The sequence below is a fragment of the Erythrolamprus reginae genome, chromosome 2 (genome assembly GCF_031021105.1).
Source record: "Erythrolamprus reginae isolate rEryReg1 chromosome 2, rEryReg1.hap1, whole genome shotgun sequence".
Classification (NCBI taxonomy): Eukaryota; Metazoa; Chordata; class Lepidosauria; order Squamata; family Dipsadidae; genus Erythrolamprus; species Erythrolamprus reginae.
In genome coordinates, this window is record NC_091951.1 from 241,121,346 (window position 1) to 241,265,524 (window position 144,179).

At 41.6% G+C, this 144,179-nt stretch overlaps 3 protein-coding genes and 1 long non-coding RNA gene across 10 annotated transcripts; 1 reads left to right on the forward strand and 3 right to left on the reverse strand.

The window, feature by feature from the left end:
- Positions 1-912: 912 nt before the first annotated feature.
- Positions 913-59,476, reverse strand: KCMF1 (potassium channel modulatory factor 1). 5 transcript variants are annotated; one of them, XM_070742329.1, is made up of 7 exons: positions 58,972-59,476; positions 36,159-36,326; positions 24,402-24,541; positions 12,583-12,684; positions 8,644-8,818; positions 5,617-5,899; positions 913-1,544 (listed from the first exon to the last, which is right to left on the reverse strand). In XM_070742329.1, exons 1-7 carry the CDS (start codon positions 58,985-58,987, stop codon positions 1,283-1,285), a joined length of 1,146 nt encoding a protein of 381 aa, XP_070598430.1. In that variant the 5' UTR covers positions 58,988-59,476; the 3' UTR covers positions 913-1,282. The 5 variants fall into 5 exon arrangements, with proteins under 5 accessions (XP_070598430.1, XP_070598432.1, XP_070598431.1 ...); XM_070742331.1 differs by lacking the exon at positions 58,972-59,476 and adding an exon at positions 58,661-58,908; XM_070742330.1 differs by lacking the exon at positions 58,972-59,476 and adding an exon at positions 58,421-58,529.
- On the reverse strand, positions 27,815-33,263 carry LOC139162217 (uncharacterized). Its single transcript, XR_011558278.1, has 3 exons — positions 33,178-33,263; positions 28,353-28,477; positions 27,815-27,865 (listed from the first exon to the last, which is right to left on the reverse strand). It is a non-coding gene; the product is annotated as an uncharacterized lncRNA (long non-coding RNA).
- Positions 59,477-68,331: 8,855 nt separating the features above from the next.
- On the reverse strand, positions 68,332-89,896 carry FNTA (farnesyltransferase, CAAX box, subunit alpha). The gene is made up of 9 exons (XM_070742332.1): positions 89,723-89,896; positions 87,431-87,516; positions 84,321-84,435; positions 83,162-83,266; positions 78,118-78,244; positions 77,434-77,582; positions 76,317-76,379; positions 73,805-73,976; positions 68,332-69,682 (listed from the first exon to the last, which is right to left on the reverse strand). The coding sequence occupies exons 1-9, from the start codon at positions 89,857-89,859 to the stop codon at positions 69,551-69,553; spliced, it is 1,086 nt and encodes a 361-aa protein (XP_070598433.1). The 5' UTR covers positions 89,860-89,896; the 3' UTR covers positions 68,332-69,550.
- Positions 89,897-96,163: 6,267 nt separating this feature from the next.
- Positions 96,164-114,547, forward strand: FUT10 (fucosyltransferase 10). 3 transcript variants are annotated; one of them, XM_070742336.1, is made up of 5 exons: positions 96,164-96,712; positions 99,499-99,794; positions 103,423-103,717; positions 105,059-105,894; positions 113,437-114,547. In XM_070742336.1, the coding sequence occupies exons 2-5, from the start codon at positions 99,714-99,716 to the stop codon at positions 113,659-113,661; spliced, it is 1,437 nt and encodes a 478-aa protein (XP_070598437.1). In that variant the 5' UTR covers positions 96,164-96,712; positions 99,499-99,713; the 3' UTR covers positions 113,662-114,547. The 3 variants fall into 3 exon arrangements, with proteins under 3 accessions (XP_070598437.1, XP_070598434.1, XP_070598436.1); XM_070742333.1 differs by having other exon boundaries at positions 96,240-96,712; positions 99,502-99,794; XM_070742335.1 differs by having other exon boundaries at positions 96,701-96,716; positions 99,502-99,794.
- Positions 114,548-144,179: the final 29,632 nt, after the last annotated feature.

The window sequence follows — 144,179 nt, forward strand, 5'->3', positions numbered from 1 at the left end:
ATGCACAAAACACTGTACATTTTATACATACAGGATTAATAGTATAGGCATGTAGGTGGCATGATTCCATTAAAAGGCTTTTTTTTTTTAAAAAAAATGTTTTATGCCAGGAAAAAAAATATGAAGAAATAATAAATTAAAAGGTGCTGGAATTAGCATTAAGAATGCAATTGCAATATACTGACAAAAGTCTGGGAATCATCTTAAGCTCTCCTGATACTGACAAGTGTCTCCAACTAGGAAGCAAATACATAAATAACTAGGCATATGACCAAGACGGTGAGCGTTTTTTAAAAGAAGACAATTAGGATCCAGGTTAACTTTTACTTTAAGACAGCAAATAAATGAACCATCTACACCTGAATAAAAACATGTGTCAACAGTCTGAATTTTTTTTTTTAAAAAAAACAACCATTAAAAAGAAGTGGGGGGAAAACCCTTTTAAACAAAGCTGAACAAGTATGCCGATTCCAAGGCAACACGAAGGTTCCTGTTGCCAAGCTTGGCAGTGGCCTTACTTTTGTGTTTCCCGGTGATGCATTAAAAACACCAGGCTGATTTATTCCATACATAAGTATGATGGTTAAAGAGGGCAACATTAAAAGACACACTGAGCAAAATGCCACACCCTGAAAAACAACAAGCGGTCCACTGCAGAGCTTTGCATGATGTGCCAAAAGCACGCAGAAAAAAAGGTGGTTCCCGATACACATTATTCAAAAGCTACTTGATGGTCACACGTCACTAAATGAGCACTAACGTCCTCGTCTTGTAACCTTTGAATAATAGGAAAAGCTTTGGGGAGGGAGGGAGTTGTTTGTAGTTTTACTCCTTGTATTTAAAAGTGCTTTTTTAAATGACAAGGTCACTAAAACTCATGCACGCTGCAAAAAACCTCATGCAGTAAAGGTAAACCATCCAAGCAGTTTTTATTCATTAATATTCATAAATACACACAGCAGCTTCATTAGAGATTTCTTTTTTTTTCCTCTTCAGTTTGAATGTGGAGTATTAGGAGAGCCTTTTGCATGTCAAAAGTACAGAGCACAGAGGATTTCCCCTCTGCACTGAAACCTACATTTACCTGCTAGAAGTAAAAATTATTTTAAGTGGAAATGATTATCATATATATCTTTTTTTTTCTCTCTTCCTTTGAATGTACACAATGTAACAAGAGTGACAGACCTGAAATTACAATCACCAAAACAAACCCAAGATAGTTGTTGTCCACTTTCATTGGCAAATACAGCACAGAGGACATTGTCTGCGAAGTGGGATGTCATCAAAGAGGAGGTGGAGGAGGCTCATTTCCTTTATTACTCTCTTTTAAATTTAGATTTTCTAAAGCAACATCTAAAGGCATAATATCTACACAGCCCATAGCACCAAAATCGGCAACTTCCCCACGTTCATCCTCATCAGAGGATGAGCTTTCTTCCCGCATCAAAGTGGACAATAGAAGCTCTTGAACAAACAGGCTGCGGTCAGCCCGCTCACTCTCCATTGACTGACGCTCTACTTCAGACATCTTGGGATCATTCAACCTGCATAAGAGATGGAACAGGATACAGCTGAAAAGGATCGTGTGTGTTTCGCTGCAGGACCGATAATTCTCAAGAGCCGCGCAAGGCTCTGGGGACGTTAGAATTGTAATAGTTTTGCATTTATGTCAGTCATAAGCTACCTGGAATTGCTCTTTCCAATATGGGCAGCCCTACAGGTCTTTTAAATAAACTATAGGGGACGGGAATTAGAAACAAAATCCAAAGTTTATCTCCAGGCCTCACTTGCATATTATTTCCATAAAGGAAAGGGAAAGGAAGCAATAGTTACCATATTTTTTGGAACTACAGTGATACCTCGTCTTACAAACGCCTCATCATACAAACTTTTCAAGATACAAACCCGGGGTTTAAGATTTTTTTGCCTCTTCTTACAAACTATTTTCACCTTACAAACCCCCCACCGCCACTGGGATGCCCCGCTTCCTGACTTCCGTTACCAGTGAAGCACCCATTTTTGCACTGCTGGGATTTCCCTGAGGCTCCCCTCCATGGGAAACCCCATCTCCGGACTTCCGTGTTTTTGTGATGCTGCAGGGGAATCCCAGCAGTGTAAAAACGGGCACTTCGCTGGCAACGGAAGTCTGGAGATGGGGTTTCAAGGACTTCGGTTATTTTGGCGATGCTGTGATTTCACTGATGCTCCCTTCGCTGGGAAACCCCACCTCCGGACTTCCGTTGCCAGCGAAGTGCTCATTTTTGCAATGCTGGGATTCCCCTGCAGCATCGCAAAAACACAGAAGTCCAGAGGTGGGGTTTCCCATGGAGGGGAGCCTTAGGGGAATCCCAGCAGTGCAAAAACGGGCACTTCGGCTGGCAAAAGGGGTGAGTTTTGGGCTTGCACGCATTAATCGCTTTTCCATTGATTCCTATGGGAAACATTGTTTCGTCTTACAAACTTTTCACCTTAAGAACCTCATCCTGGAACCCATTAAGTTTGTAAGACAAGGTATCACTGTATAAGACACACCGGTGTATTAGATGCACCAAGATTTCAAAGAAAGAAAAAAAGAGTTTTTATCTTCCCTGGCCCCAAGGAACACTCTGCAAACCTCCCATGCCCTCTCTGCGCCCCGTTTGTTGCAAAAACGGGGGCGTTTTTGCCTTCCCCTAGCCCCCAGGAGCACTCTGCAGGCCTCCCAAACTTCTGTGCACCAAGTTTTTGCAACAATGGGATGCTTGGGTGAGGCTTTGGGAGGGCAAAAATGGCTATATTTGATGTATAAGACATGCTGGGGGGTGAAAGGTACATCTTATAACTCTGAAAAATACAATATTTGTTGCTTATTACTAATAACTGGAGGTTCTACATCCTGTAAACTCACTACTGCTCAACAAATGTGTCAAGAGTTGAGGAAGATTTGGAGATGTGTTTGGGGGTTTTGTTTGTTTTTTTAAGCAAAGAGAAAGAGGGCAGCCTCTTTGCCCATTAAACTTTAGTACTCTGCTTACATTTCCTTGGTTTTCTTTTTCTTTCAATGGTCAGTTTTAAGATATTTGTTTTGGTTTTCTTCTATTTGAAGGTTATCTTTCTATGATCTGAGATGATTTAACCTAGAGGTTTTCAAACCTGGCACCTTATTTGCTCCATCAGCTGTTCGTGGTCACTTCACCAGAGCCACAGCAACCTCTGACTGCATTTGCTGTGGAGTTGCTGGGTTGTGCACACCTTCCATCTTTGTGAAACATTATCAGCTAGGTATCCAAGTCAGAGCAGATGCTTAGAGTTTTGCTGTTATTTTAACATAATGCAATCTCCCCTCCTTCTAAATCTATACAAAGCTACTGTAAGTTTCATAACAGATAACAACAAACTGTGTTGCTTTCACTGTGGCTCTTCCACTGATCATCTCCATATTCCTAGAATCCATCAGCCTATACCACTAGAGATACTTCTAATATCACTGAATGTAGCAGCAGTGGGAACCTAGGAACTGAAGGAATTTAGCAAAGACAAGGACTGTAAATATACATGGGGTGGGCAAGTGTCCTGCCAAGAAGCTCTGCATAAATGGTTTTCCAAAATTCTTTGTATGGAGCAAAGCCATTTGTGTGGAAGCACAGATGACCACTAAACAGAACAAGAGTCTTGTTGTTTCTTATTAAGTAACGGATCTGACTTCATCATTATTGTGATCATCCTGGGATTGTTTTACATGGGCCCAACAAGAATTACAGATCACATCTCAAGTTGGTTTGAAAATCAGAACAGATTGGGAGCGAGATGCTGGTAATAGGCGGAAGGTAATGTGACATTCTCCATTGTCACTGACAGATCACTCCGTAGTGAAGTGTGAATTGATTCAGCCTAAATCCTGTATAAGCAGTGGATCCATTTGGATGATCTGAGCCCGGATAGTCATGAAATCCTGAAGGCTCTGAGGATTTTCCAGATGACATGACCAGTGATTCTGTTGAGACCCAAGAAAATGAAGAGGAACAACTAACACAATTGTTTCTGAGCACCTACTGCTGTTATATTAGACAGAATCCCTTTGGCTTTGGGGGGAATTTGGGGCAATATTTCCTAATAATATAAGCATTATTAAGTAATAAGATTGGGCAAAGATAGTCTCTTTAAAGCTAGAGGTCCCAATAGTTCTATTTGCAAGTTTGAGATGGTAGGTTTGTGCTGTAATTCTACATATTACATTTGCATCTACAGTTGATATTCTTTCATTGAAAAATACTTTTAGATTAATTGTAGTAATGTTTAAAGAGGAAATATTTTTCCTACTTGCTTTTTTATGATGTCATTTGTGAGATTAATTCATTCTACATATTTTTTTTTTTACTGTTTGCCTACAAAAAAATCCAGGTATTGCCGGCTGGCGGTAGTATTTGGGCCCCTGATGCTCTTAAATCATGTAAATTGCTTTGCAAATGTAATGGACAGTTTCACATACAGATTTGCTGAAGAATATTATGCATTCTATTCAGATCACGACTGTTATCATTGGGATTGTATACAAAACTTTATGGTACCTATTTGCATCTAAGCCGTTTGTTTCCACAGACTTTTTTTAAACGGGCAGTTCTCACTTAACAACTGCAACTGAGCCCAGAAGTGACATGTCATTAAGTGAGAACTATCTCTATTATTTGACTCAACTATTTAAAATAATTCTCGACACACATATACATGCACGTATTAAAATTTACTCTAATCCATGGAGTTCAAAGTTGTTTTAAAATTTAGTTTAAAATGTGCATTTATAAATACACACACACACACACACACACATACACACACACACTGTTCTCCTTTTACAGATTTTACAGATTGTTTAAAAAATAAGCCATGATATTACTTCAATATTTATTATACGTTGACCCTAATAAGGATCAAAGAATGTAACAATTCTTTAAAAACATGCTACAGAAAACAAAATTATTCACATTTATCCATGAAATTAATCATTCCTGCATTTGTGTGCGGGCTTATTTGATAAATTTTGATCAATAAAAATTACACAACCACAAAATCAAATTGAACAAAATGTAAAGTTCAGCTTTTTACAACTGCCAAACCTTTCATATTCATATACACTGCTCAAAAAAAATAAAGGGAACACTCAAATAACACATCCTAGATCTGAATGAATGAAATATTCTCATTGAATACTTTGTTCTGTTCAAAGTTGAATGTGCACAACAGCATGGGAAATTGATTGTCAATCAGTGTTGCTTCCTAAATGGACAGTTTGATTTCACATAAGTCTGATTTACCTGGAGTTATATTGTGTTGTTTTGTTTAAGTGTTCCCTTTATTTTTTTTTGAGCAGTGTATATAAACAGTCTTCAGACTCTTGAGTACTTTTCAAGGCATAGGTTGTTCCATTTTAGTTTAAGCCACTTGCAGCTCTCTGGAATGTAAGTATGCAGTATCTCCCTAATACACTCAATTGGTCATGGGAAAAGCACCCTCTCAACCTTATTCTACTGTGAATGAAAACCAAGCTTAGAGGGGTGGAGGATAGCATCACAATATACAATGACATGCCTGGAGGGAAAAAAAAAACCCAGAACAGTCATCTTATTTGGAATGCATTACCTGGTAAGGAGAAATTGAGAGTTCTGGATAGCCTGCTGATTATTTTCTGCACTAGACGTATTGGTTGTTGCTGTAGATTGTGTAACAGTGGTGGTGACACCGCTGGTATTCGTACGCCTCGTTGCATTGCGTGCAGTCTCCAGTTGTTGCCTTGCTGCCTGTGCATGTTGTCTTTCTAACTGCAGCTGCATCTGCAGCTGCTGTAACTGAGACGCCGAAGGACCAGAGGAATTGAGCTGCCCCCCTGCAGAACGCCTTACACCAGATAGCTGAGATAAAAGCTCTGCCAACAAGAAGAGAGAGAGAGAGAGAGAGAGAGACTAAAATCTATTCTAAAAAAACAGAGCCATGGCCAGTAACCAGAAAACTCCTTTCCATTCATTTTGGATTTTTTTACTGCCAGTGTGAGATAATCCTAACTACTGATTCTAAGGCACAAGCACTCTTGGTAAATGGTAATTTCAACTAACAATATTGAGCAGGACTGTCAGTGAGAGCTGTTAGTACTATGTACAAAATAGTTGGGTTTGCAATATATAAATACAAGCCAACAATGAATGTCTGTTTGCATTGAAGTATTATAGCTTTAAGAGGGAGTGTTGAAAATTGCCACAAGAGGGAGCCAGAAGCATGATTCTCTTTCTGCTCTCTCTGTTCTTTCTGCTGATACACTGAGACTGATGTAGTAGGCTCTGTGATAGTTTGATGTACCGCATTTTTCGGTGTATAAGACACACCGGTGTATAAGACGCAACTTGATTTTAGAGAAGGAAAACAAGGAAAAAAGTATTGTGAACCAAATGGTGTAGTATTATATTGTTTAATAAAATACCAGTGTAGCAGAATACATTTTACAACAATGTATACTTTTTAAAAGCATGTACACTTTTACAAACCATGTACAGTACACTTTTTACAAACTTCAAACTTGACAGCTTCAAGACTTGTGGACTCCAACTCCCAGAATTCCTCTACCAGTCATGCTAGCTCAGAAATGGGAGTTGAAGTCCACAAGCCTTAAACCTGCCAGGTTTGAAGATCCTTGCACTCCTAACCCCTAGTCTTCAAACTTGACAGCTTTAAGACTTCAACTCCCAGAATTCCTACGCTGCCGAGAGTGACTCGCTGCATTGCCAGATCAAAGGCCTGGCTCCGCATCTCCAAAGGGCCAAGGCAGCTCCTCCTCATCTCCTTCTCCCACCTCCAGTCAAAAAACCTCACTGGGGCGCTTCTCTGTCACCTGCCACTCTGTGCAACTTTCCTCCCTAAATGAGCCTCAATTCCCTCCCCGCCCCCATCCCTGTTGCCCTTTCTTCTTCCAGACCGGCCTTTGTCCCTACAATGATAACCACCTGGTTCAATTGTAAGCCCCCAGCCTTGCCTGCCCCAGGTACCCTGTTCTCCTCTCTCCCTTTGTAGATTAGTCTTGCGCAGAGACTGAGAGCGCCCACCTTTCTTCCCCCTCCCCGCCACCAAAGAGAGCAGCATGGCGCTTACAACACTTTTCCCTGGCCTTGAGGCAACAGCGGCTGTAGCTGCTGCTGCCACTTCCTCCTCGACCTTGACGTTGTTTCCTTCCAACATAGCAAGAATGGAGGTTGCTGTTTTTGCTCCTGCTGCTGCTTCTAATAAAGTCTGAGGCAAACGGGCAGCGCTGCGTTCTTGTGTGGACCTGCTTCGTTCTTCCTCCACAGCGACAAGCAGGGGCTGTCATAAGCCACCCGGGTTTCAGTTCTGGGTGGGGATGGCAGTGAAGGAAAGTGTGTGTGCGGTGGCTTATGGCAGCCCTTGCTCGTCGCTCTGCCCCCCCTCCGCCCCCCTCCCCTCTTTCCCCTTGGAGCTTCATCACGTGTGGCAGCAGCTTCGGAGAAGCGGCGGGCGGACCGTCCCCTCAACACATTCAGCCGGTGGAGGAGCCTGCGGGGCAGCTTCGATCATCTGGCGGGACGGGGTTCGGCTCCATCAGCCCCTACCCCAATCTCCTGCTTTTGGGGGCGCCTTTGGGAGGGCACAGCGGTCGGTGAAGATGCTGCGGGCAAAGTTGCCTCAGCTCGGGAATTCTGCAACTGGCACCCTCTGCTTGGGCTTGGAGTGCCTTCGCCAACTGCTGCACCCCTCCCAAAGGCGCCCCCAAAGGTAGAAGATTGGGGGTGGGGGCTGATGGAGCCGAGCCCCGTCCCGCCAGATGATCGAAGCCGCCCCGTGGGCTTCTCCACAGGCCGGATGTGTTGAGTGGACGCCCGCCCACTTCTCCGAAGCTGCTGCCACACGCCCACTCATCCCAGTAGCCAAGCTGCCAGCCTCCAACCACCCGGCGCTCGGGGACAGCCACCGCCGCTGCTCCGAAGCTGCTGCCATATGCCCCGTTCGTCCCTGGGTCCGAGCCGCCTGCTCCAGCCACTGGACTGCCGGGCAGCCTCGGGGACAGCCGCCGCCTCTGCTGATCCCGCCCAACATTCGATGTATAAGACACATCCGTTTTTTGACACACCTTTTTGAGGTAAAAAGGTGCATCTTATACACTGAAAAATACAGTATTTGTAAGCTGTAATGTATGTCTGATATGTAAGACAAAGACAGGCTTGTAATATTATTATTGTGTTGATTGTGCTAAGTAAACACTATTTTATATACTGTTATGTATCTGTCTTGTATGACTGAATATAATTACACATATCTTCTGGATATCTGCTGGAATCCCACATTTTCCTCTGTGCATGTCCTTGATAACTCAAGGATTCTGCAAGTTCCTCAACAAGAGCGATCAACCAATGGAGCAGCTTGCCTTCGGAAGTTCTAGGAGCTTCCTTATTGGAAGCTTTCAAGAAGAGACTGGATTGACATCTGTCAAAAATGGTGTAGGGTCTGCTGGGGGTGGGGTTTGCACTAGATGACCTACAAGGTCCCTTCCAACTATGTTAATCTGTATCTACAGTCATGAATATCCTTCGTTTTTAGAAATGGGTTTTGCTTCATTCAAAACATGGCAATGTGCAAGGAAAAGATGCAAATAACCGTGACCCTTACCAGCTATAGGATCCATGGCTTCTCTATTGCTTGGAGAATACGAACTCTGTGATGATGAAAATCCACCAGTGGAACTGCTAGTAAAGTGCATGTTTGATCTGCGTGCGCGGGGGCCACCCAATCCTCGACCTGGGTGAAACATTCTACGTACATGCCGAACACCGCTGGATTCATCGTCACCAACACGTTAACGAAAAAGCTTCAGCAGAGAGTTGCAAAAAAAGAAAACCTTAGTCCTCCCTCTGCCCCACCAAAGAATCCCAAAGATGCTTTTTCAAGAGGCAACTACTTTCTGGTCCAACACAACGAAGAGCAAGAAATGACAAAAAGATAAATTTTATACCCTACAGCTAAGACAGGGGAGGGGGGGGGGGGAAATCACACAAAAGAGAAAAACCAACCAAGATGGAGAGCGACAAGTCTCAGAAAACTGACCGACGGGTGAGAAATCTGTTTGACAGAGCGCTTTATCCAAACAAAAAATAATGTTTGGGCCAAAGGACTGAATTTTGCAGTAATACCAGAACAGCTATCAATTGTAGATTCTCCTCCAATCCACAGAGTCAGCCATCAAGAACAATAAACTGGCAGAACCAGAAGCAGAATTAGGATTAAGGCAGAGGTCCCCAACCTTTTTTGCACCAGGGACCGGCTTTCAGCTAGACCAGTTTTCCATGGCCCGGTGGGGGGGGGGGAGCTAGCTGTCAGCGGCGCCGTAAAAGGGGCGATCAGAGAGGAATGGGTGAATGAATGGACGGAGGGTGGGAAGGAAGGAAGGAAAGAGGGAAGGGACAGGAACAGAAGAAGGGTGCAAAGAAGCAAAGAAAGGTGTGAAAGGGGAGAGTAAGAGAGGAAGGAGTGAAAGAAGGGAATGAGGGAGGAAAGAAGGGAGGAAGGAAAAGGAAAGCAAGAAATGGAGGGAGGAAAGGAAGGGAGGAAAGGAAGGAAGGAAGGAAGAAAGAAGGAAAGAGGGAAGGGACAGGAACAGAGGAAGGAAGCAAGGAAACTTATGAAAGGGGAGAGTAAGAGGAGAAGGACTGGAGGGAGGGAGGGAAGAAGGTAGGAAGGAGAAAGAAAAGAAATAGAGGAAGGAAAGGTAAAAGAGAGAAAGAAAAAGAGCAAGAAAGAAAGAAAGAGAAAGAAAGAAAGAAAGAAAGAAAGGCAACTTCAAAGAAAGGCTCACTGAGCATCTCTCACTCTCTCTCTCTTTCTATCCCTCTTTCTTTCTTTCTCTTCCTTTCTCTCTCTCCTCTTCCTTTATCTCCTCTTTCTCTCCCCCCCTCTCCCCCTTTCCCTCGCTCTTTCTCTCTCCCTCTCTTGCTATCTCTCCCCCCTTTCCCTCTCTTTCTCCCCTCTCTTTCTCTCTCTCCCCCCTCTCTCTTTCTCTCTCTCTCCCCCTCTTTCTCTCTCTCTTCTCACTTTCTCTCTCTTGTTTTCTTTCTGTCTCTTTTGCTTTCTCTCTCTCTCACTCTTTCTCTCTTGTTTTGTTTCTCACGCTCTTTCTCTCTCTTGTTCTCTCTCTCTTGCTATCTCTTTCTCTCCCCCCCTTTCTCTCACTCTCTCTTTCTCACTTTCTCTCTATCTTGCTGTCTGTTGCTTTCACTCACTCTCGTTCTCTCTCCGTTCTTCTCAGCGGTGACGTGCGCACCGCCCTGCCCGCCTCACATTTGCCGAGAGGGGGACTTTCGCCCCGGGCTCTCAGCAAGGGGGTTTGCATGAGAGGCGGGGCCGGCGGAAGGTGATATTCAATGTCGGGGGCGCACGGGCGGGTTTGCGCGCGCTCCCTATCTCCCTGCTAGCCCACTCGGAATACGTATTCAAAATAAGAAAAGCCTTTGCCGGCGAAGTGAGAAAGAGAGAGTGAGAGAAAGGGGGGGAGAGAAAGAGATAGCAAGAGAGAGAGAACAAGAGAGAGAAAGAGCGTGAGAAACAAAACAAGAGAGAAAGAGTGAGAGAGAGAGAAAGCAAAAGAGACAGAAAGAAAACAAGAGAGAGAAAGTGAGAAGAAGAGAGAGAAAGAGGGGGAGAGAGAGAGAAAGAGAGAGGGGGGAGAGAGAGAAAGAGAGGGAGAAAGAGAGGGAAAGGGGGGAGAGATAGCAAGAGAGGGAGAGAGAAAGAGAGAGGGAAAGGGGGAGAGAGGGGGGAGAGAAAGAGGAGATAAAGGAAGAGCGGGCAGGGCGTGCGTTCCGGGTGCGGGAGGAGCTGCGGTGAAAGGCAGGAGGTGGCAGAGGAGCAGAGGGGGCAAATCGGGCGGGCGGTGGGCAGCGCGGAAAGGCCGAGGGGGCCCTGGCGCCGCGGACCGGCTGAAAACCCCCAACGGCCCGGTCCCGGTCCGCGGACCGGCGGTTGGAGACCCCTGGATTAAGGTACCTGCAGCCCTCGCCAGTACTAAAACTCCTCCTTCCAATCTCACAATTCAATTCAATTATATCTATTTGATTTTTTCCATTCCTTTTTGTTTTGTAGTTCTCTCCATAATTCTAATTCCAGGCTTTTGTGTTCTTCTTCTAATGTTAACTTATTTTGTTTCTTCCTCTTACTTTTCTTTCTCATATATGTTATTGCGAATCCCTGCGTATATGCTTTAACAATGTCTCATGCAGTTGGTAGAGAGGTCTTTTCCTTCTTATTCTCCTGTGCGTGGCTAAGGAATGTCCAAGCATGGGAACAAACTCTAGTTGGTTGTTAGGGACTGAGTCTAATTTTAGCTTGAAGTATACCTTCTATCTGCTTTTCCAATCAGTTTTCAAAACTCAGTCAAGTAGAAGGGACAGTTGTACTTTCTCTCCAGGTTTCCTGTTTGACCTTTTACTAGTTTGGATTTTCCTTCAACTTGTATTTCTCCTCCACATTATTGAGGACATTTTCAAGGTTGCCTCATTGGCCTGGAGCCGCTATTGCTACCAGGGGTGCACAGGTTAGCTAGTACGATGGCAAGAACTGCTTCCACCCAGCTTCAAAGGCGGTCAGAGTCCTTGCCCCACGTGGGTTAAACTCCTGGGTCATGGAGTTGAGTGTTTACAGCAGCAAGGGTTCATCTCTCTTCTGCAGCCTGTTGCTGGTAGTGACCGTCCTGGTAGTTTCCCACATTCCCGGCAAGTCCCATTATCAGCATCTGCCTTTGCTGCCATTAATTGAGGCCGTGAGGCTAGTTTCGCCTTGGTTTCTGACAGTGGCCATTTTGTTGCCTGTTGCCAGGCAGATTTCACAGCGGCCATAATTGCCAGCTAATTGCAAGCAGCCAGTCGCCTGTTGCCGGACAGAGTTGCAGTGGCCATTTTGAGCAGCAGTTTCTGGGTGTGCTAGCAGCCATTTTAAAAGCTGTTATTGACAGCAAGGCATCAATCGCCATTTTGCGAGTGTTCTTTCACATGAAGGTCATGTTCTTTCCCTCGTCTGCAATTCAAACCTTCACTGGCTGCTCTGCATATTGAGAAGAGGGGGTGAGTGCTGCCCTCGCAGATCCATGGGCCTCCCACCTCCCAGCCCAACCTAACTAACACCGGAGTCACTGCCCTAGGGCTACACTCCTTACTGGACCCTTGGGGGCTTCCCCTCATCGGGCCAGTTCCGTCATCAGAGTTGGGGTTCTAATCATTTGCCTACTTCACCATCTAATATGGCTGGCAAATCTGATAAATCCATAGGGGAGGAGCCATACCTCCTCTAAGGAGAAGAGCAAGGCTTCTGGTTGTCATAATCTACAGTGGCCCTTAAAGACACTGAGAGGAAGCCTTGGAAAAACAATTTGTGAAGGCCCCAAAGCAGGCCGCACAAAGTGATCAACCCCAGCTTCTTGGACATAGCTAGCAACTCAAATCACGTTCATTTGGACAATGCTTGTCCTATCTGTTAATAGAATAACAGTTCAAAATTAACTTCTGTAATGCATTCAACAATAATTATCATGTTGTCTTTTCTTAATTTAGGAAAGGATATTAAATCTCTAGGAGCTCTGTGTTCCAGTGTAAGATGAGCTGCAAAGTCATCCGTTACGTGATTGGGATCTCCTCCAGGTAATGCTGCACATATTGGACAAATCTGAAAATGATAAAAAAGTTTAGGAAGTCTATCTACAATATGGTCTTCAACAACAAGAAATCTGTAGGAGGAGTGGCCATATTCAAAAGCACAGAGCACTTAAGTAAATTGCAATGCTAACTTAAAGAACACTAGATAAGTGGGTACGAGGGCAAGAAAGATTAAACATGTATGCATACAAGACTAAATATTTCATCTATCTTACAGTGCTGTCAATCTGTACATCAAATCTAATACATAACTGTAATAAACTGTTATCCAATTCTGGCTTTTAAAGCAAGAATCTAACAACTTTGTCACTCCTGATTTTTTGAGGTGATTTGGCCAAAGCATCATGGAACTAAAGTTTAGAACAAGTCGGGAACCCTCAGTAATCATTTATAAACAGATAGTCGGTTTTGCAGAAACAAAGAGGATTCTAGATGGCTGTAGAAAAATGTGGCATCTGCCTCTGATAGCTTGTGGAATAAGCCCATTTCCAATGGAGCTCCATTATGATCTATTAATGTAGGGGTATGTGCCTTTTTACTTTAAAAGGAGGATCGACAACTTGGATTAGATGTTTCATTATGATTATGGTTTGACATAATCATGTAGATTTTTATAACATTCAATTGCTATGAAACATTACTGCCACTGAGTGGGGTCAACCAAAACTCTTGAAAATTGCAACTGCATAAACTGATAGATTAGGGGTTCTGGGTTTGTTTGGGGTTTTTTGGTAATTGTGTATCAGGGTTCTATATATTCATTCACTATGAAGCCAAACAAAGCATTTCTATACGCCTTGGAGATATTCTAGAAAACGGGTGGCCCTTCCAATGTACCCACCCTTCTAATTTAAAATAAATAGATAAAAAATAAAATTGAAAGAAAGGATTTTGTGCCTGCCAAAAGGAGCATCTGCAGAAATCACCATGCGTGCAAATTTTGCATTGGAGAGGTACAGCATAAAAATTTCCCCTTATAATCATTATGTATGATGGTATCAGCTCTTAAAACACTGCTTCTCAAATAGTGTTTGTGTGGGGGGGGGGGAGTGATGGCAGCAGGGGCATATGTGACCCCAGCGTGGTCCCACTCAATTGATGCAAAAACAGCTCTGAGTTCTGTGGGACTTACTCCCTTGTAAGTGGGTAGTGCAGCCTTTCCCAGACAATAGTTTGCTTGCAGCTTATAATAAGTAAAATAATAAACATTAACACTAAAATTTCATTGGGATCCAGATCGGAGAGTTGGGGGAGGTGGGTTTCAAGAAATGTTTACTTCTTACGAGGAGGGGGGCATGACAGAAAATAATTGAGAAGCACTACCTTAAAGCAACAAGTCTATGCCATCACCTTTTTATTAAAATGCTCTTACAATAAAGAATAAATCAGGAAAATATTCAAAGGTAACAACGTTACACAAATGGAAAGCTCAACATTTGTAATGTTTGTACCAAAAAAGTTTTTTAAAAAACATTCAACTATCTGTTCTGCCGGGCTCTATGGTATGAGTCTCCCGAAAATTCAAAGATACAATTTCAGACACACACACACTTGAAAGTTCAAAAACAATGTTCTTTATCACAAAAATTCAAAAGAAACAAAGTACTCTTTTTGTATTGCAAAGAGCACTCGTCCCAAAACAACCTGGTAGTCTGTACAATCCCCTTAATCAGTACTTAAGTACTTAGCTAGCAGCTGTGAAGAAACGTCACAGCCCTCCTTCTTCCACAAAGTGAAACACACAACTTTGCTCTGCTTTGGTTTCAAAGCCGTGAAAAATCAACAAACAGCAAGGCACAGTCCTGAAGAACAACAATCAGATAATCTTCCACAACGGCCCAAGCCAGCATGCTGCTATTTATATCAGCAGCTCTAATTGCTGGAGCCCCACCCAAACACAGTTGGCCTCTCTTATCTCCTGTAATATTTCCTCAATTGGTCTCTTCTATGCATAAGTCTGCGCCTGCGTGGGTCTAACACTTCCTCATCCGAATCAACCGAAGATAATGGAGATTGGCTTCCTGGGCTGTGTGCCAAGCCCCCCTCACCTTCTTCTTCATCCGAGGAAACTGCACTACCTAACTCTGTCGGCAATAAAACAGGCCTATGACATGTTGATGTTTCCCCTGCATCCACCTTCACATTCCTTGGAGCAGGAGCTGGGCCAGAGCCAACCACAACACTATCAAAATAAAATTGCAATGTGGAAAAATGTGAAAACAAAAATTAAAACCAATGTTACTTAAACAGGAAAACAATAAGGCTTGAGCTGGAAAGTGCATCCCTCTTGAGAGAGTTCCATGACTGGTCTGCTGCTATTGAGAAGGCTCTATTCCTGGCCACCATATCTTGAGCTAAAACTATTGTTCAAACTGATCTTACTGCATAAGGGTATGCCAATGGAGGCAGGCTTTAAACTGCCAGACTCTGAAGCTGTTTAGAGCCAGAAAGTATTACCATATATCCTTAAACAGGGCCATGTAGTACTAACATAGTATTCCTGGTGCTGATACCCTATAAGCCAGTGATAGAAAACCTTTTTTCCCTTGGGTGCCGAAAGCATGTGTGTGCATGCTATTGCACACTTACAAGTGCCCACACCCATTATTCAATGCCCCCGTCCCCTGCATTTGCATGACCCCCGCAGTCCCGTGCCCCTGCATGAGGGCAAAAATGGCCTCTCCCGTTTCCTGACTTCCAGTGGGCCCGGTAAGCCCATTTTTCACTCTCCGCAGGCTCCAGAACCTAGAGCCTGGGGAGAGTGAAAACAGCCTCCTCCACTCCCCCAGAGGACAAAAATGCCCTCCCAGAACCTCTGCATGAGCCAAAACTCAGCTGACCAGTGCACACTGGCACTGAGCTAGGGCAACGTGCAATTGATTCACCATCACTGCTATAAGCCATTTTAGCATCCAATTTAATAACTGAGTAGCTATTAAAAAGCACTTTGGGGTATTTTAATAATCCAAGAAATGGTAAATATTAGGTGTCTCTGAAACTAAGCTATTCTGATATAGAAAAGGTGGGAAATGGCATTTCGCTCTAAGTTTAGGACAGGCCTTCCCTGCCATTCTGGCCATTTCTGCCTCTAATGATCAGGGAGAGATCCCAAGTTATATATCTGTTATTCCAGAAGAAGCACAATCTTGTTAACAGGGCAATTTCCAAATTTCCTGCTCTAAGATTCCTATCCACGTTATTTCCATCTTATTTAAGTTCAGGGTTTTTTCCATTATCTGATCCACCACTGGCTCCAGAAAACTTTCAAGCCTCTGTATAATCTTTTTCTGGTTCAGATGGAAAGGAGAAATAGAGCTCAGTGCCATCAGTATTCTGGTTAAGACAGTACAGTACTCCAAATCGCTGGATAATTGTTCCCAATGTCTTTATGTATCAACATCAGGGGAAAACCATTAGAATCAAGTACTTTGGGCCAAAATATATGTCTCATTGCCATTTTTCTAATGGCAGCTCTGCAGGTAGAAATAATGCCACCTTAACATATTCCTGTAATTGTGTAAGCTGGACCACATTTTAAGTATTCTAAGATTCCATGCAGATGCATTCAATGCAAATTTTGGTTACTACAAGAACATAACCGCCCTGAGTCCTTTGGGATTGGGCGGCATAGAAGTCAAATAAATAGATAGATAGATGGATGGATGGATGGATGGATGGATGGATGGATGGATGGATGGATGGACGGACGGACAGACTTTATAAATACACCTAACGACTGTGACACAGGATAACTGGTCATGGAAATGATCAGATAATAACCAATCCTAAACTTAATTTATCCATCAGCTTGGATGACTTTCAAGAAGGATTAAATCAAAATCACAGACAATAAAAGTTATAAACAGGTATGTCAAAACAGCTTTCAAAATTTCATCGCAGAATCCAATTTCGAAAAAGAACCTATGTGAAAGAATGCTACTGGTCTCATGTCCTGCTGGTGGGCTTTAATAAAGCAGGCAAGTTGGCATACTATGTACAGATTTTAGACTAGGTGGCCTTGCAAAGGTGGGATGCTAGTCGGAACACTAAATTGAGCTCACCGCCGCGGCTCCTGAGTGCAGCGCGATTTGGCTTCTGCACCTGTGTAGGTAGCAAAATCATGCACAGAGCCGCAGGTGCACCTGTGTTTCGGCATATGCGGAAGCAAAAAAACCTTGATGAAACACAGGCGCACCTGCAGCTCTGTACGTTATTTTGCTACCTACACAGGTGCAGAAGCAAAATTGTGCTGGCCCCGCTAGCACTCACTAGCTGCGGCGGCGAGCTCAATTTAGTGCTCCAGCTATCAGCCTACCCCGCCTTTGAGCTACCATATTTTTCAGAGTATAAGGTGCATCTCCCCCACCCCCAAAAAGAGGCTGAAAATTTGTGTGTGTCTATACTCCGAATGTAGCTTTTTTGAAGGTTTTTTTTCAACCCTAATGAGATGATAACGATCTTCCCAGCAGACTTTTTCAATTGTTACTCCTGAAGGTTTCTTCCTGCCCTACATTTTTGCAGACTTTTTTCATTGCTACTCCACTCCAAAGGTTTTTTTAAAGTCCTAACCAGGGGATAAAATAATGTGCTAAAGCTGACCAAACTAAGGATGCTAGCCAGATGAATACCTGGTAGGCAGATCCCCCCCCCCCCTATTTCCCCCCAAAAAACTAAGGTGCATCTTACACTCTGAAAATTTGGCAATTCAGCTTTTTTATTCCCAATACAGTATATGTTCTTTTCAGAAGAAACACAATTATATTATATATAACTGAAGGGAAAGGGGTCATACAAGGAAGTTTCTTAAATTGACTGTCACCCAAATTTAACACCAAATATGTTTATTTGAAATGTAAATTTCAACACTTGTGTATAAAGGCATTCTTCTCTTATTACGAAGCTGTTTATATGTTAATAGATTCTATTATGTGCAACATAAATACCTGCTATTATTTTATCAGCTTTAACAGAGTAAAAGTAAGCAGCATTTTTACATTCTTTCTTATAATAGAAAGAAGAAATTATATGAATGTTAATGTAAACTAATTTTTTTCTGGATGTCCCAGTCAAAAAAATCCAATTATTAAGATGTGCACTATATGGTAAAGCACACATTGAAACATGTGAGTCTAAATGCAACTATAGGTTTTATAGGATAATAGGAATTTGTGTGATAAAGTAAGTGAAATAATTGACTGATGACTGTTGACTCTAAAGTGACCATTTCTAGGATGATCCCTCCCCAAAATGTGCATTCACTGCTGGCTATCTCTTTCCTTCTGCTTTTCCCAATATTAAAGATTTCTCAAGGGATTTGGATCTTCACATAATGTATCCAAATATAATGATTTGAGACTAGTCATTTGTGCCTCAAATGAGAACTCTGAACTGAGATGTTTTGTGAGCCAGTTATCTGCTTTCTTTGCTACTCATAGTATTCAAGAATCTTCCCCTCCAATATGGAAATTCAAAAGCAAAATAGGCGTTGATTGCTTACCTGAACGCCTCTTCTCGTACGGTGAGCGGGTACAGCAGTCACATGGGTTGCTCATGTCCAATCCGGTGGAACTGAGCCTAGTATTAAAAAAGCTTGCCGGATCCGCCCCTTCCCCAGAATTCGCGAATCCATAGACTAGGCTCAGCTGTGAAGCTCTGTAGTGTTCAACTCTTATTGTTAGAGGAAAAAAAGATTATAGAAAGGTAAAGAAGACACATACAAGGGCGGGAAGTGACTGCTGTACCCGCTCACCGTACGAGAAGAGGCGTTCAGGTAAGCAATCAACGCCTATTCTCCGTACTGAAGGAGCGGGTCCAGCAGTCACATGGGACATACCCAATAGATGGTCCCTAGGGTGGGATTAGATTGCTATCGTGTGAGATAACGGATTGGAGTACCCTTCTGCCGAAGGCAGCGTCCGCTGAAGCGTAAGCATCAATCTTGTAGTGCCTGATGAAGGAATTTGGCGAGGCCCAAGTGGCTGCTTTGCAGACCTCCTCCAACGGGGCTTGAGTCGCCCAAGCGGCCGAGGTGGCTGCGCTCCTGGTGGAATGCGCTGTGATGTTGCTTGGGACTGAGAGGGAAGCCGATTCATAGGCCTTAGATATAGTCCCTCTGATCCAACGGCCTATTACTGTTGAAGACACTTTGGCACCCATCACTCTGGGGTGATAGGCTATAAACAGTGCTTCTGACCTCCGAAAGGGTCCAGTGCGTTGGATATAGATTCTCAGCGCTCTAATAAGATCCAGGGTGTGCCATCTAATTGCCAAGGGATGGTCTCGTTGGAGGCAGAAGGATGGTAGGACAATATCCTGAGTCCTGTGGAACATGGAACTGACCTTGGGTAAGAAGGTGGGGTCCAGTCGCAAGACTACCTTGTCCTGATGAAATTGACAAAGGTCCTGTCTGATTGAGAGGGCAGCCAACTCCGAAATGCGTCGTGCAGAGGTAATAGCCACCAGGAATGCTACCTTAAAGGATAGGTACCTGAGGGACGCCGATTTTAGGGGTTCGTATGGTGCCTGCGTGAGGGAATGGAGAACCCGTGGCAAATCCCAGGATGGATACCTGTGGACCTTGGAAGGTCTGAGGTTGGCTATGCCCTTGAGGAATTCCTGAACTTCAGGGAAGGATCGGAGAGGCTGTCTGCGGGGACCCCCTAGGACAGATGAAATGGCTGCCAGATGACGCCGGAGGGTGCTGGTGGAAAGTCCTTTATGGAAGCCTTGCATAAGGAAGGAAATGATTCTGTGTATGGGAATGCACAGAGGAGAGAGGCCTTCCTGTAGACACCACTGGTGAAACTTGGACCACGTGTGGTCATAGATTCGATTGGTCGAACCCCTTCTGGCCCTTAAAATGACCTCCACTGACTCGGGGTCATGACCACGCAGTTCTAAGTCTCTCCTGATAACAGCCAGGCGGTGAGGTGGAACCACTCCGGGTCTGGATGGAATGAGGCCCCCTGCCGCAGCATATCCCCCGAAACGGGGAGTCGCCAAGGGTCCTGGACGGACAACTGTTGGAGATCCGCGAACCAGGACCGGCGGGGCCAATGAGGGGCGATTAAGATTACTCGGGCCCTCTCGGTGAGAACCTTGTGAATCACGTCCAGGAGAATTGGAATTGGAGGAAATGCGTAGAGTAGGCCTGGAGGCCATGGACTCCGGAGGGCATTGATTGCTTCCGCTCCCGGGGATGGAAATCTGGAAAAGAAGCGAGGGAGTTGGGCGTTCGCATTGGTCGCGAAGAGATCCAGAATTGGTAGGCCGAATCTGAGGCTGATTTGATGGAACAGGTCTTGATGGAGGTTCCACTCCCCTGGGTCTATCGTTGCTCGAGATAGCCAATCCGCCTGGACGTTGAGGCTCCCCGAGATGTGGTCGGCTAGGAGCGACCGAAGATGTTTCTCCGCCCAAAGGCCTAACTTGAGGGCCTCCCTCATGAGGGCCCTGGATCTCGTGCCCCCCTGTCTGCAGATATGGCTTTTTGTGGCAATGTTGTCGGTGAGAATGAGAACGTGCCGGTTGGGAATGCGAGGAGAAAAATGCTTCAGAGCCAGGGAAACGGCTCTTAACTCTAGCCAATTGATTGGCCTGGAAGCCTCCTCCGGGGACCAAGTGCCCTGGGCTATCATCCCCTGGGCGTGGGCGCCCCATCCCGATAGACTGGCATCTGTGGTGATGACAAATTGATCCGGGCACCTGAACGGGGATCCTTTGTCCATGGCCGGAGACTTCCACCACTTGAAGGATCTGCGAACACTTGGTGGGATGACAATGCGACGATTTGAGTTGCTGTGCCCCGATCTCTGAAAGGGTAATAGGAGCCACTGAAGTTCCCTAGCATGAAGGCGAGCCCAGGGAATGATGCCTATGCATGACACCATCTTCCCCAAAAGGGATGACAGAGTTACTATGGATACTGAAGATTTAGATAAAATGTTAGAAATTAACTCCCCTATACTGAGTTTTCTCTCGGGAGAGAGAAAAACCTGGGAGGATTCTGAATTAATAATGGATCCCAGGTGTAAGATGGATGTGGAAGGTTGGAGATGACTTTTATCAAAGTTGATGGAAAATCCATGGTCCTGAAGGACTGACATGGTGACAGAAAGGTCTGTTTTCACTTTCTCTAGGGAGTTCCCATGAATCAAAATATCATCAAGATAACATAAAATGTGGATGGGAGACGCCCGGATATAGGACGCCAGGGACCCCAAGAGCTTTGTAAAGACCCGAGGGGCCGAGGAAAGGCCAAATGGCATCGCCCTATACTGGAAATGCCTGCCTTGAAAGGAAAAACGTAAAAATTTTCTGTGACATTTGGCTATAGGAATGTGGAGGTAGGCCTCAGTGAGGTCTAAGGAGACCATAAAATCTCCCGTGTGGATGGCGGCCAAAATAGAGGATAAGGATTGCATCTTAAACTTCCTATATTTGATGAATAGGTTCAGCTTCTTTAAATCCAAAATAGCTCTCCAACCTCCGGAAGACTTTGGAACCATAAATAGGATGGAGTAAAAACCTAGGCCCCTCTGACCGGAAGGAACCGGTTGAATGGCTCTGATGGACAATAAATGAGAAATGGCCTCCTCCATACGGTTACAATCTGAGGGGGACCTGGGAGAAGGGCAGGAAATAAAACGTTTCGGGGGAGGAGAAATAAATTCTAAAAGAAGGCCTGTTTGAACAGTGTCAATGACCCAGGGGTCCTTGGAGGTGAGACGCCAATTAGAGGCGAAATGGGCTAGGCGACCCCCTATGGGAATTGAGGCAGGATTACCATCTAGGTTTTTTTGAAGCCCTGTTAGAGGACGCTCCCCTTTGGAAGCGAAAACCTCTGCCCCTGGAGTTCCTACCTTGGGAACGAAAGCGGGGGGAATACTGACCTGGAGATCTCTGATAGGAAGCCGCTTGATCTTGTTGGCGCCCTGGGCGACGAAAGGACTGCGTTTTGGTAGCCTTTTTGGTGGTTGGACCCAAAACTTTCTTCTTGTCCGTGGTTTCCGTGAGGAGTGGATCCAGAAGATCACCGAAAAGAAGGTCGCGCTTTAAGGGTCCCTGGGATAGCTGCCACTTCTGGCGTACTCCCGCTTGCCAAGGGCGAATCCATAGGAGTCTTCTTGCCGTTGTAGAAGCTGCAATAGACTTAGCAGAAAATCTAGTAGATTGCAAGGTGGCATCAGCCACGTACTGGGCAGCTGCAAAGACCTTGTTGAAGTCTTGTTGACCTCTCAAGTCATCGGGAGGAATATGCTGTTGAAGTTGGCGAAGCCACAGAAGCATGGCTCTGGAGAAAAATGAAGCTGCTGCAGAACTTTTAATGGCCCAGGAATCTGCGGTGAATCCTCTTTTGAGCATTTGTTCAATCCGCTTGTCCTCTGGGCGGAGGACTTCCTCCGCTTCGCCTGGCACAGCCGCTGCCGAGTGAAGGATCTTGACAGGTTCATCCGGTTTAGGAAAGGATAGAAGCTCTTCATAGGAAGAGGAAAGTTTGTACAACTTTCTGTCCTTGGTGGAGGGATTAAGCCCAGAGGCTGGGAAATCCCACTGTTTAAGTAAAGCATCTTTAAACAATTTAGGCATAGGAATTACCTCGTTATCCTCCTGTTCCTCTGTGAAGTAAGGTAAATTCTCCTCCGGGGGATCAGTGGAAGTGGAGGCTTGTTTCTCCTGGGCCGCTAATCCCGTAGAAATTCTAGCTTTGAGGAGGAGAGATTTGAACAATTGAGAAGGAAAAATAGTAATTGGAGAAGGAACCTTTATTTGGGATTCCTCATCATCTGAGAGGCCTTGAAAGGGATCCTCATCATCCTCCATATCCTCATATTCGTCCTGAGAGGAGTCTGAATCATCCTGAATAGGAGCTCTAACCGCTGGGGAAGAACCCAAAGGGCGGGAGGGACGAGGAGGAGGAGGAGGTAAGGGAAGCTCATTGATCGTAGAGAGTTTGGCATCAATGGCCTTGGACAACACAGAAAAAATAGATTGGAACTCAGGAGGTAAACTAGAAATATCAGCAGGAATGGCAGAAGAATCCCTAAAGGCCTGGGAAGATCCTGGCTGGGGGGAATCTTCAATAATATCTGGTTCCTCTGGACCTATGCCCCATAGGTTAGGTTGGGGTCTGTCTAGGTTAGGCTCATCCAGAGATAACACAGAGACCCCAGAAGGAGGTAGACTAGAAGCCTCTGGGGGGTCTTGACTACTGAGTACTTGGGCCTGTACTTTCAAACGTTTTGCTGATTTGTCATGGATTCTTTGTAGGGCTAGGTCCCTTCTCTTCTCGGCTCTGGTGACCTTGGTCGAGGGGCGGGCCCCTGGAGAAGAGGAGGAAGAGGCCTGGGGGATACTAGTAATCTCATCGCCTGTAGGCCTGGCCTCTCTGGGACCTTTAGTTGTGCCTCTCTTGGGAAAAGTAGCCATAGTCTGACAATTAACAGAAGACAAGGCTGAGCCAATAACTGAATAAATAAGGAGAAGAATTTCAAGGACTTCCCAAGAGGAATGGATCCAGCTCCGAGGCCTCGAAGCTGCTGAGACTTGAGGGCAATCTGGGCAAACCCAGAGTTCGTGTCCCCAAATCCAGCGGGGCCAGCCTCCCTAAACTTTTAATTAAGTAAACCAAGGCACTCTGGTTGGAGGCTTAGCCGGTGGAGAATTAAGCCTGGGCGTCCCAAGGCCCGCTCCGGGATCCACGCGGTGGACTGAGGCCTACGCGGCTGGCAGGAGGCCAACACGAGAGGCCTAAATTTAAAAAGGGCGCGAAGGCCTTCGCGCCGAAAAATCGCTCCGTAATAGGATTCTTAAAGGGGAAGCGATCGACTAAGTCCAGGAGACTAGCAAGGCGTCTCACTCCGCAGGAGGTATATTTTAAGCCCTTTAATAATATACAATAATGAATCAATAAATCAATAATTCAATACTTGCACCAAGACCTCCAGGCCAAAGGATTAAAGGAATCCACAAGCGGCAGCGGGAATCGTACACGGCAAAACCGCCGGGGGAAAACGAAACCGCAACTTCTCCAAAGGAAAAAAGCCGAGCCACAAACGGCTGGCGCTATTAGTGCAAGTAAATAATAATGGTAAAACAATTCTTACTACTTTTGAAGGAAAAGATCGAAGGGAAGGTGTTAGAATGTTGAACGAGCTATCACAATACAACCGCAGGATATGCGAACTGAGCGAATTCTGGGGAAGGGGCGGATCCGGCAAGCTTTTTTAATACTAGGCTCAGTTCCACCGGATTGGACATGAGCAACCCATGTGACTGCTGGACCCGCTCCTTCAGTACGGAGAATTGTATCCCTGCTTTTCCAAAATTCTATTCCAACTTTTGTTTCCATAGAGGGCCAACAAAAAAAATTGCTGCCTGCACAATTCTAACATTTGTACATAAAAACATGTCATGGAAACCAAGAATCTTTTCCAAGGCTTTCACTACTGCCTTACAAAGTGTGTGTCTGCATTTTTCACTGACTCTGCTTTACTCTAATGATAAACCTATTTCTCATCATCATACATTGCTTACAGAATAGCAAGCCTTTATCAGCATCGAGTTCATTTATATTTTCCCATGTAAAAGCAATAGATTGCACCAGATACAGTTGGACATAAACCAGTCAATTTTAAATGTAACAATTATGTTACTATTGTTTTCCTCTTAACAGGACAACGTGAAAAATTTCTATTATTAATTTGAGAGTGTAACTATTTTAATTACCACTTCTGTTGATGTTTCTGCATGTTCTGAAGTAACATGTTCTTGAAGAGATGTTTCCGTATAACCCATTTTTCCACAATATGGACAAGTAAAAGACTGTGGCTGCTCTACAGAGAAAGCTTCTCCACCATAGTACAAATCTGAAAGAATAAAGATTATGACAACTGAAGTCAAAACAAATTATCATGTTGGGAATATAGAAAATGTTCTTTTTCAAAAACGTTTTTAGGAACTGTTTAGCTCAACTGTATACAATTTACTGGACTGAACTTTCTGAATATAAAATTACTAATATCTACCATTCAAAAGCAAAATAAACCGCACAGAATCTCAGCTAGTCAATATTTATATTATCCCAGTTTTCCCCATCATGGTTACATGTTATAATCACACTATTTTAAATAACAAGAATCAAGGCTATTGATCAAACTATAACCTGAATTTTTATACTAAATCCAACCCTACTGAATACTTCCTGTAATTCATATGCTTCCTGAGCATATGAATGCCATGTGTCAGCAACTATTAAGACATTTTGAAGTAACAATATATGTCATTATTTCCTCCAAATCTTACAGCATTTAGACAGTCTGACTCCTAGGAAAGGTTCATAACTAAACAAATAAGAGAAAATTTCAAGCTGAAATATAAATAGCCGTTATTCGCCTTTGATCAAACTGAAATACCCACAGTCCACAGGTTATATAACCACTTCTTCAATATGACCTGTTCTCGAAGTTCACACAGTTGCAGTTCCCAACGGTCAAAATCCAGGTACTTGGTGCCAGGCTTACAATTATGATGTTGTAGCATTCTGCAGTTACATGATTGCAATTTCCAAAGTGATTGTGAATTCTTGCTGGCTTCCCTCAGCAAAGTCAATGGGGAAGTTGGCAGAAAATTGGAAGCTACCTCAGCCACATTTTCACCTATCTGCGCTCTGTAGCACATGCCTGCATCACCCCGCTCTCCTCCCATCCTCTGGAGAACCTGCCCCTCCCACTCTATTGCCTGGAATTCCAGTCTCTTCCAGTTTAATGTCTGCTATGGTGCTGGTGTTACGACCAGGACGGCCTTCATTAAGTGATGCAATTACATGACATTCCACTGTGTGACAGCATCACTTTGTGATGGAAATTCTGGCCCCCGTTGCGAAACTCTTCTTTAAGGCATATATAAAAACTTCTCAATCCAAATCCAAGTGGAATTCTCACACTGAAAATAACACATGACACCAGTGGGCATTCTGTGCCTTACAAACCTTCTGCAATACTAAACTATATTTTTACGGACCACAAAAAGGCTTCAAATCTCCAAATAACCTTTTTTTCATTATCCAAGCTGGATCTTCAACATGATTACAGTGATCCCTCGAGTTTCGCGATCTCGATCTTCGCGAAACGCTATATCGCTATTTTTCCACCCGATGATGTCACTCTCTTCCTTCCTTTCTCATCTTTCTTTCTCTCTTTCTCTATCTTGCTTCTTCCTCTCTCACACTCTCTTCCTCCCTCTCTCATCTCTTTCTTTCCTTCTCTCTCTTTCTCTATCTCTCCCCCTCTTGCTGGCGGGCGGCAGGCGGGCGGGGGCATCAGCGAGGAGCCGGGGTTTCCCCTTTGCGTGGGTGGCGGGGAAACCCCGATCTTCGTCTGCTCGCTGCTGCCGCGGCCGCCCAGCAGCTGATCTGCTCAGCGGCAGCAACGAGGAGCCGAATCGGGCTTTCCCCTTTGCGCGGGCGGCGGGGAAACCCGGATCTTCGTCTGCTCGCTGAGCAGCGAGCAGACGAAGATCCGGGTTTCCCCACCGCCCACGCAAACTCCACCATCTGCGCATGCGCGGCCATGGAAAAAAGGGCGCGCATGCGCAGATGGTGTTTTTACTTCCGCAACCCTACATCGCGAAAAATCGATTATCGCAAGGGGTCTTGGAACAGAACCCTCGCGATAATCGAGGGATCACTGTATTCTCTATAAGAGAATCAATGGATGTGAGCTCTTACTAGCTATGTGGCCAAAATACTTCCTACCCACGATGGCTTTCATGTTATTGGCTATATATCTGATGGCCTGATCTTAATAAATATGGTAATAAATGTGGTAATAAATACCACAATTGAAATAACTATATGAACCCACATGGATATTTCCCATTATTTAATTGTACTAAAACAGCCTCTTGGCAAAATATTAAATCACAGTTAAGGAACAACAACAATTCCGATCAACTAAAATTTTAAACCAGAAATATAGATAGTTCTTTAATTATAACTACAATTGGGATGAGAATTTCCATTGCTAAGCAAGGCATTTGTTAAGTGAGTTACACCCAATTTTATAACCTTTTTTTTTGGCCATAGTTGTTAAGTAAATCACGTGACCATTAAAGAAGCTCAGATTTGCCTTTGCTTGTTGGAAGCTGGTTGAGAAGGTCATCAATTGCAATCACATGATCCTAGGATGCTGCAACCATCCAAAATACATGCTTTTGCCAAGCACCGGAATTTTGATCAAGTGACCATGGAAGTAACTTTTTCCAGTGCTGTTGTAATTTTAAACAGTTGCTAAACCAATGGTTGTAAGTTGAGAGCTACCTGTATTATTTGCTATTATCAAGTTACACTTAAAGAGATATCACCACTTTTAGCAGGGGAAATGCATTGACTGCCTTTCCACAAAACAGGGATTATTCCAATAACACTTTATTGAAAATCATTCTTGCATGTAGACATATTAATTATGGCTTGCCACCAGACTTTCATTTGTTTTACCTGTATCTGAATAATAAGTTAACATTCATACAGCACATACGTGACACATTGTATCTTACCAGATTTACATTAAGTAGGTCATCTAACCCTCCTTCAACCAAATCCTGTAGTTATAGATTCCTTGGAATCATGGCTTACAAAATCATTGTTCTGTCTGCTCTCCAAGTTATGAAAATTTTAAAAATAATGAAGTCTCACTTCGTACTGCTGGGCATTAGGGTTAGTATTAGGAACAGATCCAAAATAAAATCAATCTTTGCCCATTCCAATGCTCCCAGTTCTGATCAGCCATCTCCCTTGCACTCACCCATGTACAATGGCTCTAATCTCAATCAGGCCATCTGCCTATTTTTATTTATGTTAGTCAACCATGTTTGTGGGCTATCACAGGTGGCGGGAGACAAAATAGACGGAAATCATTATCAACAGCAGTCTCTCTGATTCATTGCCTGGATGTCTCATGATTAGCCAAAGCCAAGGAGTATTGTACGCTAATATCTAATGGCAGGCTAATGTTAAAACACCATCCTAAAAAAAAAGTAAATTGTGGTTTCAAACTACATTATTTTGCCAAATAATACATTAAGATTTGATTTTGCTATGGCTTCACAGATGCTAAGTCAAAAATAGCCAATTATATTTCTACCTGCCCACAGTTGAAATCTTTTCACCATGTTGAAAAGTGTTCACAAAGAGCCTATAAGAAAGATTGGAGTTAGAAAAAGACAGGCATTTTAAAAAATTTACAATCAGCCTTCCTTCCAGACTTAATTCAACAATTTGCCAATTTAACAGAAGTGCATTATTTTGGCCTCTCTAACATTTACTGAATGTGCTGAACAAACAACCATAGTGTCATTTGTTTACAACAAACACCTTAGGTAAGCATATTAATAGAAGTAAACTATGATACCTATATAATAGTAAGATGATAGCTCTCTTTACATACAGCATAAGAAAGAGATGCTGGTGACTGCAGCAATGAATGGAAGACTAGGGGATAGAAGGCATGTCCTCTATTCGCATTTTTAAAAATTCAGCAAAGGTATTATCCTTCTTTAAAAAGTCCTTTAAAATATAAAGAAGCTGGACAGAACTAAAACTTCGCTGTATAGCATGCCTAATGACTTTTAAAGTTTGCCTTTGGCTCATACAGGGCCAGTAGTATCCAAACTGTTACAAACCTCCTTTCCCATATAGCGCAGAGAAAGTGGCTGACAGCACTGAGAAACACCCAAGCTAGGCAGACACAGCTCCTGTATTGTGATAGGAGCATTGTACATGGACTGTACAGTGACACGGTTATGAGCTGCATGGAAAGAACAACAAAACAAAACAAATTCTTCGGGAGTTGAGGAAGCGTGCTGGACAAATGCAGGTTTCAATATAAAGTTGAAAAACTAAATGGTGTAAAACAATTGACACAACAGCATGAATTGCTCTACCAAAGCCACGTCAATCAACTTTGACGAGATGCCAAAAAGATTACCCATCATCAGTGACAGCCTCTTCCTTGATATGTTGGATGATGGCATAATACCAGCCCTTAGGAAAATGCAGCCAACTCCTGGCAGGCTGCCCAGGGCTCAGCAGGTAAGTTCAACTATTCCTTCATTGATTCGGGCAGATAATATGCTGTGACTGGCTAAATGTCATCCTGGCAGATGGTCTGGTTGGGGTTTTTTTTCTTTAACTGTGCCTGAGTTCTGCTCCACGTTGCCTTCTGAAGGAAATCTAAATCGAGATTAGAATTGCCCCCACCCTCCTTGCCTTTGGTAAGCTCCTTAAAACCCACCTCTGCCGTCAGGCATGGGGGAACTGAGATATTCTCCCCCCTAGGCCTTTACAATGTATGCATGCTATGTTTATTTGTAGGGATGTTTGGTTTTACAATAAGGGTTTTTTAGTTGTTTTAGTATTGGATTTATATGATGTTTTTTATTACTGTTGTTAGCCGCCCCGAGTCTACAGAGAGGGGCGGCATACAAATCCAATAGATTAGATAGATAGATAGATAGATAGATAGATAGATAGATAGATAGATAGATAGATAGATAGATAGATAGATAGATAGATAGATCTGGGTTGCTGCTAGAAAGGCCTTTCTGCCTCCTCCCTTCTAGACCTTTGTTTTCTTCATTTGTCCTTTATTTGCTTTACAAAGCTGGTTTTTATCAGATGTTTTTGGACTCTCTGCTCTACAGTAATATGAAATCTAGAAGGGTTTTCTTTTACGGGAACAGTGGGTACGTGATTAAAAATTGTTTTGGACAAATTCTATACAATAGTTGGATGAGATGCTACTACAAAGGACTTGAAATAATTTTAAATATATAATTACAAATCTAGTTATGCAAAATTAAGGTGGAATTAAAAACACAGTAAAAGTAATTAATAGTTAAATCACTGGACTAGAAGTTGAGCCACACAAGTAGTAGTCCTATCTTAAGCACGAACCAAATGGGCAACTTTAAGCCCATCACTCTGTCTCAGGCCTAGAAAAGAGGCAGTAGAAAAACACTTCCAAAAATGCAGTTTTCAGGAGTGGAAACTGACAAAAAAAACCCTCAAGTCCTACCATTATTAAAGAAAAAAGCAATAATCAAAAGGATCACTCTTTCATTTTTTTTCTAACACTCCCACACTCCCAATATCAGCGCTCAATACAAAATTTAGTCATTAACTAAAAAAAAGTAATATTATACTAAGAGAAGTAATCCAATAGGAATGAATATTGCATTGTGTATTTTTGATATACAGTGGTCCCCCGATTATTGCGAGGGTTCCGTTCCAGGACCCCTCACAATGATCGGTTTTTCGCGAAGTAGCGGTGCGGAAGTAAAAACACCATCTGCGCATGCGCAGATGGTGTTTTTACTTCCGCCGCAGCAGCGAGGAGCCGAAGATTGGGGTTTCCCCGCCGCCCACGCAAACTCCTCGCTGCTGCCGCGCTCGCCGCTTCTCTTGTCCGCCCGCCGCTTGTCCGCCGCCGCCTGCCTGCCCACGCGCCCGCCGCTCGCCCGCCCTTCGCCCACCCACGCCGTTCGCTCGCGCCGCTTCCCAGCTGAGTCCTGAAGCCAGAAGGCAAAGGCGAACTTCCGCGTTTGGCTTCGGGACTCAGCTGGGAAGCGGCGCTGGGGTCTCCCCACCGCCCACGCAAACTCCTCGCTGCCGCTCGCCCGCCCTTCGCCCGCCCATGCCGTTCGCTCGCGCCGCTTCCCAGCTGAGTCCTGAAGCCAAACGCGGTTACAGTTTCAGAGGCTCGGGTTTGTAAGTGGAAAATGGTTCTTGATAAGAGGCCAGTTCTTATCTAGAAAGGTTCGTAAGTAGAAGCGTTCTTAGGTAGAGGTACCACTGTATGTTAGCTGTCTTGAGATGACAATACACACACACACAGCAGGTGAGATAAAAATATAATAACGTAATAATGCTCAAAATCTATTTTGGAAAGAATATAATAAAGCTGCAAATTGCTAATACAGTGGTACCTCTTCTTAAAAACTTAATTCGTTCCGTGACCAGGTTCTTAAGTAGAAAAGTTCTTAAGTAGAAGCATTTTTTCCCATAGGAATCAATGTAAAAGTAAATAATATGGAAGACTGGAAACGAGCTGATGTAGTCCCCATCCACAAAAAAGGTAAAAAGACTGACCCGGGTAACTACAGACCAATCTGTCTGACTTCTATACCTGGAAAAATACTGGAGAAAATAATCAAAAAACAACTTTGCCACTACCTAGAAACAAACAAGAGTATATCCAATAGCCAACATGGGTTTGTCAGAAACAAATCATGCCAAACCAATCTCATATCATTTTTCAACACCATAATCAAATCAGTAGACCAACGCAACATAGTTGACCTCATATACTTGGACTTCAGCAAAGCTTTTGATAAAATAGATCTCAATCTCCTAATCCACAAATTAGAAAAAAATGGGGTAGACTACAAAACATGCAGTTGGCTGACCAACCGCACCCAACAAGTTGTCCTCAATGGCTCCAAATCCACATGGAAGAAGGTAGGCAGTGGGGTACTACATGGTTCTGTCCTGGGCCCTGTGCTCTTCAACATTTTCATCAATGACCTAGATGAGGGAATAGAGGGGGAACTGATCAGATTTGCAGACGACACCAAGCTAGCGGGGATAGCCAACAACCTAGAGGATAGGCTCAAAATACAGAAAGACCTAGATAGATTAACGCTGTGGGTCCAAACTAACAAAATGATGTTCAACATCGAGAAGAGTAAAGTCCTCCACCTAGGTAAAAAACAACAACCTAGAAACGCATCCAGTCTGGGAAGAACCCTACTTAGCAGTAGTGACTGTGAAAAGGATCTCGGAGTCTTTTTGGATAATCAACTAAGTCAACTGTTTTTATCATTGTTGTTAGCCGCCCCGAGTCTACAGAGAGGGGCGACATACAAATCCAATAAATAATAATAATAATAATAATAATAATAATAATAATAATAATAATAATAAATAATATGAGCCAGCAATGTGCAGCAGCGGCTAAAAAGGCCAACACAATCCTAAGCTGTATCAACAGGGGGATACACTCCAAGACCAGAGAAGTATTAATACCACACTATAACACCCTGGTCAGACCACATCCGGAGTACTGCATTCAGTTCTGGTCACCACACTTCAAAAGAGACATAGAAACTCTGGAGAAGGTGCAGAAAAGAGCAATCAAAAAGATTAGGGGACTAGAAACCAAGACTTATGAAGAGAGATTGCTGGAACTGGGCATGGATAGCCTAGAGAAAAGAAGGGCCAGGAGGCACATGATAGTAGTCTACAGGTACTTGAGAGGTTGTCACAGAGAGGAGGGGGGGTCACACTATTTTCCAGGGCACCAGAGAGCCAGACGAGGAACAATGGCTGGAAGCTGACAAAGGAGAGATTCAATCTAGAAATAAGGAAGAATTTCCTGACGGTCAGAGCGATCAACTAGTGGAACAGCCTGCCAGCGGAGGTTGTGTACTCCCCAACTTTGGAAATTTTCAAGAGGAGATTGAACTGTCATTTGGCTGGGGTGCTATAGGATTTCCTGCTTAAGCAGGGGGTTGGAGTTGATGACCTGTAAGGTCCCTTTCAACACAAACAAACAAACAAGCAAACAAACGAGATGTGGAGGGGGGGGAGAATATCTATGTGCTAAGCTAAGCTACTGTATCAGCAAGCTGCTGGATTTTTTGTATAGTCAAAATGTTCTCGCCTGCCCCTTCCAATGTCAGAGCCAGAGTTTCAGTCATTGTTTCTAAATCTTCTAGCCAAAAAAAGGTCATTTGCAGGGAAAAGGTCTGTTACCCATCTGTTCAAAGCTGCTGTGAACTTGTCATTTCTTTTCCTGTTTGTAAACAGTAACAGTTGAAGCTCTCATCAAAATGCTCAGAGCAAATTTAGTAAGAGACGTATCACAGGGAATATATACTGAGACAATAGGTCATACATAATGACAATGACATAATACTGGTGCACGCCCACACGCACGCACAAACAAACATATATGCATATGAATATAACTTAGGGTACAATTTGATGCAAGATCAAAAAAACCCATTGAAAAGAGAAACTTGGTAAGAAAGGAAAAGTAGGAGGGGGGGAAAAAAGGAAAGATAAGAAAAGTAAGGAGATAAACAAGTCACAAAATCCTCTCACTAATTCTAAAATGCTTGACTGTATACTTTATTGTTCAGAGGAGATAAATGGGAAAAAGCATGTATAAGCAAAGTATTATGTAAACATATTTTTTCCCAGAGCACTCTGATACAATAGTCTCAATTAATTTTTGGCCGGCAACTAGAAATTGGATTTTTCAATCGCTCAAATCTTTTCTGTACAGTACATACGTGATTTCTATTATAGTTCAAAACCTGTATAAAGTTAACATTCTGAATTAAACATCCATCTGTGTTAAGAAAAATCCAGACAGTCATTCCTAACCTAGTTTTTAAACAAAATATTATAGCCTGAAGACAATCATAGAATTAAGCATCTCACTAATCTACTAGTTGCCACGCTCTGCGTATGCCTCAAAGGCTTTCAGGCTGGGCAAATTTAAAATGATAGGTATTCATTTTGTTGTGCTTTGTATCAAGACCTTCCAGTGTCTCATTGCCATTTCCCACTGTGTTCTTGACCTGGAAAATAAAAAGAAAAGCTAAATTTATGTGGAGTGACTTGGAACAAGTCACATTCTCTTACCCCAACTACCCCATAAGGTTTTTGATTCAGGGGAAAATAGGAAAGAGCAGACAGTCTTCCCCATATCTAGCACTGGCCCATAAGTCCATACTTCTCACTGACTTAATCAGTTTCAGTTATTTTTATTTGTACAGTGATACCTCGTCTTACAAACGCCTCGTCATAAAACTTTTCAAGATACAAACCCGGGGTTTAAGACTTTTTTGCCTCTTCTTACAAACTATTTTCACCTTACAAACCCACCGCCACCGCTGGGATGCCCCGCCTCCGGACTTCCGTTGCCAGCGAAGTGCCCGTTTTTGCGCTGCTGGGATTCCCCTGAGGCTCCCCTCCATGGGAAACCCCACCTCCGGACTTCCATGTTTTTGTGATGTTGCAGGGGAATCCCAGCAGCGCAAAAATGTGCGCTTCGCTGGCAATGGAAGTCCGGAGGTGGGGTTTCCCAGCGAGGGGAGCCTCAGTGAAATTGCAGCATTGCAAAAGCACAGAGGTCCAGAGGTAGGGTTTTGAGGACTTCGGCATTTTTGCAATGCTGCAATTTCACTGAGGCTCCCTTCGCTGGGAAACCCCACCTCCGGACTTCCATTGCCAGCGAAGCGCTCGTTTTTGCAATGCTATGATTCTCCTGCTGGGATTCCCCTGCAGCATCGCAAAAACACAGAAGTCCAGAGGTGGGGTTTGCCATGGAGGGGAGCCTCATGGGAATCCCAGCAGTGCAAAATCGGGCGCTTCAGCTGGCAAAAGGGGTGAATTTTGGCCTTGCACACATTAATCGCTTTTCCATTGATTCTTATGGGAAACATTGTTTCATCTTATAAACTTTTCACCTTAAGAACCTCATCCCGGAACCAATTAAGTTTGTAAGACAAGGTATCACTGTACTTTTAATTTGTTTCGGGTTTGAATTCACCGGAGAAAGCAATTATACTAGGAAGATTTGGCAGATGGCTGGACGCCATCCACAGCATTGAAAACCTCAAAGAAGCAGTGCAAGATCGGAAGATGTGGAGAGACTTGCCCAAAGAATCCCCAAGAGTGAGACACGACTGAATGGATAACATCATCATATATGTGAGAGCCACTTAGTGTAATGGTTAAAACACCAGGTTAGAAACTGTGAGTTCCAATCCCACCTTAGGCTCAAGTGGACAAACCACTTCAGAAAATATCGTCATGAAAACTGCAAAGACTTTAAAGACTGACTTAAAGGTACCCTTGCACACAGGTGCATAAACACACAAATGGAGGGTGGGGTGCGCGCACGCAAAGAGATTTCCAGAACTGTTTTTCTTTTCATTCCCTCTGTGTGGGAGGTAGGGGGAAAAAACAATTTTTGGAAAGCCCTCTTTAAAAAGGAGCCCACATTTTCTTATTAAAACAAGTTCTTAGTGTCAAAACCCCCTATTTTTTCACAGGAAGCACATTTTCATAGATAGCCATATTCAAATTAGATTTTATGACATAACATTTTTTCCCTTTTGATGCAGAAGAAAAATCAATGTGACTATATTACTATTATAGATCACTGAACAGTGTAATCTATTTGAACATCAACATTCTATTTTAAAATCTATAGAAAACACACATTAAAAAAGTGAAACTGAATAGATATTTTTACACAAGTTTTCTCCAAAAAGAAAAAGAAAAGAAAAGCAACATATGAAAAAGAAATACTTGCAGTGAATAAGTAAATTCCATTTGTCAAGGAGAAATTGTCTCTGGCTGATTTAAACATAGTCCTGGACTTACAACAGATTCAAACAGATTAACAGAGTTGGAAGGCACCTTGTAAATCATCTAGTCCAACCCTCTACCCAAGCAGGAGGCCCTAACTAAACCATTTCTGGCAACTGTTAGGAACTGACAACTGTTAGCAACCGTTCAAGTTATAACAGCACTGAAAACACCATAAAAACTTGATCTATGTCAATTTTTGTTTCATTTTAATATGAAGTGGAAAACTAACAAGCAGAATGTGAGCACTTTTACAGCAGTTACAATCCCTCTATTATCTATAATTCTAAAAAATATTTGAAACATGAAAAAAACCCAGTGTAAAAGCTATAGAAACATCAAAGCCAATAATGAAATCTTTCCCACAACAATCTCTGTTGAATGTTCATTCTAATATATTTTCTTATCTGTTTCTCCCATCATACTAGTTCTAAGCCCTCTCTTGTTTTTTTCTTCTTCTACATTTTTAAACCACAAAAACCATAAGCGAATTTACAATTCAAACAGTAGAAAAAAAAATACCCTTAACTCATACAGGTTGATTCTGAATTAAAATGACCTGGCAATTTTAAATCATAAGTTGACTAGAAGCATCTTAGTTTTAGTTATTTTTAGAAGATCTGTAAAACCATTCCCCCCACCAGGTACAAATCATCATGCAAATGCTGGTATTATAGACTTGCCTCCTGATATCTGACACAAGAACACAAGCTACCACATTTTTTAATGGCATGCATACTCTCATCTGCCTCACTTCCAATCCTTTCCTTGAGAATGTCAAAGAAAAACAGCAAAAATCTGTGGTGGAGCATATATCAGTCTACCAAGAACTCAAGTTAGTTTAATAGAGCTTAACGTTACAATCTGCAAAACTGCAATACATGCGTGATATTGGATTTTTGTGTTTTTACCATTTTTTAATGTTTATTCTGTTTTTCTGTTGTTCTGTGACAAAATTCCAGAAGTATTTTTGTTTACCTCAAAATACCAGACATTAAGTAGTCAGTCAGTCAGTAAATAAATAAAAGGCAAGAATCATTTACCAAAATCTACCCTTGTTAGTATGCACTGCATTGGATGGTCAGTTGTATGCCTTGTCGTCGTTGCACCACTTTCATAACAAGATGCACACAGATCGTAATCGTAGCAAATTAAACACTTGTATCTGCGACCTCGGAAATTGCCTTTTAAACATGCATCGCAGCTGACACCTGCAAAAAAAAATAGACAGAAAATCATTAGCCATTTGCATAAACAATCGACATCTATGCACTTTCATTGCAATGCCACTGTTCTGAATTACTATCAATGCTATCAGTTACCTTATAGTTAAAAAATAATGTTGACGATTTCATAATTATCTTGAACATGTTTCTCACATTACAACAATCAACTAAAATGCTGACTATTCATATTTCCAGATAGGAATCTCCAACATGAGGACTTCCAGGTCAATTTTGAGAGCCGCAATAATGCTTACAAAGAGTAAGACCGCTAAAGCATGCTTTACAAGTTTATTACAAAAGAAGATGGCATTTGTTTACAGACCATTTAAATGAGGGTAACATGTGAGACAACAGTAAGATAGAGAGGTGGACTGACAGACAAGAAGGGAAAGAATAGAAAGCACCTCCTTCATGGACTGCAGCAAAACAGGAATACAGTAGTCAAATCTGTAATTTTAATCCTATTCTCACCATCTCCATCTCCTCCCTCCCACAAAGACTAGGAGACTGATGGAGATATGCAAGGCTATGGAATTCAGCAGGCTTTTTCAGAGAAACGGAGACCAACAGGTGTGCACCAGAACGAAAGCATTGTTCCATGTCCAGAGAGGATAGGCAGGATGGCTGCGTGCTTTGCCTCCTATAAGAAGTGCTATCAGAGCCATGCTCAGGACTGAAACCTCCGCTCTCCACTTGCCTGTTCCCCACATCACTGGTGCAGCTCTTGTTACCAGCAGCTGCTGTCCAGAAACTCTGGTAGTGACTTGTTTATGTCAATGTATAAAACTTTTGAAGTTGCAAACCCAAAACTAATAAACTAGGCTTTTTGAAAGGCTTGTAATGATCTGAGATCCTTCCCTATATCCATTATTTTGGTAGTTCCCAACCACCAGTTAAAAGCATTTTTATACAAACCAAACAGCTATCATTCTTGTAATACATTTCATTCTTACCGGGGCCTACTGACATAATACTGTTGTTTAATAAATGTATTTTAACTATATATCTACTGTAAGTTAAAACAAAAAAGAGACTAAGATTACTGCTAACCCTTTGGTATGAAAGGAATCTGTACTAGTTGATTCTGGTTACATACAGATTAAAATTATCACTGGTTTGTCCATTAAAAGCTTATTGTTTAAAGTTGTCTATAAAATCATTGATAAAATATCTGAAGCACAAATTAAGAGCATAATTTATCCAAAGAAGATAATGTATCACATTAAAGTCATACCATGTACAAAAATATTCATATTAGCTTTGTAAATATGTCAAATAAAAAAACACAACCAAAATGTTACTGTATTTCAAAATCTTCCAAATCCTATTTTCTACTAAAAAAAGAATCTGAAAACCTTTTCATTGTCCATAAACAGATGAATTAAATTATGTGGGTTTGCAATTTAATATATGTATGCTTATACACTTCCTCAAATGTTAGTTTATTTGGGTTCAACAATACTCATTCTAAAGTATTAATTGCTCCATTTAGTATTGCTATCTTAGTAAGCTTCAAAGAGAATCATGGACGTCTAAGAACTGGAAGGGTTCATTTAGAAACATCAAGACTACCCACCCCCACTCCCCACTAAATGTAAAAAATACAAATCCTTAGTGTGTCCAGCCTCTTCCCACTACCTCTCTGAATTAAAAAAAAAAACCTAATAAAGGCAACAATCACTTGATCAAACCCTATTTTTATGTAACTTAAATTCCATTACGGTATTTCATGTTGTGAGAACACTAGAGAATTATCTTGATCTTCTACGTGACATCCTTGCAGATGTAATAAGTACATAAGGTGTTCATTTAACCTTTTTAGGTCCAGAATCACTCTCCCACCCCCCACGACTATGGGAGTACGAATAGGATAGAGTAGAATCCCTACCGGCTGAAATGTCAATTAGGTATTGGATAGCGGCCTCCATAAGACCCTTTTTGTATTGTTTCTTGATATGGGGCAACGCATGAAGAATCATGGGGATGTGGAGAGAAATTTGAGCATAAATCCTGTTTTTAGGATCCAGGCGTCTGTCGTGGTTGCTTCCTATTGATTTGCAAATAGCCCTAGGTGACCACCAATGAGGGCTGGATCTGGGGTCACTTCTAGTGACCGAAGGATCATCTTTCCTGAGCCACAAAATGGTTTCTTGTTTTGGAATTGATGTCTGTTTCTATCTGTAAATCCAGTGTGGGTACGTCCTCCGGGAGTAGACCGCTCCTGTGTGTGCTGGTCAAAAGAAAGGCCTGAGAAAATAAGGTGAGGGGGGTCGTTCCACTCACCTGTGTAAGGAAGGCAGGCTCTTTCTCCTGTCTTTGGTTTCCATCAAGATAGGCTTCATGGCCACTCCAAACATCTTGCCACCCTTGAAGGGTGCAGAGGCTAGCCTCCATTTGTACTTAGTGTCTGCCTGCCAGTGGTGGAGCACCAGCAGATTATGGACAGTTACTGATGAGGCAATCACCCTAGAAGCGAATTTTGATGCATTTAAGGTGGCATGAGCCAAAAATTCCATTGACACTATTAACTTGTTGATGTCCTGTTGGGGGCATTGGTCATTAGGTGAAGCTCTCGTTTGCATCTGGCAAAGCCGGAGTAAGGAGACCCTATTGAAAATGGAAGCGGTAGTTGTTGCCTTTACTGCCCAGGCTGTCGCCTGATGAGGAAAGGGGGGGGGGGGAGTGACCTTGTACTAATGAACATCCACCATTTGCTGTAGAACTCCCCTGCTGAAGGCAGCATCAACTGATGCATAATTGTCTAGTAGTGTCAAATGAACTGAGACGGTTGTGTCCACGTTGCCGCTCGACAAACCACTTCTTCTGTTTCAGGCCGTAGGTGTGGCTACATTCCTGGTGGAGTGAGCTATGATGCCTGTGGGGGCTGAAAGATTTGCTAGTTCATAAGTTCTGCTTATAGCGCTCCTGATCCAGCGCCCTATAGTGGCTGATGAAGCTCGTGTTCCTAGGAACCAAGGGTGGAAGCCTATGAAGATTGCTCCCGTCTTTCTGAGGTCCTTGGTGCGATCTAGGTATATCTTGAGAGTTCTGCGCACATCCAGGGTGTGTCATCGCCGTTCAGAGGGATGTACCATCCAAACACAAAAGGACGGTAACACCAGTGCCTATGATCTGTGAAAGACTGAATTTACTTTAGGGATGAAGGAAGAGTTGAATAGCAGAATTACCTTGTCTGGTTGGAAAATACACAGGTTCCCTCTGATGGAAAGAGCTGCCAGTTCAGAGATATGACAGGCTGACATGATGGCCACCAAGAAGGCTACCTTAGCTGGGCCTCTTGGAGGGCTTCGTATGGAATGCCATGAGAGACTTCAGCACGTGGGAGACTCCAGGTTTGGTATTGGTATTACTGGAAGTGGGGGAAACACATATAGGAGGCCCTGGGGCCACAGACTCCAAAGGGCATTCACCTTTTCTGCTACTGGAGAGAGAAAGTGGGAGAAGTACCTTGGTAGATGAGTGTTCTTGTGGGTTGCAAAGAGGTCGATGAGGGGCCCCCGAATCACTGGGAGATCTGGATGAATAGGTATGGATAGAACCACCACTTCTCCTGATCCACTAGAACACGCCTGAGCCAGCTGCCTGCGAATTTTGAATGCCCGAGATGTGGTCCAAGGTTAGGGAGAGATGTTTCTTTGCCCACAGCCCCACCTTCCTGGCTTGACTGAAGGGATCTGGAACGGATCCCCCCTCCCCCACCGGTTGATGTGTGCTTTGGTGGAGATGTTGTCTGTCAGCACTATGACATTGGATCCCGCAATGAGACATCAAAAATGCTTGCGGGCGAGGTAGGCAGCTCTCAGCTCTAACCAGTTGATTGCGTCTGAAGCTTCTCAAGGTGACCACTGACCCTGGGTTATGTATCCCTGACAGTGACCTCCCAGCCCATTAAACTGTTGTCACTACCTGGTAGGGATTCGAAAGGAGATTCCCAAGGAAATAGCTGAGGAAATCCACCAGGAGAGTGAGCTGCGTACCTGCGGGGAGAGGCAAACTTTGATGTGAGCTGTACCCTGTCCCGCTTTCTGGAAGGGCAGCAGGAACCATTGGATTTCCCTGGCCTGAAGCTGAGCCCAAGAGATGTTGTTTATACATGAGATCATTTTCCCCAAAAGAGAAGAAAGAGTGTCTCTTTCCCCAAAAGAGAGAAAGAACTTCCGTTCCGCCAATACCTGATTGACCATCTGTCTGATGCTATTCTGCCTGTCGGAGGAAATATAAACCTTGCCCTCTATTGAATCAATAACTGCTCCTAGATGCTAAAAAGTATTGGGGGATAGATGGCTCTTTTCCAAGTTAACGGAGAAACAGAGTCTCTGGAGGCAAGCAATACAAATGCCTAGGTGCTATTGGGCTAGTTCCCTGGAGGGTGTGTGCACTACGATTTCGTCCAGATAACTGAATGTGCACTGGCATGGTGCATAGGTGGGCCATTAACACTGACATGATTTTAGTGAATACCCTGGGGGCCGAGAAAAGACCAAAGGTGAGGGCTCTGTATTGAAAATGGTCCTGACCATAACAAAAATGGAGAAATCTCCTGTTGGGCTTGAAGATCTAGACATGAAGGTATGCCTCCATGAGACCTAATAAAGCCATGAAGGCATCCTGATGGATTGGGGCGAGAATGGAGGCGAGAGAATGCATTTTGAATCTCTTATAAACTAAGTAATGATTTAGCCTTTTGAGGTCTAAAATCGCTCTTCAGCTTCTCGATGTTTTAGGGTCCACAAAGAGTATAGAAAACCTTCCCCCTCTGGTTCTTGGGGACCGGCTGCATTCTCTTCTTTTTCATCCTAGGTCTGCAAAAGTGAAGTGATATTCCATACTTAGTGCTATCCATCATCCAAACTTCAGAGAGTTTATCCAAGGGCATCACTGTTTACATTAGCATGACACATTATAAATCCCACCTCCCAACACAAAGAATAAAGTGATTTTTTTTAAATTATTTTTTTAACCTCTCTGGGTGGCTTAGCTACCACATAATAGTACAAAAGAGAACAATTTAACATTCTTTTTAATTGGCAGATCAGCCCTATGAGTTTTTCTTTCTTTCTCAATTTCTTTGCCTAAGCTGTCAAATATGTGATGCCTGTTTGCCAGATGCAAAAGAACTATGTTATTCTTCCCCAGTGCTGCTACTTGTGCAAAAGAGTGGGTCAAAGAAAGAAAAAGAAGACTGCTAGAGCTTCTTAACAGCATGAGTAACATAAACATTACAAAACAGAAGAGAACACATAGACAGCATATAAACATTCATTCCCAGTCAGTATCTGTCTGTAAAACTCATACAACCCACCTATACATTTGCATGGATTCTGTTTCTTGAAACAAAATACATTTTTATTCCATCCTTGGCATAAAAAGGCATATTTTGGTTTATGCCCAACATACTAAAAAGGGCACAATTCTTTGCAGTTAAAATGCTCTACATTTCTCAAGGGATGGCCAAAATATCCAAAGTGGAGATACTGTTTTGTGCACTTTTTAAAACAAAATACCCATGCAAAACAAAAATACTTTTTTATTCCAAATAATTCTGTAATTGACTTTTTAAAAAATCCAACATTGCAAATAAAATGGCAATGGCAAGTTGAATCCTGCTACTACCGGTCAAAACTAAGCAAGGAGAAAAGCAAATAAAAATAGGGATGGGGTGGGGGGTGGGGAGAATACAACAGGCAGAAGCAGAGGTTAATAAGTCAGGTATAAAAAGCTACACATTGTACATTCAGATAAGAGCAAAGATATTCCAGAAGACTCAACTAAAAAATCATACTATTTATTGCAGAATCGAATTTAGAAACTCCAGATGAAATACATCCCAAATACTGAAACAAATGGACAATTGGATGGATTGAACATACTACATCCGAAATCCTGAGTACTTGTGAAGTATCCGATATACAACTGGAATACAAAAAATGTAATTCTTCAGAAAGAGAGAAAAGGGAAATTCTGCAAACTACTGAATGATCGGTTTGACAAAGAATTCAACAAACCAACAATCCAGAAAACTGGTAGATTCCCCTTCATCGCAGGAGGGGAAAGCCCTTTTTTAAACAGTTCCTTAGCTTGCCGGTAAACCTCCTGGCCGATTAGATTTTGTTAAAAAATACAATCCGGCAGCAGCGTGAGCAGGGCGCTTTAGAAAAAGCAGCAATATATATATTATTTAATAGTTCATATATTAGTAGCAGCTAGGTTAGTTTTTGCACAAAAATGGAAAGATAGTGAGATTCCAAAAGAAACAGAAGATTTTAGACTGTGCCGAATTAGATATGATGACGAAACGGTTAAATAATCAAGAAGAATCAGAATTTTATGATATCTGGCAGAAAGTATATATTTGGTGGGAAACAAGGAATAAGAGATAAGTGTGTTGATATATTATTTTGCATATTTGAATTTAGTATTAGAATTGTATAAGATGGTAATTATTAGTATAAATATAAATTTCTTTCATCTCTTTTTTTTCTTCCCTTTTTTCTTTGTTTTTTCATAAAACCTTTTTCTCTTTCACATATATTTTTATAAATTTTGATACAGATTTAGATTTATATTAAGATTGAAATTTTTACTCTATATAACAATATGTATTTTACAGATAAACTTTTTACTTTTATATGAAGACTTCTACTTTGAGTGGAGCGACTGTAGCTCCATTAAGTGTTATATGTTTTGTTTGTTGTGTTTGTTACTTTGAAAAAACCAATAAAAATATTTTGAAAAAAAAAAGAAAGAAAAAGCAGCAATAGCCACGCCGCAGCTTCTCCCTTGGCGCCAAGCCCAGTAAGGCTGGCGCAAAAACAAGGTAAGCTTGAAGTAAAAAGGAAATTGGAAATTTTACTTATCTGATTGAAGAAGGAACAAAGGGAAGGTGTTTTAGAGAGGAGTGAGCCACCACATGTCCTGCTGGATCGCAGGACCGAGCGAATTCTGGGGAAGGGGCGGATCCAGCAGGCTTTTTAAAGACTAGGCTTGGTCCTCTGAGGATTGGACAGCAAGCAACCAACGTGACTGCTGTACGGAGAATGGAATGTTTCCAGGACAAAAAAAAATCAAGCTCATATACCATATACATTATTTTTAAATTTTTTGGTTATTAAATCCAATTGTTATATTTTATATAGCTCCCTTTGATATATAGCATATATCAGGAGTTAGAAAAGCCCTGATATAATTTAATCAGAATTTAATCTTCCACAAAGTACTTATTGTAATGCTAGCAAGAGTTTCATAGTTCCATAGATAAGATCAAATATCAAGGAGAAAGCACAGCCAGAGAGTTGACCACACGTCTTGTCCTGCTGAGGACTGAGGAAAAAAGCGGATTGATTGACAGAACTTGAGCTTTTATAGTATGGGCTCAGTCCTGATTGGTTAACGGACGGAGGTCAACCCACCGACTGTGGACTCTCCTATGGGCTGGAGAATAGCATTTGCCTCCTTTCCTCAGGCTATAATATCTCTGTATCCACACTATGTCACAGAAGTGAGTACACTTCCTCACATTTTGTAAATATTTAAGTAATTTTGTAAATATGTAAAGTAGTCAGTATACGGCTTGTATAACAGTGTAAATGTGCTGTCCCCTCAAACTAATGCAACATACAGCTATTAATGTCTAAACTGCTGAAAGCTGTATACTCACTACTTTAGATTGTAGCCAAGTGTCATTTCTTCAGTGAAAAGATATAAACATTTAGAAAATGTGTGTGTGGGGGGGGGGGTACTCACTTCTGTGACATACTGTATATGAGACATTGAACAAGATGCCAAAGTATCCACTTGTTCCGTTCAAATCTTCTGTCTCAACCAATGGGAAGAATGCATGCTTGAATCTAAAAGCTCAGCAATAGGCAAAGACAACACTGCTGAGTTGCTCAGTAACTCTAACATTCAATGCAGTTTCTAAACTACAACAGAAACAGAACATAGCTGACAAAATCAATAAGCAAAAAAATATGCTTATTCATTTCAAGACATTGTAAGGAAGAATATTGTGAGATCATTGACTCTACATTAACTTGAGTTTATTCAACTACACTGTTGAACAAACAGGATACTGTCCAACTGATGCCAACATTATCTAGCTATCAATATTTGATGATAATTTATTAATTTGAAAACTGTTTATATTATGCATATAATGTAATATTTTGGGTTTATTATGCTTTCAATCTATCTACATGCAGAATATTATTAATCCACAAAAGTCAGGCAAATACATGATTACATTAAGGAGGTGTTGAAGAGATAATGATAACATGCATCTGCCTTAACTTGAATACATATTTTCTGACCCTTTCCAGCAATGTTACAAACCCAGAAAAAGACAAAGCCACTTTGAAGAACAGTCTACAGATATCCTATTTCAAATCATTAAGATCAGATGCTTTGCATAAATACAGAGAAGCTATGTGCCATCATCTCAAGCTTCCCAAAGGCAACTTGTCACTCCTCGCATGGATTTTAGTACAGTCCAACCAATATTCAAAGATTGCATTAGCTATCATAGTCACATAAGAATCTAATCATGGCCAAGTAAGTAATGGTGATTATTTCAGCAAGTATTAAATATATAATGAGCCTACCCATTTCTTTCCATTCACATATTTGGAAAACAATCTATCATTTTAGAAGTCGGTAGGAAAAATTGATCAAGGAAAAGATCAAAATTCATTTCAACAGAAAAAGATTTACTATCAAGTACATGCTGCAGTTCATAAAGTACTGGAGTTATTAATGAATATTTTACATGGAAATTATTTCCACCTGTTCTAATTGTTTTCAATAGTTTCTTGAAATAATAAAATGATTTTTTAAAAATAAATTATAAAATCTAGTAGTTTTTTTAAAGAACGTAATTTGTGTTAAAGAAGCTGTCTTTAAAATAGTAAAGTAAAATCAGCAAGTATATTTGATACTTTTAATTAAAGCAAATGTTTAGTCAGTATTTAATATTTTTATTAGTTTATCAAAATATAAAATATAGAAGTACAAAGGAAAAAATGAAAATAATGGGAAAATAGGAGATGAAAAGGGTAGGAGAGAAAAGTATATGGGAAAGGGGAAAAGAAAAAGAAAAGGATTGATTTCTGATTCCTTTTGCTGTCTTCGGAGAGGGGCGGCATACAAATCCAAATAATAAATAATAAATAAAATAAATAAATAAATAAATAAAATAAGGTAGTAATATAAAAGCACAAGTTTTTACTTTTATATAATTATATACTAGCCATTTCTATAACAACAAACCTATCTAATCAACAAAACCCAAATCAAAATTTCTTTTTCTACCTCAAACACATAGTTCAAAAGCAGTTTCCAAGAAAAAGCAAAATTGTATTCTCTTCTTTAATCAAAGCAATCAATTTAGCCATCTGTTAGCTCCATCAACTTTTGCAGCTATTCATCCATTGTGGGAATCAAAGTATCCTTTCATTTTTTGTGCATAAAGTATTCTTGCTGCCATAAACATATATAAAATAAAAGTTCCCATTTTTTCCCCAAGTTCTTGTTCCATTAAACCTAAAAGAGTCGCTGGTTTTATCTTTATATTCACTTTAAGAATATTCTGTATTAAGAAATGAACCCTACTCCAATATTTCTTTGCTTTGCCACATGTCCACCATAAAGGATAAAAGTTCCTTGTTTATGTGTGCATTTCCAACATTCATTTGAGATGCCTTTATACATTCTTTGCAATTTGTCCAGTGTTAGATAACCAGAGGTACATCATCTTATAAAGTTTTTTAAAATTATAATTTAATGTGAATTTCAGAAGTTTCGCCCATATATTCTCTCACTGTTCAAGCATTATACTATACCCAAGTTATTTGCCCATTGAATCATGCAATGCTTTACACATTCATTCTCCAAGTTCAATTTCAATAGCAATTTATAAACCTTAGCAATATGTTCATCATTACTACACAATAGGATCTCCAATTCATTTTTCAAAAAAATCAAATCCATAGTTCTTTTTGTAGTTTAAATCTTTCTTGCAATTGTAAATATGTAAACCAACAGCAAACATGTTCTTCTAATTCCAGCTCTGTTTTAGATTTGAAGATAGGGTCACCATACTTGAAAAGTATTATTTGACCATAAGTCCACCAGCCTGGCTTTGCCACCATTTCTTTTCTGAAGCTTCCTGGGGAGACACCCCAAAGGTTGTCTTTATATTTATGCCAAATTCTTAGGATGGCACATCTAACAAAGTTATTATTAAAACCAGTATTTCTTTAATCTCATTTTACCATAAATAACCTTGCCATCGAAAGCTTAATTCATTACCTTCTAGCTCAAGTAACCTCTTATTTTGGACTGTCACCCATTCTTTTAGTCAGATCAAATAACAGGCATCAAAATATAATTTCAAATCTGGTAAACTTCAAACCTCTTCTTTCCTTAGCATCTTAAATTTAATTCTTGGATTTTTCCCTTGCTATATAAACTTAGAGATGTCCATCTGCTATTGTTTAAATGGAATATCATTAGAAGTATTGGTAAAGTCTGAAACAAAAAAAAAGCATCTTTGGTAAAACATTCATCTTAATCACAGAGTTTCTACTCAATAATGACAGTTGTGGTTAGTCCCATAATATTCAAAGCAAACATTTACTTTGAAAGGAGAAAATAATTTAACTGATCATGCTAACCAAAATATAGTAAATTTAGTTTTAGCATGTTTCGTGAATTCAATGACTCTTTATAATCCATGGTTTATGAATAATTTTGGCTGATTCAGTAAATTACTATTAAGCATGTGCGAACTCTCACCTTGGCCACTGCAGATTCATTCAACCAATTCAGTTTATCAGTGCAATTCTTATGAAATGTAATCCTAACTGAAATGCAAACCTTAGTGGCAGATGTTTTATCTGTGTCTTTTAAAACAATAAATCATATCTCTAAACCCAGAAAAGGGTGCTAAAATTGATTAAAACATAAATATCATAATTTTTATTAATAGCACTGACTTATAGACTTATATACCGCTTCGTAATGCTTTTACAGCATTCTCTAAGCGGTTTACAGAATCAGAACCAACAATCTGGGTCCTCATTTTATCCACCTCAGAAGGATGGAAGGCTGAGTCCACCTTGAGCCAGTGCTGAGATTTGAATTGCTGAACTATAGCTAGCAGTTAACTGAAGTAGCCTGCAGTGATGGATGTCAATTCCAAATAATCTATCAACTGGAAACATTTCTGAGTGTCTATCTTTAACTCAAATTTGTATGTAAGTTGAAAAGGGTTACTGTCAAATGTTTGTCTTAGTATATAGTATTCACATTTCTATACATATAAAAATAGATACAGTACTTCGAACTACACATTTTAAACATAACCATACACTCATGAAAATACCATGCAGATTCAGGGATTCATAAAAACATTGTGCAACTTCAGTTGTTCATCGGCTTTAAGACGGAGAATGCCCTCCACCATTTTTAGTAACAGCCAGTCCATACATTGTCTATAAGTCAAATAAAACATTAAAAAATGTAAGGGGAAACATAATTGTTGCTGGATGCTAGAAATGAGAGCAAGCAAGCAAGCTGTTCAAAGGCCGATCACTAACAAGATTCTCTTGTTATATTTTTCAGCAAACACAAACAGGGACTGGAAAATCCATTGCCAAGCAGAAAATCACATGATCATGACAGAGTTACACTGTCACTTCCACTTCAGTCATTAAGTGAGTCTCTGACTTCATTAATCACATGGTCATGTCTTGTGATTTTAATTCTACACTCTCGTTCAATGGCTGAAATGATCATAGCCACCTTACCTATTATATCAAAGCAACTCATATAACAGCTTTTAATTTTAGCTTAGATATAAAATCTTTAGAAGCTGAGAAAAAAATCAACAAAATCTTAAGTATACCATCTTAAGTATAACAAACTGTTCTGCAGAGATCATTACACTGTCCACCATGCTACTTCCTATTTCACAAGGTGTTCATTATGCTACTGAGCAGTGTTCCCTCTAATTTTTTGGGGGGGTGGGCAGAAAAGTATAGTGTCTGAGCGGCAGTCCCTTCGGGACTGGGCGGCACAGAAATAATAAATAAATAAATAAACAAATAAACAAACAAACAAAAAACCCACCCTGTTTTGCCTCAGAGAATTTCAAAATAAAATACTGTACTCTGTGTCTATAACAGTGAGCTCATAATAGGGCAACTCTATCAATATCAAAATGCCACTTAAATAGTTGAGCTACTTTCAAACTAGATTTTGATTTTCTTTCTCTCTTTCTTACTCCCATTCTTTTTCTTTCTCTTTTCCTTCCTCTCTTTTTTCTATCTGTTTCTCTCTCTTCCTCTCTTCCTCTCTCTCTCCTTCCCTCTCACTCTTTCCCTCTCGGCTTCTGGGCAGGTTTGGAAAACTCTGAGTTGATGATGATTTTTAAGTGAGCGATTGCTCACTGCTCAGCTTAGAGGGAACTATGCTACTGAGAAATAAAAAATCATTAGTACTCGATTGCTAATCAAAATTCCTTCAGTGAGGTAATGTCAACATACAAATTATTGGCATTAATGTTTACTAGATACTAGAAAACTTTCAAATCAGTTTATAGAATTACAGTGATCCCCCGCTCGTTGCGAGGGTTCCGTTCCAGGACCCCCCGCAACGAGCGGGTTTTCGCGAAGTAGCGCTGCGGAAGTAAAAACACCATCTGCGCATGTGCAGATGGTGTTTTTACTCCCACAGCGCTAGCGAGGAGCCGAAGATTGGGGGCGGCGCGGCTGTTTGCCGCCGGCATGGAGGGCTTCCTAGCAGCCCCCCAAACCCGGGTTGGGGGTCCGGGGGGCGCTGGCTCTCGGCGCTTTCGAGCTGAGTCCGGGAGCGAATTCGCTCCCGGACTCAGCTCAAAAGCGCCGATAGCAAGCGGCAAGGAACGGCTTGTCTCGGCGCTTTCGAGCTGAGTCCAGGAGCGAATTCGCTCCCGGACTCAGCTCAAAAGCGCCGATAGCAAGCGGCAAGGAACGGCTTGTCTCGGCGCTTTCGAGCTGAGTCCGGGAGCGAATTCGCTCCCGGACTCAGCTCAAAAGCGCCGATAGCAAGCGGCAAGGAACGGCTTGTCTCGGCGCTTTCGAGCTGAGTCCGGGAGCGAATTCGCTTCCGGACTCAGCTCAAAAGCGGCGAGAATGAACGGCGTGGGCGGGCGAAGGGCGGGCGGCAGCGAGGAGTTTGCGTGGGCGGTGGGGAAACTCCTCGCTGACGCCAGCAAGAGGGGGAAGACTCAGGGAAGCCGCCCAGCAGCTGATCTCCCGGTTGCCATCTACGCATGCGTGCCCCGGGCACGCATGCGTAGATGGTATTTTGACTTCCGGGTTGAAAAATAGCGAAGTACCCTGTTCGCAATGGTTGGGGACGCAATAAACGGGGGATCACTGTACGTCAAAAATGTAGTCAAATATGACATTTCAGAAATAACCATTTAAAATTCTACAAACTAGTTTTAATCTAATTCAGAAGCTCTTTAGTAACTAAAATATGAAATGGTTCTTAATGTTAAAGACTTTATCAAAAGATCTGAGAATATCTAATGGAACGTGCATTTTAAAAAATATTTGTGAGGCAAATTTAACATGTATCAGTTAAATTAATGTTGAGTAAAACAGAGATCATAAATTTTAATCTTGCTGAACAAATCAAAGAAATGCCTACAAAAGATAAATCTTTCTTCCTACTTCATTTAAAAAAGGAACTTAAAGCTTGCTTTCAAAAAGACTGACAAAATTCCTATTAAAAAAATTCTGAAGAAACCAAGCCATTAGCCAATAAAAGAAGAGATCATCTTAAGAATCATGTGTGCTTATAAATAATTAGGCCTATAAAGAAAAACTAAATGTATACTTTTTAAAATAATATATGTGCCCCCCATCTATACTTCAGTGGTAGTTATTTATAATATTCTTAAACCAAAACAAAAAGGTCAAACTTTAAATGTATACAGAAATTACGATTTTAGAAACACTACATAAGAAGAAATTATTTTAAAACTATGTACAAAGTACAATGAAAAATATCTCAGTATTTTACCCTAATGAAAAAAAATTAGTTCATTATTAGATGCTGAAAATGAAAATAAGTACAGGTAGTCCTCAACTTACAACAGTTCATTAAGTAACCTTTCCAAGTTACAACAGCACTGAAAAATGTGGCTTACAATCATTTTTCAGAGTTGCGGTATCCCCATGATCATGGGATAAAAATTGAGACGATTGGCAACTAATTCATATTTATGACAATTGTACTCTCCGGGGGTTACTACATCTTTCATGATCTTCCGATAAGCAAAGTCCATGGGGAAGCCAGATTCACTTAACAGCCAAGTTATTAACTTATCAACTGCAAGGATTCATTTAACGACTGTGGCAAGAAAGTGGGGCAAAACTTACTTACAGAAATGTTGGGCTCATTTGTGGTTGTAAGTCGAGTACTTGTATACCATGATTTAATTGCCTACCCTGTCAACGTGAAGAAATTACACTGGGTTGGAAGTACAGTAATCCTTTGCTACTTCACGGTTCATCTTTCACGGATTTGCTATTTCATGGGTTTTCAAAGGGGACTTAAATCCATTAAAACTTTTAAATCCATTAAAAATTCATAAAATTCTTCTACAGTACTACTGTACTCTATTAAAGAAACTGGTAGGATATCACATGTAGTTCCAGCTGAGAAACATTATAGAATGACTGTTTAATGCAAAGGGTGGGTTTTAAAAGTCCAAATACTCGTTAAGTACATTAAAAAATATATTTCCTCTACTTCACGGAAATTCATTTTTCACGGGTGGACTTGGAACATACCCTAAGCGAAAAATGAGGGATCACTGTAATCTAATGCAGATGTGTTCTCCAAATGGATAGAAAGATCCCTACTGAAATCACTGGACATATAACTCAAATCTTTGTTTACCCGAATGCTAACATTCAGGCACAGGCGCACTACTGAGATAAGAGGCCTCCCATCAAATCTGCCCTCTTCCCAAATCTCTCTTGGAATTTTCAACTACGGTATCCTTCCAGGACATGATGGGAATTAAATATATGTCAGACTATAATGGAGTAACTGTGCTAATTTCTGCAGGAGAATGCTGGGAAAATCCAGATAAAACAGAGAGATTACTGCTGATCAGAGATTTCAGGCTTGTTACTTTCTTTGGGGAAAAAAGATTTGTCAATTAGCGTATCTTTTACCAACTTTAGCTGATTCACTGATAGAACTTTTGAAAGAAAATGGTGTTGATTATTCATGTGCTAGTTACTTCTACGTTGGAACAATGTCTTGTATCTGGGTCATTTTTTAGCTACAGATTTAATTATTAGAAAATACTAGTGCCAGATTGCTGACTTGGTATATCTTGGTATATATACAGTACCTTGGTATATATACAGTACCTCACATGCACTGTTTTCCTATTTGTTCCCTGAGTCAAACTAATATGCCAATAAAAGTCTCCTGAACATGAGCTCAACTCTGAGTTAACTACATAGACCCATACTTTCTAGGTTTGGCATTTTAAGAAATAAACAATTTATTCTCTGGTATATTTCCTTTCTTCACTGAGATATAATCCTCAACCAAGTAAAAGAAAAGAATTGCAAAATGGAAGCATTTGGGAACACAAGTGTCCTTTAAATCTAGGTGCTTTTTTCACAATGGAATTAATATAAATATATCTTCAAAGTTATCTATAAATTTGTCTATGTAGCTGTTCTTAAATATTAACACAAGGATATAAAACTCTTATATACTTATTTATTTCTGTCCCTTATGTTTTTCAAGTACAGTACTACCCCAGCACAACCCAACTATTTTTCCTAAATTGATTTCTGCTACTACTTATAGTTTCCCCAACACTGTTTAAATTTTCTCCTTTCAAATTCTTCCTCTGTAAAACCAATCTTCTATGAAAACTTTGGTATAATATTTACTCCCTATATTTCACTTTGTCTCTGGAAAAAAATCATAAATCATGTAAATTCTTCACTTTCTCTCCATTCTGTGATGCATTGCAAGCTCTTGATTTAATACACTATGAGACAACAATAGTTTAAATTGATTCTAAGGATAGAATCAAGATCATGTGAAGTGTTAATACCACTTTATAATGTCTTGGTAATGCCACACTTAGAATACTGCATTCAGTTTTGGTCACCATGATGTAAAAAGGATGCTGAGACTCTAGAAAGAGTACAGAGAAGAGCAACAAAGATGATTAGGGAACTGGAGGCTAAAACATATGAAGAACGGTTGCAGGATATGGGCAAGTCTAGTTTAATGAAAAGAAGGACTAGGGGAAATATGAGAGCATATTCCATGGGTTGCCACATGGGTTGCCACAATGTCTCATGGGTTGCCACAAAGAAGAGGGAGTTAAACCTTTCTCCAAAGCACCTGAGGGTAAAACAAGAAGCAATGGGTGAAAACTAAACAAGGAGAGAAGAAACTTAAAACTAAGGAGAAATTTCCTGACAGATAGAACAATTAATATGTGGAACAGCTTGCCTCCAGAAGTTGTGAATACAGTACTACAATACTGGAAGTTGGATAACCATTTGTCTGAAGTGGTGTAGGGTTTCCTGCCTAAGCAGTGGATTGGACTAGAAGACCTCCAAGGTCCCTTCCAACTCTGTTATAACATATGTAACATATACAATAAGTATATTAGTAAAATACATTTCCCAATATTTGAAATGGCATTGCTATATTCACAAAAACAAGCCACTTTTTCAATTGTTTATTATAAGTTCCCCCATGTTTCTCCAGCACTTCGCAGACTGCATTGGTTGCCGATTGGTTTCCGGATGCAATTCAAAGTGTTGGTAATCACCACATGGCATTGGGCCAGATTACTTACGGGACTGCCTGCTGCCGCATGAGTCCCAGAGCCCCCACAGAGAAAGCTCTTCCCTGAGGCTCCGCTAAGCGACATTGTCTAGTTGACAGGACATGGAGAAGGCCGAGTCTGTGGGATCTAACTGGTTGGTTAGGTCCCACAGAGTCGGCTTTCTCTAGCTCCTGTCAACTAGACCAGTGTTTCCCAACCTTTTTTGAGCCACGGCACATTATTCACACTTACAAAATCCTGGGGAACACTGAAGGGGGGGGCGAGCGGGGGGAGGGGCTAAAAATGTTTGGACAAAAACCCCCTCTCTTCCTCCCTTTCGCCCTATTTCTCCCCTATCTCTTTCTTTCCCTCTCTCTCCATCCCTCTTTCTTCCTTCCTCTCTTTTTTGCTTTCTCTCGCCCTCCTTCCCTCCTTCTTTCTCGCTTTCTCTCTCTTGCATTCTTTCTCTCTCTCTCTCTCTTTCTGTCTCTCTTGCTATCTCTTTTATTCTTTCTTTCTCTCTCCCTTGCTTTTTCACTCTCTTTCTCTCTCGCTTTCCTTCTCTCTTCCTCTTTCTCTCTTGCTTTCTCTCTAACCCTCCTTTTTCTCTCTCTCTCTCTTTCTCTCTCGTGCACCATGCCGGCAACATAGAGAGAAAGAGAAAGCGGAGAGAGAGTGGAGGGCGGCTTGCCGGTCCGCAGCCCCCTGGATCAGCGGCCCCACATGGCCCCAGCGCAAACTCCGCCGTTGCCTTCGCCTCCGCCTAAGAGGCAGCAGCCACATCCAACCCTTTGCCCTCCCAGGTGTCTATGGCGCTCAGCGCCCGGCCACGCACCGCCTCTGCCTCCCGGTACCCCGCCCGACTTCTACCTGCAGGAACGGGTGGTGGGGCGCCACGAAGGGCGGCACTTGGAGGCCACCACGGCACCGTTGTCATCATGGTGCAAAGCCATGCAGTCCCGGATCGCTCACTTCTCCGGCCAGCAAGCCGGCTGCTTGGGAAAATGGCGCGCTTTTTAAATGCACGCTTTCCCAGGCAGCCGACTTTGCTGGCCGGAGAAGGGAGCGATTCAGGACTGCTTGGCTTTGCGCCACTTCAAAAATTTCTGCGGGGGGGGGGGGGTTCCTAATGACTGTGCGGGCGCACGCCCACACAGCTTAGAAACAACAGTGGCCGGCGCCCTCCCACCAAGCCCTAAAAGTTCACTTCCCGTCACCACCAGGGAAGCTCCAGCCAGGCCGGGCTCGCGGCACACCTGACCATGTCCCGCGGCACACTAGTGTGCCGCGGCACACTGGTTGGGAAACACTGAACTAGACAATGTCGCTTGGCAGAGCCTTGGGGAAGAGCCTTCTCTGTGAGGGCTCTGGCCCTCTGGAAGCAACTCCCTCCAGAGATCTGTACAGTCTCCATCCTTCTCGCCTTTCGAAAGCATCTGAAAATTCTTCTATGCCGGCAGGGTTGGGGCTATTAGACTCTAGCCCCCTTGCTGACGAATGCTATGTGTGTTTGCTGTCTAAGTGGGAATGCTTGGTTTTTTAATGTACGTAATTGGGGATTTTAGATTTTTAAAAATTAGATTAGTTAATTAAAATTAACAGGATTTAGGACATTGTACTATAGTTTTTTCTTTTATATGCTGTAAGCCACCCCAAGTTCTCGGAGAGGGGCAGCATATAAATACAATAAATAAATTCAATAAATAAGTAAGTAAGTAAGTAAGTAAGTAAGTAAATCAATCAATCAATCAATCAATCAATCAGTCAGTCACAAGTGCCTGGGTTCAGAAAATATACTAAAGCATGGTTTAACAAATCACAATACTAGGTACAAACTTCTAAACCAAATCACATTATGGTTTACTATATTCTGCACAATAGTCACAGTACTTATTAGGACCAGATCATAACAGAAGTATGCCCTGTTATGCACAATTCCTAATGGGCTTAAGCTGTATTCTTTTAATGTAGAATAATTTAAAGTTAGCCAAGCAGAATAGATTTATTGCTTCAAGACATTGTACTTAAAAGGTTAATGACATTAAAAGCTTGCTTACTAGAAGGAACAAGGAACAAGTGTCTTTCAATGATTATTAAATCAGAGAATTAAAAATGGAATTTAGTAACTCAAGATAATAAGCCTTTGAGTACTGTAAAAAGACACATGTCCACCATGCTGTTTATGAATTCCCCAAGGTCAAAACAAATTGCTGAATTAGACAGACATTGACAGGTCATATAAGGATGAATTCAGGATGTATAACAAATACTGAAGCAGGATATAATGCAAACAATAACTGGAACAATATACCAAAAAAAGGTATCACGCTTCAGCTTTATTTACATACCAGTATCTCTCCACCCCACAGTAATCTCTGTAAGTACTGTTATTTTTAATTTGCTTATCTCGGGAGTCTGTATTGTACAGTAATGTTTTGAAAACTTTGAGCTAAACACCAGAGATAAAATGTAGAATTCAGATAGGCAAATGCTATTCCTAGCTCTAACTTCTATCACTAAAGATTCAAATGTTTAGGGAGATACAAAATTGTTCACAGTGAAAACAACTGTCAACACAGAACATAGTAAAACCTAAACAAGGAGTTCATCAGATCTTAGCTCAGTAATAGAACTATTAACAAAATGGGGTTGTCAATAAAGGTGAGACATATTTATCAGTTTTCCTGAGAAAAAAATAAAGCTAGTTGCAGCATAATGGCTGCATCTCCATAAACTTCAGCAAGGATCCCAGCAGCCAGTATATAAAACATGTTATACTAGCCAGTGCAATACTATTTACTGTTTCAGCAATACACTGTCTCCATAAAAAAAATATCAAGGCCTACTCTAATATACAATTCAAATGTCTCGCTGCTTATAAATAATGAACAATGTGGCCCTGACAGCCTGTAGCCTCCAAGATCATCAACTGTTGGTTCTCTGGCTCCAATTCTCCATGTTAAATGTCAAACAACAAGACAATCAACTTTTAAAGAGATATTATTACTTGCTTGCTAATGACACCTGTCCAACACATAAGGACCAGACATCTGTACTGATTCTCTACTATTGTTAAATATAGTCAAAGTGGCAGCAAAGCTATATTGGCATCATACATTCAATATTGTTTCTCTTATGAATTCAAACTAATTTATATAGAACATCTAACAAAATAACAATACTTTGTAAAATTGTTCAGAATAACATTTTCTTAATCACGAAAATCTATTGAAGAATACACCAACTTTCAGACTGCAGTTTCTTGAACACTGACTTGGCACCGCTCAGTTAATAAGCTATAAAACTAAAGCCATTTACAAATTACAAAAATAATTTCAAATAGTTTTTCCATTTTACTGTATGCCTACAATCTCTCAGAGAACTATCAAGCTTTTTAAAAGAAGAAAAATCACTATTACTGCTATTTATAAGGAAAGCACTCAGAATTGGTATCAACAGGATATATACAAACCTCACAAGTACTTGGCATCCCTCCTTTATAATTTTAACCAGCATAGCTATAATAGTGTATTCTGCCAGTATGCATAAATATCCATACAACTTGATTGCAGCTCTTAAAAACAATTTAAAAACCATTCATTCCTTTAAAAGACAACAGTAGTCTTCAGCTTTACTGAAACAAACAGAGAATTTAACCAATCCAGCATAACTTTCAGCAATAACTAGCCAAAAGGTTCCATGAAAATTAAGAGGAGAGCTCCTCTGTTATCATTTGGCTCAAATCTTATTCAATGGCATTCTGACTACAAACTTGAAAGATCCATTAACCTATAATGGCTAATAATTATGAGAGCATTTTCTTTCATGAATTCCCTTATTAAGCTATTTAAATTTTAAAGGATAACTATATTCTGATAGTTATCAAATGATGGAATTCCAATTATAAAAGTTAATACATAGTTAATAGATAGTTAATTTCTTCAATTACCTTTAAACATAAAAGTGTTGATTGTCATAGTTCTTCATTAAAGAGTAGTCCAAATACTTGTCATGTATTTCCATAACAATATTTCAGACCCACTGATAATGAAAGCTGTAGTTTGCTTTCCCTTTAACTAAACTTGCACAAATCTGGACAAAAGCTGTTTAAACAAGTAACTTCTGATTATTGACATCTTCAAAATATGAGAAGAAAGAATGATCCCTTAGTCCTGCATGTCATTTTTTTCCTTCTTCTTAAGGATATTCTTTTCCAAATTCTCCTTATTCCACGAATAAAAAGGTGAAGAAAGCTGAATTATCACTTTTGTAAGCAAAGCAAGAGATCCTACTACATTCTGTCAAGAAAAAGATTTTCTCAAGGAACCATTCTTTGTATTATACCAGCAAATACCAGAAGAAAAGTACCACACAATATAAGGATGGGCTGATGAAAGAAGTACCTAAACAGTGATAATTTTACACATTATTGGACAAAAGACTATCTATAAAATTTTAAGTTTGCAGGAAATTATTTTAAAACTCAGCCAATAGCACATACCCCACACATCCATCCATCCATAGCTAAACATGCTATTTGATCTGTCTCTTGTGTATTTTTTCTCCATTTGAAATGATCTTTCACTTTTCTCTGGTGCCATTACTATACTCTTCTGGAATTCAAGAAAGGGTGCATTCTTTGAAATATGTGAACTTTATCCAAGTTCAATATCAACTTCCTCTTCCAATCTCACATTTTCCTGTGCAGGCACCTAAACCTCAGTCCCAACTATCTACAAATACACTTTTAAGTACACAAAGTACATTCAACCACTTTTCGGGCCTGCGATCTCCAACCGTTAAACCTCCTTCTTTCCTTCCCCGAGATGCATTTTACAGCGGCCTTGCCGCAAGTCGTTCTTTAGGCTCTCCTCCTTCGCCCGATCGCGGCTTTTAAACCGGCTACTGTGGATTCCCGGCGACCCATTCCTCTCCGGCAACTGCAACGTCAGCCCTCACCGGCACCTTTCTGTCCTTCACACAGACCCCCTTCGTTTGCCCAGGGAAACTTTTTTTTTCGCCCTCTCCGTGCGCCCTTACACCCAAAGCGGATCATCGATCCATCCCTTCCGATTTCAATTCCGCAACTCTTTTTTTTTTTTTTGGACGCCCGTTAAACCCTCCAAGTGGAGGCACGTCATGCCCATGTGCCGCAGAACAAACCCTGAACTCCGTCCCGAAAGTCCATCCTTACTCATTCCTACGACCTCGCCTCCCCTCCACCCGCCGCTCCTCCGGCTCTCGATCCGATTCCCGAGCCTCTTCCCTCTTCTTTCAAGGACGCCCCCCCTCCCTCAACGCCCGGGTGATCGTCCCGGAAACCGGGGAAACTTTCGCCCAATAACTATCCCCCCCCCCAGGGTGGGGCCGGGGCCAGGCCCGGCCCCGAGGCTCCTAGAACCGCCTTGGCTCGGTTTTTTTTTTTAGGCCGCACCTCAGGCCACCCGCGGATCGGGTCGAAAGCGGGAGCCGTAACGGCCGTAGGCCCCATGACAATGCAAAGCGGGGCCGGCCCGCCCTTCTTTGCCGCCCCGGCTCGGCTCCTCGGACGGGCACGATCGCCGGCTTCTTCCCAGCCCGACTTCACTACTCCCATCACCACTCCTAGTGCAGCGTCGGCGGCGCCATGATGAGCCACCTCTGCCGCCTCGCTTCTCTTTTCCTTCCCTCCCTCCCTCCCCCCAACCCCGCTTCCCGGCTCGTATTGCCAGCCAGGGCCGGCCTGGTTCCCGGCTTCGCACTCACCTTCATGTCGGGACATCCTAGTTCAGAGGAGAAGACGGCGGCAGCGGCCTGTCCCGGCCCAGCCCAGGCCCGTCCCGGGCTCCAGTTCCCCCCTCCCACCCACCCCCCCGGCTCTCGGCTGCTCGGCTGCCCGCTCTGCAGCTTCGTCCCGGCCCGTCTTGGCCTAGCCTGGGCTTCCCTCCCGCCCCCCCCGTTCCCTAAGTGGCCCCCTCTCGGGTGGTGTGCACGGCTCGGGAGGGCTCGCCGGGGCTGGGGGAACGAGCGAGGGAGCGAGCGCGCGCGCCTGTGTGTGTGTGTGTGTGTGTGTCTGTGTGTGTGGAGGGAGGGAGGGAGGAGACTCGGTTCCGGTGGCGGAGGAGGAGGAGACGAAGGTTGGCGATGGTGGCTGTAGCAGAGCAGAAAAAAAAGGCCTTTCCGGGTAAAGAGAAGCGGCGGCGGCAGTTTCCCTCCCTCCCCCTCCCTTCCCCTAGCAGCAGCAATGAGGCGCGCGCGGGCGAGTGACTCGGTGACTTCGTAAGCTCGCTCAGCCCCCAGGCCAGCTTGTAGCGCCGCCTCCCCCCGCCCCGCCCTCCCCCGCTCCCCCAACACCCGCGCGACCACGACGGCGGGCGGCTCTCGACGGCCTATTTCGGCCTAGTCCCCTCCCCGCGCCATCCGCGCGCGCGCGCGCACCCGCTCGCTCTCTCTCGTTCTCTCTCAGACATATACACATACACATAGAGACAGGGCGGGCGGGCGGAAAGAGAGAGAGAAGGACTGAGAGAGTCTTTGGACGGTAACAGCGCCGCCGCGACCTTCTCCTCCAGCCTCCACTGCTTTCTCTTCCCGCAGGAGAGGAAGTGGAAATCACCCCGCAGAAGCCAGGGAGCGGTGAAGGAAGAGGCGGCGGCGGCTGAGCAGCCCAAGGGACAGCAATAGAATTTATATACCGTTTCGTAGTGTTTTTACAGCCTTCTCGAAGCGGTTTACAGCGTCAGCCTATTGCCCCCACCAATCTGGGTCCTCGTTTTACCCACCTCGGAAGGATGGAGGGCTTGAGTCAACCGTGAGCCGGCGGAGAGAGTTGAACTGCTGAAACTACAGCTGGCGGTTAACTGAGGTAGCCTGCGGCGCTGCCTGGTCTTAAGACGGAGCTCTTCCCGCTCGTCCCGAAGCCGAGCTAGGATCGTGGGGACGCGTTCGCCATTGGTGACAAATCGCCATCAGATTTGTCCCTTTTTTTTTTCCTTTCAGGAGGCAACTGGACTTTCTTGTTGACTGGGATGGTGAGGGAATGGAAGGATTTAATATTCCTTGCCAGACGCGGCTGGTCGCTTGCATCCTTTTTAGAGAGCCGTTGAGGAACTTGGAGGTTTTCTCTTGTGTCCTCCGGGTTACTGAGTGATGCAAATGGTTCCTGCAGTCTGCAATTTTATTTATTTTCTTTCATTTGTTTATTTATTTATTATTTTATTTGACTTCTATGCCGCCTAATCCCGAAGGACTAAGGGTGGCTTTTCTCAACATCACTTCATACTCCCACACATTAGAAGGGTGTTCATCCCAAAGTGAAAGATATAAATTTTTGCTATCCAGGTTGATGCTATACAGCAGTGTTTCCCAACCTTGGCAACTTGAAGGTATCTGGACTTCAACTCCCACAGTTCCCCAGCCAGCGAATGCTGGCTGGGGGATTCTGGGAGTTGAAGTCCAGATATCTTCAAGTTGTCACGGTTGGGAAACATTGCTATACAGTAAAAGAGGATAGGTGCCTCTGTAGGATTAAGGGATGGTCTGAACTCTGAGAAAGCACTCACTCTATTTTTTTCTTTTTCTCTCTCTCCTCCTCCCGCTTTCCCTTTGAAACACTTAAAAAACTTTAAAGAGGTTGAAGTTAAATTGGGCATACAGGACTACAAGTGGTGGAGCTTCACTTCCCAAAGAAGAATCATCCTCAGTCCGGTTTCAGTATTTCCTATTGTACAAACATTGCAGGTGGTTTACCTGCATCTTTAATTTCCTGGCTTTCTTGGGTCTAAGGTATGCTGAAAATAGTATCCTCCCCCCATTACATACCCAATTCTCCCAATAATCCTAAAATCAACTTTTCTTAACTGATTAATTAACTGTACACTGAACTTCCACATGGGATTATCTGTCTATAAAGATGCCTTCCCACTTTCAACAGTCAGACATTCACAATAAGATTTCTAAACTACATTCTGAAGAGTCCATACAGTGTATATGGAGGGGAATTCAGAATCTAAATCTGCACCTTCAAGATCTATTAAGTCTATGAACGTGAACATTTTAGTGAAGGAACACAGGAAAGCTGATAATAGAACTTTTTGAGAAGTACCTCTTGTTTTTCAAAAGTTCATCCATAAAAACTAACTAAAGACAAAGGTCACAATGATTTTTTTTATACTTGTCCCATTTATGACTGTATGACTGTAACTTGTTGCTTGCATCCTTATGATTAATATTGTTTCCTGATTGCTTATTTGTACCCTATGACAATCATTCAATGTTGTACCTCATGATTCTTGACAAATGTATATTTTCTTTTATGTACACTTAAATCATATGCACCAAAGACATATTCCTTGTGTGTCCAGTCACACTTGGCCAATAAATAATTCTATTCTTAATTAATGGCTACTGCCTGATTTCTCCTACTATAAAGTAAAAACAAAATTGGAAATCACTAAATCAGTAATTGCTGTTTTTTTCTACACTACTATTCCTTTTATTTAATGTACAATAGAATTTCACTCCTTTCCTTGGATAGCTATGGCACAAAATGGTCTTCTTTCCTTCCTAAGACTATTTTTTTTAAATTGGGTGAGAGAATGATGGAGCTTTAAATGTAGAAGATGACCAGGCTAACCCTGAGAGAAGGGTGAAGTACATCATCAGTTTAGAATCTAAATCAATCCCTTCTTGAATTCTGTTGAAGTGTTTCATTTGAACTCCTGATTTCAATTAAGACAGCTACAATTGTTTTTTGTTAGAGGGCGTATTGGGAATTTTGAAAAGGTTATTGTGAGTGCTGTTACAAAATGACTGGACTGTGGGAGAGCCGATACATGGTTATCATAACAATTTTTTAAAATCCCCCCCCCCCCCCAGCAAAATAACATGCATAAAAGATAAGTAAGTCTTCAAATCCCAAATAAAATATCCATAATATGTCAGAGGTTTATAAGGCAAATCCTGAATTCGCAATTTTTAAGTGCAATAAAATTCCAATCTATTTCATCTAGTTATGTGACCTTGAATTATGAAAAACTAAGTGGGGAGAGACTTCTTTAGTTATCGGACAGGAGACTACCCAAACCCTCTCTAGATTTTTTTTTTTACCCCAACATACATCACTGTTTCATTAATATAGTTTATGCTATTCCTTAAGAAATACTCTTCCCATGTTGTCATGCATATTCAAAGTAGACATTCCTTACAAATACCAGTACTTTTTGTTTCGTTTTTACTTTCCTCCTATTTCCCTTTGACCGCTATCCCTAAATTGTCTTTCTATGGCTGAGCCACCTACAGCTTGCATCCTCTACCTTTTTTTAACGCCTTCCAAATCTCCTCTCCATGATTGCCAAAACTTAGCAGTATGATTTCTCACAATTTTGGTTAAGAACAAATAAAAATTATAGTGTGCATCCTAAAACAGGCTTACTTTACAATAAAAGTATTTTGAAATCTGGAAAATCCCAGTTCCACCTATGTGTGGCTTCCCCTATGTTTCATCATCTTTATTTATTGAGTTTGTATCTTGCCTTTATTATTTTTACGAACAGGTCAAGGTGGCAAACATACCCATATATCTTCTTTCTCCTATTTCCCCAGAACAACCCTGTGAAGTGGGTTTCATCCAATGTGTTTCATAGCCCAGCCAAAAATGTTACTCACCCACAATGTGAATGAAGATTAAGGATACTAACGAGATGGCAATTTGAAATTTTTCTCAACTAATTGCTTAGATAAGGTAACTTGTCAAAATAAAATTATGGAGGCAGGTTCATTTCTATTGGTCACTGCCTCTTACCTCCATTACTGATATCCTCTACTGGATTTTTTTTTTAAATTACCCAGGAGAATGAAGAATGGAACCCTACTTTTTTGTATTCAATTATACACATTTGTGGAATAATCTGTAAATTAGGTAATTGTTACTTATTTTTACTTGAAGTTGTAAATTTCTCCTAATCTTGGTAATACCGTATTTCCCCCAAAATAAGACCCTGTCTTATAGGTTTTTTTAACCCTGAAATAAGTGCTTGGTTTTATTTTGGGGGAGGTCTTATTTTGGGGTGCGTGGACCAGGATCAGGCTCCTCTTATTGTCTTACCTGATCTCCAGCTATTTCCGTAACCCTAACCAGAATAAATGGCGGGGACTGGCTATGAGTGCCGGTAAATATTTTCAGGGAGGGCTTATTTTGGGGGGAGGGTTTAATTTTCAGAAGAGAGCTTATTTTCAGGGGATATCTTATTTGGGAGGAATCACAGTGTATAATTTCTTTTTTAAGTTGAATATCAAATAAGAGGAAACACATTTCCCTTAATATTAAAATCACTCAAATGGGGAAAAATAAGTCTCCTTTTATAGTGATCTGCCTTTTCCAACATCCTTGCAGGGAAGAAGAAATAGAAGAGTGCCAAAAATTAGGAAAAAAAATTAAAAAGGAAGAGAGAAAATCTCTAGCCGTATCCTATAAAGACGCTGGGTTTATCTGGCCTTTCAAGGACCAATATATTATATTTTACAAGTAATTCAACTTCTACATTTGTTTATTCTTTAAGTACATTTACTGAGGATAAACCCCACTGATTTTTATTGTATTTAAAGGCACATGTTTTGGATTGCAACTTTAATAAAGTTTTATGTAGTTGCTGTGAAATTCTTTAGACCTAAATGACACAATTAAGTTTGTTAACATAATAAGTGTTCTATGTGTACACTATCATAATGTTCTTCTTGTTATCACCATCTGTACTATGCATTTCATACACCTATTATATTTTAAATCAATTGTGTACATTTCTTTAGTCAGTTTTCCTTTTTTCTTCCTCTTCTATGCTGAATTTTCCAAACTACTCCTTTTCCCCCAATCTTTTCTGACGGCAGTTTTGGTTCAGTCTCAAATTCTAACAGTGATGGCACTCCTTATTACTAGTAATCATGTTTTGTACAAAGATTAAATACATTGTCACAATTTTTATTCAGTGGACATTTGTAGCTGAGAATTATTTGAAGGATTTTTATTTTGAAAGAATTTTTGAATAAAACAGAAAATATTATTAAAAATATGTTTAAAGTATATTAAGAATAACCTTCCATATTTTTCGGAGTATAAGATGCATCTTTTTCCTCTCTAAAAGAAAATTTGGGTGCGTCTTATACTTTGGAGCTTTTTTGGAGCTTTTTCCCAGCCTTAGCTAGGTGCTAATGATTTTCCCGGCTTCCTACTCCTCCCGAAGAACTTTTTCTACAGCCCCAAGTCTTTACAGGCTTCTTTTCATTCCTACTCTCTCTGAAAAAGGCTTTTTCAAACCTAACAAGGGAATAAAATAATGTGCTGAAGCTGGAAAGACTAAGGACGCTACCCAAATGAATACCTAGTAGGTAGATTTTTCCCCCTATTGTCCTTCCCCAATACTAAGATGTGTCTTATACTCCAAAAAATACAATAATATCCCAAATATTAAAAACATATATTTTCCTAAGTCTCAATTAATTACAATAAAGAACTAGCCGATGAAGTAAGCTGGTTTGCTCAAATGTAAACATGTTTTGGGGGAATATTAAATTTGTTAATTCAGTACTGTCCAGTTTTTAAAAGAAAAATGTACTATAATGGGGATATATCTTACTAGATTGGAAAGTAGGGAGATTTATGAAATGGTAATTGTAGATTTTTATCTTCAAAGTGTTGTGGGATTAAAATGGTATACAGTATAGGAAAAAACATGCTCATTTGGGTTTCATGACATCAAAACACAGTTTTTGCCCCAAATAATTGTCCTGTATACAGTTTGGAGGGCTAATGATCAATTGTTGGCTTAACTTCTTATCTGGTGCACATCCAAATTGATGTTTGTCCATCGTGTTTGAAGAGGACCTTGTCATCAGGATGTCAAGAATTGTGTGTGAATTGGAAAAGGTGTGTATAGTCAGCCTCACTCGTTCTTCCCAGATTCCGTCTTGTTCTAATAGCAGGACAAGAGTTGAGACAGGTGGAGGTGTACTGGGCTCAGTGGTTGACCAGGGTGTCTTTCGTGCTGTGCTCTTAGTATACCACATTACTTGCAAAGACCACCTTTATGACTGTTGTCCAATTCTAGTAGATTTCATCCACTCAGTCCACTGGAATCTGTCATCGCATGCTCTGGATACACAAGTCCCTATCTCACCAAAGCTTGATGACCCAACAGCTACTCTCAATCTGGTTTGGCCAGCCTGTTGAGGCTGTTGCCCGGAATGTGGCCGCTGCGCATGCTACAGATACTAGGAGCCACAGGTGAGAGCTGAGTGATAAGTGGGGACCAAAGATGAACAAGCTGCCCTAAAATAAGCTGCTGTAAAAGGACACGACATGCCCCTACTCCTCCCTGAACACCCCATACATCCAAATTACAAAAGAGACAGTAATATGCCTTTTTTGATTTATAACACTTAAGTGAAGGCTCAACTTTGTAATACTTTCAGTAACCTCATGCACTGTTTCACTAATCCCATATTGCTTTTGGGGAACAACCTGAAAAATACTCCTTTGCCTACAGTTTTGCCTTCAATTCCCAAAAACCAAACTTCCAGATGTGTATTGAACAATATACAGACTAAATGTGCTACAGGACTACAGGGTGACAATTGTAGGCATTTCTCACATCTTTAGAAATGGCAAAAATGTAAGTTTCCCCAATAGAATTCACCATCCTCTTTATCCCACCATTCTCAAGTGGATGGACTGTTTGAGAAATGATTTTTTTTTGCCAGTCCTGAAGATCTGACAAATGGCTGAACCTGTTACATTCTAGCTTGAGACAAATCCAATAAATAATAATAATAATAATAATAATAATAACAACAACAACAATAATAACAACAATAATAATGATAATAACTCATTTGTATTGTGCATTTCCTCTACAAAATCTGGGAAGAAAATCATGTAGGTCCCAAGTGTCAGATTCACCATCACTTGATGCTGTTTTTTTTGTTCTTGTGTTCATTTTCCTATTAAAAACACTTCCTTCCTGGACCTTATTTAACCCTTTGACATATTTAAATGTTTCGATCATGTCCCCCCTTTTCCTTCTGTCCTCCAGACTATACAGATTGAGTTCATTAAGTCTTTCCTGATACGTTTTATGCTTAAGACCTTCCACCATTCTTGTAGCCCGTCTTTGGACCCGTTCAGTTTAGCTAGTCACACTGGTGTGCGCACAAGAGGCAGTGAGTGTACAGGGGCCGACAATGCCTAGCAGTACCTGCAGCCCACCAGTTCCTTGGTTGGAGCACTGTGGAGCTGCATAGCGCAGGTTAGTTGCTTACTTGTCCAAGCAGTAGGCAGAGGTGGCGGAGGGGCAGGCTGGCCGTGGAAAAGCCAAGTAGATGGGCTGAAGTGGGCAGGTGGCTGTGTGAGGCTTGTCTTTACGTGGCAGCAGCAGAGGGGGGGGGGAATGAAGGCAGGCAATCCTGCCACACTGCATGGACCACAAGCAAGCTGAGAGAGCAGTATGGAGAGGGCAGGTAGCTGCAGGGGGCTCTTTACATTTCTCGGCTTGCCTGCAGTCCACACAGTGCGGTGGGATTGCCTGCCTTCCCACACTGTCCACCCAGGGTCCGACGGGATTGCCTGCCCTCCTACACTTCTGCCTCTGTCTGCTGCCAGCGAAGGCGACCCTTATTTATTTATTTATTTATTGGATTTGTATGCCGCCCCTCTCCGAAGACTCGGGGCGGCTAACAGCAATCATAAAACAGCGTACAATAGCAATCCAATACTAAAAACAATTAAAAACCCACTAATATAAAAAACAAACATACATACAGGCATGCCATGCATAAAATTGTAAAGGCCTAGGGGGAAAGAGAATCTCAATTCCCCCATGCCTGGTGGCAGAGGTGGGTTTTAAGCAGCTTACAAAAGGCAAGGAGGGTGGGGGCAATTCTAATCTCTGGGGGGAGTTGGTTCCAGAGGGCCAGGGCCGCCACAGAGAAGGCTCTTCCCCTGGGTCCCGCCAAGTGGCATTTAATTGATGGGATCCGGAGAAGACCCACTCTGTGGGACCTAACCGGTCGCTGGGATTCGTGCAGCAGAAGGCGGTCCCTGAGATGATCTGGTCCTGAGATGACATGGCCACCTGCCCGCTCTGGGCAGATTCTTCTCTTTCGAATGGTCAGTATGGTATGACAGAATCACCTGCCTTCCTGCCATGTCTCTGCTGCACAAAGATGACCCTCCCATGGCCTCACCTACAGTTGGCTTTCCCGTGGCCTGTACAGAGTATCCAGATTGCCTGTCTCCCCCACCCCTCCCATGCCTCTGCCTCCACCTGCTCTCAGTGCCACCGTGTGGAGGTGAGCTGCCCACTTGCTCCAGTCCACCTACTCTAGGCTTTCCCATGACCTATGTAGCATGTCTGGATTGCCTGCCTTCCCCCCATGCCTCTGCCTCTATCTGTTGCTTGGATAGGTAACTCACCTGCGCTGCAGACTGCATGTTCACTGTCTCCATTGACCTTAACTAGAGCTTATTTTGGTGTAGGGCTTATATTAGGAGCAGGCTAAAAATAGGCTAGGGCTTATTTTCTGGTTGTCTTACTGTATTTTCGGAGAAACACGGTAGGTCTCAATTTACAACAATCTATTTAGTGACTGTTCAAAATTACAATAGCACTGAAAAAAGTGACTTATTTTTCATTTATGATGTTGCATAATGTTGTATTATCCCCGAGTCATGGATCAAAATTCAGACACTTGGTAATTGACTTATATTTATCATGGGTATAGTGTCCTGGAGTCATGTGATCACCTTTTGAAACTCTCTGACAAGTCAAGTCAATGGAGAAGCCAGATTCACTTAACAACATGTTAATAACTTAACAACTGCAATGACTCACTTACTAACTGTAATAAGAAGGGTCGTAAAACTCAGTTACCAAATGTTACACTTAGCAACAAATTTTTTTGGATCAATTAGGGCTATAAGTCAAGGACAACTTATGTTTACTGCTTCAAAATAAAAGCATACGAGGCTTCCCAAGTAAAGTAGATCAATTTCTCCATAAGAAATTGATCCAAGTAACATTCTCATTTATTTTTATTAAATTATCTATTTACGGGTAGCTATAAATTGAAGAAAGGTTTAATATTTGTTCAGTTTATTTCACAAAAAAAGTTTTTACAATTCTTCATAAACAGGAAGAAAAGTGCTCAAGATTTAAGAACATGAATGAAAAAAAAAGCAAAACTGACAAGTTCAGTGACAAAAAGTACTTTGGTTACTTAGCTTGTAGAAGATTATGTTGAATCCCTATTGAATTCATGTAGTAAAAATAGATGGAGTTTTGTGTGTTTTTAATTTGTTTCAGTTTTAATCTTCTAAATTTGCAGTGGTTTTCAAAATAATTAAATTATTTTTAAAAATAAATCTGAATGCAGGACCAACCTAATCTAGCCATCCTAGATTCAGAGACAACTGAAAAAAAAACTTGAAACAATTATTATGGTATTGGTCAATTGGTTTTAAATATTAAAATAATGAATTCTACGTGTGTATGTGCAGATATAGATATCTCTGTCTTAAATACATTCCAAGGTGCAAATATTCTCCACTTGCAAGAAACCAGCCATGAAAACAGCGATAAAGACTTTTAACTAGATCAACTATTGTCAAAAACTATTTCCACTGTAGATATACAGGTTAATCTATACAGAGCCATGGCCACACTGAAAACACTCACTATGGCCCCATTCCGACATCCTTGCTCTAGAAAATAGAACAAAGCCATTAAATTCTTATACAAGTACAGCATTTATATCTTTATGACAAATTATTGATGGCACTAGTTGGATACAATGAAAACATAGTGTTGCATAGCTGCTCCAATATACAACTGCATATTCTTCGTACTCTAACTTAAATTAGCCTGTACGTTCACAGTAGATCTCTGCAGTCCAATCCAAATACATTCAGAGACTCACATGCACTTACTTTATGAGAAGAAGGGTTGCTTTAAAATTTAGGATAGCAGAATTGCTTGTACAGTGTTATTCATGTACCAAATAGAACAACAAATTTAGTTTTTTCTGATACAAATCAGGTAATTACAAATTGGTTTTTTCAATGCAGTGCTTTATAATTACCCCATAGCTCATGTGTTTAGCAGCAATAACCATGGGTCAGTTTGTTATGCAGAATGCTTTGCACTCTCAATGTGGTTAGAAGCAATACCTCCGTAATTAATGTATAGTTACAACATATTTTGGAAAGAAGGGGAACACTATTAATTGCCAGCCTAGTTTAGAGATTTTGTAAAATGCACAGAAGCTGAATGTTGTATCTTTTCTCCTTTGCATGAAATTAATGCTGATCATTTTCTGTTGGCACAGTCTGTTCCTCATTTGGGCTGTATTTATTCTTAAGGGATCTTCCAATATATCCCCAGTATTCTTTCCGTATAATGTCTTTTTCCTTAGCGAGGATTTCACACAACTAAAAAAAGGAAAATTACAGTTTTACTTATACAGTATTTAGTTCCCTTCAGTATGCACAGTATTTTACAGAATAATGGAGGGAGGGAGAAGAGGGAGGGTGTATTGAGACCTTATAGTAAAGCAGGAGACACTACTAAACATTATACAGTAATTAAAATTTATATACAGTACTGTGTCTTATACAGTAAATTAAATCTGAAGGAGTAAACAATAAAGCCAGTGAACTGGGTAACAGTATTCACTCTGAATTCTTCATTATTAAATATTTAACTGTCTTATTCCAGTCTCCTTTCAGTTCAGTCCCTAAAACTTCTTATAATGCTTATAATAATAAATTAAACCAGCTTAATTGATTTGGGTTAGGGTGAACAAAATAAAGTATCTACAATGAAAAGGGTGGCACAAAGTTGTTTGAAATACACTGCTCAAAAAAATAAAGGGAACACTTAAACAACACAACATAACTCCAAATAAACCAAACTTCTGTGAAATCAAACTGTCCACTTGGGAAGCAACACAGATTGACCATCAATTTCACATACTGTTGTACAAATGGAATAGCTGTGCAAATAAAATATTCAATGATAATATTTCATTCATTCAGATCTAGGATGTGTTATTTGAGTGTTCCCTTTATTTTTTTGAGCAGTATATAATTGGATCACTTGGGTACCAATATTACGCTAGAAGATTGCAATTTTTAACTACCTAGCTAAAGTGAGAAGAATTATCATACTCATCATCTTATTTAGTACTGCCAGTATAAAATATCTGCATACATTATTTAATAATAGCATATCAAAATCAGCTTCAGTTGCAATGAATATTCTATCTTTTTATCTATGTTAATTTCACTTCCATTTTCTTGTTCTCCACATATTTAGCTTGTAAATACTAAGAATATGTCAGGAATATGTTTTCTAAGAATGTTGATAGCACTGTTCAAATAAGTTTTCAGATTGAAAATCTTAAATTATGTTTAAATTCAGTTACTGTGGATTTACCAACCATGTCTGCTGGAATTTTGTTCCAAGGATCTACTACTTTCAGTAAAATAATATTTTTTCATGTTGCTTTTGATCTTTCCCCCAATTAACTTCACATTGTGTCCCCTTGTTCTTGTGTTCACTTTCCTATTAAAAACACTTCCCTCCTGGACCTTATTTAACCCGTTAACATATTTAAATGTTTCGATCATGTCCCCCCTTTCCCTTCTGTCCTCCAGACTACACAGATTGAGTTCATTAAGTCTTTCCTGATAAGTTTTATGCTTAAGACCTTCCACCATTCTTGTAGCCCGTCTTTGGACCCGTTCAATTTTGTCAATATCTTTTTGTATGTGAGATCTCCAAAACTGAACACAGTTTTCCAAATGTGGTCTCACCACCGCTCTATATAGAGGGATCACAATCTCCCTCTTCCTGCTTGTTATACCTCTAGCTATGCAGCCAAGCATCCTACTTGCTTTTCCTACCGCCTGACCACACTGTTCACCCATTTTGAGACTGTCAGAAATCACTACCCCTAAATCCTTCTCTTCTGAAGTTTTTGCTAACACAGAACTGCCAATACAATACTCAGATTGAGGATTCCTTTTCCCCAAGTGCATTATTTTACATTTGGAAACGTTAAACTGTGGTTTCCATTGCTTTGACCATTTATCTAGTAAAGCTAAATCATTTACCATATTACAGACACCTCCAGGAATATCAACCCTATTGCGCACTTTAAAGTCATTGGCAAATAGGCAAACCTTCCCTACCAAACCTTCCCCTATGTCGCTCACAAACATATTAAAAACAATAGGACCCAGAACAGATACTTGTGGCACACCGCTTGTAACCAGTCTCTGCTCAGAATACTCGCCATTAACAACAACTCTCTGATGTCTATGCTTCAGCCAGCTGCAAATCCACTTAGCTATCCAGGGATTAAGTCCAATCTTCACTAACTTATCTATCAGCTCTTTATGTGGAACCGTATCAAAGGCTTTGCTGAAGTCCAGATAGGCAATATCCACGGCACCACCTTCATGCAACACCTTTGTGACATAGTCAAAGAAATAAATGAGATTAGTCTGACATGATCTGCCTTGCTGGTTTGGGTCCAATAAGGTATTGGTTTTTAGATTAGATTAGATTAGATTTATTGGATTTATATGCCGCCCCTCTCCGCAAACTGGGGGCGGCTCACAACAACAATAAAACAGTACATAATAACAAATAACAAATCCAATGCCCACCAATCTAATTACAGTTTAAAATTAATAAATTTATAACAATCCCAATGTATATAAAAACAGACACACAGTCAATCAATCAATGGCAAAACAACATGGGCAAGGGGGAGATGTTTAGTTCCCCCATGCCTGACGGCAGAGGTGGGTCTTAAGGAGTTTACGAAAGGCAGGGAGGGTGGGGGCAATCCTAATCTCAGGGGGGAGCTGGTTCCAGAGGGTCGGGGCCCCCACAGAGAAGGCTCTTCCCCTGGGTCCCGCCAGACGGCATTGTTTGGTCGACGGGACCCGGAGAAGGCCGACTCTGTGGGACCTAACCGGTCGCTGGGATTCGTGCGGCAGGAGGCGGTCCCGAAGATATTCTGGTCCGGTGCCATGAAGGGCTTTATAGGTCATAACCAACACTTTGAATTGTGACCGGAAACTGATCGGCAACCAATGCAGACTGCGGAGTGTTGGAGTGATATGGGCATACTTAGAGACGCCCATAATTGCTCTCGCAGCTGCATTCTGCACGATCTGAAGTTTCCGAACACTTTTCAAAGGTAGCCCCATGTAGAGAGCGTTACAGTAGTCGAGCCTCGAGGTGATGAGGGCATGAGTGACCGTGAGCAGTGACTCCCGGTCCAAATAGGGCCGCAACTGTCGCACCAGGCGAACCTGGGCAAACGCCCCCCTCGCCACAGCTGAAAGATGTTTCTCTAATGAGAGCTGTGGATCAAGGAGGACGCCCAAGTTGCGGACCCTCTCTGAGGGGGTCAATAATTCCCCCCCCAGGGTAATGGACGGACAGATAGAATTGTCCTTGGGAGGCAAAACCCACAGCCACTCCGTCTTGTCTGGGTTGAGTTTGAGTTTGTTGACACCCATCCAGGCCCCAACAGCCTCCAGGCACCGGCACATCACTTCCACTGCTTCGTTGACTGGACATGGGGTGGAGATGTACAACTGGGTATCATCAGCGTATTGATGATACCTCACCCCATGCCCTTGGATGATCTCACCCAGCGGTTTCATGTAGATATTAAATAGCAGGGGGGATAGGATCGACCCCTGAGGCACCCCACAAGGGAGAAACCTAGAGGTCGACCTCTGACCCCCCACTAACACCGACTGCGACCGACCAGAGAGGTAGGAGGAGAACCACTGAAGGACAGTGCCTCCCACTCCCAACCCCTCCAGCCGGCGCAGAAGGATACCATGGTCGATGGTATCGAAAGCCGCTGAGAGGTCAAGGAGCACCAGGACAGAGGACAAGCCCCTGTCCCGGGCCCGCCAGAGATCATCCATCAACACGACCAAAGCAGTTTCCGTGCTGTAGCCGGGCCTGAATCCAGACTGCTGGGGACCTAGATAATCGGCTTCTTCCAAGGACCGCTGGAGTTGGAGTGCCACCACCTTCTCAACAACCTTCCCCATGAAGGGAAGGTTGGAGACTGGACGGTAGTTATTAAGCACGGCTGGGTCCAGGGAGGGCTTCTTGAGGAGGGGGCGCACAAGCGCTTCTTTATAGAGTGATGGAAAAACTCCCCTCCCCAAGGAAGCGTTGGTAATCTCCTGGGCCTTAGGTGCTGATTTATCCTCTTTTTGAAGAGTCTCCATCATTTTAACTACAACTGTAGCCATCCCTATAACAACAAACTTTACTATATAAAGTAACCTATATACAGCAAAAAATTGAGATTTGGTGCTATTCGACTGCACCAAAAAAGAGCTGGAAGACAATACTTTTTCTTTCATTTTTTTCCTTTGCTCTACACTTTTCCCATTATTTTCTATTATATTTTATATTTTGATAAACTAATACAATTTGCTATAACTTCTGTTAAGGACTCCAGGTGGGGGATGGTTACTATAAAGAACCTTAAGCTTTAAAGAACTAACCTCTAATGCTTTGCTGAGAGTGTCTTCCTTGTTTTCACACTGGTTTTCTAACATGTCTTCATATATATCCACCAAAAAGGCAATTAGATAAGGGAAATTATGACTTGGCTGCAATTCCAGTAGCTGTTCCAGCAGATCTGGATATTTTGAAAGGCCACGATCTTGCAAAATCCTGAAACAAAAAAAGGTTAATGAACATCGTATTAAATTTTAATCATCTTGCCTTTTAAAAAAAAAATGTAAACGTTCTAGAAACATGGAGATCCTAGCTCCGGTCTCATGCTCTGCTTGCTCATTTTAATAGCGGCAGTCGGAAGAACACAAAGGATGTAATGAAATCAAGCAGAGTGTTATTTGGTGTTTTAATTAAAATGAAGCAGCTGTGCTTTTCCCTCATCCTTCATTCAACTCTCAAAGCAAACCTTATCTTTCCTCATGGACAGAACTTCTTCTGCCCACTTGCTGCAATTTCTGAGGGATGCATTAGGGGACGAAATGCGATCTTTTAATGGAAGGACCATTAAATCCAGGGCCTAAAATTAGCCAGCTACATTACTGCAGTATTTTAAGCATTAAAAGTACTTATACTATGGTTTGGCTATGGAAAGGCTACCACCTACCCAATATTAAAAAAAGCAATGCATTTTTAACTGTGAAAAAGCAAAAAGCTGAGGTTTGATGTTAATGCTTTATTTTATTGCAACAGAAGGTGTTGAAAGTCAACACTTTTTTTTCCTTCTCCCCCAGCCCTTCCTCACTTCTCTTCTCCCCTTTTCTCCCCACTGCCCTATTTATTTTTGTATTTTATATCATCTTATAACCTAATAAAAGACCCACCTCTGCCATCAGGCATGGGGGGAATTGAGACATCTTCCCCAGGCCTATATAGTTTATGTATGGTATGTTGTGTGTATGTTTTTTAAATTATGGGTTTTTAGATTTTTAAATATTAGATTTGTATTTTACATTGTTCTCTGCCATTGCTGTGAGCCGCCCCGAGTCTACGGAGAGGGGTGGGTTACAAATTTAATAAACAAACAAACAAACAATAAAATGTATTTTTTTTAAAGCAACGCATTTTTAAAAAATCATGTTCTGATCTGTTAGCTAGTTACACATTTATTTTTATTTGTTGTGCAATTTACATCTCATCTTTATTTTATACTGAAGGTGATAATGCTCTCGCCTCCTATTTTTCCCATAACGACTTCCCTATGACTTGGGTTAACCCAGAAGTCTTCAAACTTGGCAACTTTAAGACTTGTGGACTTCAGCTCCCAGAATTCTCCAGCCAGCATAGCTGGGAGTTGAAGTTCGCAAATCTTAAAGTTGCCAAGTTTGAAGACCTCTGGGTTAAGCTGAGAGAGAATGACTGGCTGAAAGTCACTCAACAGACTTCCCTAAAGCAGGACTTGACCTCATGGTCACTTTCTAGATCAGCACCTTAACCAGTATAATAATCTGGTACTACTTGCTTTGTAAGTTCCTTTTATTGGAACTGTTAGCAAGCTTTCCCAAATGTGCCCATGTTACACCAACACTCCGCAGTCTGCATTGGTTGCCGATCAGTTTCCGGTCACAATTCAAAGTGTTGGTTATGACCTATAAAGCCCTTCATGGCACCGGACCAGATTATCTCAGGGACCGCCTTCTGCTGCACGAATCCCAGCGACCAGTTAGGTCCCACAGAGTGGGTCTTCTCCGGGTCCCGTCAACTAAACAATGTCGCTTGGTGGGACCCAGGGGAAGAGCCTTCTCTGTGGTGGCCCCGGCCCTCTGGAACCAACTCCCCCCAGATATTAGAATTGCCCCCACCCTCCTTGCCTTTCATAAGCTGCTTCAAACCCACCTCTGCCACCAGGGATGGGGGAACTAAGATACTCTTTCCCCCTAGGCCTTTACAATTTTATGCATGGTATGTCTGTATGTAGGTTTGGTTTTTATAATAATGGATTTTTAACTGTTTTTAGTATTGGATTATTATTATATGCTGTTTTATTATTGCTGTTAGCCGCCCCGAGTCTCCGGAGAGGGGCGGCATACAAATCCAATAAATAATAATAAAATAATAATAATAATTCTATGAATAAGTGTATTTATAATTTCTTCTATGGAAAAACCCTTTTCATACAGAACAAAATCCTGTGTATGGTTCCAGAAAAATCCCAGGGAAGGAAACTCTATAAAAACATAAAATACTAAAATGACATTTTTGAAGAGTTTCTTTCTCGATTTGCCAGTCTTCAGAGAGGGCAAGAAATTTGCATCTCCTCTTACCATCAGAAAACATTTTGTTTAGTGAAGCAAAAATAGTGGTTTTATGGCTTCTGCTTGGTTACATATTTTCAAGCTTTTCTTTTTAACAATCAAAAAGATTTTTAAAAACTTAACAACAATAATAAAGCAGTAATATTCCTGTCTGAATCCTGGGTACCAAACTCTACCTTTCTTTATCTGCATTAAATTTGCAACGTACTGTTGCAAATTAAACATGTAAGTAAAACAATCTCACCCTCTCAGGTAGTTCCAGGCACTTTCATTATGAGGTACCATCTTGATCATTTCTAGGGTGTACCTGAAAATAAAAAACAAACTGGATATGGAAACTATGGAACAACCATATATATGTCAAGGAAGCATAAATCCTGAATGGCATATCAAGCTATTATTGAGTAAAACACTGATTTTGTTTATGGATATTAGACATAAAATATTCTAAGTTTAGAACAGAAATCCAGATAATTTTGCACATGCTTTAGGGAATCTGTCACCTTGTGGTTTCCTTAAAAACATCCTCCAATTTATGGAGATTTGAAGGCTGCTTTAGCCAATAGTAGGCACAATTCCATCCTTACTGTCTTTGGTTGGCCATAGTTTAATATTTTTTAAACAATATCTGGATAATTTTAACCCAGATAGTACTCAGCAGGGATTATTACTGTATTATTAAAACACAAAAGAAAAAAGGACTTGTTTTAAATTCACCTAGTTCCTTATCATGGAAATGTTTTAAGGTTTATTCCACTAATGCAATAATCCATAGAGCTGTTCTGTTCCATACTTTGGACAATTTTTGTTTAGAGTTATTCCTAATGATACTTTTTCAACTCAAAGCACTTCATATATAGATACAGGAGAGAGAAACCATACATCAAGTAGATTTATATCACAAGGTACATAATGCCCATTAAGTATTTCAATTTTTTTAAACAAAAAGAAGTTAAGAAAGTCATTGTTACCATATGACGTTTATGTTGAAAATGCCAGATACCACACTATCTTCCCAAGTTTGGTCCCCCCGCCCATTTCTTTCCAATTCCATGAGTTTAATTGGCCGCTCTTAAGAGTACTTTCCAGAATGCTAGGGATTTTCTTACAATATATTTTGTAGTTCTACAGTTTTGGACTACCTCTCTTTTGGGATGTGGCTATATGAAGTTGTAATTGGAAAACTGAAGTGGCCATAACCCCAAACTACAGTTACACAATGCTTACGTTAGCAAAAGAATTCTAAAGTTCTCTGGGGACATGTCTACAAAATTATCCATAAAATACACTGCATGTATACTTGTATAATACCCTTGTATTCATTCACGGCAGAGAATCAAACCAACTAAAACATTACATACTGAATTTCTCTCTCTAGAACAGCAGGATCATTGTAACCAGATGTGTTTGAAATCACAAAGTATCTTTGGTTCCAGGCGGAATTATTTCTGACATCTTCTTTCAAAAGTTGCTCAACATATTCCAATTCATCATCCCACAGTTTAAATTCCTAAACATATAAAATTGAAAGAAATACAAAGACACTGTATCAGGAAAATTATCTCGTTTCCATTAGTTCTAACTTTAACTGATACAATTATAGATTTAGCAGTTAGTGAACATGCATTCTCCCATAAATTATAGCAATTACGTAAACAACAACATGTCCACCTTGGTACCATATCTGAGATGTTCAAATGAAATAAACCACACACTAAATGTCAGATACCTATTATATAACTTGTATACCATTTATAGGGAAAAGTATTACAGATGTGAACTAACAACTTAATCTGTCTGAAGCACATTAATTCAATTATCAAAACACACAGAATCACTTCCTCAACTTCTGTTATAAATGACGTAATGGGATTCAGATAGCATCCAGACATCCCTTCACTTTCTCAACAGATAAATGAACAACTGCTGTTTGTTCCTTTTTTGGGGTGGAAATAAAGCAAAACAAAAACGTCAACTTTTCCTTCCATACATTTCCTGCTCAGATTAACAATGAGCAATTGTTAATAACAACCACAGGAAAATACCTGAATGACCCATTGTCTGTGTTGCCAAGCGTGGTAATTCTTGGCATCCTGGCTAAGAATGTTTGCAATAAATTCGAGTTCTTGTGAAGGGTCCTTCAACCACTCTACCAAAACTCGCCGGTGGTGCCTAAAAAAATCAAGAAGGTTAAAGAGCAGTGGTTAGCATGTGTTTTGTAATTGCAATCTGGTTGCTTGTTCATAATTTACAGCCATTGGCCAAGCATGTCAATCATTTGCAGTCTTCTCTGCTAGCTTCCCCAGAAAGTCAATAGCAAAGCCAGCAGAGAAGGTTCCAAGCTGCCACCGCCTGCCAAGAAGACTCCCTCTCGTCTCTGTTCTGGACCTGGACTGGGATCTGGCTGGCTGCACCAATTACAAGCTTTACAGGCTTATAATTTTCAAAACAACATTTCTTTTATTTTTCCTTCCACATTGGATTTTGTCATTACAGCTCCGGCATGAAAAAATGCATTCCAATCTCACAGACTAAATTATGATGTTATAATTCTTTCTAAAACAACAAAACATGCGGCTCATGCTCGTTCCTCAGCCAGCCCGGATTTCTAAAAAGTTGCCAAGATGAAAGAAAAGGAGTAGCGAAGAGCCCCAAGGAAAGCTCACCAGGTTGGCCCAGCCTTGGCTTTCCGAGAGAGATACAGAGAGAGTGAGAGAGAGGAGACACACAGAGATACAGAGAGAGAGAGAGAGAGAAACACAGAGAAAGAGAGAGATACAGAGAGGGGGAGACCAGCTGACGGTTGAGCGTCATTGGTGAGGGTGCTCTGGCTTTCTCTGAGCCTTACCCTCAGGATGGGCATGTGAAATTTGGCAGGGCAAGCCACGTTTTCCCACTGCACTGAGCTTCTTTACTCCAGTGGAATGGTGCTGCCAGTGGCTTTCATTGAAAAACATCCTCCGGGCAGCAATAGTCCACTGTGCAAACACCCTTTCCATCATCCTCTCCTCCCAGATCCCATTCATACCCCGCCAGCCCTCATGTTAGCATAGCTGGCGTTGGTTGCGGCCAGGTTGGGCCAGTATCTCGGTGTGGAGAGCAGATTGAATCTCTCCCCAAGGAACCAAGGCATGTCCAGCACCAACAAGGGCCAGACAATGCTCCAGCAAGTCTAAGGCGCTGGAGAATTAGCACTGGCCGCTTCTCCATCCCCCACTGTTGCCCTTACCTTCTCAGGCCAGGCAAGAAGTGACTGGGAGAGGAAAGCAAGGGCCAGGGCCAGCCAGTGGTGGGATTACCCAACAGGGAGCCACAGCAGAGAGCCCAAAGAACCGCATGCGGCTCCAGACCCGCAGGTTGCAGACACCTGTCCCAGGAGGATCCTGGGAGTCTAGGACCACACTTTGCGAAATGCTGTATTTGTGGGTTAGACAAACTTCAGTTTATTTCAGTGGTTTATGATCAAGTGTTCTGTGCCAACCCCAAAACTGATTTTATTCACTAATCAGGTTAACTGAATGTGTGAATTAAAGGGATCATTAGCTCAGCAGAGGTTGAGATCTTATAACATTTGGCAACATGCGTAGACTCATTGCTCCGGAAATTGCGGGTTGCGAGTCTCTCTTGCTGAAGTTGGACTTAGGGGTTCAGGTGGGCTTATTTCTCACGTACCTGCCTCCCAGCTGCGTGTCAAAAGCCCTGCCTGTGCTACTCGAGGAGGTAGCCGGGTTGGCGGTGGAGTTCCCCGGACTCATTGTCCTGGGGGACTTCAACCTGCCGTCACTCGGCGAAACCTCTGGGCTGGCACAGGAGTTCATGGCCACCATGACAGCCATGGACCTGACTCAAGTAGTACAGGGTCCGACTCACAAGGGAGGGCACGCACCTGACATGGTATTCCTTTCCGAGCAATTGAGTAATGGTCCGAGACTAAGGGGCTTAGAAGTGTTGCCTTTGTCATGGTCTGACCATTTTCTACTACGGCTTGACTTCCTGGCTCCAATCCTTCCCCGCAGGGAGGCGGAACCAATCAAGATGTTCCGCCCCAGACGCCTGATGGACCCAGAGGGGTTTCAGACGGCGCTTGGGGTTATTCCAGAGGCACTCGTCCACAGTTCGGCAGAGTCCCTTGCTGAGGCCTGGAACAGGGCTGCGGTTGGGGCTCTTGACCGGATTGCGCCTTTGCGACCTCTCCGCGGCGCTAGACCCCGTAGAGCCCGATGGTTCAACGAGGAGCTCCGGGAGTTGAAACGCCAAAAGAGACGTCTAGAGAAGCGATGGAGGAAGAGTAGGTCCGAATCTGATCGAACACTTGTAAGAGCTTTTATTAAGACTTACAAAGTGGCGCTCAAGGCGGCAAGATGCGCGTACCATGCCGCCTTGATTGCATCAGCGGAATCCCGCCCGGCCGCTCTGTTTAGGGTCACCCGCTCCCTTCTTAACCAGGGGGGAGCTGGGGAGCCCTTGCAGAGCAGTGCCGAGGATTTTAACACGTTTTTCGCTGATAAAGTCGCTCTGATCCGGGCTGATCTCGACTCCAATTGTAATACAGAGTCGACTGACAACGAGTCAGTCGAGGTGACTGGGGCACGTACTTGTCCACCTGTCTGGGAAGAGTTTGATCTGGTGACACCTGATGAAGTGGACAAGGCCATTGGAGTTGTGAGTCCCGCCACCTGTTTACTGGATCCGTGTCCCTCCTGGTTGGTCTCGGCCAGCAGGGAGGTGACACGGAGCTGGGCCCAGGAGATTACCAACGCTTCTTTGGGGAGGGGAGTCTTTCCAACTCTCTATAAAGAAGCGCTTGTGCGCCCCCTCCTCAAGAAGCCCTCCCTGGACCCAGCCGTACTTAATAACTATCGTCCAGTCTCCAACCTTCCCTTTATGGGGAAGGTTGTCGAGAAGGTGGTGGCACTCCAACTCCAGTGGTCCTTGGAAGAAGCCGATTATCTAGGCCCCCAGCAGTCAGGCTTCAGGCCCAGTTACAGCACGGAAACCGCTTTGGTCACGTTGATGGATGATCTCTGGCGGGCCCGGGACAGGGGTTTATCCTCTGTCCTGGTGCTTCTTGACCTCTCAGCGGCTTTCGATACCATCGACCATGGTATCCTTCTGCACCGGCTGGAGGGGTTGGGAGTGGGAGGCACTGTTCTTCAGTGGTTCTCCTCCTACCTCTCTGGCCAGTCGCAGTCGGTGTTAGTGGGGGGTCAGAGGTCGGCTCCGAGGTCGCTCCCTTGTGGGGTACCTCAGGGGTCGGTCCTCTCCCCCCTGCTATTCAACATCTACATGAAACCGCTGGGTGAGATCATCCAAGGACATGGGGTGAGGTATCATCAATATGCCGATGATACCCAGCTTTACATCTCCACCCCATGCCCAGTCAACGAAGCGGTGGAAGTGATGTGCCGGTGCGTGGAGGCTGTTGGGGCCTGGATGGGTAAGACGGAGTGGCTGTGGGTTCTGCCTCCCAAGGACAATCCCATCTGTCTGTCCATCACCCTGGGGGAGGAATCATTGCCCCCCTCAGAGAGGGTCCGCAACTTGGGCGTCCTCCTCGATCCACAGCTCACATTAGAAAACCATCTCTCAGCTGTGGCGAGGGGGGCGTTTGCCCAGATCCGCCTGGTGCACCAGTTGCGGCCCTATCTGGACTGGGACTCATTGCTCACAGTCACTCATGCCCTCATCACCTCGAGGTTCGACTACTGTAATGCTCTCTACATGGGGCTACCTCTGAAAAGTGTTCGGAAACTTCAGATCGTGCAGAATGCAGCTGCGAGAGCAGTCATGGGCTTACCTAGGTATGCCCATGTTTCACCATCACTCCGCAGTCTGCATTGGCTGCCGATCAATTTCCGGTCACAATTCAAAGTGTTGGTTATGACCTTTAAAGCCCTTCATGGCATCGGACCAGAATACCTCCGAGACCGCCTCCTGCCGCACGAATCCCAGCGACCGATTAGGTCCCACAGAGTGGGCCTTCTCCGGGTCCCGTCAACTAAACAGTGTCGGTTGGCGGGCCCCAGGGGAAGAGCCTTTTCTGTGGCGGCACCGGCTCTCTGGAACCAACTCCCCCCGGAGATTAGAACTGCCCCTACTCTACCTGCCTTCCGTAAACTCCTTAAAACCCACCTTTGCCGTCAGGCATGGGGGAACTAAGACATCTCCCCCTGGGCATGTTTAAATTGTGTATGGTATGCTTGTGAGTGTGTATGTACTATATGGGGTTTCTTTTTAAATCTTAAATGTTTTAAATGTATTCAGATTATTTATGATTTGTTTTTCTCTGCTGTGAGCCGCCCCGAGTCCTCGGAGAGGGGCGGCATACAAATCTAAATAATAAATAAATAATAAATAAACATGATCGGCATGCATCCACTAAGTATATACAGTATATTTTAATTGACACTGGATGTAAGAAACTTTCCCTTGTAGTGATAGCTTTACAACAGCTCTTTCACTTGCCCAAACAATCATTTGACACCTCAGAAATGCTTACAAACATATGCCATACCCACTGAAACTGTCTCTTCAGTTGATAATCACAGGGCTAATAAAACCTGTTGCACAAGAAGTGTGGCAATGGTACATAAGAGAGAATACCCACGCATATAAAAAACACAAAGACAAATTATCTAACAAAGCTCAGCAGTAGAATAGCTGTTGTTGTTGTGGATTCTCTGCTATACTTTTCTCCTTGGCAGATGCAGCCCCTGCATCTTTGATGAGTCTGTGCTTTGTTTTGCTCCAGCAGTAATAATAATATTATTTCCATCACACTGTTGCAGCACAATATACAAAGCATAGCCAATATAATAATATCTTGCCATTGTCTTCTTCTTCTTTTTCTTTCAAAAAACCACGACCACCACAAGGGGAGTATTTTCTCAGATTATTATCTCCATCAGTATCATTGAACCAACAAAATCTACAGCTTAAAGAACTCTTATTATAACTTTTTGTTGAACTTCTGCTTAACTGTCTCTGTGTGTAACAATTCTGCCCTACGCATTCAGAAGAAAAACACAAGGAATCAAATATTTTACATGCATAGGAAATAACTTTCGTTATCAAAGAAGCTACACTTACCAGACTTGGTAATTCTTTGGCTGATCTTCAATGATAGCAGTGATGTAATCAAGTTCCTCGCTTAAGTCTTTCTTCAAGGACTGCAGAAGTACCCTACGATAATGCCTACAGGGAAAAAGAAGGAGGTAGGAATTCTTGAACCGGGTTCAGCTGCTTCCCCCATATTACTCTCTACTACTGTCAGTGCTTCAAACTTGATCATTTCCAAATAAATAAATAGTTCTGGATGGGCATTTTTTTTTCCTTTGAGAATCAGACACCTCCCCACCCCCCCAAGAAAAAAAAAGATCTGTAAAGATGGGAAGATGGCTACATTCGCTACATTTCAGAGATGGCCATCACTTCTGGCTGAACTCACCAAATTATCAACTCAAGCCCACAATGGTTAAGGAATGTCAGAAGTTACAGTCTAACAGCATTAAGGACAGTCTAATATTGATGAATTACTGCTGTAAGGTAATAGTAATACATTTCCTAGATAAGCTTTTTGACTTAAAAAAGTGTCCAATCAGGAGGAACGGGAGCCACAAATAAATACAACCCAGTCAATGAAAGAAAATAACTATGCACTAAACAGTATGTTCATTTAATATTTTTAATTTTCACTAACTTTGTTACTGTGGGGATCATTAAGCTTTTTGTGTGTTATGGCTTAGCTTTATAACCTGTCTAAGTTGTAAGTCGTTTGTAATTTTGTAATGTTTATAGCATTTTGTTCACTTGCTAAACTTATTGTAAAGCGGTCCACCTACAAATCACCTACAAACCATTTAGTATTTATTCATGTAACATAGCTGTAGTATCATCATCATCATCATCATCATCATCATCATCATCATCATCATCATTTTCTTTACTCCCTCCTCTTATTGGTATTATTACAATAATAATGATTATTCTTTGCATTTTCTGAGATCTTCTGCACTGGAGACAAATTCCTTATGTGCCTAATCACACTTGGCCAAATAGTGTGTGTGAGAGAGAATTAATTCATTCATTCATGCCTAGAATCACTTGGATAGGTGGCACAAACAAATAAATAAAAAGTTTACAAACATCAAAACAAAAGGCAACTTGTAACTAATCTGAATGTAAATTTTCTTCTTTTGGAATTTTGGAATAGAACAACAACAAGAAAAATCTCAGGATTGCTACATACCATACTGTATAGTTTGCAGCATTAAGTTCAATGGCATCCCCTGTTAACTTGAAAGCTCTTTCACTCCTTTCATCATGTTGCAGAACGGCCCGGAAGTAATCATATACATCTTTAACTAGGGAGAAAAAATTAGTTTGTCAAATCAGTTTTGGGCTTTCCTTTGCCACATTTACTCTTACGTTTTCAGATATAAAACTGTTTTTTCTTCATGTCCCATATTTAGCCTAAATTATTGGTGTCCTTACTTTTACAACTCTTTGTATCTTTTCCCTGCATCCTCTCTTTTAATATCTCACTAAGATCCTGGATCTCACCTTCAAATTCCGCCATCTCAAAATCATCTCCTCATCCTCTTATGCCTATTCACTTATATACCAGAAAACGGAAAACTCTTTTTCAAAATACAGTGTTCCCTCGATTTTCGCGGGTTCAAACTTCGCGAAAAGTCTATACCACGGTTTTTCAAAAATATTAATTAAAAAATACTTTGCGGTTTCCCCCCCCTATACCATGGTTTTCCCCGCCCGATGACGTCATATGTCATCACCAAACTTTCATCTACCTTTAATAAATATTTTTTTTAATAAACTTTAATAAAGAAACATGGTGAGTAATAATATAAATGGTTGCTAAGGGAATGGGAAATTGCAATTTAGGGGTTTAAAATGTTAAGGGATGGCTTTGATACTGTTCATAGCCAAAAATAGTGTATTTACTTCCGCATCTCTACTTCGCGGAAATTCAACTTTCGCGGGCGATCTCGGAACGCATCCCCCGCGAAAATCGAGGGAACACTGTAACTACTTTTAATTCTTAACTTTACTAAATACAGGCAGCTAGATTTGCTTCTATGACATGCTACTTTTATTTTTATCTTGTTTTCTATCCCATTTTTCTTCTAAGGTCTTGTCCCACATCTTTATTTCAAATCACCATGAGTACACTCAAAGCAAGTTAGGTAATAATACAGTGGTACCTCGTGATATGAACCCCCCGTGATATGAACATTTAGAGATACGAACCGGGGGTTCGGAAATTTTTTGCCTCTTCATACGAACTTTTTTCGACTTACGAACCCACCGCAGATCGCAAAAAGGTGCTCTGCTGGCTGCCGCCTGGCTGTCACCTTTAAAAACAGTCAGGGGGCTTCTTGGCATTCTCCCAAACCCGAACCCGAACTTTTCGGGTTCGGGAGGCCGCCGAGAAGTTCTGCCGCCCGGCTGTCACCTTCTGAAACAGCCGGGGGGCTTCTCGGCGTTCTCCCGAACCCCGAAGTTCGGCAAAGGTTTGGGTTTATGTTCCGGAGGCCGCGGAGAAGCGCCCGGCTGTTTCAGAAGGTTACAGTTGAAGCTGAAACAGAGGTGGGGAATCCCAATAGGGAATTCCATGGGCGGAGCTTTGACATCACAAAGACGTCCTTCCTGGTCGGCCGAAACATGCCCCCCTTGCACGCATTAATCGCTTTTATATTGTTTCCTAGGGGAAGCATTGTTTCGTGTTACGAACTTTTCGCCTTACGAACCTCCTTCCGGAACCAATTAGGTTCGTAAGACGAGGTATTACTGTATTCCCAAAAAATGCATAGAATTACAACCCAAAGAGCAAATTCATATATCCCTTTATGATATGTTAGGTTTCTGTTCACTGAAAACCTCATATAAAGCAAAGTTATGCAAATTGAGACACTGGGGGAAAAAAGAGGTTGTGAGGTAAGGTGTCAAATTTTGTATCCCAAACATATTTACAAATGTGGTCAGAATTTTTTTAGAGCCCTATTTTTATACATTGTGTGATTCAAACATGTTTTTATCCTTGCTTCCTAATCAATGTAAAATAAAAACATTTTCTTCACGTTTTCTACAGATGGAGTTCTAATGTGTGTCATGGCAGATAAACAATGTATTACAGCATCATAAATTTCATTTTCATTCTTTCTTATGTTGCACACAGATGGACCCAAATTAAGTCTGTCCTAGGGTTAAGGATCCTTTACCAACTTTGGTGCAATTTATTATTATGTCCAGCTTTGTCTTTAGTATTAAAAAGATCCTTTTCCTATTGGGTAAGATGCTTGGATGAGATTTTGATGGACATTTTGATACCACAGATACAGAAACAAGTGGAACACACAACTAGAATAACCACACAATAAAAATGAAAGTAAGGGCATATGAAAGTAAGGGCATCAGAGTTTTGAGGGGAAAATGTTCAAATGGTTTTTGGAAGGAAAAAATATTGATATGTTTCCAGACATTTGGCACCAATTACATAGTAACTTTCTTTTTTCCATTTAAAGTGAATTCTAGGTCAAAAATTTACTCAGATAATAGTAAATTTGCACAAAGCGTGAGAATCCTGTAATCTTCTGATGCTTTTGAATATCACATAGTACATTTCATCAATATACCGGTAATTATTTCCTGGTGCAATAAATAATCTGCTTTTGTTGATTTCTTTGCACTTAACATTTGACTGGTTGAAAAACAACCTAGCTTTCAGAACTGAGTTTTAAAGTATGACATTCATACTTTTGGGATTATTTTATAAATAGGTAGAGTAACTTTTAATTAACTCCAACCTCGTGTAATAGTTTATAACAAGCACAGTTTTAATCTTATTTTCTTTCATGTCTTGATGATCTAATCATCTGCTTCACCTCTGAATTCCAATGGAAAACACACTGCAGAATTCCAGATACTTATGGAGCATTATGCAATTATACAACGATTTATTCCAAAGCTAACCTTAGAGTGTTCAGATGAACTTGCTCCCACAGCAGTGTTCAAAAATTTGTAATTTTAATTTACACTGCTCAGTAATGAGTCAGCCAGTACTTATTAGACTACAATGGAGTAACAATGAAAATCCCAAAAGCAAAGACGGCATGAAGACAAATTAGGAACAGTGGTATAACACTGTTACTGAACTATAATCCCTATCCCTTCACTATGCTGAATGATGATGTTGAGAGTTCAACTCTCAATGTCATCAAGCTCAGATCCTGGGCTAAAAGAATACAAGGTAGAGTAAAACCAGCTAAGAAGATAAATTTAGGTGGTCCATTTATTCCCTACTAATTGATAAGTCTCTCAAGCTTCTTCTAAACTTACATTTTTCACTATATATGATCTGAACAACAGGATGTGGCCCATCATCTTGAGGAACAGGGTCAATATCTGCCCATTCTTTCCTGTTCCTGTAAAGAAAACAATCAGTCAACAGGTAGCAAATACAAGAACATTTGAGGGAAATATATAGTTGAAGGATATCTCCTAAATATCAAAGAGTTGTTCATGTATGCTGTAGTACAGGATAGATCCTTGCTGAAAATTGTACTTGCAATTGGAAAATAATAATTTGTCATGTAAAACAAATCTTTGTTATGTTTTAAGCATTCCTATTACTATGCTCTCTATAAACCTGCACGAATGCAACATCACAAGGAGCCCTACCTGCAGAAACATAGAAAATGTGTCTTTTCCCCAACTAGGTACCTTGCTGATATGTTGGATTTAACAAAGAAGACAGTTTGGAACTTGTAGTCTAATACATTTGGGGAATATCAAGTTGCAGGATGCGGATAACAGTTAAAAATCATCCCTATAAACTTGATGTAGCAATATAGCCAAGAAAATTGACAGTATGTATATAAATAGTACTGTGACTCATTATTTATCCAATTTGTCATCTAAATAACTTTGGAGACTCACAACAAGTAAAAACAATTCAAAAACGATAAATTTAAAACTATTGCACAAGTATATAAAAATTGATCCATGATCAATTTAAACAATTATCATCAGTTACACTATTTGTTTGTTTTACTTCTACCAATTTATCTGTCTATATCTATACCATATTTTCCCAAAAATAAGACCCTGTCAAAGCGCTTGGCAATAAGGCCAAGCACTTATATATAACACTCAAAAGCCCAGTTGTGCTTATTATAAGGGGATGTCTTATTTGGGGGGGGAAACAGGGTATCTATATCTAGAGTCTTCGGAGAGGGGCGGCATACAAATCTAAACAATAAATAAATAAATAAATAAATAAATAAATAGATCATCTATATGTCATCTATATTTCAGCCATAGCCATAGCCATAGCCATAGCCATATCTACCTATCTACCTACCTACCTACCATTATTTTCTGGAGGGTGGAGAAGAACAAGTTATAAAAAGTATTCTCCATTGAGAACCAGATGAAGACCAGGCTAGGAAATTTATGTTTGGGGTGGGGATTTGAGCATTTAAACTTAACAAAACACTATGCATCCTCTAAGAATATTTACTGCAGTTTTTTTCCAACATTTATTTAAGTTAAAAACATTTCTCTTCCATGCTGAACAAGCATCCCTGGATCCCAGATTTGGAATGTAATGAATGGCTGGAGAGAGAAGTTAGCTTTTCCTAGGTGGACTTGACCCTCTCTTCATCTCCCCACATTTCCGAATGGGAGATTATTCACTTGATTTTAGATGGCTATTAACATCAATCAATTCCCAAGTGAAGTTCTTTGCAATAAAGTTACGTCTCAGTTAAGGACATTTAGCAATATAAAGGATGTTCTAAAACACCTAGCCTTCACCAAATTATTAGCAAAGTGAAATCCTACATTGATGATGTTACCTGATGATGTCAACCACAGCAATACATGAGCATGTAATAGATTCCTAAACTAAATGTAAACTGCTCCAAACTCGACTGCAGAAAATACAACTTCAGCAATAGCATGATCAATGCCTGGAATGCACTACCTGACTCTATGGTTTCTTTCCCAAACTACAAAAACTTTAACCTTAGATTGTCTACAGATTGTCTACACAGAGTAGATTGTCTACTCTCCCTGTTTCTAAGAGGTCTGTAAGGGGCGTGCATAAGTGCACCATTGTGCCTATCATCCCTGTCCTATTGTCCTTTTTTATTGTTACTTTTTACTTATGTTATGTTTATACAAACTACTACTATCCTATACATGTTTGACAAATAAAATAAATAAATAAATAAATAAATAAAATAAATACCTGGTCGAGTAACAAACTGAGCTCAGAGAGTATTAAGGACAATGCCAGGTCAACCCTGAGCTACAGATTCTTCCATAAAAGGTGCTTTTTCCAAAAGGCAACTGGATTTTCTCATTTATTTATTTATTTCCTTTCTCTCTCTCTCTCTCCTCCTTCCTTCCCAAGAAGCTTCTTCCGATGGAAACGAAACGTCTTCAAAGAAAAAAAAAGTCCAGTTGCCTTTTGAAAAAAAAACATCTTTGGAACACCATGACCTGAATGACTGACAGTCTCCATACAGACCTCTTCCATTGAAAGTTAAATCAGGTTAACCGAGCCCAGGGGGAAACGGGTTCTCATCAGAGAGCTCTGCCGCGGTCGAGGAGAGCCCTACCTACCTGTACAGCACGTAACCAGCGGAGTCCAAGGGCTCGCCGCACTCCAGCAGCTCTCCATCTCCCGCGGCATCGGCTTCCGTCCCCAGCCGAAGGGTGCAAACCTCCGGGCTCTCTCTGTCTTCCTCGTCCGCCATCATCGTCCAAGGCCTCCGCCCACCCCGGAAGAAACAAAACGCGGAGGAGCCTATCAGAAACGAAACGGCCCTCCCTCCCTCCCCGCACCATAGAGTCGCAGCCGGCTGGACGGCGGAAGTGGGCCCGATCTCACGCGGACGCGCTTTTTGCTCCCTGCCGGTTCCGATGTTTGCAAAGGCTGGGCGCGAGGCTGAGTTGTGCACTTAGATATAAAACGGGAGGTTTCCCGGTGCCTTCTGGTGGCAATTTCTCCCTAATATATGCCAATTTTAATCTACCAGGCGAGATGTCAGACGTAGAATAGCAGTAATCGCACTTATTTGTTTCTGTTTAGTCCGGAGGTTTTAAAACTTGGCAGCTTTAAGACTTGTGGACTTCAGCTCCCAGAATTCTCCAGCCACCCATGCTGGCTGGAGAATTCTGGGAGTTGAAGTCCACAAGTCTTTATGTCCACAAGCTATGCTGGTTGGAGAATTCTGGGAGTTGAAGTTCACAAGTCTTAAAGTTGCCAAGTTTGGGGACCCCTGGTTTAGCCTCTCCATTAAATCTTATAGCTCAATCCCGTTGGTAAACGCCACTTGTTCATAGATAAGTGCAGCGCCAACTGCTGCGTTATCCTGCTTATATGACCACGCAATTTAACTTTCACAGTAAATGCAAGTTGAAATCCCTAAAGAAAAATTGTTGGATTGAGGGGTGGGGGTGGAGCTGCACATTCATTTATTCATTTTCATTATTCATTTTTATCACTGTCTCCCCTGCCAAAAGCCATCCTAATTGCTAATTCCGTTGTATATTCCATATATGTGTCTGATTGTAAGAACATGAAGTTATAATTTTAAATATTTTTTTAAAATATTTTTTATTAAATTTATAAACTGCCCAAGTCCTTTCGGATTCTGGGAGGCGTACAAAAATAAAACAATGTAAAAACCATTAAAACCCATAAATAAAAACAGTAATTCATTATTGGCTGAAGCTGGTTGGTCTTACTCAACGGCCCCAAGACTGATATAAAGCTGATATTCGGGAGTAAAAACATTTTCCATTTGGAACATGTGACATCACTTGCCCCGTTTGTTCCCAAATTTTCTTCTGGGAAAGATAGTTCCCAGCCGCCTTGGACTCTTCAAGATGCCTGAGATAAAGTGCTATCCTAACGCAGAAAACTGAAGCCGCATAAGTGCTGTCCTCATTGCTGACCACTATTCTTTAAAATGATTGGAGTGGCAAAGTGACAGTTAGCCTCTCCTAGGGTTTTCATGCAGATTATAAAAAGTAGGAAAAGAGAACAAGGACACTCCATAAGCAGGCCTGTACACATCTAGGAAAGGCAAAATGATACTATAGTGCAGTGATGGCGAACTGATGGCATGGCTGCCAGAGGTGGCACGTGGAGCCATATCTGCTGGCATGTAAGTCGTTGCCCTGGCTCAGTCTCCAACATGCATGTGTGTGCTGGCCAGCTGATTTTTGGTTTGCACAGAGGCTCTGGGAGGGCGTTTTTGGCTTTCAGAAAAGCTCCAGGGGTATTAGGGCAATGTTCCCTCTAATTTTTTTTCGGTGTGGGCGGAAAAGTATAGTGTCTGAGCGACAGTCCCTTTGGGACTGGGCGGCATACAAGTATAAATAAACAAATAAATAAACAAATAAATAAATAAATAAATAAGAAAAAAATTCCCTTCTTTTTTTATTAAAAGAAATTAATAATAAAACAAAACCAAAATCTATTACTATTATTACTATCTTCTCTTTTTCCATCCCTGTCTCGTCCCCCCTTGTGTGTGTGTGTGTGTGTGTGTGTGTGTGTGAACTCTTGAACCATTTCCAATAACAGGTGAGCTATTGGAAATGGTTCAAGAGTTCACACACACAGAAACGGCTGGGGCTTTTTTCTCTGTTATTATTTTTTATCATATGCTTTAAATCAAGAGTCATTTCTCTCTCTTTCTCTCTCCCCCTCTTGCTCTCTCTCTCTTTTTCTCACTTTCTCTCCCTCTTTCTACCTCTCTCCCCCTCTTGCTCTCTCTTGTTTTCTTTCTCTTTCTATTGCTTTCTCTCTCTATCCCTCTTGCTTTCTTTCTCTTCTCTCTCTTGCTATCTCTCTCTCTTTCTCACTTACTTTCTCTCTCCCTCTCTGTCAGCGAGGGGGCTGCGAGAGCGCTTTCTCCGAGTGCTTCGGGAACGCCTGCCCTGCCTCTACTGCAGCCCCCTTGCTGAAAATCCGGAACAAAAGCGCTCCCAGCGAAGGGGCTGCGAGAGGGGCGGGGCAGGCATTCCCGAAGCGCACGGAGAAAGCCCTCTCTCGCAGCCCCCTGGCTGGGAGCGCTTTCGTCCCGAGAAGCCACCGCCGCCACCGCCGTGAGGGAAGTCGCGCCCCAAGGCAGGAGGCGGTGGAGGAGAGGGGTGGATTGGGCGGGCAGGGGCACGAGGGGGCCGGAGGCACCGTGGGGAGGCAGGGGCGGCCGCGGCTCCCTTTCCTCCTACTGCCGGCACCTCCCCGCCCCCACCCCCGCAGGCTGGCAGGGGGATGGGGAGCGCGCACCCGTGGAAAAGGGTGCGCGGGGGGTATTTTGGGGTGCGTGCATGCGCACAGGCGCAGCTTACGGGGAATGCTGGATGAGGGAGGCCATTTATACCCTTCCTCGGCTCAAGGGAAGCTTTTGGAGCCTGGGGAGGGTGAAATGAGCCTGCTGGGCCCACCAGAGGTTGGGAAACAGGCCATTTCTGGCCTCCAGAGGGCTGGGGAAGCTGTTTTTGCCCTCCCCAAGCATTGGGCACTTGCATATGCGATAGCATGCACCCATGCTTTTTCAGCACCCAAGGGAAAAATGGTTCGCCATCACTGCTATAGTGAAAGGCACAGGAGACCACTGACAGTTTTAATGTGCACAGGAGAGATGTGCAATCCCATTCAGATACCAAGTCACTCCACACCACCATCCTGTGCCAATTCCAACTCATGCCTACATATGAAAGGTGGTTGCAAGGGTTATATTTCATGGCTGCATATCATGAAAGCCACAGCATAGAAAAACTCAAAGAAGCAGTGTAAGATTGGAAGATGTGGAGAGACCTGGCCCATAAAATCATCAAGAGTCAGATAGGACTGAATGGATAACACCATCATTATCAAGTTTGTAAGGGATGAATTGACGAGTTCTATATTTTTGCTGAGGACACTATTCTTTTGAGCTGCACTTACTTTCATTCTCACTGATTTATGTATTTGTCTCTTAGATACAGGCAGGACATGAAAATGCTTTATTCCAGTCCATTTTAATTTATAAAAGTTTCATATATCATAATGTTCTAAAAGGGATTGCTTGGACAGCTTAGAATAAAAATAATTAATACATAAAAGCAGAAAAGCATTAAAACCTTAATTAATAAAAGAAAAATACAAGCAACCTTAATTAACGCAAGTAAAGCAAGCACATTTATAATTGGCTACATTGAAACAGTGCAGAACCATAGCAGAATTCTATTTCTCCTGCACACGTAAAAAGAGAGAAATGTCACCAAGCATTAATTTATTCATCTATTTGCATGCTAAAGGTACCATATCAAAGAGTATTGCTTAGTCCACCATATCAAAGTGTCTTTTGATTGTTTAAAACTAGACAGCAGCTACAAAAATACATCTGATCAAGCAATCTCCTCTACTCAAAACTAACAATCACATATAATTTCACATTTAGCATATACAAGTCACGCAGAGCACTTTTATTCATATTAAATTTATAACATTTTTCAAGCTCATTTTCTCAATGACTCATGCAGTCTAGTATAGTTGTAACTTAGCTTCATGGTGTAATTAATGCATGAATTGAAAGTTGTCATATACCAATTTCATCTTTTTTCGCTACAAAATAAACATCTGCAGTTTTTCATGAACAAAAGCTGAAATAAAGTGTATTGATTGATTGAATTTATACACCACTCATCCCATGGTTCTATAATGAAAAAAAAGACTTATAATTGCTGATTCTTAACAGTATTCTATAAAATAAAGTTGTGAACACTTCAAAATAATTTAGGAGATATGCATCAGGCCTCGGACTAATGCAATTTTAGCAACGGATTTCTGAAATTTAAAAAATAAATATGCTGTTGTAACTGGTAATTCATTAAAGCAGCATCATCTTTTATCAGATATAAAAAGTTGTAAAGGTATTATTAATATCAGAGAGCAATTGTGCTTGAATGAGGCCACAGTGATACTATATTATCATTCCTCAGAGAAATAATAACACACTGAGCATATTATCAATCCATTTGAGAAATAACTTTTGGCTTGGATTTTAGACTAGTAGTAGAAAAGCCGCGAGTCTTTGGAGAGGGGCAGCATACAAATCTAATAAATAATAATAATAATAATAATAATTATTATTATTATTATTATTCAGGGAAAATAAACATGTGATCTTTAAAAAAAAAGATCAGAGCTGAGCAACCTAATTTAAGGGCCATAAGTAGCCACTAAATCTCTCTTATTTTTCTAGAGTTTCCTTCGACCACTATTTTTGATGTGGGACAGCAGGCAAATACAACAAAACAAACCTTTGGTGCCTTAGCAAGGTGAAGACTTCCATTGAAATTCCTGCCCATGAGAATTTGATCTAATTGCCAGGTTGATTTTTGCCTAGCCAGGAAATGAACTTTATTTAATTAGTTTGTTAGTTGTATAATCCACTATTTGGTTTGGGAGATCAAGTTGGCACCCTTCACAGCCCTTACTTTGTGCACAACCACAACCCTATGAGGTAGGCAGACGGGGAGAGTGGCTGAATGTGGGCTAGAACTTGGCTTCCTGTCGCTCTTAACTTCTATACACATAGGCTTTAATCTTCACTCCCAGGTTTCTGCACACTGGCCTACAGTTGTAGATAAAAGGGGATACTATAAAGCAAAACGTGGAAGATTTTTTAAAATTTTATTAATTCCATATTCACACATATATTACTGCATATACCAGACAAAAATGTGGAAAAGAATCAATGTTATATTACATTCTTCTCTTCATCTTTGATATACAGTGTTCCCTCGATTTTCGCGGGTTCAAACTTCGCGAATAGCCTATACCACGGTTTTTCAAAAAATATTAATTAAAAAATACTTTGCGGTTTTTTCCCTATACCACGGTTTTTCCCACCCAATGACATCATATATCATCGCCAAACTAATAATTTTTGCAAATAAATAACAAAAAAAATAATTATTGTTAATAAATAATTATGTTTATAAATATCAGGATCACTAAGTGTCTTATTCAATGGTGAGTACCAGTAATAATGGTGAGTAAATGGTTGTTAAGGGAATGGGAAATGGTAATTTAGGGGTTTAAAGTGTTAAGGGAAGGCTTGTGATACTGTCCATAGCCAAAAATGGTGTACAGTGATCCCCCGGGTATTGCGCTCCTGATGATTGCGAAACGGCTATATGGCGATTTTTGAACCCGGAAGTAAAACCACCATCTGCGCATGCGCGCCCTTTTTTCCTATGGGCACGCATGCGTAGATGGCGCCGGGCAGATCAGCTGCTGGGCGGCTTCCCTGGGTCTTCCCCCGTTCACCGCTCGCCCGCCCTTCGCCCGCCCACCCGCCGTTCGCCCGCCCACCCGCCCTTCGCCCGGCTCGCCCACCGTTCGCCCGGCTCGCCTGCCCTTCGCCCGCCCTTCGCCCGGCCACCCGCCGTTCGCTCGCTGCTCGCCCGGCCACCCGGGTTCGTTTGGCTTCGGGACATGCCGGCGGCGACGTTTTAAAACAGCCGCGCGGTTTACCAACTGAGTCCCGAAGTCAAAGGCGAACGTGGGCGTGGGCGGCGGGGAAACCCCAATCTTCGGCTCCTCGCTGCTGGGAAGTAAAAACACCATCTGCGCATGCGCAGATGGTGTTTTTACTTCTGCAGCGCTACTTCGCGAAAACCCGCTCGTTGCGGGGGGTCCTGGAACGGAACCCTCGCAATGATCGGGGGATCACTGTACTTCCGCATCTCTACTTCGCGGAAATTCGACTTTCGCGGGCAGTCTCAGAACGCATCCCCCGCGGAAATCGAGGGAACACTGTACAGTATTGGATGAAAAGTGGAGGGGCTTATTCTCCCACCATTTATGTCCCATCTGACCAGTAGATGGCAGCAACGAGCGAGTATAAAAAGTATATCTGCTGACATCTTGTGGTCATAAGGAGTTTTGCAGTCGGATGCAGCAATCACCGGCGGGCAAGCAATTATTTCTAATAGAAGGGGGAAAAAACAATGTTAAAGTTTTATAACGTGATCTACGCAATTAATTCGCCTTAATCCTTTTTTTTTTTTTTTAAATTCTCGGGCGGCGTTTGAATGTATCTGACGCAGCTCTCAAACTGCTGCATTATGCTAAAGCGAGTTGGCAAGCGATCTGCAAAGCGGCTATGGAAACCGCGATCGCTATTTTGTTTATTTCCCCCCCAAAACTTGAAACCTTTTTCTAGAAACCGGATAAATCCACTGCTGAATTCACTGTCCGTTCCCCACCACCGCACACATTCATTTTGATGGAGATCTTTCCGGTCCGGACGTTTGCAGGTTTCCATTGAAACGACGCCACCACAACGAGCGCAATCGGACCAACTTTCCTTCGCACGAACCCGGGGAAAACGTCCTGTTTTCCAAAGTGGGATTCGGGGAACTCTGGAAGGCGGATCCCCGGGATCTGCTTCTCCAGGCTAAGATGGTCCTTCCGTAGGGATGTTGGGAGAGCCGCGATCCGCTGCAGGCTTTACTGGCAACCTAAAGGGAAGAGTAAGAGGTACCAATTGAAAGTAAAAAAACAAAAGCGGCTCGCAACAACCAGGAAGGAGAAGGGGGACTTGGGTGAGTGAGTACAGTATCTTTATTTCGTATAGCGATGTTTTCCTGTTTTGGTTTTGAACGTCTGCAAAAAAAGGCGCCTGTAGACCTTTTTTAAAAAAAAGAGACTCTCCTTAATTCGGTTTACTTTCGGTCTCCAGTTCTGCGACGCAATGGGGGCATTTACAGTTGGAAAGGAACCAACAAACGAGCTACAAAAGATTACGAATAAAAGGGGGGAAAGCGTAAGGTTAACGCTTCTAAGCCAAAAGTAACAATTGAAAGTTGCAGCTCCGCCTCTCACAAAAAGGAAAAATTTTCTTGAGGCCTATTTTAGCCCAAGCGGCTTCAGCTATTTCCCCCCCCCCCTTTTAATTTCTAAACTTTATTATTTATTAATTAGATTTCTATGCCGCCTTTCTCGAGACGACTCAGGGCGGCATAGGACCTCCCTATAGTAAAAGTTTTACCTCCCTATAGTAAAAGTTTTTTACAATAGCATGCAGTTAAAAGCTTCTGTCAGTTGTAAGCTATTGTTTGCAGAGGTCCTCAAACATGGCCACTTTGAAGACTTGTGGACTATGCTGGCTGGAGAATTCTGGGAGTTGAAGTCCACAAGTCTTCAAGTGGCCAAGTTTGGGACCCCTGTTTTAAAGCTTCTTCAGTATTGTTGAAAGAGAGACGCAGAGGCTAATTTTTTTTTAAAGTTGTTTCTGGAAGGTTTTTCTATTCAGACCAATCCTTCCTTCACTTTTCAAGGGAAAATATTACAAACCTCCATAAAATATCAGTGCGAACAGTACCCTTAACACTTCTGGGAGAGAGATTCTCTAATTGTCTTGTAGAAATTATATATTCCTTGTGGGTTCTTTGCTTTAAAAAACGCTTCTCCAATTATGCAGATTTTTCAATGCAAATGAATGTGAACTTGCATATATTTATTGTGCAGCATTATTGTATCTACCTTATAGAACAGTGTTTCCCAACCTTGGCAACTTGAAGATATTTGGACTTCAACTCCCAGAATTCCCCAGCAGCATTCGCTGGCTGGGGGATTCTGGGAGCTGAAGTCCAGATATCTTCAAGTTGCCAAGGTTGGGAAACACTGCTATAGAACACAGAATATTGCTTCTGTTCTAAATCTGCCTCAGAGATTTACAACCATTACTGGATATATTTTCTGAAGAAAGTCAAAATTTCTTAGCTATATTCCATATGTGAAATCTTATTCTATCCCATTTTATATTTTCATATAATAAAGAGCACTGATGACAATGAAACGTAGGTTTGTATCCAGTTTTCTTTCGGTATAATGGGACCTTCTTATTCACTATGTTCCAAGGTCTCCTACTACAGGTAGTCCTCGACTTACACCCATTTCATTTAGTGACTGTTCAAATAACTTAAGATCATTTTTAATACGGTCTTTGCAGCATCCCCATGATCATGTGATCCAAATTCAGTTGCTTGGCAACTGGCTCATATTTTTGATGGTTGCAGTGCCCTTGGGTCATATGATCACCTTTTGTGAACTTCTAACAAATGAAGTCAATGGAGAGAGCCAGTTTCACTTAACAACCGTGTTGTTGTTATTATTATTATTATTAATAATAATAATAATAATAATAATACGTTTTTAGACTTGTATGCTGCCCCTCTCCGAACACTCGGAGCGGCTCACAACAACAATGAAACAATACAGAGACAAATCTAATAATTAAAAACTGTAACTAAAACCCACTACCTTAAAAACAATCGATACTACACAATCATAACCACACATAACTTTCAATGGTCAGAGGGGGGGGATACACTAGTTATAGATAAGTCTTAAGGCTCTTGTGGAAGGCGAGGAGGGTGGGGGCAATTCGAATCTCCGGAGGGACTTGATTCCAGAGGGCTGGGGCTGCCACAGAGAAGGCTCTTCCCCTAGGCCCCACCAGACGACATTGTCTGGTCGACGGGACCTGAAGAAGGCCAACTCTTTGGGGCCTAATCGGCCGCTGGGATTTATGTGGCAGAAGGCGGTCCCGTAAGTATTCTGGTCCGATGCCATGTAGGGCTTAACTTAGCAACTTTAGTGATTCACTTGTCAAATGGAGCAAGAAAAGTCCTAAAACTATTTCGCTTAGAACAGAAATGTTAGGCTCAATTGTGATGATAAAATGAGGACTGCCTGTGATCGTAAAATGAGGACGAGCCTGGAAAAATTTCCCAGGAAATTGGAGAGGGCACGAAGGCCCGGCCAGTTTTCTGCCATTCCCCCTTTAATCCCGGCCAACTCGGGCTTTTCTGGGTTGGCAGAGGAGCCTTTCGGTGGTGCTTAAGGAGGCTTTGGCAGCCCACAGCAAACGGAGAGAGATGTGTGCTCCTCCTCGCCATCTCAGAGTCCCTCTTTTTTTTTTTAAGCCTTAAAGTTTTGAATTTTTTTGATTCCCCTCACCTCACCTTCTTTCAGCAGTGACTGTCTTCCTCCTCTTCTTCTTCCTCCTCCTCCCACCCAAATCCTGAGCTTTTATTTATTTCCTAATGGGTTTGCACGCATTATTTGCTTTTACATTGATGCCTATGGGTAAAATTGCTTCTACTTAAGAATGTTTCTACTTAAGAACCTGGTCATGGAATGAATTAAGTTCTTAAGTAGCGATACCACTGTAATTTAACGCCTAGAGAGGGACACATGTTTTGTAGTACCCACACTCATTGTTGCTAACTCTTGGTTTATGTGGGTCTCAAATGTTTTTGATGGGGATGTGACCATCACATATGCCAAGAAGAATGTGCTTCTGAACTGTATTTTTTTCAATTAGCAGCTGCATTAATTCTAAGGAATCCCCGATTGAAGAAGCTACAGTAATACAAGATCGAAGATCGATTCAGGTTTGATGACACTTTTCCTCCCACCAGTGACGACAATGGGGAACGAGAAGGATTTCTAGGGAAAATACAAGCGGATCACTTATTGGGCATGTTAAGGATTCCCGAATCCCCAAACATGAATATTTCGTGTACCTGATTATAAAGCATGAAAAGAATTAAGAAGAGAAGATTTTGGGCATCTTGCTTCTGCTTTATGGCTTTCTTTTTTCTCCTGATCACTTTCCAGGTACCAAAGATACTTGGGATGGAGCTGGGGATATATTCAGAAATGCCCCAAAGACAGGAAGGAATAGCTAATGTAAAGTTTTAGGATAGGCAACGGGCTTACTGCTGTATCAACTTTGGGGTTCAGCCTGGTGATAGGGATTTAATTGTGTGCTCAATGCTTCCAAATCGCTTCTTTTCTACTGCCGAGTTTTCACCAATAGATAATACAGGTAGTCCTTGATTTATAACCATTTATTTAGTGGCTGTTTGAAAGCACTGAAAAAAAGTGACATGAGTGTTTTTTTCATTCTTACTACTGTTACCCCATGGTCATATGATCAAAATTTGGATGCTTGACAACTGGTTCGTATTTATGACCCTTGCAGTGTCCCAGGGTTATGTGATCCTCTTTTACGACCTTCTGACAAGCAAACTCAATTGGGAAGCCAGATTCACTTAACAACCATGGTGCTAACTTAGCAACTGCAAAGATTTGTCTTAACAACTGTGACCAAAAAGTCATAAAACTGTGCAAAATTCACTTAATAACTGTCTCGCTTAGCAACGGAAAAATGTAGACTCAATTGTGGTCAAAAATTGAGGAATACCTGTATGTGCAAACAGTAAAAAATTCAGGGCAAATTATTTTCCTTGAGTAAAAAACATCCTTATTCTCTTTATTCTGATTCTGCAATCATGAATTATTCTAACTTATAATGTCACAGCTTGATTCCTCTGGCAAGACTGTGAGCTAATGCAATTAAAAAAGGAGAAGCCAGATCAGATGTAATTGTCACAGTCAGAATTCCTCCTCAGGCAGTGGCCTTCAACCTTTTAGGATTCAGGGACCGATTCTGTGGAGAGTTTTGGCTGCTTTGCAGACAGAAGGGGGCATGGTTTATGTGCTGCATACATCCCACAGATGGGGCTTTGCTTGTTTGCGTAGACTGGTTTATGGCATGCCACAAACTGGTGCCGGTCCAGGGATTGGGGGCTGGGGACCCCTGTCCTAATGGGTTCTGTGAAAAACTACATTTTTTCATGTGAAGTGGTATAACATACTACCATTAGTATTGTAATGTATAGTATAACTACCTCCAGGACCGCCTTCTGCCGCACGAATCCCAGTGACCGATTAGGTGCCACAGAGTGGGCCTTCTTCGAGTCCCGTCGACTAAGCCATGCCGTCTGGCGGGACCCAGGGGAAGAACCTTCTCTGTGGCAGCCCCGGCCCTCTGGAATCAACTCCTCCCGGAGATTAGGACTGCCCCCACCCTTCTTGCCTTTCGTAAGCTCTCGAAAAGCCCAAGATCACCCAGTTGATCCTGTACCTAAGGCAGAATCAGAATTCACAATCTCCCAGTTTCTAGCCAGGTACCTTAATCGCTCCACCAAATTGGTATTCGTTAGAAAGTCTAAACCCACTTAAAATCAATACCGATGCATCTTAGAAACATAGAAACATAGAAGACTGACGGCAGAAAAAGACCTCATGGTCCATCTAGTCTGCCCTTATACTATTTCCTGTATTTTATCTTACAATGGATATATGTTTATCCCAGGCATGTTTAAATTCGGTTACTGTGGATTTACCAACCACGTCTGCTGGAAGTTTGTTCCAAGGATCTACTACTCTTTCAGTAAAATAATATTTTCTCATGTTGCCTTTGATCTTTCCCCCAACTAACTTCAGATTGTGTCCCCTTGTTCTTGTGTTCACTTTCCTATTAAAAACACTTCCCTCCTGAACCCTATTTAACCCTTTAACATATTTAAATGTTTCGATCATGTCCCCCCTTTTCCTTCTGTCTTCCAGACTATACAGATTGAGTTCATTAAGTCTTTCCTGATACGTTTTATACTTAAGACCTTCCACCATTCTTGTAGCCCATCTTTGGACCCGTTCAATTTTGTCAATATCTTTTTGTAGGTGAGGTCTCCAGAACTGAACACAGTATTCCAAATGTGGTCTCACCAGCATTCTATATAGCGGGATCATAATCTCCCTCTTCCTGCTTGTTATACCTCTAGCTATGCAGCCAAGCATCCTACTTGCTTTCCCTACCGCCTGACTGCACTGTTCACCCATTTTGAGACTGTCAGAAATCACTACCCCTAAATCCTTCTCTTCTGAAGTTTTTGCTAACACAGAACTGCCAATGCAATACTCAGATTGAGGATTCCTTTTCCCCAAGTGCATTATTTTACATTTGGAAACATTAAACTGCAGTTTCCATTGCTTTGACCATTTATCTAGTAACGCTAAATCATTTACCATATTACAGACCCCTCCAGGAATATCAACCCTATTGCACACTTTAGAGTCATCGGCAAATAGGCAAACCTTCCCTACCAAACCTTCCCCTATGTCACTCACAAACATATTAAAAAGAATAGGACCCAGAACAGACCCTTGTGGCACACCGCTTGTAACCTGTCTCTGCTCAGAATACTCGCCATTAACAATAACTCTCTGATGTCTATGCTTCAGCCAGCTTGAAATCCACTGAACTATCCAGGGATTAAGTCCAATCTTCACTAATTTATCTATCAGCTCTTTATGTGGAACCGTATCAAAGGCTTTGCTGAAGTCCAGATAGGCAATATCCACGGCACCACCTTGATCCAACACCTTTGTGACATAGTCAAAGAACTCAATGAGATTGAGACGATTTGCCTTCAGTAAAGCCATGCTGATTTGGGTCCAATAAGTTATTGTTTTTTAGATGCTGATTTATCCTCTTTTTGAGTAGAGTCTCCATCATTTTAACTACAACTGATGTCAAGCTAACTGGCCTGTAGTTACCAGCTTCTTCTCTACTGCCCTTCTTGTGGATAGGCACAACACTGGCCATTCTCCAATCCTCAGGAACATCTCCTGTTAACAGGGATTGGTTAAACAAATCAGTCAGGGGGGTAGCAATGACAGATCTGAGTTCTTTAAGAACTCTGGGGTGGATGCCATCTGGACCCATTGCCTTATTTATCTTTAATCTTTCAAGTTCTTCTAAGACATCAGCTTCTAAGATCACTGGAGCTGAATCCATACAGCTGGAAGCAATGCTATATCCCTCTATAGCATTATTTTGTAAGGTGTCTTTTGAGAAAACTGAACAGAAGTAGCTATTGAAATGGTCAGCAATCTCCTTATTCCCATCAATGCATGTATTATTCCCGGTAGTAAGCTTTGTGATGCTGCAGTTTTTCTTCTTCCTATCACTGATATATCTGAAGAAGGTTTTATCCCCCTTCTTTACAGATTTTGCTATTTCTTCCTCTTTTGAGGCTTTAGCAGCATATATTATCTGTTTCGCCTCCTTCTGTCTCATTTTATACACCTCCCTATCAGCTATACTTCCAGACTCCTTATACCTCCTATAGGCAGCCTTTTTTTCATTGACTATAGCCCTTACATCATTGCTAAACCATAGCGGTTTCTTCTTCCTTTTACCTTTAGTTACTTGCTTTACATAAAGTCTTGTGGCTTTTAAGATGGCCTTTTTTAATACAGTCCACTGGGTGCTCGCTCCTGCCATTTTATTCCTCCCCTTTAATTCATTATTTAAATATTCCCCCATCTTAAAGAGGTTTCATGCCTTATTTCTTAAGCCTTTGATCGTTCTTAATTTTTCTTTGCTTTCAAAAAGGTGGTTGTGGAACTGGGCAAGTCTGAACAGTTGACCTCCAAAAACTCAGTTTCATACAACGATGCTTTCAGAGAAGATGAGTTCCAGAAATACCCTCCTCTGTTTTTCAAAAAGCCAAAACTTGACCACAATGCTGGAAAAAAATTGCACAGAGGCACATATCCCATCTTGCTGTGGTGGTCTCCTCTCACGGGAGAATCTGGACGGCAGGCTCAGTGTGGCGAGGATGTTTGCTTCTTTACCATCAACAGGACTTACCAACACAATCCTATGACTAAAGCCTTTCTTTTTTACGGTAAGGGACTGCCTAAAATTTTGAACAGGTTGGTGGGGAATCTCTTGCTCCCCCTTTTCTTGTGTAATCTACACGCATGCAGAAAAAAAGTGGAACCAACTGGAAATATGGTGAATTCGATTTCAGGTAGCCTTTGACTTATAACTAGTACAGGATTTCTGGTCATAAGTCATTGTGATAAGAGGAAGGATCAATGTGGCTAAATGGATATCAGTTTATGACATATTTTGCATGTGGTTCTAAAGTGCAAAACCATTCTTCTGAGTGAGTTTGGGGTTTTTTGGCCAGAAATTAATTAAAAAATGCCAGAAACTGGCATGAAACATAAATCATGATCACATGACTGCAACCAGTCATAAATGCAACCAATCACAAATGCGCAGAAGCAAAAGAATCATGGAAATCTCACGAATGCACACATCCCCTCGAGAGATTTTGCAAAATCACGCTCGGATGTGCATGCGGGTCCACTGGTTACCCGGAGCTGCGTGCAGAACGCGCTGGTAGCAGCAGTAAGTAGGAAACCCTGCCTGGTCATGTGATCTATGGACATTTTACAAAGACCAGAAATGTTTTATGGATTGTACACCACCAATTCCAAGCTCATCTTAATTTCAAGTGCTCATTAAGCAACTAATTGTAAGTCAAGGACTACCTATATATATAGTTCCTCTTTCCTACTTCTTATTCACCATCCAGAATCATACAACATTTCATGCCCACTGAGCACGCTGAGTCCTGATTGGGTAATTTCCAGAATTCTTCCTCCTCTTAGGGTTTTTCTCCCCCAATCCAAAAATGGATTTTTGTTCTGTTTCAAAACTATCATTCTGATGCAATTTTTAATTTTCCAAAACAGTGGTACCTTGGTAATAAACAGTTTTGAAACTTACTGAATTTGTTACTCAACACATTTTGATGCAAATACTCATTGTTTGTTTGGTACTTGACTCAACAAGCTAGGATTTGTCAATGTTGGCTGCCTAATGATTCACTACATTATTCTTTATAGGAAAATTTGTTTGGTACTCATCATTTTTCTAAGTCCTCGGAGAGGGGCGGCATACAAATCTGATAAATAATAATAATAATAATAATAATAATAATAATAATAATAATAATAATTATTATTATTATTAAGTCATTGCACCTCCTGGAACCAATTAACGATGAGTACCAAGGTACCACTGTATTAATATGAATCTTACAATTGGAGAATGTCTGCATCATTGACGATGGCCACTTTGCCTTGAAATAATGACTTTTTATATTATTGAAGAAAGTGCAACAAATTCCATTGAATTTAATTGAAAGGAATTTGTTATGTTTTTCAACATCTAGGTACTGATTTCAGCATACACAGCTTACCTCTGCCTCGTAGAGATTATCATGATTGGGCTCTTTTTCACGAGGAGTCCCCCAAAAACAACTACAAGCTTTTCCAACCGCCTGCCATCACTTTGTTCAACCACACAGCCACTTTCAGCCGCCACTCACACCTACCGCTTACTACCCAGTACCTTGAAAGTATTGAGGCCTTGAGGTCCCTGAAGTACACAGTTTCTTTGCAAAAAAAGAACAGCTTGCGAAAGAGACTTGCGCCCCTGGTTTATGTACAATCTGATTGTGACCCTCCCTCTGACAGAGACAACTATGTAAAGGAACTGATGGCTCACATTGAAATTGATTCCTATGGGGATTGTTTGCATAATAGAGACCTTCCCGACCATCTCCGCAATCCATCCTCCATGGACAGCGATAGTTTTTACAGAATACTAGCTCAGTATAAATTCGTCCTGGCTTTTGAGAATTCCATCTGTGAAGATTATATCACTGAAAAACTCTGGAGGCCACTAAAGCTGGGAGTTGTGCCTGTTTATTATGGCTCTCCCAAAATTCAAGACTGGCTTCCAAGCAACAAGAGTGCCATTCTCGTCACAGATTTTCCGCACCCAAAGGACTTGGCTCAGCATATCAAAGCTTTGGATGCGGATGACAAGGAATATGTGGCCTACCTTGAATGGAAGTTGAAAGGTGCCATTTCCAACAGGCAACTGCTTACTGTTATCAAAGAGCGTACATGGGGAGTGCAGGATATCATGAAAGACAACTACATAGATGCCTTTGAGTGCATGGTGTGCTCCAGGGTATGGGAAAATATCAGGAGACAAGCAAAAGTAAGTATAAATATGTCTCTCCATGTTCTGTCGGGCTCTCTGGTAGAATCCTCCCAAAAATTCACAGGTACAAATTTCAGACACACACACGTTTGAAAATTCAAAACAATGTTCTTTATAATGAAAATTCACTTAAACCAAGCCCTCTTTTGGTATAGCAAAGAGCACTCGTCTCCAAACAAACTGGTAATTTGTACAAGTCCCTTATCAGTTCTGTGATACTTAGCTTGCAGCTGTGAGGCAATTTACAGTCCTTCTTTCACAAAGTGAAACACACTTTGCCCTGGTTTAGTTTCAAAGCGGGGAAAAATCAGCACACGAAAGGTCAAAGTCAGTAAAGCAGTCACGAAACACAACGATCAGATAATCCTCCACAATGGCCAAACCCACAGGCTGCTATTTATAGCAACCTCACTAATTATCACAGCCCCACCCAACCACAGGTGGCCTCATTTTCTTTGATAATAATCTCTCAGTTGTTGTTGCCTATGCGTGGCTGTATCATTAACTCTTGTTCTGAATCCAAGGAAGAGCTAGATAATTGATCTCCTTCTGAGCTGTCTGCCCCACTCTCCTCCTCCCTGTCACTCACGTCTTCTTGGTCAGAGGAGCCTTCATCAGCAGATTCCACCGTGGGCAAAACAGGCCTGCAGCAGGTGGATGTCTCCCCCACATCCACAGTCCTTGGGGCAGGAGCAGGGCCAGAGCTAACCACAACACTCCATAGGGACTTCTCATCATTAAGTCAATAACTCTCTCTGCAGAGTTACAGAGTTCCTACAGAAAGATGATGTTGCTTCGACAGAGGTCCATGACTCATTCTGTGATCCATAAATGTAGAAAGTAATTAGAGCACATTGACTTCAATAGCACTTAGACTTACATACCGCTTTACAGTGATTTATAACCCTCTCTAAGCGGTTTACAGAGTCAGCATATTTCCCCCAACAATCTGGGTCCCTATTTTACCCACTTCGAAGGGATGGAAGGCTGAGTCAGCCTTGAGGTTGGTGAGATTTGAATTGCCAAATTGCAGGCAGTCAGCAGAAGTAGCCTGCAGTACTGCACTCTAACCACCGTGACTTCATCTTACTTTCAGATCCATTATTTTCTCTGTTCTCCCGTCTTCTTAGATGTACATTTGAAGGATCCTTCTTGTTCATATTTCTAACATTTAAATTACCTGTATACATTTTTGTTCTGTCGGGCTCTCTGGTAGAATCCTCCCAAAAATTCACAGGTACAAATTTCAGACACACACACATTTGAAACTTCAAAACAATGTTCTTTATAATGAAAAGTCACTTAAACCAAGCCCTCTTTTGGTATAGCAAAGAGCACTTGTCTCCAAACAAACTGGTAATTTGTACAAGTCCCTTATCAGTTCTGTGATATTTGGCTTGCAGCTGTGAGGCAATTCACAGTCCTTCTTTCACAAAGTGAAACACATTTTGCCCTGGTTTAGTTTCAAAGCGGGGAAAAATCAGCACACCAAAGATCAAAGTCAGTAAAGCAGTCACGAAACACAACGATCAGATAATCCTCCACAATGGCCAAACCCACAGGCCGCTATTTATAGCAGCCTCACTAATTACTACAGCCCCACCCAAGCACAGGTGGCCTCATTTTCTTTGATAATAATCTCTCAATTGTTGTTGCCTATGCATCGCTCTCCGCATGCGTGGCTGTATCATTAACTCTTGTTCTGAATCCAAGGAGGAGCTAGATAATTGATCTCCTTCTGAGCTGTCTGCCCCACTCTCCTCCTCCCTGTCATTCATGTCTTCTTGGTCAGAGGAACCTTCATCAGCAGATTCCACCGGGGGCAAAACAGGCCTGCAGCATGTGGATGTCTCCCCCACATCCACAGTCCTTGGGGCAGGAGCTGGGCCAGAGCTAACCACAACACATTTTAGACCAGAGGTCTGCAATCTTGGCAACTTTGAGACTTGTGGACTTCAATTCTGGGAGTTGAAGTCAACAAGTCTTAAAGTTACCAAGGTTGGAGGCCCTTGTTCTAGACCAGGGATTTTCAACCTTTTTTGAGCCGCGGCACATTTTTTACATTTACAAAATCCTGGGGCACACCACCAACTAAAAGGACACAAAACGACACTCTCCTCTCTTTTTCCATCCCTGTCTCCTCCCCCTCTTGTGTGTGTGTGCGTGTGTGTGTGCGTGTGTATACATACTCTTGAACCATTTCCAAAAACAGGTGAGGGCTGCGGTTTTTTCTCTCTTATTTTTTGGGTGCTTTTTATCATATGTTTTAAATCAAGAGTCACTTCTCTCTCTCTCTTTTGTTTCTCTCTCTTTCCTCTCATTCTCTGTCTCAATCATTTCCTCATTTCTCTTCCCCCCCCTCTTTGCTCATTTCTCTCTCTCTCTCTCTCCCCCTTCCTCTCCTTTTTTCTCTCTCTTGCTTTCTTTCTATCTCTCTCTCTCTTGCTTTCTTTCTCTCTCACTCTTGCTTTCTCTCTCTCTCTCTTGCTTTCTCTCTCTCTCTTTCTCTCTTTCTTTCTTGCTTTCTTTCTCTCTTTCTCTCACTCTTTCTTTCTCTCTCTCACTCACTCTTTCTCTCTCTCTCTCAGCAAAAGGTTGTGAGACCAGAGCCTGAGCCTCCTTCTTCGCGGCACACCTGACCACGTCTCGCGGCACACTAGTGTGCCACGGCACACTGGTTGAAAAACACTGTTCTAGACAATTCCTCTGGTGGCATATACCAAACAATGCATCATTTTATTAAAAAAAATATATCTAAGATGATTTTAGTCCCTTCAGCTACATAATTTTAGTCCCTTCAGTTACATGTTCTTCCATTGTTCCATTTGCACATTGTAACCAAAATTTTTAATCTACAATCATGCATTTTTCCCCACTTAGTTTTCTATTTCAAATTTCAAAAAATGTACATTTAGCAGTATTCATCATTTGTATACAGTTTTATTTCAAACTCAGATTTAGATTGTCCAAAATTTCTTTGTCTACTTTGAATATTTCTAATAATTGTATATTTAAAAAAATCATTTTCAGATATATCCAACTGTCACAGATCTTCTCTTGATTTTTATTTTATATTCTCCTTGATAAAATTCTAATAACTCACAATACATTTGTCATTTGTGTTTACTTAGCATTTTTCATCTATTCTATAAAATGCTACTTGTACTGAAAGCCACAGAGGTGTTTTTGGCCACAGCCAGGGATTGTGTCTATTCCATATTCTGAATAATAAAATCTGCATTTTTAAAATGTACATCAACCTTAGTTTTATCACACCATAAACACCTATGCCATCTGAATTTCTAGTCGTGTTGTAACTCCAAATGTCTTCTATTTCTCGGTAACACCCACTCTTTCATCCAAATTAAACAAGCTGCAAAATATACTTTCAAATCAGGTAAACCCACTGTTCTTTCTTATAACACCTTATATTTAACTCATGTATTTTTTCCCTGCCTCCTAAATTTAGATTTATCCTGCCATTATTTAAGTGGTGCATCAGTTTTCAAAACAGGTATTGTCTAAAGCAAAAATAACATTCTAGCCAAGAAATTAAGCTTAGAAATAGAAATTTTTCCAGCAATGACAATTGTATGTATGACATACATACAGCCTGGGAGATACCCCACTCAGCAGTAGTGACTGCGAAAGAGATCTTGGAGTCTTGGTGGACAATCAACTAAACATGAGTCAGCAATGTGCAGCAGCAGCCAAAAAAGCCAACTCAATCCTAAGCTGCATCAACAGCGGAATACGCTCCAAGACCAGGGAAGTACTAATACCACTCTACTATGCCCTGGTCAGACCCCACCTGGAGTACTGCATCCAATTTTGGTCACCTCACTACAAAAAAGACATCGAAACTCTGGAGAAGGTGCAAAAAAGAGCAACCAAAATGATTAGGGGACTCGAAACCAAGACTTACGAAGAGAGATTGAGAGAACTGGGCATGGACAGCCTAGAAAAAAGAAGGTCTAGAGGGGACATGATAGCAGTTTACAGATACTTGAGGGGTTGCCACGGTGAGGAGGGGGTCTCTTTATTCCCCAGGGCACCAGAGGGCCGGACGAGGAACAATGGTTGGAAGCTGACCAAGGAGAGATTCAACCTGGAAATAAGGAAGAACTTCCTGACGGTCAGAGCGATCAACCAATGGAAGTGCCTGCCAGGGGAGGTGGTGAACTCCCCAACTCTGGACACCTTCAAGAGGAGATTGGACTTCCATTTGGCTGGGGTGCTGTAGGGTTTCCTGCTCAGGCAGGGGGTTGGACTCGATGACCTAACGGTCCCTTTCAACTCAATAGATAGATAGATAGATAGATAGATAGATAGATAGATAGATAGATAGATAGATAGATAGATAGATAGTATTTTCTCTCATCTTAACGTAACATTTTTTAAACTTCATTCTGTATCTTAATATAATTACTTGGAAATAACATAAAATTCATATGTGTCATAGTAACATCCAAGTATTTTATCATCCCAATCTGAAAATCCATTTTAGCCCTCAATTCTATTTGATCCTGCATTTTCATATTTTTATTAATATCATCTTCTGTTTATTAATCTTAAAGCCTGTTATTGTATCAAATTCTTTCAATGTACTCATTAATATTTCAATTCTCTTTAAAAGAACTTTCAAAATCAACTCCAAGTCATTTTCTCCCACAATCCTCTTGTCTTTTTTTATATCTCTATTTAGTATTTCAAGGACCAAAATGAATAGAAGAAGGGACAATAGGGCAGTCCCTATCTTGTTCCTTTTTGCATTTCACATGGATTTGCTAGTTTTCCATTATCAATAATTTGTGTTTCCAGTGAAATATAAATAAATTTTACCTATTTTATTCTTTTCTACATTCAGTGAAACGTAACTTCTGAAGATATGATGTCCCCATTTAAACAAGCCCTTTGATAATTTGTAGGTCCAATTATTGCCAGAACATTTATTACTAAAGAGATTGATTGATTGATTGGATTTATATGCTGCCCCTCTCTGGCATTGGATGCATGGCCAGTTCTAGGTGCAATATTCCATCTCTTTTTCTTGGCCGAAGGAACCAGCATTATTGGAAAACATTTCCCATGGTCATATGGCCAGCAGGGCTATATGCCAAAGATGCATTGAAAGCTTTTACTTCCCATCGAAGTACAGTGATACCTTGTCTTACGAACTTAATTGGTTCCAGGACGAGGTTCGTAAGGTGAAAAGTTCAAAACAATGTTTCCCATAGGACGAAACAATGTTTCCCATAGGAATCAGTGGAAAAGCAATTAATGAGTGCAAGCCCAAAATTCATCCCTTTTGCCAGCTGAAGCACCCATTTTCGCGCTGGTGGGATTCCCCTGAGGCTCCCCTCCATGGGAAACCCCACTTCCGGACAACCACGTTTTTGCGATGCTGCAGGGGAATCCCAGCATCACAAAAATGGGCGCTTTGGCTGGCAACGGAAGTCCGGAAGTGGGGCATCCCAGCGGGGACGGCGGGTTCGTAAGGTGAAAATAGTTCGGAAGAAGAGGCAAAAAAATCTTAAACCCCAGGTTCGTATCTCGAAAAGTTCGTATGATGAGGGGTTCGTAAGACGAGGTATCACTGTAGTACTTATTAATCTATTTGTATTTACATGCTTTCAAACTGCTAGGTAGGCAGAAACTAGGGTAAGAAACGGGAGTTAATCCCATTGCGTGGCGCTTGGGTCTTCAACCTGGGTTGTCAGATTTCCAGCTGATAAGCTCAGCATTTTAATCACTGAGCCATTGCACCCCCTCACTAGGTCACTAAGCTGCCTAACATCAATTTGTAGAATTGCCTACAAGCAATTGCATCTCAATCCTCTTTGCTGGATTCTGAGTCTGGTTTTAGCACTTAAACTGAATATTGGGATGATCTGATCTGAAGGAAAGTTTATACCTAAATAAAGTACAACTATGCTATAAAGTTTAAACTTTACTGTTCCCTTTTCTGATCAAAAATGAGTTTTTATGTTAGATATATAGCAAATCTCTATACAGAATATGATCAAAAGTATAAAGTTATCTTACCCCTGCGGTTCAGTCATTTTGGGAATATTTAATGAAATGTTTTGATTGTAGTGGGCTAGAATAATTAATCTTATTCTTCAATCATCCAATGTTAGAATATTTTAATGGAATCCATCAGTTCCCTCATTTCTTTTTGAGTATTTTCATTCTGACTTTCACTTAGGGAGAGGTTATTTCTTTTGATACACTTTTTCTACCTAAAATAATAATATTGCTTTAAAATGTCTATGAATTCTATTACTAAGTTATTAAAAAGTTAAAAATGGTTAATTCTTTTTCAGTGGCATGACTAATCACCATCGACTTAATTTAGATTTACATTTATAATATTTCAATCTTTTCAAGTTGCATTGAGTGAATCTGTACATCTTATTCTCTAACACTGAACTCAGGCTGTGTGTCTTTGTAATATATCAGTATTTAGCAAGTTGGAGCCAAACTGTATTCTGCCTGAACCCACGAAATCCATGATATCAGAATCGGTAGAAGAAAACTCTGGCAATTTGCTTTTTATATATATAATTTTATTAACAATTTTAATTAAAATTGTACCATCTAATACAAACTAAAAAGAAAAGAATAGAAAGAAACGGTGATGGATGCAAAAGAGAAGTGAAAAATTAATAAAAATAAAAATGAAAAATAAAAATATACTGAAGATATATATAGGTTCAAGTCCCAGTGGGTATGGCTAGCTGATGAGGCCAAAATAAGGCCGAAATAGATCTATCCTAGTCTCCCTTAATTTTCAAATTCAGCAAAAAAATATATCACATGTTTTTTGCTGAAATTTTAAAATTTCAGGGGGATATATATATATATATATATATGACGGTCTTGGTATATTCGAATTTCTTCCCATGTAAGATTTAGAGATTTCTGGTGACGTTTCGACGAGGTCCCACTCGTCATCTTCAGGCTGGTGCTTCTGTCCTTGTTCTAGGGCGAACACAGCGAGACCTGAGCTGCCTTCCCTCTATAAATACTGGTGGGTGGGGTGTGGTTTGATGGCTCAGCAGCTGCCTGCTGTGTTGAAACTTCCTGGTGAGTCAGTGGGGTAACACCTAGAGTCGTTGATGTAACTGAGGTATGCTGATTAGTTAATGTTTGTGGATTGGGGGTGATATCCTGAGTAATTGGAGCTTGCAGGCTACTTAGTTGTTTTGCAATGTGTGTTCTGAGTCTGGTTTCAGTTTGTATGGCTGGGATACGTTTGTTAATGAGGGCTGGTTTCCAGATATCTGGTAGGCGGGAGGTATCATCATGCTTGTTCATATTTTTGGGATGTTTTTCTATCTCGATGGCTTCCATGACTATTCTTTTACTGTAGTGTTGTTTTGGAAATTAATTTAGTTCTGTCAAAATCAATTTTATGTCCTGTAGTTTTGAAGTGTTGGAAAAGGGAGGAAGTTTTTTCTTTTTTTCTTAATGCTTTCAGCCCTGCTTGAAACTCACAACAAATAAACTCAGATTATGTTCTTAACTTTTTCTCAGGGAATGCCACCAAGAAGATGGAAGGCAGAAGCAAACCATCTCAGCTGCCCCAGTCCTCAAGCGTTTTCCTTCGATCCTCTCGGTGTTCAGAGAACTGTTCTCCAGGACGTGTGGAGATCAAGCTTTGAACAGTCTAAGAGAGAAGCCCGTGCACTGCAGCAGCTGGTAGAAAGGAACAGGAATTTCACAACCCTGGAATTTTGGACTCTGGTTTTTAGAGACTAGTTTAATTACCTCAAGATAGGGGAAAAAACCCTGCAACCAGAATTAGCAAAATCCAGTGTTCAGAATAAAGTAGGAAGCACTTTTAACCTCTGAATGTATGAAAATGTGTATTTAGTAACTACCATATTTTTGGACTATAAGATGCACCGGGGTATAAGACGCACCAAGATTTCGAAGAGGTAAGTAAGAAAAAAAGTTTTGGTCCTCCCCAACCCCCGGAAATACCATGCAGGCCTCCCAAATCCTCTGCACCTCCTGTATTTTGCAATGGGCATGCAGAGGGTTTCTGGGGTGCTCCTGGTAGTGGGATAAGGCAAAATCAGCCCTGTTTTTTTGGGGGGGGGAGGGAAACACCCCATTTATGCCCGTTTTTTTTTCCAAAAACAGCATTTTTGCCTTCCCCCAGCCTCCAGGAACACTGCAAGGGCTGTATTCAGTGTATAAAACATACCTACATTTCCACCCTCTCTTGGGGGGAGGAGGTGCATCTTATATTCTGAAAAATACAGTACAGTGGTACCTCGACATATGAGTTTAATTCGTGCCAGATCCGAGCTCGTATGTCGATCAATTCGTATCTCGAACGAATGCATTTAGATTTGGCGTTTTGCGCCGAGATAACTGGAAAAAATGGAATTCTTGCGCCACCTAGTGGACGCTCGGCTCGTATCCCAAATTTGAGCTCGGGTGTCGAACAAATTTTGCTCGCGTTTCAGCTCGTAACTTGGAATACTCGCACGTGGAGCAGCTTGTATCTAGAGGTACTACTGTATTTATCATGACCTATTTGGTCATCTTGTTACATACGTTTTTGCTGCTAATAAATACTAAGACGTATTTTTAACGTGTAGATTAACACAAGAATGTAATAAAATCCACGCCTTTTCCTCTTTGTGTGCCTCTGGTTATTTCTGCTAGATTTTACATTCAAGCTCATTTGCAAAAGGTGCCTGACTGAATCTGGTGCTCTGACTTGAAACCAACATGCTTTCTATGTTTCTTGCATGTTTACAAGCAGCTGAAGTAATGAACTGGCCTGTTGAAAGGAATGGACAATAACGTGTATATTTTGTGTGTGAGTGTGTTTTTGTGATATCTTAAAGGAAATAGTTTACATGAAACATGAAATGTTTACCAGAAACCTGTGGAAAGAAGAACTACAGCAAGTCCTTGACTTATAACCGTTCATTTAGTGATTGTTCAAGGTTACAATAGCATTGAAAAAGGTGACATAGGACCATTTTTGTGGCCCCAGCCCTCTGGAACCAACTCCCCCCAGAGATTAGAATTGCCCCCACCCTCCTTGCCTTTCGTAAGCTTCTTAAAACCCACCTCTGCCGCTAGGCATGGGGGAACTGAGATACTCTTTCCCCCTAGGCCTTTACAATTTTATGCATGGTATGTCTGTATGTATGTTTGGTTTTATAATAAGGGTTTTCAACTGTTTTAATATTGGATTGTTATATGCTGTTTTTATTACTGTTGTTAGCCGCCCCGAGTCTACGATGAGGGGCAGCATACAAATCCAATAAATAAATAAAATAAATAAATAAATTTTTCACATGACCATTGCAGCCTCCTCCTGGGGTGTGCGATCAAAATTCGGATGCTGGATGACTAGTTCATATTTATGAAAGTTGCAGAGTCCCAAGGTCACAGGATCACCTCTCGCAACCTTCTGATGAGCAACGTCAATGGGGAACCCACATTCCCATAACAATCATGTGACTAACTTCACTACTGCAGTGATTCACTTAACAATGGTAGCAGGAAAGGTCGTAAAATGGGACAAAACTCATGTTAGATTGTGCGAGAATGATGAGGCGAGATGTAGGAACAGTTCAGTCAGAAAGCCATACGGAATGCCGGCAAGCTGCAGGGAAACGCTTTTAAAGGCTTCCCTGTAGCCGGCTGGCCACCGACAGTTGTTTAATTCTCCCACCGCTGGATGAACGAATCAGCAGCAGCTATGCTAATCTTGGTCACGTACAACCATACTTAACACCTCACTTAACAACATAGAAACATAGAAGACTGACGGCAGAAAAAGACCTCATGGTCCATCTAGTCTGCCTTTATACTATTTCCTGTATTTTATCTTACAATGGATATATGCTTATCCCAGGAATGTTTAAATTCAGTTACTGTGGATTTACCAACCACGTCTGCTGGAAGTTTGTTCCAAGGATCTACTACTCTTTCAGTAAAATAATATTTTCTCACGTTGCTTTTGATCTTTCCCCCAACTAACTTCAGATTGTGTCCCCTTGTTCTTGTGTTCACTTTCCTTTTAAAAACACTTCCCTCCTGAACCTTATTTAACCCTTTAACATATTTAAATGTTTCGATCACGTCCCCCCTTTTCCTTCTGTCCCCCAGACTATTGTTTTACAACTGTTTGACTTAGCAATAGTTGGACTTGGACTCAGCTGTGTTTGTACTACCTGTACAGAGCCAAGGCAAGACCAAAAAGAAAGCTACATAGCATGGAAATCTTACAATATTTCTCTCAAGTGTCATCTCATATTATGGGACTTTGTTTTTGCTTACTCCCCATATGTAGGTAGAATATTTTCTTAGCTCGATGCCGATGGGTTTAAAATGGGCACAATGACAGATGTTAACGACAGCTTGAATTAGGGTTGGAGTTATTTGCTTGAATAATTTTCCTGGTTCTCAGGTGGTGGAGCCTTTACTAAACACAGAAATAAGTAAGTCAATATGTTATAAATGCTGATGTTGGTGAGCATTACAAAGCCATGGGAGCAACAAAGCTCATTAAGATTCTGCTGACCTGAAGCTGGCATCCTTTAGATCAGTGCTTCCCAACCTTGGCAACTTGAAGAGATCTGGACTTCAACTCCCAGAATTCCCCAGCCAGCAAATGCTGGCTGGGGAATTCTGGGAGTTGAAGTCCAGATCTCTTCAAGTTGCCAAGGTTGGGAAACACTGCTTTAGAAACATAGAAACATAGAAGACTGACGGCAAAAAAAGACCTCATGGTCCATCTAGTCTGCCCTTATACTATTTCCTGTATTTTATCTTACTATGGATATATGTTTATCCCATGTTTAAATTCAGTTACTGTGGATTTACCAACCACGTCTGCTGGAAGTTTGTTCCAAGGATCTACTACTCTTTCAGTGAAATAATATTTTTTCACGTTGCTTTTGATCTTTCCCCCAACTAACTTCAGATTGCGTCCCCTTGTTCTTGTGTTCACTTTCCTATTAAAAACACTTCCCTCCTGAACCTTATTTAACCCTTTAACATATTTAAATGTTTCGATCATGTCCCCCCTTTCCCTTCTGTCCTCCAGACTATACAGATTGAGTTCATTAAGTCTTCCCTAATACGTTCTATGCTTAAGACCTTCCACCATTCTTGTAGCCTGTCTTTGGACCCGTTCAATTTTGTCAATATCTTTTTGTAGGTGAGGTCTCCAAATGTGGTCTCATTTAGATGGCTCAAACTTCATGGTTTTTCTATAATTCCACAACCTCCATGGCTTTTGTGATGTCAGGGGAATTACAAAAGGCGAAGTCTAATATATTTGCAAGGCACCAGATCAAGAAGGCTTCGGTATAGCTGCAGTAAAAGAAGCCTAAATTGAACAAAGCCCCTGCAACTATCTACAATTTAGACTGGACACATCGCTACTATCAGAAATGCATACACTGCAATGTCTGCAGCAGAATCTAACACACCAAACACAAAGCAAAACCTTAACCAACTCAATTCTGAAAGGTTTTTATTTTTTTTAAAAAATCCACTTGTTAGCAATAAAGCTGTCAGTGGTACGTACTATATACATCAATGACAAATTGCTTGTGTGTCCAATCACACTTGGCCTAATAAAGAATTTCCTGTTCTGTCCTGTTTGTTCTGTTCTATTCTATTCTATATGTAAGTATGAGTTGTTAGTTCTGGCACCATTATACAGAGAATGGGGATTTTTGGGGAGAAAATGCTTCGGCAGTATCTTAAAAGGTGATAAGCTTCCATACTCCAAAGCAGTGTTCCCTCTAATTATTTTTTTTGGGTGGGCGGAAAAGTACAGTGCCTGAGCGGCAGTCCCTTTGGGACTGGGTGGTACAGAAATAATAAATAAACAAACAAACAAATAAATAAATAAAAAACCCACCCTGTTTTGCCTCAGAATTTCAAAATAAAATACTGTGCTGTGTGTCTATAACAGTGAGCTCATAATAGGGCAACTCTATCAATATCAAAATGCCACTTAAATAGTTGAGCTAGTTTCAAACTAGATTTTGATTTTCTTTCTCTCTTCCTTACTCCCATTCTTTTTCTTTCTCTTTTCCTTCCTCTCTTTTTTCTATCTGTTTCTCTCTCTTCCTCTCTTCCTCTCTTCCTCTCTCTCTCCTTCCCTCTCACTCTTTCCCTCTCGGCTTCTGGGCAGGTTTGGAAAACTCTGAGTTGATGATGATTTTTAAGTGAGCGATTGCTCACTGCTCAGCTTAGAGGGAACTATGCTCCAAAGTGTCTTTCTGTCAATATCACATTCCTGCTGACTGTGCATTTTGTCCACAAACAAGCAGTTACTCCCTTGCACGGAAAGGCAGAGTACCTGCTACTGGTCGCTCTCATTGGAAAGCCCTCAGAGAAGGAGGGGGAGGGGGACATTTCTGCTGCATCTCTCTACATTGCCAACTTTCTCAACATCAGCAGTTTTAGTTAAAACTTGGCAGCTTGAAATTCCCTGACATAGAGGATGGATGTAAAATGCATTAGCGTTTTGGCACTCATATGCTGACATAAAAATAAATAACCTAAATATCCTGGTTTGCCCATCACCCACTTTTAAAACCAGGAACATTAAAAGCTATGTCACAAACAGAAGTGCCACAATCCGAAACATTAGGAATACCTCCCTGTTACGTTCTCCAAGCATCAGCATCTTTACAATGCTGCTGTTTTTTCAATATACAGTGATACCTCATCTTACAAACGCCTTGTCATACAAACTTTTCGAGATACAAACCCGGGGTTTAAGATTTTTTTGCCTCTTCTTACAAACTATTTTCACCTTACAAACCCACCGCCGCCATGAAGCACCCGTTTTTGCGCTGTTGGGATTCCCCTGAGGCTCCCCTCCATGGGAAACCCCACCTCTGGAGTTCCGTGTTTTTGCAATGCTGCAGGGGAATCCCAGCAGCTCAAAAACGGGCGCTTTGCTGGCAATGGAAGTCCGGAGGTGGGGTTTCCCAGCGAGGGGAGCCTCAGCGAAATCGCAGCATCACAAAATCACAGAGGTCCGGAGGTGGGGTTTCGAGGACTTCGGTGTTTTTGCGATGCTGCGATTTCACTGATGTTCTCTTCGCTGGGGAACCCCACCTCCAGACTTCTGTTGCCAGCGAAGTGCTCATTTTTGTGATGCTGGGATTCCCCTGCAGCATCGCAAAAACACAGAAGTCCAGAGGTGAGGGTTCCCATGGAGGGGAGCCTTAGGGGAATCCCAGCAGTGCAAAAACGGGCGCTTCGGCTGGCAAAAGGGGTGAATTTTGGGTTTGCACGCATTAATCACTTTTCCATTGATTCCTATGGGAAACATTGTTTCGTTTTACAAACTTTTCACCTTAAGAACCTCATCCCAGAACCAATTAAGTTTCTAAGACAAGGTAACACTGTACTGCAATGCCATCCTACTTAATTCACCAGGATCTGTTCCTACTCAAGTCTCTGCAGGATTTCAGGATTCCCCTTGTCAACATAAGACATTCAATAATTGCTTGTTAATTGAAAGAGTGCCTACTGCCTTGCCATAGCAGCTTCGGTCTTTGGCAACAGAGCAAGGATGAAGGTGACACTGTTTATTTCTGTCCTTAAAGGGGCCTGCTGGATTTTTTTTTAGTTCCAAAATACCTTCCCTCTTTAAATTCTTTGGTTAATAAGATGGATTTGTCCGTTAGCCATAGTGGTGCAGTGGTTAAAATGCAGTATTGTAGGTCGATTCTGCCCACTGCCAGCAGTTTGATCCTGACCGACTCAAGGTTGACTGTGCCTTCCATTCTTCTGAGGTGGGTAAAATGAGGACTCAGATTATTGGGGCATTATGATGACTCTGTAAACTGCTTAGAGAGGGATATAAAGCACTATGAAATGATATATATCTCTAAGTGCTATTGCTATTGCTGTTAACCCTCCAAAAGTTGAATTTCTCTGATGGGGATTCTTCTGGTGGTCTCCAAAATTGACCATTGTTGAGTGCGGTATAGCAGGACGCCTGAAATTATGTACAGGAAATTCCATCCAAAATAATACAAGAGTTCCTTTAAGTATGTTTGGTTTGTTTAAAGTTAAATTTTGACTCAGTTACAATGGTAATAGGCACCCTGTTGAAAGATTTGAAATAACCATAAGATACCAAACATAATGGAGAAAATCTATCTACATAGTCACTAATAATCACCACTGATTTGATGGTACATAATCAAAATTAAATTTCACCAGTATTAAACTTATTGGCCCATCAGCCTATATTTAAACAGATATACCAACAAACAAACACACAAACAAACAAACACCCACCCACACCTGCTTCCTAATAAGTACACAATGTCATTTGGAAATCTATTTAGAAATAAGGTCCCTGACAGATTGCACAGAAAGAGCTTTAACTAATTGGATTTTCACTATATTCCTATACATGTCAACTCCAAAGGATGTTCCCCTGAGTTTAACAAAGTGTATTCCCAGCAGCTGGGTCAAAAATTGCACACTTACATGCACTAGTTAGATAAATCATTTTTTAACATTTTTTACATTATACATCTCATTGCATAAATGATGTGATACCTGGGTATCATACATTTCAATATAAATAAATATGATATTCCTAATAATTACATCTCATTTTTAATTTTACTAACACATAACTTTTACTATAATCCTTCAGTTCTAAACCTTGTCATAATTCTTCCATACATTGTAAAATTTTAGTATCTGTTTTACTATTATTCCCCTCTTACTTCTACCTCTACTTTAGCCATCCCTCCACATCCACATCACTTTAATATTCAAAAAGCTGATCCTTCCTTTTTCATTATTTAGTATTTCAGTATGTACTTTTAATGCCAATCATAATCTTTCAAACAGTTAATGTAAATAATAATAATAATAATAATAATAATAATAATAATAATAATAATAATTTATTAGATTTGTAGGCCGCCCCTCTCCGAGGACTCCAATCATATTCATATTCGTATATCCAATCATATTCATATTCAACTATCTAATTCTGAGTAACATCGAGCTATTGCTTCATTTAAAAAAACTAAATACATATACTGTACCATTCAATTTTACGAAGCTTAAATGCATGCAAGTAGCTTCCAATAGTTTCAAAAAGCACACTTGAAGGTATTTTCAATTTGCCATAAACCAGCTTTCTTTAACCTGTTGCCCTCCATCTTTTTAACAAATACTATTTGTATCTACTATATATTAAAATAGAAGAAATACAGTAATAGAACAAAAAAACCAACATGCTCTAAAAGGAAACTAAAACAAAATACAACCCAGCACAATTGTATAATACAATTCCATTATAAAGTGAAGAACCTTTAAAAACAACAAATTGAATTATAACTGACAATGTCTTGGAATCATATCAATCAGTTTTTCCATTAAGAGCTACCGTAGTTCAAAGGCTAAAAGTGAATACATTTCTTAAGTCCAAGATTTTACAGAAGGTGCTGTAATTTTTCCCAGCCATGCATTACTTTTCCTTCTACCTAAAGTCTGATATAGCCAAAATTCTAATAGACTGACAAATTCAAATGTTTCACGATATTGTTTAATAGTACATTTATCTCTTTAAAATAATTCTTTTAAAGGAGTCCCTGTGGATTTTAGTCCACTATTCATTACCCGCTATAGCGGGCAGTGCTCATTTCCATTCAAGGCCATTGAGCCAGTGCTATGTCCAAACACATTTTTGCGGTCATGAGGCTGGCATGACATCATAGAGTGCTGTTAACTTTGTACGTCAGTGGTATCTATTTATCTACTCGCATACACGTGCTTTTGAACTGCTAGACTGGCAGGAGTTGGGGTGAGAATGGGAGATCCTCCCATTGCATAGTACTTGGGTCTCGAACTTGGGTTGCAGGCTTTTCCAGATAACCAACCCAGAGTCTTAACTGCTGAGCCATCCCATTGCCCCTCTTCTCACTACCATTTTCAAAGTAGAAATGGGATAGGATAGCCTAAAATAGGGTTCCTCAACCCCCAGGCTGCAACCAATTCAGAACTGGACTATGGAAGGGTGGGTGGCAGCTATACTTGCACATACAGTGGGCAGGCAAGCATGCACACAGAGCAACATTTGTGCGAGAGATGGATGGATGTGTCTGTCACTTGTGCAAATGGAGCTGCTCATGTGTGTGTCCATCGCTCACTCAGAACCATCACCTCTCCGTCCTCCTGATCTGCAAAGCTAGAGAGGTTGGAGACCGTTGGATGAAAAGATAGTTCAAACCATATGTGTTAAAGTTCCTTCAGATATTTTTCATTGATCTAAGTAATCAATCTTTTATGAAAATCTATTGGGATGTTCAATAAATATGAAATACATCAATTTATTCAATTCATTTTAGTTCTTTGAAAACTTGGGAAGTGCTTGGTTTTAACTTTGGTCAACATTCTTTTCTAGCTCTAACAAGAAAATATACTGGAAATTCTTTGGAATGAAGGTTTAATTTTGATCCTGAGCATTTTAGGTAACCCTAATTTTAAAAGGGTTAGTAAAACGTTGGTTTGTTTCAGAGAAAGGCAAAAAAAAGAGGAATTAATAGTTCAGAATAATTGACCGTTAAAGAGTCTTAAAGTTTTTGAGCTAAAAATGATCAGTGGCAAGGTATCTAATTACTCATTTTTTAATTTTATAATTTGGCATTGGTAGAATCCTTCAGGATCATGGTAACAGAAGTAGTCCTCAACTTAACAACAGTTTGTTTAGTGACTGAAGTTAAAACAGCACTGAAAAAAGTGACACGGTCATTTTTCATACTTATGACCGTTGTAATATTCCCCATAATCATGTTATTTTACACCCATGATTTACAGTGTTCATATTTATGACAGTTGCAATATTCTGGGGTCTTTTTATAAGGGTGAGTCAAAAAGTAATGCCATTTTATTTAGGACAGGTATAATTAAAAACTTCACCTGAAATAAATAAAATGGCATTACTTTTTGACTCACCCTCGTACATTAATGAAAAAAAATCAAGTTCATTGTTAAGAAGCTGAAAATAAGGACAGGTAGTCCTGAACTTACAGAAGTTCATTTAGTGATCTTTCAAAGTTACAAGAGCACTGAAAAATGTGACTTATGACTGTTTTCCAGAGTTGCAGCTTGACGCTATGGTAAACATGATCAAAATTTGGGCGCTTGTCAACTGACATATTTATGACGGTTGCAGAGTGCCAGGGTTATGTGATCAACTTCTGTGAGCTTCTGAGAAGCAAAGTCAATGGGAAAGCCAGATTCACTTAACAATTGTGTTACTAATTTAAAAAACGATGGTGGCTCACATAACAAATGTGGCAAGAAAGCTTGTAACATGGGGCAAAACTCATTTTATAAATTTCTCACTTAGCAACATGAACTTTGGGCTCAAATTGTGGTTGTATAGGATCATTAAACAAATCTGAAATTTCTAAATTATGAATCATGTTTAAAGAATGTTGGTGGAGCTTAAATAGTAGCTCAATTATAAATAAGTATTGAAAATTCAAAGAACATTGCAATAAAGAGCTGGAATATCCTATTTGACTGAATCCGTTTTTAGATATCAAAGAATGTTAGGTAAGCATCTATGAAGTCAAGGTGGGATTAATACTTGATCATCCCAGAAGTGCTGAGTTTCACTTTCCATCTTTATAACAAAAGCTGCCTTTGGCAAAGTCTAAGACCTGTTGTGCAATAATAAATCATAGTATGCTAATCAGTTGAGGTGCTCATAGTGGTAAAATATGTATTGCTTCCAAACCCTATGACTTCATCTATGGAATAAACTCTGTAAGCCCCTAAAACCAAAATAGTTTGCTGCTAGCAGATACACAACTGACCAATTGCAAGGATTTGAAATTAATTATAACACTTTTGAAAGAAAAGCTATATTTAATCTAGTTTACACATTTCATTTTTTTAAATGCATGTCATACTCTAAATAGATTTCCCCAACAAACACTATTAAAAAATACGGACTCTGCCATATGAGTTCCAGCGATTGATTAGGTCCCACAGAGTTGGCTTTTTCCAGGTCCCATCAGCCAGACAATGTCGCTTGGCAGGGTCTAGGGGAAGAGCCTTCTCTGTGGGAGCCCCGGCCCTCTGGAATCAGTTCCCCCTGGAGATTCGCCACTGCCCCCACACTCCTTGCGTTCTGAAAGAGTCTTAAGACTCATTATGCCGCCAGGCTTGGGGCAATTAGGTCTCAGCCCCCTGGCCAACGAAATGAGATAGGTGCTGTATGATTGAACTGGTATGATTGTTTTTTAAATATTGGATTTTTAGATTGTAATTTTAAATGTAATTAGATTTGCCATTGTACTGTATTGTTATATTACATGCTGTTAGGTGCCCTGAGTTCTTGGAGAAGGGCAGCATACAAATCTAATAAATAAATAAATGCATGACAAAAAATTTGGAACAATGTATTTTTAAAATCCAAACTAATAAATATTCATAACTGAAGTCTTAAAAGAAATACAGGAAAATGTATAATTGCCTATGTTCACACACCACAAATGGCAGCCTACTACGCAGAGTCATGGTCTGTGGAATGACCATGGAACAATTTTCTACCTGCTACAAATAAAGCCATCTGTTGTTTTCATTCTTTTTAAATCTCTCCCCACCCACTTTTGGATAGAATTTTTTTTAAAAAAAAAAAATTGATCCACCGGTTCTTAAGACACTTCTCAGTTTTGAGAATGGGAAAATGAACCATCAGCTCTTTTAAATAATGGGAAATAGTTGACTAGGAACATTTAGTTTAATCTCTAACAAGACCTCTTGGATAATTAAGCAGGCAATTAGAGTAGGTTAAGAGTTTGCATGGCATCATTTCACCACCACCCATCAGCCAGTTAAGCACTTTATGAGAAGTAGATCCCCCTGTTTGTGTGTATATGTGTGTGTGTGTGTTCATATATTTTCCACCCTGGATGGTTTTTAGTGATATAGAAGGGATTTTTGTAAGGGTCTTACTATGTTTTATAAGAACTCCAAGATGTCCTGGCGCTACATGAAGGTTTTTGAAGCATCTTACAAACCCACCGCCGCCGCTGGGATGCCCCGCCTCCGGCCTTCCATTGCCAGCAAAGCACCCATTTTTGCACTGCTGGGATTCCCCTGAGGCTCCCCTCGCTGGGAAACCCCACCTCCGGACTTCCGTGTTTTTGGGAATCCCAGCAGCACAAAAACGGGTGCTTCGCTGGCAACGGAAGTCCACAGGTGGGGCTTCCCAGCGAGGGGAGCCTCAGAGGAATCCCAGCAGTGCAAAAATGGGCACTTCGGCTGGCAAAAGGGGTGAATTTTGGGCTTGCACGCATTAATCACTTTTCCATTGATTCCTATGGGAAACATTGTTTCGTCTTACAAATTTTTCACCTTAAGAACCTCGTCCCGGAACCAATTAAGTTTGTAAGACAAGGTATCACTGTATATGAATGCATGCAGAAACTGCCTATCTGTGTTCAGGTGAATAAATCTGTTAATATATTTTGCCACAGTTGCAACCGTCACTAAATGAACTGTTGTAAGTCGAGGACGACATGTATTGCATCAACTAAACATACGGTTTTGATAAAATAAAAAATTTAAAAAATTAATCAAAGGAGAAAGGATTTAAGTGCTGTTTAATTTAAAAAAATCATCTTAAGATTACTTAGAAGAAAGTCACCCTCAGTTCAACAATATTGAATTTCAAGTTATTGAACACATCTGGCATATCAACCAATCTGGCACCGGACCAGATTATCTCAGGGACCGTCTTCTGCTGCACGAATCCCAGCGACCAGTTAGGTCCCACAGAGTGGGTCTTCTCCAGGTCTCATCAACTAAACAATGTCGCTTGGCGGGACCCAGGGGAAGAGCCTTCTCTGTGGCGGCCCCGGCCCTCTGGAACCAACTCCCCCCAGAGATTAGAATTGCCCCCACCCTCCTTGCCTTTTGTAAGCTCCTTAAAACCCACCTCTGCCGTCAGGCATGGGGGAACTAAGATACTCTTTCCCCCTAGGCCTTTACAATTTTATGCATGGTATGTCTGTATGTATGATTGGTTTTTATATAATGGGTTTTTAACTGTTTTTAGTATTGAATTTTGTTATATACTGTTTTATTGCTGTTGTTAGCTGCCCCGAGTCTGCGGAGAGGGGCGGCATACAAATCCAATCAATAAAAATAAATAAATAAATGATGATTCCAAAAGATCTTGCACTACAGGCAGCCCTTGATTTACAACAATTTGTTTAGTGAAGTTGCAACAGCCCTTGCCTTTCGTAAGCTACTTAAAACCCGCCTCTGCCGCCAGGCATGGGGGAATTGAGATGCTCTTTCCCCCGAGGCCTTTACAATTTTATGCATGGTATGTCTGTATGTCTGTTTGACTTTTTATATTAATGGGTTTTTAATCATTTTTAGTATTGGATTGTTATTGTACACTGTTTTATTATTGCTGTTAGCCGCCCTGAGTCTCCGGAGAGGGGCGGCATACAAATCCAATCAATCAATCAATCAATCAATCAATCAGTCAATCAAAGTATGCATAGTCTTTTGTGAAGCAGGATTTGAAAGACAAATGCCACCTTCTTGGATTGAGCTCAGATGCTAACTTGCAGGCAAAAGACAGCTCTGTCCTGGCCAACATGCTCCAGAGATGACCTTCCCCATCCTGCACCAGCTAGCACTTCCAATCACTGCCTTCCATGAAGCATTTTCCACATCTTTACAAAAAGGACCTCAATTATGTCTGCTGAATTCCTGCCACCTTTGCTAAAGCAATCAATCTTGAGCTGCATCAACAGAGGGATACACTCCAGGGCTAGGGCGAGACTAGACTCATGCCACTCTACAGTGCCCTAGTTACATCAAAACTAGAGTACTGCATACAATTTTGGCCACCACACCATAAAAACCACACTATAAACTCTAGAGAAAGTGCAGAATAGAGCAACCAGAATGAGAAAGAGACTGGAAACCAAGACATGCGAGGAAAGGTTGCAGGAACTGGGCATGGATAGTCTAGCAAAGAGGAGGTCCAGGGGGGCATGATGGCAGTCTTCAGATACTTGAGAGGCTGTCACAGAGAGGAGGAGTCACACTATTTTCTGTTGTGGTTAGCTCTGGCCCAGTTCCTGCCCCAAGGACTATGGATGTGGGGTAGACATCTACATGCTGCAGGCCTGTTTTGCTCCCGCTGGAATCTGCTGATGAAGGCTCCTCTGACGAAGAAGACATGAGTGACAGGGAGGAGGAGAGTGTGGCAGACAGCTCAGAAGGAGATCAATTATCTAGCTCCTCCTTGGATTCAGAACAAGAGTTAATGATACAGCCATGCATGCGGAGAGTGATGCATAGGCAACAACAACTGAGAGACTATTATCAAAGAAAATGAGGCCACCTGTGGTTGGGTGGGGCTGTGGTGATTAGTGAGACTGCTATAAATAGCAGCCTGTGGGTTTGGCCATTGTGGAGGATTATCTGATCGTTGTTTTTCGTGACTGCTTTACTGACTTTGACCTTTTGTGTGCTGATTTTTCCCCGCTTTGAAACTAATCCAGAGCAAAGTGTGTTTCACTTTGTGAAAGAAGGAGGACTGTGAATTGCCTCACAGCTGCAAGCTAAGTATCACAGGACTGATAAGGGACTTGTATAAATTACCAGTTTGTTTGGAGACGAGTGCTCTTTGCTATACCAAAAGGGCTCGGTTTAAGTGAATTTTCATTATAAAGAACATTGTTTTGAATTTTCAAATGTGTGTGTGTCTGAAATTTGTACCGGTGAATTTTTGGGAGGAGTCTACCAGAGAGCCCGACAGAACATTTTCCAGGGCACCAGAGGGCCAGACCAGGAGCAATGGATGAAAGCTGACCAAAGAGAGATTCAACCTGGAAATAAGGAAGAACTTTCTGACAGGGAGAGCGATCAACCAGTGGAACAGCCTGCCAGCAGAGGTTGTGAACGCCCCAATACTTGACACATTCAAAAAGAATTTGGACTGCCATCTGTCTGGGGTGGTGTAAGGTCTCCTGCCAATGCAGGGGGTTGGACTAGATAAACTGCAAGGTCCCTTCCAACTCTAATAATAAATAAATTAATAAAGCCAGTGTGAAGGTTCTGATTCTACATTAAAAAAAATGACTATTCCCAGCATCAGAGCCTTCAGCAAATATTGCCTTACTAAAGTTTTTACCTAGACTCATAAAAACGCTAGATTAATAGTCTAAGAAATAAGAGAAGAAGTTTTAGCTCCTCCACAAAAACATAGCCTGAGCTAGAAGTCAGTCCCCACATTCCTTCTCTTGACAAGGATCCTTTGCAGTATTTGACCTCTGGGTTATCAAGAAATGTAAGCACCAGTTCACATAAATGTTAGAGCATCCAAGCATCACAAGGGAAATAAAACCCAGAGCAACATCATGTGCAGAATGAGGACTGAAGTAGGGCTTGGTTGACTCCATTCTCAATGTCTATAATTGCATTTTATAGGAGATGCTAAAGAGGCTATAAAATCCGTTTCCCCGCGGGATTGCTTAAATCTTTCTCTTTATAATGAGGGTTGTTTCACTGGTTATTGTAAGCTATTGGCACACGAATGATTCTCACTGGTTGCCATCAAAATAAAGAGCAATTAGTTGGTCTAAAATGGGTAGATGGCTTTAAAGCATATGCCCTCAGGATGCAATTATTGGTGATAATTGCTTAAGACAAAGCCAACTGGATCAGATGAAGGGAGAAATGTGGAGCTCTCAAAACGTTTGGAACTGTGATGGCCATAACCATCTCTGATTAGTGGCCAATCTGGTTAGGGATTATGGGGATTACTAATCTGAAATGCCAGCAAAGAGCAGGTTGCCTATTTGATATTCATTCAACACCTTTCATCTGCCAATCTCTTTTGAAGACCATAAATTTGGAGCCAGCTATAGCAAGTATCTGAATTCTGATGATGGCCAATAGGAATTTCACCAGCAGAAGCTGTGAAGACTATCAGGTTCCATTTAACTACTGCAGATGAGAGCTGTGGCGAGATTCATTTTCTTAATAAACAGTTTTCTAGCACCTTGATCAGAGCCCCCAACCCGATACCTCACTTATCTGAATACTGTAATATTTTATTTTATTTTTATTGATTGATTTTGTCCAATACACAATGAGGGTTTTAGTGGGTATACACATAGTTAAATACATAATGAAGGTTATAGAGGATATACTCATATTCAATATATCTAAGAAAGAAGAGAAGATATAGGAATAAAACAAACCACAATGCAATCTACAATGATAATCAACAAACATTTCCCTTATTTTGTTTTGTGCACTCCTGAAGAAAATTGCCTACCTGACTGGGGATGCTTGTCAAAATGACTGGCAATCTACGCCTTGCTTGCCCTTAACCAATTAGCAATTTTTAGCTAATGATCTTTGAAAACTGAAGCAGAACTTTTGATTACAAAAGTACCGCCACTTTTTCAGAGGGATACTTGGAAGATAAGAAAAAAGAGCTTCCTAACATCTCCAAAGCCAAATTTGCAGTGGTAATCTTTTAATCTATAGATTAAAAAACAAATAAAAGAATCAAGGGAGTTTATACAATGCTGATACTGTATCAGCAAAGCTCCAAGGATTGGTGAGGGGAGGCACTATTTATAATTATTTTCCTCTTTCCTCCTGTAGAAAGTTAACACCCACCCCTCTCCTCGAAGAATGAAATATTTTAGGACTGGGTGCGTAAAGGCAAAAGGGGGCGCTCACCTCACCTTCTTCCTTCGGCAGCAACTGTCCCCCTCCTCCTCCCACCCAAATTCCAAGATTTTATTTCTTTCCTAATGGGTTTGCATGCATTATTTGCTTTTACATTGATTCCTATGGGAAAAATTGCTTCTACTTAAGAACGTTTCTACTTAAGAACTTGGTCACGGAACGAATTAAGTTCTTAAGTAGAGGTACCACTTTAGTTTTCAATTTTCCATAATATTTTACAACTGGGTTTAGCTAGATTCATACAGTTCATCCATACAGTTAGCTGGATTCAAATGATACAGGCTTATTATATGCAGTTGCTATTTATACTTACTAGGGAGGGATTCCACGTACTTTATCACCGGTTCGCATTGTGATGTTTCACACATCCTCTCATGCAATTTCGCTGCCGCGCATGATCAGAAGGTCGATTTAGCCTGAAACACAGCTGATGAGCTGATCAGCTGTGCTTTGGGTGAAGAAATAAAGACCAGTATTAACCTGCAGGTGAGTGGTATGGCTTTTTTCAAAGCACAGAATGAGGAGAAGCCATCCAAACAAAGGAAATTGGCTGGAAATTCAGGAAAAAAAGGTGGCGGTGAGCACAGACTGGCATAGACAGAACCGGATTTATGATGCCAAAATTACATTCTCAGCAGGTCGCTAACAGTTTGGGTGATCTGGTCCGAACCAGGAGGAACCCAACCAGCATGCCAGTGATCCATATTATTTTCCCTGCAATTCATAATTAATAAAAGACTTAATTCTACAAAATAGAGAAATTTAGTAAATAAATTTCAACTTATGTTTGCACAAGAAACAAAGAAGTCACTTAAAATCAGATTTAGGGAAGTCTTTTTTGGAGGGGGGGAGGACCAGAATATGCTTGATTATATTTTGTGGAAAAGAACGTACCCAAAATAACAAATACATCTTCTGAGATACACTCTAATGAGAAAAAATAGCATTCCTGTAACATTACCTTTGGCACCTCAACATTCATTGGTTTCATATGTTAAATAAATATGAAAAGCCAGGGCAGGCTGCCTGCCTTAAGTGTCCAATAAATATTAAAATTAAACAGATGAATTGCTTCTACCTTTTAGGATCTGTTAAAGGAACAAGCAACCAAGAAATATGCCATAGACAAGCTCTTGGTAGAGCAACTAATGAAGGACTTGGAAAAGATAAGACTGCTACAATGCATCTATGCCAGTGGTTCCCAACCCATTTTTGGCCATGCCCCACCTAAGCATCTCTAAAATCCTGAGGCCTATCCCACTCATGACATATAATTCTTATTATTCAAAACGTGATCTACTCATGTGGAGGAAGCCTAAAAGGCCATTAACTAGGTTTAAACAAATCCCACTTCTGTGTCCATGTGCTTAATCCACGTCCACTGCAAAACCTGCCACTCAGAGTTACAAATCAGGCAGGTGCCAGAGCACACTGAGGAATTAAAATAGTTAAAATACAGCCCACTCTTTCTCATGAAGTGAAGCTGTTTAGCAGAGAGGTCATTTAAGCTCTCCAGAAAGCGAGTGGGTATAAATTAACAAATCAATACCTTGAGTCCCATTCTATCTTTGTTCAGACCTTGCTGAAGGGAATTTTTGACTATGAATATAACTATCAAAGGGACGCGGTGGCTCAGCGGCTAAGATGCTGAGTTTGTCAATCAGAAGGGTCAGTAGTTCCAATCCCTAACTCCGCGTAATGGAGTGAGCTCCTGTTACCTATTCCAGCTTCTGCCAACCTAGCAATTCGAAAACATGTAAAAATGCACAATGGTGGGATTGAATAAGTTTAGCAACCTGTTCGCTGCCTGGTTGCTGGGTGGACATGGCCAAGGGCATGTGACCTACTCTGCCTCCTGCAATATGGTGGTGGTGAGCCATTTTTGTCCTCCCCAGCCTCCAGAGGCTTTCCTCAAGCCTCCAGGAGGATGGAAATGGCCTACCCGAGGCACCAGAGGACCTCTGGAGGCCAGGAACAGGCATGTTTTGTACTTTCAGTAGGCCCATTTTTCACTCTCTGAGGCTCCACAGACTTTCCTTGAGCCTCCAGGAGGGCAAAAACTGCCTCCCCTGGGTACCAGAGGCCCTTGGGAGGCCAGAAGCAGGCCTTTTTTCAGACTTCCAATAGGCACATTTTTCATCCTCCGGCTTCAAAGGCATTCCTTGAGCCTCCTGGAGGGTGAAAACAGCCTTCCTCGGGCACCAGAAGCCCTCCAGAGGCCCTCCACTAGGAAACAAGCCTATTTCTGGACATCCAGTAGGCTTGTTTTTCACCCACCCACCCAACATTTATTGTATGGGTATCAAACTTGTCACATCATGCTGTTGTCACATGACTTTTTGTGATGTATTTCCTGTTTGCGGAGATGGGGTAGGCTTGGCCTGCATGCACTGAAGGGCTACCAAAATATTTACTCCCACACTGTGGGCATGGCTTATTCATTTTCTTTCAACATCTTTCAGTGGAAATTGGGTGCTCCGGGGTGGAGCTCCATTTTCGCTACCCCACTGCATTCCCCCCCCGGTCCAGACAGTAGCCCACCCCTGCCTGCATGTGACACATCCGGCCCATGGACCACCAGTTTGACACCCCTGATTATAAGATGAGGCACCCAGAACTCATTTTTATCTAGCTGATGTTTGTGATAGGAGCACTGTATTATTTGCCTGCATTAAAATTCCGAAGTGCTTCGCCGCTAACTTGGGAGGATGATACAATGGGTTGCTTACTTACTCACAGTTTGTGATATATAGATACAGTACTTCCAAAATCCACCAGATGGTGCTAAGTTGTACCAGGTGGTGCTTTGTTGACAAAGGCACTTTTTTCTCAGTATCTTCTGTCAGTTTAATTTCCTGGTTTAGTTTGTTCACCAGATCTTCTCTAAAGAGAGCTAATTACATTGATTGCTTTTACTTAGCTCCTTAGAGCAAAATGCTTATCAGAAGGGCCCTAGCTCAGCAGAGGAAACAAGTCCAGCAAGTCCATTTCAGAGGGAACAATTTCAGACCCCAGCATTATTCTTTTCCAGTGGTGCTGAAAATTAAGTTTTGGGATGGGCCTAAGCAAAGAGTGGCAAATACTGGCTTTGTTTTATTTGTTTATATTTTTTTATTTATTAGTTTTGTCAAACATGTAGAAGATAGCAGGTATGAATATGAACATGGACATCAATGAAGAAAATGAATACAAATAAATGGGGACAGTAGGACAGGGACATTAGGCACATTGGTGCACTTATGCATGCCCTCTTAGGAATGGGGTGAGGTGATGTCCCCATTGGACAGTTTAAGGATGAAGCTAAGGGGGGTTTGAGGATGTAACAACGGAGTCGTATACAGTAGAGCATTCCAGGTATTGACCATTCTGTTGCTGAAGTCATATTTTCTGCATTTGAGTTCAGAGCAGTTTACCTTAAGTTGTAGTCAATGACAAGTAAGGTGCTGTAGCAGACAATTTTGTGTACTATGCTTAGGTCAGACCACAAGTGGTGCAGTTCCAGATTGTCCAAAACTTCAAGCCTGGTGGCATAAGGGATTCTAGTGAGTAGAGGAGTGGAGTACATTTCTTGTGAAATACCTCTGGATCAGCTCAATCGTATTAATGTCTGATATACAGTGTGGATTCCAGGAAGATGAGCTGTATTCTAGAATTGGTCTGGCAAATGTTTTGTATGCCCAAGTTAGCAATACAATGTTAATGCAGAAGAAGCTTCGCAAAATTAGGTTAACAATTCCTAATGTATTTTTGGCAATGCTATAACCATGAGCTCTGGGGCTTAGATCGTTTGAGATGAGTACTCTTAGGTCCTTGACAGAATGAGGATCATCTACGAGGCCATTTCTACCCAACTTGTATTTGGTGTTCTGATTTTTATTGCCAATGTGTAGGACATAGCATTTATTAGTTGAGACTTGTAGTTGCTAAATGCATGAACAGTGAAGGGTTACCAAAATTTTTACTACCACACTGTGGGCGTGGCTTATGCAGGATGCCCTGCATTTTCTTTCAACATCTTTCAGTGTAAATTGGGTGCTCTGGGGTGGAGCTCTATTTTTGCTACCCCACTGCATCCCCCCCATCTGGGCAGTAGCCCACCCCTGTGCGTGACCATTCTAATACATGGTCAATGTCGCTTTGTAGAGGAGCATCATTGTCAGTGGTGTTAAATAATTTTACATCAGCAGCGAAGAGAATGCAGCTGCCTACTGCATGTTGTAAGCAACCCCGAGTTTTCAGAGAGGGGCGGCATACAAATCTAATAAATTGAATTGAATTGAATTCTACTAGGATCACATAGGTCAGTGATGGCGAACCTAAGGCACTTGTGCCACAGATGGCATGTGGAGCCATAGCTGCTGGCACTCGAGCCATTACCCTAGCTGATCAATGTGCATGTGTGTGCTGGCCAACTGTTTTTTGGCTCGCACAGAGGTTCTGGGAGGGCGTTTTTGGCTTACAGAGAGCCTCCAGGGCATGTGGGGAAGGCATTTTTACCCTCCCCTGACTCCAGGGAAACCTTTGGAGCCTGGGGAGAGTGAAATATGAGCCTACTGGGCTCACCAGAAGTTGGGAAACAGGCCGTTTCCAGCCTCCAGAGGGCCTCCAGGAGGCAGGGGAAGCTGTTTTTGTTCTTCCCAGACATTGAATTATGAGTGTGGGCACTCACGCATGCGCAATACTGCATGCCCACACTTTTTCGGCACCCAAGGAAAAAAAGGTTTGCTATCACTGACATAGGTGATTGATTTAAGCAGAAAGAATGTGGATCCTAGAACACTGCGTTGGGGAACACTTCTGTTAACTAATGCCAGATTTGATAGGGCCTTTCCTATTTTGACTACTTGTCACCTATTTGTGAACAAATAGGACACAGCTATCCATTTGTGCAGGGATCAGGAAATGCATTAAGAACTTATTTTTAACAGTAGTTTGTTGTGCACTACTGTATTAAAAGCTTTGCAGAAGTCTATGTAAGTTGCATCTATTGCTTTACCTGGTCAAGATGTGTGGTCCAAACATTTTTGCAATGTAGGAGTTGCAGATTACAGGACATTTTTTTTCTGAAACCAAACTGCTTGTTAGAAAGCAGGTTGTTTGTCTCTAAGTAGAAAGTGATGGATTGGTTTATAATTGATTCCATGACTTTACAGGAGATGCAACGCAATGAGATTGGACTGTAATTTTCTACTAGACTAGGGTCATCCCTTTTTAAAGATAGGTATGACTGTGGCTAATCTTGCATGCATGGCACATGCATGGCACATGCTCGCTCGGCGGTGATGGAGCTGCATGCGCAGCTCCATTTCTGCTGGTGGAATGGCATTCCATGCCCTCCCACTCCATTCACTCTGGGCTGCCAAGGCCTCCTTAAGCGCCCCAGAAAGCCTCCTCTGGCAGCCCAGAAAAGCCTGAGATGGCCGGGATTAAAGGGGGAATGGCAGGAAACTGGCCGGGCCTTCGTGCCGCTCTCAAATTTCCTGGGAAATTTTTCCGGGCTCGGGTTCTTAAGTAGAAAATGGTTCTTGAGAAGAAGCAAAAAAATCTTGAATACCCGGTTCTTATCTAGAAAAGTTCTTAAGTAGAGGCGTTCTTAGGTAGAGGTACCACTGTATATGATAAAATGAAAAGGGTTAAAATGTTGAGTGTCTCGCCTGAATAGGGAGCTGAAGTTTGGATGCTGAATGGGATAAGAGCATAATTATGCTTGAAGTAAAGGATAAGTGAATAAACAGAATGCTTAACAAACAGGTATGCACATATAGCTAAACATATAAGGATGTTGCAGTGATGTTGGAGTGGTATTGGAGTGGGCAAATGAATATGCCTCTACTCCTGTATATAAGAGAGAACGTGCTGTTGGCTAAGAATCCAAATTATTTGTAACAAGTGTTAAACCTTAAAATTCAATGAGGATTCTATGCATGAATTCAAAACTGAAGCATTAAGGACAGAGGTAGTGGTGTATGATGGCGAAAATGGAGTCAACGGTCACAAATTATACAAAAATGATGAACGAATCTGTACAACCTGGGATAATACTTACTAAAATGGGGAAATGGACGAGAAAACTAAAATAGGCAATTTACTTATTTACTTATTTACTTATTTACTTATTTACTTATTTACTTATTTACTTATTTACTTATTTACTTATTTACTTATTTACTTATTTACTTATTTACTTATTTACTTATTTACTTATTTACTTATTTACTTATTTACTTATTTACTTATTTACTTATTTACTTATTTACTTATTTACTTATTTACTTATTTACTTATTTACTTATTTACTTATTTACTTATTTACTTATTTACTTATTTACTTACTTACTTACTTACTTACTTACTTATTTATTTATTTTGTATGCCGCCCCTCTCTGTAGGTTAGGTTAGGTTAGGTTTATTGGATTTATATGCCGCCCCTCTCCGCGGGGCGGCTCACAACAATAATAAAAAACAGTACAGTACATAATACCAAATCCAATGCCCACCCATCTAGTTGCAATTTAAATTAATAATCTCATAAAAACAGTATATATATATATAAAAAACAGGCACACAGTCAATCAATCAACAAAACAACATGGGCAAGGGGGAGGTGTTTTAATTCCCCCAGGCCTGACGGCAAAGGTGGGTCTTAAGGAGTTTACGAAAGGCAGGGAGGGTGGGGGCAATCCTAATCTCAGGGGGGAGCTGGTTCCAGAGGGTTGGGGCCCCCACAGAGAAGGCTCTTCCCCTGGGTCCCGCCAGACGACATTGTTTAGTCGACGGGACCCGGAGAAGGCCAACTCTGTGGGACCTAACCGGTCGCTGGGATTCGTGCAGCAGGAGGCGGTCCCGAAGATATTCTGGTCCGGTGCCAGACTCGGGCGGCTAACAACAATAATAAAAACAGCATATAACAAATCTAATATTTAAAATAACTGAAAACGCTTATTAAAACCCAACTACTGATAGAAAGGTAATGGATGGTCTGTTGCAAGAAATAAAAGTTTCTTGGCACTCAAAAAGTGTATAAAGATGTCACGTATATGTTAATACAAGTAACCCTCAGCTTACAATGGAAACTGCAACTGGAATTGTCATCCCTAAGTGACAAAGGTAAAGAGCATTATAATTATATGACTATGTCACTTATCAGAGGCAGTTCCAGCATTTCTATTTGCTGTGATTCAGCAAAGATCACACAGGTCATTAAGCGGAGACCTCACATGACTACAACTTCCAACTTCCTGCTTGCAATCAGATAACCATAGGGATGCTGCAACAATCAGAACCAATTGTAAATCCCCCTCATTCAACACCGTCATAACTTTGAACAGTCACTGGACAAATGGACACACCCTGAAGACTGCCTGTACTATATTTGAAAGTGAAATTTGGTTATATTAGAAAAAAAAACAATAACAGTTTTGAATATAGTGTGTGCTTAGGAAGGAATATACATGGTAAAACAAGAAGAGATAAGATTTTTAAAAGATGCCTAATTGATGTGGATTGAATTCACAAGTGAATGATCAGTTCAAAAGAATGTTGTTAATACTGGTTGGTTATAGAAAAAAATACGAAGAATGAATGAATGTATTGAGGGAAAGGGGAAGATTGAGGAACAATCTTCTAATCTGCTAATCTGCTCTGGACTAAAACTAATCTGCTCTGGAAATCTCACACTATTTACAGAGCATACAAAACTTTTGCCAGACCCATCCTTGAATACAGTTCATCTGTTTGGAACCCATACCGCATCTCAGACATTAACAACCTCGAAAATGTCCAGAGATACTTCACCAGAAGAGCCCTGCATTCCTCCTCCCGTAACAGAATACCATACGAAACTAGACTTACAATCCTGGGTCTAGAAAACATAGAACTAAGACGCCTTAAACATGATCTAAGTATTGCCCACAAGATTATATGCTGCAATGTCCTGCCTGTCAACGACTACTTCAGTTTCACAACAACACAAGAGCCCATAACATATTCAAGCTCAATATTAACCGCTCCAAACCTGACTGTAAAAAATACGACTTTAGTAATAGAGTTGTTGAAGCATGGAACTCATTACCAGAATCCGTAGTATCATCCCCTAACCCCAAACATTTTACCCTTAGACTGTCCACGGTTGACCACTCCAGATTCCTAAGAGTCAGTAAGGGGCATGCATAAGTGCACTAGAATGCCTTCCGACCCCTGTCCTATTGTCTCTCCTATATCCCATATATCTTCTATCCCTATATCTTTCTTCTATTCTCTCAATGATTATTTTAACCTATACTCTCTGTTCTATTCTTTCGCTAATTCTATTTCCTCGAAGGTGTCCTCTATTACCTTCATTGTGTATTATTGTGTATTGGACAAAATAAATAAATAAATAAAAATAAATAAAATGTAAGGCTGGATGCGGGGCCCATCGAGAAGGAAACCCAGCATCCAGTTATCTAAAGGAGAACACTAACTCTCCATAGGCCCAGTTTATTCACAACAAATCTGATGAGGTCCTTGGAAAGAAAGATATTAAGAGACAAAGAATGAAACCAATGCATCTAGTAGTGTATGGTGATGAAGGAGGCAAGGATGGTCTCTGTTGTGGTTAGCTCTGGCCCAGCTCCTGCCCCAAGGATTGTGGATGTGGGGGAGACATCCACATACTGCAGGCCTGTTTTGCCCCCCCGGTAGAATCTGATGATGAAGGCTCCTCTGACCAAGAAGACATGAGTGACAGGGAGGAGGAGAGTGTGGCAGACAGCTCAGAAGGAGATCAATTATCTAGCTCCTCCTTGGATTCAGAACAAGAGTTAATGATACAGCCACGCATGCGGAGAGTGATGCATAGGCAACAACAACTGAGAGATTATTATCAAAGAAAATGAGGCCACCTGTGGTTGGGTGGGGCTGTGGTAATTAGTGAGGCTGCTATAAATAGCAGCCTGTCGGTTTGGCCATTGTGGAGGATTATCTGATCGTTGTATTTCGTGCCTGCCTTGCTGACTTCGACCTTTTGTGTGCTGATTTTTCCCGCTTTGAAACTAAACCAGAGCAAAGTGTGTTTCACTTTGTGAAAGAAGAAGGACTGTGAATTGCCTCACAGCTGCAAGCTAAGTATCACAGAACTGATAAGGGACTTGTACAAATTACCAGTTTGTTTGGAGACAAGTGCTCTTTGCTATACCAAAAGAGGGCTTGGTTTAAGTGAATTTTCATTATGAAGAACATTGTTTTGAATTTTCAAACGTGTGTGTGTCTGAAATTTGTACCTGTGAATTTTTGGGAGGAGTCTACCAGAGAGCCCGACAGAACAGTTTCCAAGGATAGAAAGACGTGGACAGGTGTAGATAATGCTGCTAGTATAAACTGAGTTACATTTCCTGTTATTCTCCTTGTGATTTTAATTTATTTGGTTTATTATTTCTTATTCCTTTTCTGCACTCTGTCCAAGACTGTTAATCCTGAAAAGGAATAATGTGGTGTGTCGCAGTATGTAATCAGTAGTGGGTTTCACTTACCTTAGCTGTGAATGCACTGTGAATGCACATGGGCTCTTGCACACTATCTATAAACATCTATGATGTTTATGGGAACTTGGGAGGGGTGATTTCCGTGAGGGAAGAGATGCAGCCACAAAGCATTCTTTTGAGTGGTTCAAGGCTATCCTATGCCCACCCACCTGGGCGGAAGCGGAAGGAGGACTTGCCGTGCTGGCACAATCTGAGAGGGCAATGTGACAGGTTTGTGGGTGGGGGACCAGGGATGTGAACTTTGAACTGGGTGGGAAACTCAGATTCAGGTTTCCCAGTGTAGGTGCCAGGATGGCTCCGGCAATAAATTGGAATTTTGAGGGGTACTTTGACTTGGACTCTGATTTAGTTTGGATGATACCTGGAACCAGGGCCGCCGATAGATGGGTATTACGGGGAGCGGCGTCCCGGGCCCCGGCCAAATTGGAAAATGGGGGGGGGCCGGGCCCGCCAAAAACTCCCCAACTCCGATTGAGACAAACTCTGCCTCTGCAGCCCGCACCTTCTTCCCACCCCCAACGAGGAAAGAAGGCAGGGAGGCCGGCAGACAGGCAGGGAGCCCCGATGGCAGCCGCAGAAGGAGGAAAGACCGCGGGGTTGGCTCAGCCCTCTGGAAGCCAAGCCGCGCTGTTGGGGAAGCGGAATTGGGGAAGCCGGGAGAGGGCTGAGCCCGGCCGGCTTCTCCGCCGGCCTTGTGTCCCCCCGAGGATTGCAAGGGCAAGAGAGCCGCGCCTTTCGGCTTCCGGAAGTGCTGGGCCGGGGGTTCGGGCGGGCCATGAACGCCGCCCGGAGCCAATGGCTTCTTTTGGGCTTACAGTACTCGAATTCCTGCTGCTGGTAAGCGCGCGCGGGTGGCCGGGTGGGAAGGGCGAGGCGCGAGGGGGAGGCAAGTGGAGAAGCGGAGAGAGAGAGAGAAGTGGACCAAAAGAAAGAAAAGGGAAAGAGAGGGAGGGAAAGAGAAATGGAGAGGAAGGAAGGAGGGAGGGAGGGGAGGGAGGGAGAGAAGGAAGGAAGGAAGAGAAAGGAGGGTAGAAAGAGAGGGAGAGAGAGAGGAAGAGGAGAGATAGAAAGGAAGAGAGAGAAAGAAAGAGGGATAGAAAGAGAGAGAGTGAGAGATGCTCAGTGAGCCTTTCTTTGAAGTTGCCTTTCTTTCTCTCTTTCTCTTTCTCTCTTTCTCTCTTGCTCTTTCATTCTTTTTTCTTTCTCTTGCTTTCTTTCTTTCTCTTGCTTTCTCTCCTTCCTTCCCTCCTTCCATTTCTTTCATCCCCCCTCTCTATTTTTATTTCTCTTTCATTCTTTCTTTCTCTCTTTCTTGCTTTCTTTCTTGCTCTTTTTCTTTCTCTCTTTTACCTTCCCTTCCTCTATTTCTTCTTTTCTTTCTCCTTCCTACCTTCTTCCCTCCCTCCCTTCCTTCAGTCCTTCCTCTCTTACTCTCCCCTTTCATAAGTTTCCTTGCTTCCTTCCTCTGTTCCTGTCCCTTCCCCTTTTCTTTCTTTCTTTCCTTCCTTCCCTCCCTCCATTTCTTGCTTTCCTTCTCCTTCCTCCCTTGTTTCCTCCCTCATTCCCTTCTTTCACTCCTTATTCTCTTACTCTCCCCTTTCACATCTTTTCTTGCTTCCTTTGCACCCTTCCTCTGTTCCTGTTCCTTCCCTCCCTCCTTCCTTCCTTCCCACCCTTCGTCCATTCATTCACCCATTCCTCTCTTGATCGCCCCTTTTACCATTCCTTCCTTCCTTCCTTCCGATGTGGGCCCGGGCCGGCAGAGTAGTTTGCTTTTGCACCCTGTCTCGAGCTCCCTTGGTGCCAACCCGGCCCTCCCCACTTCAGAGAGAAGGGGGAGAAAGAGAGAGAGAGAAAGAGAAAGAGAGAGATAAAAAGAGAAAGATAGAGGGAGGGAGAGAAAGAGATAGAAAGAGACAAAGAGAGGGGGAGAGAAAGAGAGAGAGAAAGAGAGAAAGGGAGATAAAAGAGAAAAAAGAGAGAAAGAGAGATAAAAAGAGGAAGAGAAAGAGAGAGGGGGAGGGAGAGAAAGAGAAAGAGAATGAAAGAGATAAGGGGAGAGAGGGAGAGAAAGAGGTAGAGAAAGTGAAAGAGAGAGGGAGGGAGAGAAAGAGATAGAAAGAGAAAGAGAGAGGTTGGGAGAGAGAAAAAAGAGAGAAAGAGATATAAAGAGAAAGAGAGAGAAAGGGAGAGAAAAAGAGAAAAAGAGAGAGAAAGGGAGAGAAAAAGAGAAAAAGAAAGAAAAGTAGAGAGAGAAAGAGAGACAAAAAGAGAGGGAGAGAAAGAGAGAGAGAGAGAGATAGAAAAGCAGGTGGGGGGGGCACACCTATTTTGCCAGCCCTCGGATGGGCCATAGAGATCCAGTGTATGTGGAGGGAGAGGCCCCCAGCTTCTGTTCTGCAGAGGGGAAGCCAAAGCCCCCGCATGGGTTATGCAGAGTGCCAGTGTTTGGGGCAAGGTGGGGGGTGGGGGTCTTCCTTAACCCCCATTTCTTTGGCGGGGCTAAGAGGCCTGCCCAGCAGGGCTGATGTGTTGCGGAAGGTCTTGTCGAGGGAGACCAGTGGAGCCCCCCCCCGCTCCCATCCCCAGGGAAGGGGGTTCTGGCATCACTGCCACTGGCTTTGGAAAGAAGCCCCCAGCCTTTTCAGGGGGTGGAGGGAGGGGTCCGTAGCACAGGGCTGGACAATGGCTGAAGACAGTTGACTGCAGCTTTCAGAATTCCTCAGCCAGGAATATGAAGAAGACAGTTTGAAAATTTAAAAGGGAAGGAAGGAAGGAGGGAGGGAAAAGAAAAAGAAGAGAAAAAAGGAAAGAAAGAAAGAAAGAAAGAAAGAAAGAGGAAGGAAGGAAGGAAGGGGAAAAAAACCAAAAGAGAAAAAAGAAAGAAAAAGGGAAGGAAGGAAGGAAGGAAGGAAGAAAGAAAGAAGGGAGGGGGCCCCCAGACACTTAGGCTGTATGGGGCCCCAAAATTCCTGATGGCGGCCCTGCCTGGAACCTTGACAGCTGCCTGATCTCAGGAACAGGTGAATTAAATTGTGGACTGAGGTGGTGGTGGCTGGCATTGGTCCAAGTGGTAACCAGCTAGGGCTGAACTGACTGGCAGAGGGAACAAGGCCCGGAGGAGGTGATCACATCAACAGCTCAATCTCCCACCATGTTCAAGCAGCACTCCAGCAGGGCATAAATTATGTTGAAGCTTTGCTGGCTGAGGAACTGAAGTCCACAAGTCTTAAAGTTGCCAAAGTTGGGGACCCCTGGGCTAAACAATAGTGGGAGGGAGGTTTGACATAAACAATCAAGAGACAGAAAAAGTATCTTGCCTCTTTGTTGTTTAGCTTATTTAGTATTGCACACAAGATCATATGCTGCAATGTCCTGCCTGTCGGCAACTACTTCAGCTTCAACCACAATAACACAAGAGCACACAACAGATTTAAACTTATATTAACCGCTCCAAACTTGACTGTAAAAAATATGACTTCAGTAACCAAGTTGTCAAAGCGTGGAACTCATTACCGGACTCCATAGTGTCATCCCCAAACCCCCAACACTTTACCCTTAGATTATCTACGGTTGACCTATCCAGATTCCTAAGAGGTCAGTAAGGGGTGAGTACAAGTGCACTTCCGTCCCCTGTCCTATTGCTCTCCTCTATCTCCTATACCTTTCTTCTATTCCTATATCTCTTCTTCTATTCTTTCATTGATATGTTCTATTACTATATCTTCTTTTCTATCCTTTCTTAGATATATTTTACTATGTGTATCTCCTCTATAACCTTCATCATGTATTTTACTATGTGTATATAGTTATATACACACTAAAATCCTCATTGTGTATGTTGTGATTCCATCTGAGGCCCCTCAGGGAACGGCTGATCCTCTGCCGGCTTCCTGCTCAGAGGGGGAGGATGAGGAACAGGAGGTTCAGGCAGACGGGGAGGAGGAATCTCAGGCTGAGGAAAAGGGAGGACAGCCAGAGTCCCCCGAGAGGGAGCTCTCCCCAGCAAGCAGCCTGGATTCCTTAGAGGAAAATGCACAAGCAATAATCGATCTGCGGCAGAGAAGAGCAACACAACGAAGGGACCAATTAGCCAGGTACTTTCAGCACTAAAGAGGCAACAGCTGGGTTTGGGTGTGGTGCTCTCTGGAAAGGCTGAAAAGGCAGACCCACCCTTCCTGGCTTGTGGAGTATTATCTTTGGGAGTCCTGGGACCTGGCTGTGATCTTTGGAGTCTTGGAATTCTGGTTTGTGACTTTGAATACTGAAACCTTGGGAGAAAAAGGTGTGGGGCTTATTCTCTACAGTGGTGGGTGTGCCAGCAAGAAGTCTGCTGTATTGTCTGGCCATCAGGACTCTGCTGTGAAGTCTCATAGCCTGCCTGTTGGGAAGAACAGGTTTTTCTCTGTGTTTATTTTTCAAGCTATAAAGTGATTTTGCTTTTACCAGCGTGTCTGGCTGCTTTTTCCAGTTGGTGTTGAAGTCTGGGGGCACCCAGACAGAACAGTGTATTGGACAAAATAAATAAATAAATAAATAAAAATAAATAAATGAATTCAAGGAAGACGTGTTTCAAATCACTAACAAAGTCCACTTTAATGAACTCACTGTCAACACAGGTTGGAAATTCTTTCCACTATTTTCAAGACTCTGTGTTTATCCCAGACAAAATGTTACGTACACCACAGTGACATTTCTGTAATTCTTGCTTTCTTGGTCTTTCCCAGTTATGAAAGTCTGGATAGTGAGGAGGAATGTTCTTGCCTTCCTAAAAAATCCTCATGTGGACATTAGCATTTCTCCTGGCTGAATATTTAACACAAGCTGCCTTTTGAATTGCTCCCTGTGTTCAAAATGTCCCCCACCTACATAATTTGAAACATCTCAATACAGTAGTACCTCTAGATACGAGCTGCTCTACATGCGAGTGATCCCTCGATTAGCGCGGGGGTTACGTTCCAAGACCTCCCGCGCTAATCG

Coding starts and splice junctions, on each gene's coding strand:
- KCMF1 (XM_070742327.1), bottom strand. CDS start 57,827: ATGGCACCAGAGAAAAGTGAAAGATCATTTCAAATGGAGAAAAAATAC. Junction 24,542..36,158: donor ACTAACAAGGGTAGATTTTG/GTAAATGATTCT, acceptor TTATTCTTTCAG/ATTTGTACTATGGTGGAGAA. Junction 5,900..8,643: donor AGCCATGGATCCTATAGCTG/GTAAGGGTCACG, acceptor TCTTGTTGGCAG/AGCTTTTATCTCAGCTATCT.
- FNTA (XM_070742332.1), bottom strand. CDS start 89,859: ATGATGGCGGACGAGGAAGACAGAGAGAGCCCGGAGGTTTGCACCCTT. Junction 87,517..89,722: donor GCTGGTTACGTGCTGTACAG/GTAGGTAGGGCT, acceptor TTTTCTTTACAG/GAACAGGAAAGAATGGGCAG. Junction 83,267..84,320: donor GCTGCAAACTATACAGTATG/GTATGTAGCAAT, acceptor TTTTCCCTGTAG/GCATTATCGTAGGGTACTTC.
- FUT10 (XM_070742336.1), top strand. CDS start 99,714: ATGAAAAGAATTAAGAAGAGAAGATTTTGGGCATCTTGCTTCTGCTTT. Junction 99,795..103,422: donor TTCTCCTGATCACTTTCCAG/GTACCAAAGATA, acceptor GCTTTCAAAAAG/GTGGTTGTGGAACTGGGCAA. Junction 103,718..105,058: donor TAAAGCCTTTCTTTTTTACG/GTAAGGGACTGC, acceptor TTCAACATCTAG/GTACTGATTTCAGCATACAC.